Source organism: Hemicordylus capensis, chromosome 4 (genome assembly GCF_027244095.1).
Source record: "Hemicordylus capensis ecotype Gifberg chromosome 4, rHemCap1.1.pri, whole genome shotgun sequence".
NCBI lineage: Eukaryota > Metazoa > Chordata > Lepidosauria > Squamata > Cordylidae > Hemicordylus > Hemicordylus capensis.
The window spans coordinates 279,972,667-280,116,845 of NC_069660.1; the positions used below are offsets into that span (position 1 = coordinate 279,972,667).

The 144,179-nt window shown below is 43.0% G+C and overlaps 3 protein-coding genes across 7 annotated transcripts; 1 reads left to right on the top strand and 2 right to left on the bottom strand.

Moving 5' to 3' along the window:
• Nucleotides 1–6,034: 6,034 nt before the first annotated feature.
• On the bottom strand, nt 6,035–44,396 carry NBN (nibrin). 4 transcript variants are annotated; one of them, XM_053245937.1, is made up of 15 exons: nt 44,184–44,356; nt 40,246–40,379; nt 39,757–39,905; nt 37,447–37,606; nt 36,391–36,494; nt 31,347–31,464; nt 30,569–30,759; nt 28,553–28,650; nt 26,653–26,800; nt 23,961–24,242; nt 21,569–22,031; nt 16,905–17,060; nt 15,144–15,257; nt 10,262–10,311; nt 6,035–6,534 (listed from the first exon to the last, which is right to left on the bottom strand). In XM_053245937.1, the coding sequence occupies exons 1-15, from the start codon at nt 44,218–44,220 to the stop codon at nt 6,507–6,509; spliced, it is 2,232 nt and encodes a 743-aa protein (XP_053101912.1). In that variant the 5' UTR covers nt 44,221–44,356; the 3' UTR covers nt 6,035–6,506. The 4 variants fall into 4 exon arrangements, with proteins under 4 accessions (XP_053101912.1, XP_053101911.1, XP_053101914.1 ...); XM_053245936.1 differs by lacking the exon at nt 40,246–40,379 and having other exon boundaries at nt 44,184–44,396; XM_053245939.1 differs by lacking the exons at nt 40,246–40,379; nt 44,184–44,356 and adding an exon at nt 39,044–39,210 and having other exon boundaries at nt 37,447–37,565; nt 39,757–39,865.
• Nucleotides 44,397–45,135: 739 nt separating this feature from the next.
• DECR1 (2,4-dienoyl-CoA reductase 1) lies at nt 45,136–62,445 on the top strand. Of its 2 annotated transcripts, none has more exons than XM_053245940.1 (10): nt 45,136–45,276; nt 47,985–48,184; nt 49,305–49,362; nt 49,698–49,784; nt 51,505–51,652; nt 54,854–54,953; nt 55,886–55,958; nt 57,379–57,525; nt 60,390–60,452; nt 60,664–62,445. In XM_053245940.1, exons 1-10 carry the CDS (start codon nt 45,211–45,213, stop codon nt 60,721–60,723), a joined length of 1,002 nt encoding a protein of 333 aa, XP_053101915.1. In that variant the 5' UTR covers nt 45,136–45,210; the 3' UTR covers nt 60,724–62,445. The 2 variants fall into 2 exon arrangements, with proteins under 2 accessions (XP_053101915.1, XP_053101916.1); XM_053245941.1 differs by lacking the exon at nt 45,136–45,276 and adding an exon at nt 45,285–45,793.
• An 8,898-nt stretch (nt 62,446–71,343) lies between these two features.
• CALB1 (calbindin 1) lies at nt 71,344–113,383 on the bottom strand. Its single transcript, XM_053250732.1, has 11 exons — nt 113,010–113,383; nt 112,390–112,466; nt 103,274–103,348; nt 86,506–86,589; nt 86,354–86,410; nt 79,252–79,329; nt 77,926–77,981; nt 75,834–75,873; nt 75,681–75,734; nt 75,219–75,290; nt 71,344–73,068 (listed from the first exon to the last, which is right to left on the bottom strand). Exons 1-11 carry the CDS (start codon nt 113,089–113,091, stop codon nt 72,955–72,957), a joined length of 789 nt encoding a protein of 262 aa, XP_053106707.1. The 5' UTR covers nt 113,092–113,383; the 3' UTR covers nt 71,344–72,954.
• Between the last annotated feature and the right edge of the window lie 30,796 nt (nt 113,384–144,179).

The following is a 144,179-nucleotide window of genomic DNA, read 5'->3' on the forward strand; positions in this document are numbered from 1 at the left end:
TTATATAGGCATTTGGGGTGTACTTTTACCCATGTTGATTTACACATCTTGGAAAGCAAGTCTCTCAGGCAAATATATCACATACTGAAAAGATTTAAGGTCAGTATACTGTACACTAAATTGTACCTTATTTCTACAAATAAATTCAACAACTCACAATTTAAAGGGATGCTTAGGCTTATTGAGTGTACAAAGCAGTATAACCTTTTAAGTTATACCTTTAAGTTAAGTTATACCTTTTAAGTATAACAACTTAAAATTGAGTGGGTGTGTTAACAGCAGAGATGTGGAGAACCGGTTCTATTGAAAACCAGACTGCCACAAACCAGGCTGATTCAAGTGGTTCATTGAACCGACTGGCCCAGCTGATTGGTTCAACCAAACCAGTTCGCGTACCTGCAGTTCAGTCCGAATTTGGACCAAACCATGCCAACCAGTCCATGCACACCCCTAGTTAACAGTGGGTCTAAGAACCAATTAAAGCATGCACAAGGTTCTCAGTAGTAGTGATTGTCCAGTCACACTGAGGATGTCTGCGCACATGCAGAACACATCTCAGAACCTTCCAGAGCTAATCCCATTTTTGGTGGTAACCCCATCCCCTTACAGTCACAGAAACTTACCTGCTTACTCCCTCAGTCTTTTTATGACCGCCACAGCCGCAGCATCACAGCAGCAACATTGGAGAACCTTCTTGTCACAACTGCATGTGACTTATTTATTTTTACATTTATATCCTGCTCTTCCTCCAAGGAGCCCATAGTGCTGTACATGGTTATGTTTATCCTCACAACAACCCTGTGAGGTCGATTAGGCTGAGACAGGCCTGCATAACTCAAATGACCTGGTGGGCCGAAACCAACCGTGACTTGGTTCATGGGGGGCAAGGTCAATTTTTAGGGTGCTGATTATTAGAGTAACACTTTGTTGGGAAACAAAGGACTCCAGCCATTGTTGGGAAACAAGGACTCCAATTTCCATCCAGATTCACCCGGTTCAGAGGACCTGATGGGTGAAGGGAAACCAGTTTCCTTGCCAGATGAGTACCGGCCATATTTGGAGCAGATACAGAGAATGGCATCTTCTTTAGGCCTAGAAACTCAATAAGCTTCTCAGGAAACCAAAGATCCAGTCTTTGGCTTAATTCAATCAGCAACTGCTAAGCCAGTCTCCCTACCACTCTTGCCCAGTTTCAGAAGTGGTAAGAGATGACTGGGCCAAACCAGCCGCAATTCATCCTACTTCCAAGACACGAGAATTTACACTACATCCATTATGACAGTGCACCTTTCTTGTTCAAACACCCCAAGCCAAACTCCATTGTGGTTGAATCTTCACAACAGGGCACTAAACAGAAGTTACTGTCATCACCAGTGGACCTGGATGGCAGGAAGTTGGACTCCTTTGACAAAATGATCTATGCCATGGCCAGCCTCCAACTACATATTTCCAATTACCAAGGCTGCATGGCACGCTATACCCACTTCCTACTTGAGAAGCTTGAACCCTTTTGTGAATCAGTTACAAGCATACCAAAGGGAGGCAGCTATGACATTCCTTTCTAAAGGGCTCCAGATTACCAAGCAGCAATTACATTCAGCTCACCACGAAGCAGATTGCTGTTCAAGGACCATGGCGGCCGCATCCACTTTGCTCACTACTGCTTTGTTAAAAGTTCACCTGGCTGGAGTTGCAGCCTGCACCACACATACTCACATCTTCTCCAAGGAACCTGTGAAATGTTTCTCCAAAGGGTGTGCTTTTTCTGTTTGCCCACATACCCAGACTGACCCCGCCATGCGATTTAAAACTAGTACTTACCTCCTTGAAGTGGAAACCATTCAAGTGTATGGCTACATGTCCACTATGATACCTTACCTGCAAGACTGCATTTTTCTTAGCCATCACATTGGCCTGGTGCATATCAGAACTCTGAGCCCTGAGAGTGGATTCAGCAGGAGAAGGTGCTCCTCCATCCAGATGCCACATACTTACTTGAAGTGATAACCCAGTACCATGTCTCCAAAGATATGTTTGCCAGTCTTCTTTCCAAACCCATTTTTGGCCTCTGAACACACTTGGAATAACTTAAGATGTCAAGCGCACTTTGTCCTTCTACCAACACCAGACACGGACCTTTTGGCAATCTCTGGCTCTCTTTGTATGCTTTGCCGGCCCCAGTGAAGGGAAGCAGGTCTCTTGCCAATGCCTTTCAGCCTGGATCGCCTCCACAATCAGACTAGCTTACCCATTGGCCAAACAGTAGCCACCGAACGCTATCCGTGCTCATTCTAGGAGAGCCATGGCAACTTCCACCACCTTTCTACAAGGAGTGCCACTAGACACCATCTGCAGGGCGGTAATATGGAGTGGACCACTTTCATTTGTCTGGTACTACGCTCTGGATACCAGATCCTGGGGTCATTAATTTGAAGCAGCGGTCCTGGACACAGTCCTACAGTAGGAGTCAAATAAATGTCCGCTGTACTCGCTGACCAAGTTAGCTCTCTAGTCTCCTCATTGTGACTAGATAATCGTAACAGGTAAAGTTACATTGAGCACAGCAGTTCTTGTAGTGGTCCATTGTCCATTCACATAACCCTCCCTCCTCCCCACTGCAGCCGTCACCTTTAGGGTACTATGTGGCAGTCAGAGACTGAGGGAGTAAGCGGCTGCATCTGTGGGATTAGCTCTGGAAGGTTCCAAGATGTCTGCATGTGCACAGACATCCTCAGTGTGAATGGACCGCTAAGAGTACTGTAACAAGTAAGTAATCTGACTTTTGCCAGAAGGGTGCTTGGAAAAAAAAACTCCTGATGTAGGGGTTGCAAACTTGGGTCCTCAGACATTGCTGGACAACTCACTTCCTCTCCAGCCCCAATGGCCAACTGGGGCTGGAGATGATGGCAGCTGTAGTCCAGCAATATTTGGGGACCCAAGTGTGAGAACCCCTGCCTTACATGCATTCAAGTTTGCTAATGGAGCAAACAGCAGCTGCTGAAGGCAATCTTAAATTGGGAAAACCAAACAAGGGGAAATGGTAATCCCCACTCCACTGTGGCCCAAATCCAAATCTGAGATGTGCATGGCTTTTTACAAAAACATTTAAAATATATTGTGGAAATGCAGATCTTGGCTGTCTTATGTAGCATGGCACAGTTGCACAACCCTAGGCACGACCTGAATATTTTTAAATATTCAGTTACGACAAATCCAATAGCTGGGAAGGAGGCGTAGGATTTTTGCTGATTTTGCTTCCGGGGTCAGCTTTTAATGGTAATCTTACATATTGTTTAAAATTTGCTACTTGCCACAATCCATGGGAATGGGCTAGGCACTTAACTGGCTGTAACATTTAGACTTTCCAGACCTCATACAAGCATCTGATTTGGTGGGTTAAAGCCATGTTTAGAGCGCTGTCTGTGCCATTTGAAATGTTGACCAACTGGCAGATTCAGCAATTTCTGCAAAGAAAGCTGTGTTAATAAATTATGCAAATCAATAAAACCTATCTGGCTTATTTTGTGTCGCACCATTATGAGTATATTTTAGTCCTATAGTGACAAATGTAGTGTGTACATGTGCTTGCGCCAATCAATTTATACTTGCTCCAACTGCTGAACACTGGAGCTTTAAACCAGGGGTGTGGAACCTTGGGCCTCCCGCTGTTTTTGAACTACTACTCCCATCATCCCTGGCCTGGGGGTGGTGGGAGTTGTAGTTCAAAAACAGCTGGAGGGCCAAGATTCCACACCCCTGGTTTAAACAAACACTGCTTGTGTTGAAACAAATGCAGGCAGTTGCCTTAACAACTGGGGTTTATGGCTTGCATCCAAAGGCACCCTTTTGCTCTTGCTCCCACTCATGGAAGGGCAGTTGTGACTAGGGGTGTGCAATTCGGGTTTTCGGGTGATTCGGCTCGGACCCGAACCGAATCACCCCTGTTCTGTTTTGTGCCCGAATCTGGGTCACCTGAATCACCCTTGATTCGGTTCGGATTCGGATTTAATCCGAATCCGAATCGATTCAGGGGGGTAAAAAGGGGCCCAGGGGCAAAATTTTGGGGTGGGGTGGTAGTGCCCAATGGGTAGAGTCTACCACCCCAATTTCAGGGGGATTGGGGTTTTTTTCTGAGGTGTGAATTCTCATTCTATCATAGCAAATGAGATTTTTTTCAATTAAACAACTCTCATGACCCCACTTTCACTTTTTCACACTTTCCTTTACTATGAATAATATGAGGAAGTAATCAATTTAGCACACTTCACCTTATGAAGACAAACCTCATAAAAATAAATTCACCAAAATTCACCCCCTGCCCAATCACTCTTAAATTGGGGATGGGTGGTAGCCTCCACCCATTAGACACTATCTACCAGCCCACCCCACTCCTTTGGGGCAGATCCACTTTCTGCCCCCAATCTGCCCCAAAGACACCCAAACTTCAAAAATTCTCAAAAAATCAGCCCTCTGCCCAATCCCCCTGAAATTGGGGTGGTAGCCTCCACCCATTAGGCACTACCACCCCACCCCACTATTTTGGGGCAGATCCACTTTCTGCCCCCAAACTGCCCCAAAGTCACTAAAACTTCAAAAATTCTCAAAAAATCACCCCTTTGTCCAAACCCCCTGAAATTGGGGTGGTAGCCTCCACCCATTAGGCACTACCACCCCACCCCACTATTCTGCCCCAGGCCCCACTTTCTGCCCCAATATGCCCCAAAGACATGAAAATTTCAGAAATTTACCAAAAATCAGCCCTTTGCCCAATCCCCCTAAAATTGGGGTGGTAGCCTGCACCCATTAGGCACTACCACCCCACCCCACTCCTTTTGCCCAGATCCCATGCTATGCCCCCAAACTGCCCCAAAGTCACTAAAACTTTAAAAATTCACCAAAAATCAACAATGAACTGAATCACCCGAATTTTTCGGGTCCGAAATTCGGGTGATTCGGCTCGTGCCCAAAAAATATCGGGGGACATCGGGGGTGATTCGGTTCAGCCCCGAATCACCCGAAATTGTTCGTTTCGGGCACAGATCGTTCTGTGCTCGAAATTTTTTGCACATCCCTAGTTGTGACTGAAATCCAGAGTATTTCCACTAGCATTCACCAGCTCGTTATCAGTTGATAGGTAGGGCTACATCAGTGGAAGCAGCCCAGTGGCACAGCAGAAAGGCAGGAGCTTTAGAATACTCCAGCCCGTTCTACATCTTAGCAGCAGCAGAGAGAGCAAGGCACGATTTTTACCTCCCTCCCCACAAAAGCCATTTTCGCTGCACGTGTCCATGAGAGCTGTGCAGCCTTCATGGGCCTGTTCCTGGTAGCAAAGGTACTTTCATTGATGTAGCCCTGTGTATGTCAGCCAGTGTTTCCAGACAGACTGTTTTAAGGAAGAAAAACTGCAGGAAAGCTGTAACCCAAAGACATTTTCGTGGTCTGCTCAAGGAAATCAAGCATCCTGAAAGGGGACTTTTGAAGAAAATACTTCCAACAGAAAGGCTTACCTTGGGGCTACAAAAATGATCACAACATAATTGCTTCTGGAAGCAGAGCGAACTGGTTGCCATACCCAAAGCCTGAACAATTCCCACCATTTGCTCTGAAGTTTGTTCTTGTGTTTGTAAGGTGACTATGTGGATGTCTCTAGTTATGACTGGAAGTGTGGAAGAAAGTATTTAGTCTGAAGACTTCCATAGGAGTCTCCAACTGAAAGGAGCTCGACTAAAGTCAACTTGTGTTCTTAGCCAAACCTGTCATGATGCAAACCTGGGGTCCATATCAAAGATTCTCAAACTGTGTTACTCTGACTAAATCCAGAGGGGGTGACAAGATGCAGCAGAGGGAAAGCACCTGTTTGATCTTCTCCTGAAATAACAGAAGTATGATGGATGTGCCTATAGCATGTGCCCGCTCTCTCACTCATTAGATATCTATAAAATAGGACTATTTCAGAGAGATTAAACTGCTACTGTTCCAACCAATGTTTTGTCTTCATCAGCAAAATACTGAGTGCCAAATGAAGAAGTTCCCATCAATTTAGAGACAAAGTTTAATTTAGTAATTGACCCCAGTCAATTTGAGGTATGCAAAATGGTGCAGAAATCAGCAATATTGAGGCCCATAATACAAACTACACATCAGATTTTCCTACAAACTTGGTAGTCCACATTTTAGTATGCCATACTCTATCCTAAAGCACAAAAACAAGCTTTTTGTCAATTTTAAAAGAAACTGATCTTCTACTAATGTCCTTTTTATAAAACCATATAGAATAATAATTCTAAAAATGCAGTTTGAAACTGAAATTTTGAAGGCATTGTTATATGGTATAAGTGATCTGAAGCACTGTCATGTCTTGCAGCCAGAAACACAATCTCTTCTTCGTGAAAATCAGGTTTTCAGAAGATATGAAATCTGAAACTAACTCTCTGATGTTACAATGTATTGCCAGCAAGCAGGCTAAAAGAAATTCTTTTCTGCTGTAGGTCTAATTCAAGACACAACTATCTTCTTCTTGTATGGGGGTCATATCTGTAAAGGAAGCAAAGGAAAAAATGGCTAGTTGAAATCCAGAGTTAAATAGGAAATGCAGTCACATGGATTATAAGCTGCCTTTATTTGCTTATTTTATATATTTTAATCCTACTTTTCAGTCAAAGGGCCTCCCCAAAACATTAAACGAAATAATAAAAGAGCAATTAAAAATGACAAAACCCACAATAAATATAGAAATAGAAAAGACTAACATAACCTGCAGGATCAGTGATAGAAAACTAGGTGGAGCAGCCCTCCGAGGCAGGCAGACATGTGAAGTCCGGAGCAGAGGACTGGTCTACCTGCCAACCCCAATTGGTAGACCAGCTCTCCCTGAAAAAATGAGCCTCAAAATGGAATTTTCCGAGGACAATTGGTCTACCAATTGGGGTCAATGGGTAAACCAACCCTCCACTCCGGACTTAGTGCATCTGCTTGCCTCTGAGAACTGGTCAGACATGCTAAGTCCGGAGTGATTTGAGGGTGATTCATCAAGACAGCTGGCCATGCTGGCCGTTTTCAATTAACCAATTAGATGATTCTGTGATTCAATTTGAGCTTGAATTGAATAGCAAAATTTGCTTTGTGCACACCTCTAATTACAACATCTGCAAGCAATTTATTATTACAGGCTATTTTCTTACTTAGTAAGCACTGACTCATTAGATCTTTCTCAAACCCACAACAACTGCAAGATGCTTTTCATAGTTTTAAGAATCCAATTAGAAAAAAGCTGTTTTTTCTTGGAATATTTTAGTGTTATCCACCATCAAACAAGCATACTGGGTAGGAGAGGGGCAAATCTAAATTGCATGATCACAGACCATTAGCTGTGTGTAGTTAGGATGTTTTGTCCTGCTTATCTTGTTCTTGCTACTCTCAGGGATATACCATAATTACCCAAATAGAAGAGGACTCTGAAATTAAGATGTACCTGTTTTAACCCCAAAGGAAGTGGAATCTGAATTTATGACTACTCCCCAATTTCTAACATGAAAGAATTTGGTAAAAGCCCAGTCTTGGATTCAGGTTAATAATACAGTATTTTCAGGAAACACAAAAGGCTGCAAAGGGAAGGAGGAGATCCATGAAAATCACCCCTCTCCTATTGTGCATGTGAAATGTTACAGAGTGTGTGTCATGTTATTGTAGCAAGAAAGCAAGCCTTGTAGCAAAAAGAGGATTTATACAGGTGTACCCAAAATTTGCTTGCAGGTCAGATATTGCTATCCTGAAAATGTACAAGAGGCATATTACACCCACATCTGTCTCAAAAGTATGCTTTAGGTATATGATTTTCCCTATTAAGATTTTTGTCACAAGCATGACTTTCAAGCACAATGGGGGAAAACACTTCCATGGAAAACAAATCTGATAGCAAACATTTACCAACTAATTCAATCAGAACGGAAAGCATAGCGGGGAATGTGACCAGACTAATGACCAGATATTTGTAGTAGCAGCACAACTTCTACTGTGGCTTCTTCTGACACAAGTTCTACTATGCAAATATGCTACTTTTGTGGATATACTATGAAATGCATTCCAAATAAAGATCACACGGGTGATCTGTAGAGAGAAATCCTGGAAAAGCATGTTCTGCAAATTAGTTTACATATATTAAACCAGCAGGAATCTTATGTTTGGAAAAGCAAATGTCTCATGAAGAGTTCACTTACCATACCGTTTTTACAGGAATAGTTCATGAAGAAAACCCAACTTGGCCCAGATATGTAAACAACTTAACAAGAAAGACCAAAAGGGTACAGCTTTGTTTTACAACATTCAGGTCAAGTGTGAAGAGTTTAGTTTACATAGTGAAAGCTGCAGATGTGTGGCAAAATATTCAAAACAGTTTTGTTAGCCTACTTTCCGGAAGGCTTATGAGATCACTCGGCATAGAGTGTGAGTGTGTGAGTCCGTCCGTGTACGCCGCCTCCGCCCCCATCAACTTCGCAACACCTGGACCAATATGAACTAAGTCGGGTACAGTTGTAGGGACACATAGGGACACCTCAACAGTATAGTTTGTGATTATGTCATCCACCCAATCCAAGATGGCAGACACATAAACTTTTGAGGTGCGAGTGGGCTAACTTGTGAATCACCTACCTGATTTGAACCAAATTGGCTACAGCTGTAGGGACACATAGGGATGCCCTAATGGTGGTGTGTGATGAGGCCATCCACTCCAATTCAAAATGGTGGCCGCATGAACATCTGAGGCACAAGTGGACTAATTGGTGGACTGACTAACCCATTTGAACTAAATTGGGTACAGTTGCAGTGAGTGACGCACAGGGACACCTCAATGGCATAGTTTGTGATGATGTCATCCACACTGATTCAAGATGGCAGAGACATGAACGTTTGAGGTGCAAGTGGGCTAACTTGTGAACCACTTAACCGATTTGAACCAAATCTGTTGCAGCTGTAGGGACACATAGGGACACCTCAATGGCAGAGTTTGTGATGACATCATCTACCCCACTCCAAGATGGCAGACATGTGAACATTTGAGGTGCAAGTGGGCTAACTTGTGGACTAACTGATTTGAACCAAATTAGGTACAGTTGTAGTGAGGGACACACAGGGACACCTCAGTGGTGTAGTTTGTGATGATGTCATCCACCCTGATGCAAGGAGAAGGAACCATAAGCTTTTGAGGTACAAGTGAGCTAACTCGTGAACCACTTAACCTATTTGAACCAAATTTGCTACAGCTATAGGGACACATAGGGACACCTCAAGGGCAAAGACTGTAATGATGTCATCCACCCCAATTCAAGATGGCAGACACGTAACTTCTGGACAATCTGACTGATTTGAACCAAGTTTGCTACAGCTGAATGGAGATATAGGGATGCCCCAATGGTGTAGTTTGTGATGATGTCACCCATCCCAATCCAAGATGGCAGGTGCATAAACCTTTGAGGTGCAAGTGCACTAACTTGAGGACTGTCCAACCGATTTGAACCAAATTTGGAACAGCTGTAGTGAATGACACACAGGGATACCTCAATGGTGCAGTTTGCAATGATGACATCCACCCTGATCCAAGATGGTGGACACATGAACATTTGAGGCACAAGAGACCTACCTTGTGGACCTTGATTTGCACCAAATTTAGACCAGATGTAGAGACAGTGAAAGGAAAGTAGGCCAATTAGTTCTTACTAGAACAACTTATTGCAGAACAAATTGCTCCAACATTCTCATCTCCAAGTACATGTGAGTTATTCGGTCATTTCCCAGGTACATGTACAACTCAGGGATGCAGAAAGTCACTCAGTTGCTTCATAGCACATAATGGACCAAGTGTTATTTGTATACCCTGCTTCTCCGGATGTCTGAGTGATCACAGGAATGTTCAGTGTGTAGCTGGAAGATAATTGCTCTCAGCCATCCAGTGTCAAAAAAAGTTTGCAATTGTCAACAGAAAATAAAGAGATCAGTGACAAGCAGATACAAAAATAAAGGGCTTTCCTTTCAGAAGCAGAGATGCAGAAGGATCCTTCTGTCCTAGACTCTTATGTTTCATCTTTGTTTGCTCTGAAGAACCAGCTATTGGTTTGGTGTATTGAAGTATATATCTAAAAGCTACCAATGTCGTAGGTTTCAATTTGTGTGGAAGGACTGCAGGGAGTTAAACCAAAATCCTAAGAAGAATATCTCATGCACAGTATGGAATGCTTGGAATAGGTACTGAAAATAAAGGCCTCACCTGAAGAGGTCATCAGCAAGAGACTCTTCTCTCGCATGGCGATTTTGTTCCTAGAAAAATAAAATGATCCTTTTAGAAACTCAGGCAAGGATAAAACTCTCTATATAGACACATTAAACTGATGCAGCCAAACATTTGCTTTTAAATATGATGCATGTATTCCTGCTTATGTCAGTGACCTGGTTCCATGTGCAAGGCATCCAGTGGTACACTATGTACAGAAAGAAAAAGGCACTCCTGTGCTGGAGACAGCGTATATGACTGTCTGGAGGAAACCAGCCCAAAACAGGAAACCACAAGGGACCTTGCATGTAGCTGAAGCATGTTACTTCCTCTTGGTTGGATTTAGACTAATATTGTGCTTGTGCAATGCAAGAAATACGTGCATTGCATCGGGGCTGCATAACTTTGGCCCTCCAGCTGTTTTCGTACTACAACTCTCAAAATTCCTCAGCCATAGTGGCCGATAGGGATGATGGGAGTTGTAGACCAACATCTGTAGGAGGGCCAAAGTCATGCAGCCCTCCTCTAAGTGGTTGGCAGCACTACTCCACAGTGTTGCACAACTGCTAGTGGAAAACCTTTTCAGGGACATATCCAAGATTGTGAATTGTGTTGTGCAACAATTAGTCAGGGCTCCATGTTGTGCTAGAGTAGTGCAACATTTTCCATGATAGCAATAACTAGTCCAGAACAGAGATTACAATCTTTGCACAACATTCTTAAGCAATGCCCATATGCTAGTGAAACAGCTTTATGCAAATGCAACACTAGCCTAGATCCTACTCTATGAATACTTCATGTCAAATAATATTATGTATCCTTTCAAAAATCAAGAAAAATATCTTGTAAGATGAAAGCATAAGCCTGTCTTCATGCACATTAATGAGTGAACAAGTATCCTCTCTAATAAAAGCCTTGGTGTCCGTCTGTGGACACCAAGGCGTGTGTTTGTGCCTCACTCGGCTGTTCTGGGCATGCGTAGAGCGCATGCGCAGAACGGCCGGGGCAGAAACGGAGACAGGCACCAGGCGGCCATGTTTGTGACTCTTCCCGGCCGCGGGGTTAACAAAGGCGGCCACGGGGAGGACAGATGCGGCTGCAGCAGCCGCTGGGAGGCAGAGGCGGCGGAGGCTGCAGACCACCCGCAGGCGGCAGTTCCTTGCCGCGCCGCGGAGCTGACAAGGGCGGCCATGGGGAGGGAGCTGACAAGGGCGGCCACGGAGCTAGCAAAGGAAGAATCTTGGGAAGGGAGTGCTTGGCCAGAAATGGCATCGAGAGTCAGAAAGAGTCTCAAAGTCTCGGGTAGTGAAAGCATAGCTCCTTCACCACCCCTGGCAACCCGGCGCTGATGCTGCCATGGTCCGCGGTCAATAATCCACCCGCCCTCCTCGGTGCCTCCTCGCCTGAGGAGCCCGAAGCAGAGTGTTGCCTTCCCAACCCCGCGCGCCCCGGAGGAGTCCTGATGGCTCCTCTTCAGAAGCCAGACAACTTTGGGCACCTCCCCTCCTGAGCGACGGCCACGCGGGGAAGGGGGCGCGGCAGCTCTCTCAAGGTGTGTGGGGAGGGGGGCTCCTAAAGCACATGCTCCTGCGCCTGTTGGAGGGAGATGGAACAAGTATGTAATGCGGCGGCTGGTCGCTTGGCACGTGCCAGAGGAGGAAACAGCAGCAGCAGCATCAAGGGTCTCATTACCAAGTAATGAATATTTCAGCACGAGCTAAACAGCCCCCCCAGACTCCACCAATCCCCCAAAGAGAAAACGGGAGCGCAGGACGCAAACCGCAAGTTCATCTGTGGCAAAGAAATGCTCTTGAACGCTGTCACAGCTGCCCGGGCGAGCCTTTCCTTGCATGAGCTACCTTTAGTTTTTACCTCAGAAAGCACAGGGAAATAGACGGACACCTGGGTTTTTAACTGTATTGCGATTTCCTTTGTGTAAGGGACACATTCCTTCCGCAGGCTTTAAGCGCCCCCTTCCTACTTTGGGATTATTTATTTATTTAAACCCTCAGGGTTAGTAGAGCGCACTTCTCCACAGGCACAACAAGAAATGTATTGCTGCTCGCACTATTGCTAGCTATCTCATTTCCCTAAAACCAGGCTCTTTTCCAAAAAGGTGTGTACCATTATGGTTGCCAACATTTTTTAAAAAAAACTTAGACCTTTAAGGCTCAGTGTGAAGTTGGCCTCAAGCTTGGAAAGACAGGATATTGGATCTGGGGTTGGGGGACAGAGCTTGCAAACAAGTTTGTGTGTCTCATTTTAGAAATTAAACACTGCTTGAATCTTTTCCTGTGATAATGACTACATTGACTACTTGATTTCTGTAGCACCCCAGTGTAAGGATCCATTGACTTTTGTTTAATCATTTCTGTTTGTCCCTCTTTGTCTCAAGTGTGCTGAGGAAGAAATAGCAAGATTATCTACTCTAATGGCGTGTGGAATACATTATATTCCAGATATATTATATTAATGCTCTGCTTAATTATTTACTATTTGTGAAGATGACTGTAATTGTTCAAAATTATAGAACTTTCCAATACTACTTTGCATACTGTGCAGAGATCCATAGCTCTGAGATGTGCATGTACTGCTTGCAAGCCACTCCAAAGTGCAACCACTCTGGGGCCACTAAGCAAAACATAATTCTAATTGTGATGGTACTCTCATTTTTCCCAATGGGTGTGCAAAACAAAGAGAGAGAGAGAGAGAGAGAGAGAGAGAGAGAGAGAGAGAGAGAGAGAGAGAGAGAGAGAGACAAAAAATAGACAGACAGCAAAAGACAAAACAAGGAATGAGGGAGGGAGACAGAACAATAGAGAAAAGAAAAGAAATAAAGAAGGAAAAAGAGAGAAGAGAGAGATGGGAAAGAAAAAAACAAAATAAAGAGAGAGGAAGGGAAAATAAGAGAGATAAAAGTGAAGAACAAAGGGGAAAAAACAAAAGATAGAAAAAGAGAAAAAGGAAAACACACACACACACAAAACCCCCCCAAAGAACACACCCCTTATAGAAAGAAGAGAGAAAAAGATAACAAAAAAACATATAAAAACAAACAAACAAATAAAAAGATAGAAGGAAAAGGAGAACAAGAAAAGGAAGGAAAGGAGAGAAAGGAAGAGAGACAGGGACCAAAAAAAATTGGGCAATAGAAAAGAAGAACGGTTAAGGGGGGGGAGGCTAGCGCCCGTTATTATAACGGGCTTAAAAATACTAGTAATGTATAATACTTTTAACTTTGCAGCCATTTTCTTTTAAGCATTTATGTGCTGTGTTTCTACTTGAAAAATCTTCAAAACAAGTTACCAAAAAAGTGGGAAGAAGTGATGCCAAAACCCCATACTTCTAAGGTTAACGATGCATCGGGGCAGTGTGGTATGGTGGTTGGAGTGTGGGACTAGGACCCGGGAGACCCAAGTTCAAATCCCCATTCAGCCATGAAACTCACTGGGTGACTCTGGGCCAGTCGCGTATCTCTCAGCCCAACCTACTTCACAGGGTTGTTGTGAGGACAAACAACCATGTACACCGCTCTGGGCTCCTTGGAGGAAGAGCGGGATATAAATGTAATAAATAAATAAATAGAGATAGATAGATAGACAGATATTTCGGCAGCGACCCTGGGGTAAAATTTGAGGATGGAGCCCACTGTCTGCTTTCGTGACTCTCCCTGCCACCAGGATCACAACCCACCCACCACTCTTTGCCGGGCAGCGACTCTGCCCTGGTTGCACTGGCACAGTCTGATGATGTCACCATGAACAGGCTGCCTTAAAGGGGCCATCTGCTCTTGCTAGAATGGAGCAGTTCTGTACTGGCTGACGAGCAGCAAGGCACAAGCACAGGGTGGAGGGCAGGGGGTAGGCAGCAGGTGACCATCCTGCTCTAAGCCCTTAACGGAGGCTAGAAGGTTTGTTGTTGTTGTTTTTAAATAAACATGAAACAGAGGTGCTTAGTATATTGAATGTTGGGCTGTGTAACAGAACAGACGCATCCGAATTATGCATGCCCCAAAGCAATCAAAGGCTAACATGCTGCAACTAAAATGAAGCCATTTGCTTTTCAGGAGGAGACAACAATCTGAAGAGCACTTTTAACTTAGCGTTTATTTGCTTTAAGCTTCTAGGTGAAGGACTTGAGTCCTGTGCATGTTCAACATTCTAGAATTAAGGCCCATTTTGCAAGCCTTGTGGCCGCAACATAAAAAGTATTTCTACTCTACCTTTGCATAGTATACAAAGCAGCAGCCAAAATGAATCATCATATTATCTACAAATGCTGATCTTTTAGCCATTAAAATTTTAAAAATGTTGTCTCGAGCACAGGCATGAGCTAGAAATGTCTTTCTGTACATTTGTACCCTTAAAATCCTTGCTTTTTTGGTATTATGGATTATGCAGCTTTCATTATTTGGAATCAAGTTCAGAAAATTTTAACTGCTTTACAGAAAAGGTCACAAAATTGAATCTTCCTGTATAATACAGTATACACTATTTAATTCAGCATGAGTAATAAAACAACAATCACCCATAACAGTTGTTCTCTGATCAGCTCACGAACAACAAAACAATAGAATAAAACATACAATTAAAAACACATTTAAAATACAAACTACAACTCAAAACAAAACAAAAACATTTTTAAATAGCCTGGATGGACAAAAAGGTCTTTTGGAACTTCCCTCTTTTGTAAAACTCAGCCAAGCAACACAGACAGGTAATACAAAAATGGTATTGGACCAATAAAGAAACAAACAATTACTGAGGACAAGTGGCATATGGAAAACAGACAAGCTCCACTTTTGTCCTGCAAAGAAGGGCTAAATGCTTTAAAGGTTAAAATACTGTAATATTTGCTTCAAAATGTTTATGTTCCTTACCTCCATTTCTTGTTTCAACCACATTTCCATTTCAGAATCCCTTCTAGCATTATGAGCTACAAGATCTGATCCTCCAATAATGTGTGGAAGCTGTCCTGCTCCAGGGTAAGCTGTCTGCCAAACACAGATTGTTTAACATTGAGCAAACTCAGCAAAAAGGAGTTCCAATTTTCACTTTAGCGGGGGAACCCCACTCAGAAGGGAGTTTCATTTTTGGCATAAGAGTAATTATAGATGCTCAGTTATGGAATATTACTTCTCCTAAAGATGTTTCTGAATACTGGTGCAAAGGAACAGACAATGGTACCCTATTTGCCATTTGTATAGAATATTTCATCACACACAGAATGCATTTATCATACATAGAATACATTAAACAATGTTAAGCATTGCTTGTTTAAAAAAACCCTGCAATTCCACTAAGAACACATGTTTTTTGTAAATTAGGCTGCTGTATTTAGCTTCCAAAAAAAGGGTGGTGATGGTGGTGGTTTGATTTGTACAGAAAGAAGTATAAGCAGGGAGCACTAGAGTTTTTTAGCCTGATTCTGATTTGGTAGTCACCTTGTGTTTGTGACAACAGGATATGCATTCTTTAAGTAAATATGTATGTCACAGAAACCTCCAGAAATAATGTTTAAGTGAACTTTAGAAAGAACAGGAGTTAACATGTAATATTTTCACTGGGTTCCAAATTAGAGATGTGCAAAACCTCACTGAAAACTTGGGGTCCTAAAGAGGACAATTGTTTATTTATTTATGACAACGAGGTGGCTTCAATAGTGCAGCAAGCTCTGTGATTCTTGAATAATTTAAGAACAGCTGAAAAGCACCACGGGATTGTCCAACAAACCCAGTCAGTCCCCAGCTATGACAACTTTTGGAGCACACTTGGATACTCCCATGGAAAAAGGAGAGCATATCAGTCTAGACTGGAGCCATGGTGTGTTTCTGAAAAGGATGATCAAAGGGACCCCCCCCCGCCCTTCAAAAAACAAACAAACCGCACTATCAAGAATATGTGGCATAGAGGCTGAATGGGATGTGGGCACAATTTACCAGGTGAATGGGATGTGGGCAAAAATTTCCACAGCAAGTGGCACTTTATGTGCTGCTTTGGCCGTATGGAACCCCCTCAGCAACAGTGAGAGTAATGTCAGCCATGGCTGTTGGCTGGAGTCAAATGCCTTTTTGGTGGGTGGGAGCACGTGGCACCCAACCAAAGCAGTGTCAGTGAGCTGGCTGCAAGCAGCATTAAGGCCAACGCTCTACCTTTGCATGCTTCTGATTGTAAACCACCCAGAGGGCTTTTGTCATTTAGGTAGTATACAAATTCAATGAATGAATGGGGTGAACCCCTGCAGTAGGTAACAAGACCCAGAATTTTGCTAGTTATGATTATTAGCCAGGTTCATGGGAGAAGGGTTGTGGCTCTGTGGCTGAGTACATGCTTTGAAAGGATTTGGACTTCTGGGGGACGTTGCTGGATAGTTGGAGGCCCGTGGTGCATGGCAGGGCATTTACTTTGCTTTCACACACATACACCCCTCCCCCCATTTCCCCCAGCCTCCAGGAATCTAAATCCCGCATCCCTACTGACCTAATGCTCCATTATCCACAGTTTCGATACTCGCTGTAATCTGCAGGAACGGAACCCCCGTGCATAACGGGGTTTGCCTGTACTATAAATAGTTTGCTGTACATCTAGAACCCAAAACTCTTGGGACAGTCTCTTGGGACAGTCTAAAAGCATATACCAACCTTTTTAAATTTTTTAAAGTTGTTTAGATGACCATAATCTGGTTTTGTAGTAAAACAACCATCTTTCTTTGGCTGACTAACAACAAGCGACCGAAATTCAGTCAGCAAAAGCCTGCTGGGAGGATTGCTAGAGTCACTTGCACATTTATCAAGATTCTTGTTGCATATGAGGGGAGGAAAAAGAAAAAAGCAATTACCAAGGCCATTCTAAAGTTACTTCTGCAGTACAACCAAACTACATTTATTCTTTAAACAGTAGAAAGGTGTCAGTCATATCCTCATGGTAGTATTTCAAAAATTTGTGTTTGATCAGGGAAAACTGAAATAATATATTTCTCATTTAGTCGTTTAATGGCATGAAATGTGTACATCAGCGTTTCTTAACGTTGGATCCCCAGATGTTGTTGGACTACAACTCCCATCATCCCCAGCCATGGCATTTGTGTCTGGGGATGATGGGAATTGTAGTCCAACATCTGGTGACCCAAAGTTAAGAAACCCTTGTGTACATTAGTCCACTTGTCTGATATCCTCGAATATTCTGAATGAAGATACAAAATTAGCTCAGTTCTGGCATTAGGCTGAACACTCATACAAGTGAGCAAAACAGAGGGGGGGAAACCCACCCGTGACTAAAGTGAAAATGTATAAAAGATCATATATTGCAATAAACAAGTGAAAATATATACTGACAGCCAATGAGACAATGGCTATATTTTCAATTGTTTATTGCAATATATGATCTTTTATACATTTTCGCTTGAGTCACGGGTGGGGTTTTCCCCCTCTGTTTTGCTCAGTTGTATCCTCGTGACCGCCCTCATTTCTGAATACTCATACAAGAGCATACAATGTACACAGGTACAGATCTGTACACAGGTAGTTATTCACATGTTATGTTGAACACAGGCACAGCAGTACCCTTTCCACCCCTGTACCATGCATTTGAGGTGCCTGAACCCAGGTCCACTTTTCAGTCATTCACAAACAGGTATGAGTGTACAGATATATGTACATAATGTCCTAATAGAGCTACCATCTACTTAAGCATACCTGTATCTGTCTTTCAAAATGGAACAGAAAAATAGTCTACTTCCGTAGTCCTGGTAAGCTTTCTAAACAAACAATTAGTTTGGCAGAGAGCAAATATGATGCTAGCAAAGTAAATTAAATTTAACTTTACCAATAATATGATTCAAAATATGAGAAAAGTCAAATACTAATTTTATCATCCTTTCCATTCCACAGTTTTTAAGTGAATTTCCTTTTCATTAAAATTATATATGCTAAATGTCACCATAAAAGCATTCCTTACATGTGAGTCATTTCTTTAAGGGTCTGATAATTCTTCTTTAATCTTCTGTTTCTTGTTTAACGCTAGAGAGGGCTGTTCATTATCTTGCTGTTTGAGTTGGGGGCAGGGGAGAGTATATGCATGTATGTTATAATCACATACAAACATGCATACATACAGAGTACACCACTAAAGTTCAATTGCAGTGTCTTTTAGAGAAGAAAAGTTTCTTATTTGAAATTTATTGGAGTAACATTCAAATGGTGTAGTAGTTTCCAGACTGGAGAGTAAAACGAAATTTAGCCTTTTGCATTCAACTTAATTTGGCTATGGTCAGTTTGCTAAAACAGAATTAGTTTTGTTATCTAGTTCTCAATTTTCCAAGTAAGACAGTTTCAGAGTTTTAAAATACAAGACAAGAAACTGAACTTTTATTAGTGAGGAACTTACACTTAAACTTAGTTATGTGTAGCAGTGTGGCTGATTTACTGTAGCAGCACAACATGGACGTGTATATACAAAATTAGCACACAGAAGGTTTATTTGTTATTATGATCATTGGGAATGATGAGCTTTGTTCATTATAAAAATCATGATTACAAAGTCAACTTTGTTTTTAATGCCAATAGAAAATAATTTAGATATAGAACTACAATCCAGCACAGAGCCAGGGACACATACTGGTAAGCCTCCGATTTCAAACTTAAATGATTGGAAATGCTTGAAATTAGAAGACTGGACCACTGGCCAGTTTCCTTCTAAATGAGTTCTTTGTGTCCGTCTTCACGGCAGAGGATATTGAGCATATACCTGTTCCTGAACCAGGCTTTTTGGGGAAGGAGGCTAAAAAACTGAGTCAGATAGAAGTGACAAGAGATGTTGTTCTAAACTGTCTGGAAAAACTGAAAACTAACACATTGCCTGGGCCTGATGGAATCCATCAAAGAGTCCTCAAAAAACTCAAATGTGAAATTGCCAACCTCCTTGCTAAAATATATAACTTATCCCTGAAATCGGGCTCTGTACCAGAGGAATGGAAAGTAGCAAATGTAACACCGATTTTCAAAAAGGGATCCAGGGGCAATCCGGGAAATTACAGGCCGGTTAGCTTACTGTCCGTAACAGGCAAATTGATGGAAAGCATCCTCAAGGATAAAACTGTAAAGCACATAGAAGAACAGGCCCGGCTGGGAGTGAACAGCATGGCTTCTGCAAAGGTAAATCTTGCCTCACAAACCCTTTGGAGTTCTTTGAAAGTGTCAACAAGTGTGTGGATCAAGGTGATCCAGTTGACATAGTATGCGTGGCCTTCCAAAAAGCTTTTGACAAAGTTCCTCATCAAAGACTCCTGAGGAAACTTAGGGGTCATGGGATAAGGGGACAAGTACATGTCTGGACTGCTAACTGGTTGAAAGACAGGAAACAGAGGGTAGGAATAAATGGAGAGTTTTCACAATGGAGGGAAGTAAGAAGTGGGGTCCTCCAGGGATCTGTACTGGGACCAGTGCTTTTTAATTTGTTCATAAATGATCTAGAAGCAGGGGTAAGCAGCGAAGTGGCTAGATTTGCAGATGATACCAAACTCTTTCGGGTACTGAAATCCCAAACGGATTGTGAGGAGCTCCAAAAGGATCTCTCCAAACTGGGTGACCGGGCGACAAAGTGGCAAATGCAGTTCAGTGTTGGCAAGTGTAAAGTGATGCACATTAGGACGAAAAACCCTAACTTCAAGTAATATGCTGATGGGATCTGAGCTGTCTGTGACTGACCAGGAGAGGGATCTTGGGGTCGTGGTGGAGAGCTCGCTGAAAGTGTTGACCCAATGTGCAGCTGCTTGAAAAAGGCCAATTCCATGCTAGGGATCATTAGGAAGGGGATTGAAAATAAAACTGCTAATATTATAATGCCCTTATACAAAACTATGGTGCGGCCACACCTGGAATACTGTGTACAATTCTGGTCACCACATCTAAAAAAGGACATGGTAGAACTGGAAAAGGTTCAGAGGAGGGCAGCCAAGATGATCAGGGGCCTAGAGCACCTTTCTTATGAGGCAAGACTACAACACCAGGCTACACCACCTGGGACTTTTTAGGTTAGAAAAAAGACGACTGCGGGGAGGCATGATAGAAGTCTATAAAATCATGCATGGTGTGGAGAAAGTGGACATAGAGAAATTCTTCACCCTCTCACATAACACTAGAACCAGGGGTCTCTCCATGAAATTGATTGCCGGGAAATCTAGGACCAACAAATGGAAGTACTTTTTCACACAACACATAATCAACTTGTGGAATTCTCTGCCACGAGATGTGGTGACAGCCAACAACCTGCATGGCTTTAAGAGGGGTTTGGATAACTTCATGGAGGAGAGGTCTATTAACAGCTACTAGCTGGAGGGCTATAGGCCACCTCCAGCCTCAAAAGCAGGATGCCTCTCAATACCAGTTGCAGGGGAGTAACAGCAGGAGAGAGGGCATGCCCTCAACTCCTGCCTGTGGCTTCCAGTGGTATCTAGTGGGCCACTGTGCAAAACAGAATGTTGGACTAGATGGGCCTTGGGCCTGATCCAGCAGGGGTGTTCTTATGTTCTTCTTCTTGCCAGCGGCAGTGGTGGTATTTCTTTCTCTCTCACCCCCCCTTCCCACCTTGGGCTCAGCATGTCTCCACATTTGCCAGCTAGCCGGCCGGCCAAGAGGGAGGAGGAGGAGGAAGAGCAACTCTGAGTCAGAAGACAGGATAGGGAGCTCTTTCTCTTGGCAAGGGAGTGGGGGTGGTGGAGGAAGAAGAAAGGAAGTGAGCGAGAAAGAGTGAGCAGGAGGAAGAATGGGTGAGTGCAGGGTAAGGGAAAGGGAAGAGGGATTCTGCTTTTCTTGGAGCATGATGTTGCTTTGAAATTATTGCTCTGAATACTGAGTTTTAAAAATCTGTTGAGCACACTAACAAAATATGATGGTTATGTTCAGAATTTATTCTAAATACACAAAATAAATTTTTAATTTTCCCTGAGTATATTCTGGTGTAAAAGTAGTGCATTCAGCTTGTTTAAATGACAGGACAAGGGAGGGAGGAAGAAAGAGTGAGAGAAAGGAGGAAAAAGATAGGAGGCAGCACGAGGCGGGTGTGAGGCGACAGAAGGTGGTGCACAGCTAGGTGAATTGGGATCAAATCCAGCCCACCATCTCATTGAGTTTGACACCTTTGGTATAGACGTTAAGCATTTCCTTCCACTTGTGATATCAATTCTGAATAATTACTTCATCTTTGTACTAATAGCCTAATATTGTGAGGTACTGTACACCATGTATGGTTGTGTGGTAATATGAAGGACCCAACACATAAAGGAGATCGTTAAGAAAGATGCCCTTACCAAAATGCTCTTGGCCTCATTTCCTGTATTCCCTTCTTGAAGATCATCTCCTTTAGTTTCCAATTTCCGTTTTTTCCTGACATCACAAGTACTTTCTTTACCACAATCTCGTGTGTCCACTTCCCAGTCAAGCTCTTTGCTCTCAAATACAAGCTCTAATGAAGCGGAATCTTCCACAAAGTCATCCAGCTCTTTTCTCTTTTGTGATGCAGACTTTCCTGCATGAATGTTTTCACTGGCAATTGTTTCTAATTTGTAGTTCTCTGTGACAGACTTTTTGCTTGTGTCTGTAAAAGACTGGCTTTTTTTCTGGTCAATGGAACACTGCCCTTTTTGAGAGCTCTCTGCTGTGTTTTCCCACAGCAAAGAAGGTACGGGTTGAGTATGATCAGAAGACTGGGGTGGCTTTTCCTCTATCTTTGCATATTTAGATATTGATGTTTCTCCATCCTCTATCCTTTCCCTGAAACAGAAAAAGAATTCAGACATTGGCCAATATCCTCATTAATGATGCGCAAGTAGGGACAAATGAATCAAGGGGCTCCTGGGGGCTCAACTTTACTACTAAAAAAAAAAAAAGGAAACCGGGAAAGAGAGAAAGAAATCCTGCTCTTATGTGGATGACTGCAGAAAAGGGGCTTTAACTACCTGTATTGCAGCATTGCCTTGTGCTGGAGAGATGAGATGGGAGGTTCGCTTGGCAAGCATAATTCCAAGCAGGCTAAGCTCTTGGCTTATGAGGAATTGAGGAGCCTAAAAACAGTGATTTCAGCTCTGAAAATCTCAGGCTTGGGAATCTCTGGGACTCAGCCACAGAATGCACACTCTATCTGGGCTTTCAATGGAGTGGATGGTCAAAGTAATGAGAATTAGGGCAATCTCAATTCCCAGATCAGCAAGCTGAATCCAAACAGAGGTTAGTACAGGCAAGGCTAACCAACAACTGAAAAAAGTGGAATTACGCACGTTGAATTGGAGTTTACCACAAATGCTGAATGCTGAATACGTCACTAAGTTTGGGGAGGCATTTTTATACCTACAAGACTAAGCTTTTGAGTACACCTTCTAGAATCTTAAACTAGCAATTGATAGTTTCTGGGGAAATCCAGATAAACTGAATTGCTTAAGGGTGGAGATCACTATGGGCGTGAGGCTCAACCTTTGGGATTGATCTAATCACGACAGTCCTCAGTGTGCATTTAATCCATTGGTGGAAAAACAGGTTCTTAAACATGGATGAAGGAGATTGCTCTGTGGAGGAATTTTAACACCAATGATTACCTTTAGTTTCCTGAGAGGGCTTCTTAAGATATGCATACTAAACCTAGTTGTTTTCCATGTAAGGTCTTCCCAAATCTTCTAGGTAATCAGAGACTTGTTCAGCCCTTTCGTTATAAGGATTCGGTGGAGGAGAGGGATACTGCTGTCAAACCTCCTCTCTCATCCCATTACTAAATATGTTGTTTTGTTTGGTCTCTGGTAATGCCAACATAGACCTGAAAAGTCCTGGTACTGCCTGGGAGACCCATAAGCATACAGTTTGGGCTGAGAAGGGGGATACTCCTAACAATGGGGTTCCCCCCCACTTCAATTTTTGCCATGTTCTTCTTCCGACAGAAGTACCCTTTAACACCCTTAAATATGTCCCTGAGGGTTGTGCAACCTTCAGGGATATATTTGTGGGTGTTAAAACATGCTTCCTGGGGAAGGAGATTTTGACAAAAATTGTACCCCCATGTAGTGGAACACAGGTCCAAGGCCCATCTAGTCCAGCATTCTATTTCACACAGTGGCCTATGTCTCTCTCAATACATAGCTAGATTCTCATCCTCTCCCCCGCCCCCCACCTCTCTCTCTCACACACACAACTGGTGTTGATGATGACAATGTGAACCCAAAAATATTGGGCATAATCAAACAGAAGCCTGATAGTATTAATTGCTATTGAAATCAAATGTGACAGGCATTTACCTGTACGCTTTAGTTCCACTGATCTCAATGGGTCTTCATTAGGATAACTTCATTGGGTGTAATCCAGTAGAAGTTAATTTAAGCAATCTTTCAGGAAGCTGCATGTGACTGTTATTTAATTAGTGTTTGCTGTAGAGTTGAAGAGTATTAAGGTACATATTTCATCAAAGCTTCTGGGAGCTAAAATACGATTCATATGGGTTTTAGGTGAGTATTTCCCATATTTTGAATTAGTATTCATCTGAAACACTTGAGGAATCTTAGCTCTCTCAAAATTTTATTACATTAGAAAGAGATCCATAAGAACTGGAACACATGCTTACAGTTTTGTGTTCCTAGAACTAAAATTTAGGGGGGAAACAACAGTAGCAGTTTGACAAATTAACCAATACCCAGAAATAACATATTAAGGTAAACTAACCTTTTTTTAGTCGCTGGCTGGAAGTAGTTTTTAATTGAATTAGATTGTGGCTGTGAACTTCTGTCTTGATTTCTGCCATATCCTAGATTTTTAGAAGGCAAATGTGCTTGGCTGCTCTGGCCAATTCCTGACTTTCTGTTCAACCTGGATAATGCTCCCCCCGTGCTTGCAGTGCCAGAAACTGATGGAGTCTCATTTACTGTCATATCTTGCAAATGTGTTTTGCCTCTTTGTTCCTTCACTGGAGTTACTTTAGTTCTCTTCTTTCCTGCTGTTTCCATACTGTATAAACAGGAAAGAATACTGGATTGGCAAGTAAACATAAACATAATTACCATAATCAGTGCCAGGATTAAGCATACCTACTGTGTACAGTAATCTATATGCCATGGAGCAAAAGCCTCAGGCTCCTGGTCAAATAAAATGTTGCAGGTGATTAGAAAGTTAAGATACTAGTATGGTTTATTCAATGCTGGCTAAAAACATTGCCTCCTAAAACATCTATTTTCCCCCCAAGTCTCATCCTAGAATTTTATTTGCTGGCACTATAGAGTTTGGATTTTTTTCACCGCTCCTGTCAGCTTGTGCAGCACAATGGATTATGTGCATCATTCTGAGTTCCTTGGAGGAAGGAGGGATGCAGATGAAACAAACAAAACATCTCCGGGCAGGAGAGTGGGGAAGACTTATAAACACTGGCTGACATACAGAGCAAGGATGCACTGGCGCAGCCTAACAGAACTTCCCAACTAAGTGCAAAGGGGATGAGGGAAATTTTGACACCTCCCCTTCCGCAGGAAGCCCTTTGTGCGATAAGAAAATATGTCCCTGAGGGCTATGCAACCCTCAGCGACATATTTTCACGTGGCACAGAGGGCTTCCTGGGGAAGGGGAGGGTGTCAAATATTGTCCCTTCCCTGCTGCAGTTCGTTAGGAAGCTTTGTTCGGCTGCTCTCTCACTGCATTGGTGGATCCTTGCTCTGGATGTCAGTCACTGCTAGAGAAAAAGGCTATGAAATATTTTCTGTTCATTGCTGTTAGTTGGGAAGTTCTGTTAGGCTGCTCCTCTTACTGCACCTGTCCATCCTTGCTCTGTATGTCTCCTACTGTCTGCCACTGGGAGCTATAAGAGAATTCATCAGCAGTCTGGGGGATGAAGCCCTGCCCTGTGAGGGGCTCTTAACATCCAATTGCTTTAGCAGCCATTTCTAAGCTACGGTTATTTACTCCAAGAGTGGTAACTGGGACATCTGAGGACTGAGGAGAGGCTTGTAAACATCTTTGCCTCCACCCTTCACCCCAGTAACTCTTGGGTTTGCTGCTGGAAATTGGGAACCACAAGAGGTATCACTGGCGGCCTGGGAGAGGAAGTCCAAACCTAGGAGGGCCTCTTGACATCCCGATCGTTAAGTACCATGTAAGGTAAAGTGTACTGTTGAGTCGGTGTCGACTCCTGGTGACCACAGAGCCCTGTGGTTGTCTTTGGTAGAATACAGGAGGGCTTTACCATTGCCTCATCTTGTGCAGTATGATGCCTTTCAGCATCTTCCTATATTGCTGCTCCACGATATAGGGGTTTCCCATAGTCTGGGAAACATAATAGTGGGTATTCGAACTGGCAACCTCTGGCTTGCTAATCAAGTCATTTTCCCACGGTGCCAATAGGTGGCTCTAAGTATCATGTAAACTACCTCAAATAGCTTCAAGAAAAAGGGGCTTCACTTTTCAGCTCACCGCTTTGTGGCAGTCCCCCAATTCCTTCCCTTCACCCAACACCCTCCCAAAGTTTGATAGCCCTCCAGAGCAGCACCCTATAAGTTTGAGGGGATGCCACCAGAGGAGATTTTGTTGACCCTCACTGTGTGCAAACAGAAACCCTTTCCACACACTCACTCACATACAGTGGGCTTGGCTTTTACCCAATGTACACACAATTCTGCTTATATATGAACTACCCCAGAAAATACATTTGAAAAGCTGTGCCTGTGCAATTTATACTCAAATACAAAACTACAATGTTTCTTTATCTTCAGCCCAGGTATTGCCATTACCGTTGGAAAAATGCCAAAGATGTGTTTTCACAAAATAGTTCACCAAGAACAGGCAGGTGCAGTAGTCAAAGTATTCCCGTAAAGAAAACTCCACTAGCTCTAGGAACTTCTGAAGGTAGGAAATTGAAGGGTACGAAACTAGTCAAAGGGTATAATTTTAACCTGAGAGAAAATCCCTGGGGTTACTTCTTTATGATTGCTTTCTGTTTCCCTGCCTTCCCTGATCTGTAGAACCTGAACAAGTTACCTTCAAATGTTGTAAGTGATGCAATTAAGAAGCTGATTACATATAAAAATGAGCTATTGATCAAAGAAGAAAATTGAGAATTGAAAAATCTAGCCAGCCTATTCCCCTGCTAAGAGTTCTAGTTTGAAAATAAAGGCGTGATATTCAGACTAAGAATACAGAAAGCTGGCTTTTACTGAGTCAGACCATTGGCCCACCTAGCTACACTGACTGGCAGTGGCTCTCCAAGGTTTCAGGCATGAATAGTCTCCTAGTCCTACCTGGAGATGCCAGGGAGTGAACCTGGGACCTTCTGCATGCAATGCAGATGCTCCATCTCTGAGCCTCATCCCACTAACTATGGCTTTTTAATTAAATAATAATATTTAAAAAAGAGACCCAAACAGTGCTTTACCATGTATCCATCTGCTCTTTGGTCTCTGTGTCAGAGACATATGCTGCGATGTAATCTGTGATGCCTGGCATGATGGTCTCATCTACTACTGCAGTCTGAGAAAGACTTGGTCCTGGAACAGCTGATGCTGATGTAGCAGATTTTGCTCCTGTAATTTGAACCCATAGGGAAGGATGGATGTTAGCACTTCAAAACATGTACTATTTTATCATTACTGCCAAGTGCAGCATAAAATGTCCATGTCAACCTTGCAACAGGAAAATTCTGGCAATTTCCTTGAATTAAATAATATGTTTTCTTGCCTGATCTGTGCAAGAGATGTTGAGTATCTTAAAATCTCACAATTTGTTATTTGATATACTTAAGCTTTCATGTGAGAGCCTGAAAGTAACATAAGCATAATTGAGTATGGGACACAAATCTTACAGGCTAGATAGGCAGGGGTCAAGAAGTGCTGAGCCAGTTCACCAGCCAGACAAATAATTTGCTCACCAGATGCAGTGGAGCAGTCGCAAATTGAGACGTGCAGGCGCTTTCTATTACAGTTCAATAATCAGGCCCACCCCAGCATGCAAGGACGCTGCCTTGGTAGCTAGCTGGCTGCCCTGCCTTGAGCCAAGAGGTGGAGTTACGGGCTTGGCTGGGGATTGCCGGCTGGATGACACATGGGGGAGGAAGACAGAGGACTGTGTGTGTGTGTGTGTGGTAAACCTAACCAGGAGATGAATTTACAGTTAAGAAGCAGGGGCCTGGAGAACTCTGCACCTAGACAGCAGACTGAGCAGACAGACAGCTCACCTGGTCATCAGCTTCACAGTGGTGAACTGTATTTATTCTCAAATTATCCAGTTATCAAAATATGCATATATAATATGTAATCCTATATAATAAAACCCTAAGGTACCTGCGTCCGTGTCTCTTGCAGGTGTTCTGCGCATGCGTGGCGCGTTAGAGGGGGTGGGGGTGCCCCGTCACATGAGGCAGGCAGGGGCGCCGACTTGCCTCCTCCTCCACATGACAGGGGCCGGCCAATAGGAGAAGGAAGCGGGCCAATGGGGTCCTGGCCGCCTCAGCTTGGCAGAAGGAAGGATCGTTGCCAGGAGCAACCTGCGGCCATGTGGACCGGCGAGTAGGGGAGAGCGGAGTCGGGGAGACCAGGGAGGGCGGAGGCTACACCTGCGGCGAGGGCGAGCGTTTTGGCGGCGGGGCTTAGAGCCCCTTGGTAAAACTTTCCGTCTCCCTTCTCTTTGGACGTGGCCTAGCCGCGAATGGTCCCCCTCCCACCGTACACGATTCTTACACTTCGGCCTTGATTGCTGGGGGGGAGTCAACACCCCCCCCCCCCCGCTCACGGCCTAGCTGGCTGCGTGCACCTGGCCCCAGCCACGATCGCCCCCGTTGCCGCCTGGCCCCTTGCGGCCTTCTAGAACCGCCCTCTAGCTGAGGCTGCGGGGCCCGCTGCGTGCGCCGCATACGGCTGAGTGGCACAAGGAGGTCCACGTCCCTTGCCCTTGAAGAAAAACTGTTCTTGCAAACATTTCTACACAACTCTTCTAGCGCCCGTTAATGTAACAGGCTTAATGTCTACTAGTATATAATAAAACATATGCAAATTTTGTACAAAGTGGATATTTTCTGATGAAAACTGTCCTCAATTTCCACTTTTATGGTGATGGATATTGACTTTTTTCACCATCTGGGCCTCGAAACGCTAGCTGTTTCTGATGTTGCTAATCTGTTCATATGTTTGGGAAAAGAATAATTTAAAAAAGCAAAAACAGAAAGGTTTGGAAGAGCAAGGAGCAAGAGAGGTCACTCCAAGAGAGCTTACTATGAACACACTTGGCACTCCATTTAGGAGGAGAGTGGGAAAGGATAATGATGTAACCTTTTTAGTTACCTGCATCAAGCTGAGTTTGAGGATTACAATATCTTTCTGTGGATGCAAAGATAACGGCTAAACCAATTTCTGCTTCTGAAATTGTCCTATATTTCCTCCTATGAAAAATAAAATATGCCATCAGAAAAACAATTGAAAGTCATTTACTGAACAATGCCCTCAGAAACAAATGACCGGGCTATCAATCCCTGCCTGAACCTCTGAAAAGCAGTCAGGGGCTGACATCCTGACTTATGAAGCACACCATTAAGGAGGGTGCATGGGCACACAGCAACTCCCCCGTCCTCCTGCACTCGCCTTATTGCACAAGAGGATGAAGAGCACTCCCCATGTTCCAGAAGCACTTAGGACTCCTAGCCCTCTTACACAACTGTCCGTGTGCAGGACAGGGGAGTTGTGTTAGGGGGTGCTGATGTGCCCATACACCTTACTGACATGGGTGCTTCATTAGTCAAGACGTCAGCCGGTGTAGAAAATACTGAGCTAGATGGACCAATATTCTGGCATGGTATAAGGCAGCTTCGTAGAAATGCCAAATAAGAAAAGTGCAAGGATAGGCTCCAACCAGAACACAAATATTTCAGCCAGAATCCAAGGCTACACATAGCATTCCAAGCACACACCATGGTTTTTCAGGTCACCCCTTCCTACCACAGACTCTTACTATTCTTGAAAGTCAGGGAAACCTCATGAGAAGCATTCAGTGTGGTCCAAGGGGCTGAAGTCTGAAGGGAAAATGTACATATGTGATCACAGGCCTCTTTGAAAACTGGTCAGAGGCTTACGTTATAAAGGTGTAAGGTTTGTAGTTCCTAAGCTTTTAGGAAAACGCATTTGATCTACCTGTGCCAGAATTTACACCTGTGAATCTAAGGCTGCTTTCCCAAACTGCTTGATCCAGCATAATCACACTATGAAACTACAGCACTTTTCTAGACCTTGACATAAGAACATAATAGCAGCCCTGCTAGATCAGGCCCAAGGCCCATCTAGTCCAGCATTCTGTTTCACACAGTGGCCCACCAGATATCGCTGGAAGTCACAGGCAGGAGTTGAGAGCATGCCCTCTCTCCTGCTATTACTTCCCTGCAACTGGTACTCAGAGGAATCCTGCCTTTGAGGCTGGAGGTGGCCTATAGCCCTCCGACTAGTAGCCGCTGATAGATCTTTCTTCCATGAAGTTATCCAAACCCCTCTTAAAGCCATGCAGGTTGTTGGCTGTCACCACATCTTGTGGCAGAGAATTGAAAAAGTACTTCCATTTGTTGGTCCTAGATTTCCTGGAACAAGGTTTGATGCAATAAGAAAACCTTATCTGAATTCAAATACAATAATTTCTTACACGTGATAAAGCCTACCGATATGCATCATTAATATTTTGAAAGCCCATTCCTATGCGTGTTTACTTTGAAATAAAACTGGCTGAACTCAATAGGACTTGCCCTGCCAGTAATTCATAACTGCAGTTTCATCATTCTACATTAAGTTATGTGATGTTAGTCTAATGGTTATGAGTACTGGACTAGGACCACGGAGACCCAAGTTCAAATTTCCATTCAGCCATGAAACTCACTGGGTGATTCTGGGCCAATCACTTATCTCTCAGTCTAGCCTGCCTCAAAGGGTTGTTGTGAGGATAAATATAATCATGTATTCACTCTGGGTGCCTTGGAGGAAGAGCAGGGTAGAAATGTAAAAATAAACAAATAATATTTATACCTACATAAACAGGATCCTTTAAAGAGCTAGAAGAATTGTCCAGCTATGGTGCTCTATATATATATATATATATATATATATATATATATATATATATATATATATGAGAAAAACAATCTCAGGAATAACAATATGATTTGCTACTCATCTGAAGAGCTCAATCAATATTCCATTTGTATTAAAGTATCCATAATGATTTTGCTGCTACTGTGTCTAATAAATAATCTCGCTTTAAAATGACACCTGGCTACCAAGATCTCAGCAGTTCTACTTTAAACAAAGCCAAAATGGCCACACCTTTGCAAGACAGCTATGATGGTGTCAATCCACTCCCTTTCCGAGTCAGAGATGGATGCTTGAGAGTTTGTGAATCCTAAATCAATAACACAAACATCAGGAGCGGCCAAAGCAGCAGCATCTACTGCTCCCTCTGTCATCAGCTTTGCTTCTCCTCCTCCAAGTTTAACTGCTGGGCTCAGTTTTGCATGCTAAAATTCAATACAAAAGTCACAGAATTTAAAGAACATAGATTGCACAACAATGCTAGACCTCTATAGTAAACATTCGGAACATTTCACATTTTAAGAGAAGTAAAGCAAATCATGACGATGGTTTTTCAAGTCTCAGTAAGCAAAGGGTCGCATCCAGCACAAGCGTAATGGAGGGAGGGGCCATTTTTGACCCTTGCCTGTGCAGTTCCAGTGCTCTTCCCTGCCACCATATATGATCCTGAGGGCCAAGGAACTCTTAGGAGCAGATTTGGGGGGTGGGGGTGGGTGGGAGGCAGCAGCAGGAGGAAGAGGGGATTGGTGGAAAATCACCTCTCCACAGCTCTACACAAATTCTACTAACCAAGGTGCTCTCCATGGTATATAGTAAACAGTCTGTCAAGAAGTCAGATTTCCTCTTATCCACTTTCAGACAGAGCACAGTTTAAACATGCTTCTCATCCACTTTGAAATGCAATCAAGAGTAAAAATGAGTAACATTCTGTGCTATAAACATAACCTCTGCACATAAAAGTATCATAAACATTTTTTGTTTAGCTTTAAATAATAAATGCAGAACCAATGACCTGCTTAGCAGTAAGAAAGGCAAATGTTTTTCCTCTGAAGATTGTTTTTCTTGCAGGACATACAGCCAGATCTATTTTTTCACCCTTAATACTTGGCTCATCAATTGGAGGATAAAAGCTGCAAATAAAGGAAACGTTCATTAAGCCATAATTTATTTATACCTTATATATTTTATGATACCATCAAGCTCAACCTTTTTCTATATTGTTTAAAAGAAAATTATTGGAAGACTAATAATAATAATAATAATAATAATAATAATAATAATAATAATAATAATATAATGAACAGAGGGAAAACAACAAAAACAGAAGGAATAGAACTGCCCAATGGAAGCAACATCAAGAACCTGGAAGAGAAAGAACATTACAAATACTTGGGCATTCTCCAGGCTAACATCGCACATGCTGAAGTTAAAAGAAAAATTGGAAGTGAATACATCAGGAGAGTTAGAAAAATCCTAAAGTCCAAACTCAATGGCGGGAACACCATACAAGCCATAAACACCTGGGCTATACCTGTGATCAGATACACTGCAGGAATAATAGACTGGACCCAGGCAGAGCTAGAGACGCTAGATTGTAAGACCAGGAAAATCATGACCATCAATCATGCTCTGCACCCCTGCAGTGATGTAGATAGGCTCTACCTCCCTCGCAGCTCAGGTGGAAGAGGAATGCTGCAAGTCCACCAAACAGCAGAGAAGAAGAAAAGAAGCCTTGAAGAATATATCAAGGACAGTGAAGAAGATGCACTTAAAATGGTCAATAATGAGAAACTATTAAACACCAATAAAACAAAGCAGGTCTACAAGAAAGAACAAGTCAAGAACCGAGCAGAAAAATGGAAAAATAAGCCACTGCATGGTCAATATTTGCACAATATAAGTGGAAAATCAGACATCACCAAGACCTGGCAATGGCTTAAGAATGGCAACTTGAAGAAAGAAACAGAGGCTTTAATACTGGCTGCACAAGAACAGGCACTAAGAATAAATGCAATAAGAGCAAAAGTCGAAAAATCCACAACAAACAGCAAGTGCCGCCTTTGTAAAGAAGCAGATGAAACAGTGGACCACCTAATCAGCTGTTGTAAAAAGATCACACAGACTACAAACAAAGACATGCATGACAAGGTAGCAGGGATGATACACTGGAACATTTGCAAAAAATACAAGCTACCTGCAGCCAAAAATTGGTGGGACCATAACACTGAAAAAGTTGTAGAAAATGAAGATGCAAAAATATTATGGGACTTCCGACTACAGACAAACATCTGCCACACAATACACCAGATATAACTGTTGTCGAGAAGAAAGAAAAACAAGTCAAAATAATCGACATAGCAATACCAGGGGATAGCAGAATAGAAGAAAAAGAAATAGAAAAAAATCACAAAATACAAAGATCTACAAATTTAAATTGAAAGGCTGTGGCAAAAAAAGACCAAAATAATCCCAGTAGTAATTGGTGCCCTAGATGCAATTCCAAAAGACCTTGAGGAGCACCTCAACACCATAGGGTGTTGCCTAGCCTGTTGGGATTACATATTTTTGTTTCTATAGTTACACTGTAAATTCCTACATCATTCTACTCTTTGTGGGCTCAGCAATAAAGCCCAATTGCTCCAAAACACTCCCCTAATGAAACTGCGTGCATACCAAATATTATTGCGCACAAGACCCATGTGCACTTCCAGTATTCCTACCGTATACAGCCCTCCCACTCACGCAGAGGAAGTTTCTAAACTCTTAAGCAAACAGACAGCTATGCTCTACAACGTTAATCTAAATAATACAAAGAGTCCAGAAATCCAAAACCACAATCCATGTTTTCATTCAACTCACGTACTGGACATAATCTGTCTCCAAACATATTTTTAGGTTTAAATGTAACAACTGTGGTATGAAAATTAAAAGCTTTTCAGCACTGTGCAGACTGTTACCAGGTTCCTTTTAGAGATCATATGGGTTTAAAAAAAATTAATTCCAGATCAAAAGTCATAAAACTGAATATTTCAGTTTGAATTATTTTTGCTGATAGGCAAAACTTAAAATGGGCTTAATCTCAAGCTCGAAATTGAGATGCATTCTGCAGAGTAAATTGTCTTACTGAAGCAAGCATTAATTACATGATTTCTTTTAAAAGCAATGTTTTTAAAGTACCTATTCCCAAACGATCCCATTCACCACTGAAAATATTACCATAGAGATCTCTATAGCAACCCCTGAAAATGGAGCTGCTATGGATCTCATAACATCCAAGAGCATTTTGTAGTTTCCTAAGACCTCGCATGGCAGAACATGCATTTTGCAGATAGAAGAGTAAATATTACTATATGCAGAATATAATTAAGTTGTCATTGAGGGAGGAATTCATTCCTTCTGACTTGAAGGAGGCACTAAATAAGATAAATTGAGGCCCTCCCTGGATTGCCATGAACTGGAGAATTAGAGGCCAGAGGCATCTCTAGATATTCCTGAATAATATGGATCATCTAGGCCCACTTCAATCCAGTTTCTGGCTAGAGTTTGGGACTGAGACACCTTGGTCACTGTTCTTGAGAATTTTCACTGGGAGCGTATGAATTTGTGGGTTCTCTTGGATTGGCTTTTGAGGGAATCAATTACATGTATCCTTCTGGATCATAACTATGAGCGTTGTGAGAAGGAGGCACTGTTTTGCAGCGGATCAGCTCCTTCCTCACTGAAAGATTCCAGAAGATGGTGCTGGGAAATTATTATTCTTTCCCATGGGAACTCTCTTTTGGAATTCTGCTGGGGCTTATATCCTATATACACAAAACTGCTAGGAGAGGTTGTCTGGCACTTGAGAGTGGGTTACCACATATGCTGATGACACCCGATTCTTCCCTATCACCGGAACCAGGCATTGTGGTTAATTAATAACACCCAAATTAATAACAGCCTGGATGAAGGCGAATATGTTGCAATGCAATCCAGACAAGACAGAGTCGCTCGTGATGGATGGTCCTAGAAGTGAGCATGCCTGTTTTGGATGGAGACATTCCCATTAAAAAATCAGATTAGCTGTGGGGGTGTGTCTGGGGATCTGGTCCCTCTCTTGGATCTTCAAGTGCAGTCTATGGTCAGAAGAGTGTTTTATTATTAGTGTTGGCTGAAGCATTAGCTGAGTCTCTCGTTATAGAAGAGTACTTTGGCCACTGTACTGCAGGCCCTGCCATCCTGAGACTTAACTACTGCAATGTGCAGCAGGCAGGGCTGCTGCTGAAGACAGCTGGAAACTTCCAACAGATCCAAAATGTGGAATCCAAGTTAACTTCAGGCATTAGCCACGAAGAGCACAGAACTCCAATTTTCAAGAGCTGCTCTAGTTACTGATGGATCTTCTCTTTAAAGTCTTGTATGACTAGGGCTTGGGGCACCTGAGGGAGAGTCCTCACCCATGCATCCCTCCTGCTTACTGAGGCCCGATAATGAAATACCACTTTCATTAGAGGCAAGATAGCTCTAACTGTGGAGCACAGTCTCATTAACGTCACATTTATGGGTGTCCCAGCCATTCAGTATCTGCCAAGTCTGAGAATTTAATTCATTTAGGTTTGTATTTGAGGGGTTTTTTAAGGCCTTTACTTTTTAAGCATGCTCCTGTAGTGGTATGTCTTGGTTTCCCTTGCTGAATTACTGCTGCCTCATTATCAGGGCCAGCCTGTGCACGAGGTGGACCTAGCTGCCAAGTGGGGGGAGGAGGGGCTCCAGTGGCAGCTGAGGCACATGGGACAGCGAGGAAGCAGATTATCTTTTAAAATGTGAAAAATGTCCCATCACTAACACACACACACCCCACATCACTGCCCCGCTCCACGCAGAGTCCTCCTCTTGTACAGTACAGAATATAACGTTTTAGGAGGGGGAGACAGGGATGTGTACGGATCCAGTTCCATGCACTCCCGGGAGCTGTGGGGGGATAACCTTAAGGTGCGAGGAGGGTGCTTTTACCTCCCCTGAAGTGTTCCCCCCGCCGGTGCGCCTGCCACTTCCAGTTCTGCGCAGACTGAGGTGGCAAGAGGATATACAGCCGCCCCACGCCAGACATTTTAAAGACAGCGCCGGTGGGGAAAACGCGGCAGGGGAGGTGAGAGCACCCTCCCCGCGCCTTAAAGCTATCCCCAGCCCTCTTCTAACTGGCTCAAACTGTCTTTCAAATAGTCTGGGAATGGACAACCAAACAGGTTCGTGCACATCCTTAGGGGGAGTGGCGCCAAAGATGTACTTTGCCTATGGTGCCAAAAACCCTAGGGCCTGCCCTGCTCATTATTACCACTGTATTATTCCTTTAAATTGTATTTGTGGATTTTATTGTTTTCTACTTTGGGAAATAAAGAGCTGCATGGACAGTTCTACCAGCCAGTAGACAGCACTGACTCAGAAATATATAAAACCCCTGCTAACTGAGTAAAGAGACACGTTTAAAAGTAGTGATTCTCTTATATTTAGCAGGGGGAGAGCAACCTACCCTATCTAGCCCCAGCACAGCATCCCTTCAGTGGCTGTTGCTAGTATCTGCCTTATGTTTCTTTTTAGATTGTAAGCCCTTTGGGGACAGGGGGCCATCTTATTTATGCATTTATTTTTCTATGTAAACTGCTTTGAGAACTTTGGTAGAAGAGTGGTAAATAAATCATCATCATCATAGTAATACAAAGTCTCTTAAGGAAACAAGAGCAACATTTAACAACAACATAAAATGAGCTTCTGATATAATTTAAAAGCAAAAATGATTAATGCATTCTTCAGATGTATAAAAACATGAAACAAATATTGACTTAATCTAAATTGACATAAAACTTTCCTACAGCATGGATGTCTCTAGCATATTAGTTTATACATAGTGACAGGTATGCATGACTTGGATATGATGGTTATATTTGAAGACAGCACACTTCAGGAGTTTTCCATGCCTTATAGAGTTTCAACAAATATAACGACAGAAGTATATCATAGCACATATTATATTAAATCCTTTTAGAATCTAGGATATATACAAACTTACAGCTTATTACCTTTCAGGCTTAGGTAACTGTTGCTTGGCCTGAATGGCTTTGATTAATTCAGCAAAAAACTCAGGCTTTATAATTGGTCGACCACAAACCAATGCACATATTGTCTAAAAATAAAGCAAATAGAAAAACAGAAAAATCACAACATTGCAACAGTGCTCTCTGTTGGTCTTAGTCACTCTCTTCATTCTTAACACACATCTCTTCCCCTCAACTCATCCACTGGTTAGCAGTACTCAGCTTTCATCCATTGTGCTCCCTGATTTACTCCTTCATCAGCATACATCAATTCTCCCAATGTAATTCAAAACTATGTCAGAATGGAGGCCCTCTGTCATGTTCACACATGTCGGTGCTTCTTTGATCCCTGCAAATCCATCTTGACTCCCCAACCCATCTCCAGTTCATCAGTCTCCTTTCTCTCCTTTACTGCTGTACTACTCTTTTCTCACTCTCCACTTAAAAGCCACCCCTTATTAAAATAATTTACGATCCAATCACCAGAATCTAAAGGCTTCTAATAAATCCCCATTCTCCCACACTTTAACTTCACCTTGATGACTTTCTTGCCTACTGAACTGTACATTCAACATCTGTCAGCGGCAGCTCCTTATCTTCTAAGCAGAGGTTCTCAAGCTTGGGTCACCAAATATTGTTGGGCTACAAGTGGGCATTGTGGCTGGGGATGATGGAAGTTGTAGTCCAACATCATCTGGGGACCCACAGCTGGGAATCATCCTAGGATACCATACAAATCTTTGTTTTCTCAGAAAGCACCTCTTGCTCTTTCTCACTCACACTCTTATTTATTTATTTATTTCATCCCACAATGGCAACTAGTAATATACTTTTTCACTGGCTAAGGCATCTTTCCCTATACAGAGCACAAACAGCTTGTAGCCAGGAAGCCTCTTTTTATCAAATACAATACGAAAATGAATTGCTGGAAAAGGAAGACAAAAGACTGTTGGCTACATACAAGACTTACAGATTATTTTACTGAAACAGTCTGGGAAAGTCCATATTACACCTGCACCTCAAATGCACTCGCATACTCACCTTCACAGTTACTTTGACTGAGGTCATAGCAAGATGAGTACACACTTCTTCCCATTCATTTGTTACACGGCCTCCCAACTGAAGAATATTTTGATTTAGCACACTTTTCCGTGAGACATCTAAGCATGAAGAGCACACAACCAAAGGCTCATATTCTGCTCTGCAAAGAACAGTCACAACAGGAAGGTTTGATGAAACAACCCCACACAGAAATTTAATAGCTTAGGAAGCCCAGCAGTACAACACACTTCCATTGTTCCTGAATTTATACAACTATTAGTATATTATGGTGGTGATTTAATAAAATGCCTTCTTTAAAACCCATTTGGGTTTACTTAATGGAGTATCTTTTCCCTAAATAAATTGTATTAGTCCCACAGCATTTCTAATGTGAAGAGCCTTTGCTACTAATATAATATTGAAGACACAAGGGGGAAGAAAGGCTCTTAACTTCTTGCAGCACCAGTTTTAGATCCAGAAACAAGATCACAATAAGGATAAAGTCTCATTTAACCAACCTTTTACAGTCAGGCCCTAAATAGATTTACTGAGGTCAATGGGCTAGTAAGATAACAAGATTTTCTTCAAAGCAAGTCCCACTGAAGTTAGGGGGACTTACTTTGAGAAAATAAACCACCTAATGGCGCAATGAGGAAATGCTTGACTAACAAGGAGAAGGTTGCTGGTTCGAATCCCCACTGGTATGTTTCCCAGACTATGGGAAGCACCTATATCGGGCAGCAGAGATATAGGAAGATGATGAAAGGCATCATCCCATACTGCATGTGAGATAGCAATGGTAAACCCCTCCTGTATTCTACAAGGGAAAACCACAGAACTCTGTGGGCACCAGGAGTCGAAATTGACTTCCCGGCACACTTTACCTTTCCTTTGAGAAAATCTGTGCAACTCCTTGTACAGGATTTCAGCCTCAGTGATCTAATCTATGCAAAAGGGCTTAGCAGTTCTGAAGTGTTTCTGGTTGTTCACAAGGAGTAGCATCCAGAGCACACCACTGGCTCAATGGGTACTACTAGTGGTGTGCACGGAACCGGCACCTACCGGTTCAAAGATTGGGGTGGGGTGGGGTGTAACTTTAAGGACTGGAGAGGGTGCACTTACCAGCCCCCGCCCCCTGCTGCCATCTTTCCCCCTCCAGCGCTCTCTTTAAAAACAGTCTGGCCAGACAGCAGCATATCTCCTTGATGCCCCATTGCCTCCTCAGACCAGAAGTACCTGGCGCACGTGTGTATGTCAGGTACATGCACGTTGTGCTCGCATGTCCAGCAAGTGAGCGCAACGTGCACACATGCACCAGGTACTTCCGGTCCATGGAGATAACAGGGCGGCAGGGAGGTACACTGCCATCCTGCCGGACCGTTTTTAAAGAGAGTGCCAGTGGGGGAAACGCGCGGGGGGGGGGGGGGAGTGAACCCTCCCTAGTCCTTAAATGTTATCTCCGCCCACCTTCAAACTGTCAAACCAGCCGAACCGCCAGTCTTTCGAACCTGATCGAAGGCCCATAAAAGGGCCTCTGAACAGGTTTGTGCACATCCCTAATGGGTACAGCCCAAGGCATTTCCCCTACCCCGTGTACCTGTTGGACCGCATTCGCCCATATGAACCTGCCAGGGCCCTCCGCTCATCATCTCAGGCTCAGCATCAACAGAGATCCGGTTGGCGGGGACTAGATACAGGGCCTTTTAAGTTGTGGCCCCTCGGCTTTGGAATGCCCTCCCTGAAGAGCTTCACCATGCTCCCTCCCTCAGTGTTTTTAAAAAACAAAGAAAAAACATATCTTTCTAAAGAGGCTTTTTAATGTTCCACCTTTGGTTATATCTGGTAGGTTCTTAATAATAATAATAGGATACCCCTTCATCCCTACTCAAGTTTTCTGAGCCTCACAAAGAGCCGAGGGTCAGGGATCTTAAGCAATGGCATGGAATGGAATGAGACGCAGAGGGCTCCAGGGCAATATCTGGAAACCAGAAGGGGAACTGCTAATGGAGGCAACACCCTGCTTGCAGCTTCTGGAAATTCTCTCCTCCCCCTTTGCTGCATCCCATGCTGTTGATGACAGTCCCGACCCTCAGCTTTCTGTTTGGCTTCAAAAACTTCAACAGGAAAACGGGGCGAGGGAAGGTGCCTACAGCACCCTTTTGCAGTATCTCAATTAAAAATTACATGCTTGCTTCCATTTTTGATTCCTCCTATGACATATTTCATGACTTTCAAAGTGTCACCCAAGCTCAGTGTAGTTGGTTTTTTGACATGTTTTGACCTTTTAGAATGAGCACAAATTGATCTTACCTAAACTTGCTTTCAAAGACTCCAAAAGTGACTCTATCACCAGATTTCAAGGTTTTAGAAGTGCCATTTGGTAGTTTTTCTTCATTAACAAAGGTACCATATTTAGAGGTGTCTTTTAATGTTAAGAGAGGAAGGGTAGGCGATTTACTCTGAAAACAAACAGTTTAAAAATGCAAGTGTTATTTACTCTCCTTACATACTACGGTAGGAAAAGCGTGCATACAAGATGGTGTTATAATAAGGGTGTTAGCTATTCAGTTCATTGGGCTACGCCTGCCTCTTTTCACCGCAAATTAATAAGAAAATTATCTTCTCAGTGGCATGCTGAATGCATTGTAGCTTTGCATGCTGTGTATATTTTTACTAGTATTCAAAAACCTACTTTTCTTATGCACTTTACATAATTGTCCCAGTACCCACATGCAACACTGTGGTTGAACAAAGAGCTATTCTCCAGTTCATTAATTATGTTGTACATTTGGTACTTACAAGGTTCGTTTGAGAATGACTAACAGAAAGAAGGGCATGACTCCGGCTGATGGACTGATCATCTTGAATTAAAATTGCACAATTCTTGCGCCCAACAAGGTACTCTACGCCGACTAAAAGTCGATGTGACTGTTCTGAAATTTAAAAATACAACTTTTTCTTTTAAAAAGTTCACAACCCTCAGACTTTCACAACCCTCAGACTTTAATGCTCCCATCTTTCCCTTTGCATGTGAGTAGAGAAGTTGTAAGTAAAACCCCTACTCACAACCCCTGCTAATAGAGCAAAGAGGCACCTTTTAAAGTGGTGATTCTCTAAGATTTAGCTGGGGGAGAGCAACTGGCCCTATCCAGCCCCAGCACAGCATCCCTCCCGTGGCTGTTGCTGGTGTCTGCCTTATGGTTGTTGTTGCTGTTGTTGTTTAGATTGTAAGCCCTTTAGAGAAAGGGAGCCATCTTGTTTATGTATTTTTTAATTTTCTATGTAAACCGCTTTGAGAATTTTGTTGAAGAGCAGTATATAAATATCAGTAGTAGTAGTAGTAGTAGTAGTAGTGAGTATTGACTCTTTTGCACTTTGGTGCTGGAGAAGACTTTTGAGGATACCGTGGACAGCCAGGAAAACAAACAAATGGATCATAGAACAAATCAATACAGAATTTTCACTCGAGGCACAAATGACCAACCTCAAATTATCATACTTTGAACACACTATGTGAAGGCCCAGCTGCCTTGAGAAGTCCATTATGCTGGGGAAAGTGGAAAGAAAAAGAAGAGGATGACCAGCAGCAAGGTGGATGGACTCGATACGAAAGCAATGAATGCACCACTGAGAGACCTTAAAGGCTAAGTTGAAGACAGATCATCCTGAAGAGAATCTATCTATGTGGTTGCTAAGAGCTGACACCAACTTGATGACAATCAACCAACCAACCAACCAACCAACCAGAGAAGTTCTAAACTTTCAATCCTGATACAGAACAAACCAAGATCTGCTATGACATCTGAACTCAGCAAATCTCAACTTGTTCTAAGTTAGAATGTGAAACTGATTTTATTTGTCCAGGCCTTTTAATTCTGGATGTGTCATCTATCTTCTGAGAAACGGTGTAGTGCAGTGGTTATTGTCAGATTAGTAACAGGAACACATGGGTTCAAATCTCTGCTCAGATAGAATGCTTATTGGGTGATTTTGGGCCAGTCATCATGCAGTCTAATCTACCTTACAGGGTTATTGTGAAGGTAAAATAGGGGAAGGGAAGCTCCCATCTCCGTGGAGGAAGAGTGGATTAAAAAAAATGCTGAAGCTGGTTTCTAGTTCCTCATGTATGACGGAGAGCTACATGAGCAGCCTAAATAAGAAAATAAGTTTTCATGTCATTGAACCAAAATAAGCTTGTGAGGAGTGGGTGGGTATGACATTAGGAATCAACTTCAGCCCCATATACAGTGGGTATTGGAAAGAATTACCCGCTTTGATAGACCTTAAATTCTGGTTCCCTTACATCCTGAAATGAAAACACAAAGAAAATTCCCTTCACCAGCTGTACTTATCCAATGCAACCTATAACATCCAACTGAAAAACATCACAATTACAGTCCAGAAAAAGTGTCAGAAATAAAAAACAAGAATTACTGAGATTGAAAAAGGATCACCCCCCCCCCCATATGTCAATATTTTGTTGAACCACCTTTTGCTTTAATAACAGCTTTGAGTCTGTTGGGATACTTCTCTATCAACCTTGCACATCTAGACAGAGCAATATTTGCCCACTCCTCCATACAGAACTGTTCAAGTTCGGTCACATTGGATGGTAGGTGTTGGTGGACTGCTATCTTCAAATCTCCCCACAGATTTTCTATGGGATTTAGGTCTGGGCTCTGACTGGGCCACATGAGGACGTTCACTTTTTTCTCCTTCAGCCACTGTGTGGTCAATTTTGCTGTGTGCTTCGGATCGTTGTCATGTTGAAAGGTGAATCTTCTGCCCATCCTCAACTGTCTGGCAGAGGGTAGCAGGTTTTCTTCCAGAATCTGACGGTATTTTGGCCCATCCATTTTTCCTTCTACCCTAACGAGAGCCCCAGTCCCTGAGGCAGAGAAACACCCCCACAACAGGATGCTGCCATCTCCATGCTTCACTGTAGGTATGGTGTGTTGTGGATGGTGAGCTGCGTTGGATTTACGCCAGGTGTACTGTTTGGTGTTGAGGCCAAATAGTTCAATCTTGGTCTCATCTGACCATAAGACCTTTTTCCATTTGGCATCAGAATCTTCAAGGTACCTTCTGGCAAAGCTCAAACGAGCTTTAATGTGGCCTTTCTTGAGAAGTGGCTTTCTCCTTGCGACCCTCCCGAACAAGCCACATTTTTTCCACAACACACCATACCTACAGTGAAGCATGGAGGTGGCAGCATCCTGTTGTGGGGGTGTTTCTCTGCCTCAGGGACTGGGGCTCTCGTTAGGGTAGAAGGAAAAATGGATGGGCCAAAATACCGTCAGATTCTGGAAGAAAACCTGCTACCCTCTGCCAGACAGTTGAGGATGGGCAGAAGATTCACCTTTCAGCATGACAACGATCCGAAGCACACAGCAAAATTGACCACACAGGGGCTGAAGGAGAAAAAAGTAAACGTCCTCATGTGGCCCAGTCAGAGCCCAGACCTAAATCCCATAGAAAATCTGTGGGGAGATTTGAAGATAGCAGTCTACCAACACCTACCATCCAATGTGACCGAACTTGAACAGTTCTGTATGGAGGAGTGGGCAAATATTGCTCCGTCTAGATGTGCAAGGTTGATAGAGAAGTATCCCAACAGACTCAAGGCTGTTATTAAAGCAAAAGGTGGTTCAACAAAATATTGACATGGGGGGGGGGATCCTTTTTCAATCTCAGTAATTCTTGTTTTTTGTTTCTGACACTTTTTCTGGACTGTAATTGTGATGTTTTTCAGTTGGATGTTATAGGTTGCATTGGATAAGTACAGCTGGTGAAGGGAATTTTCTTTGTGTTTTCATTTCAGGATGTAAGGGAACCAGAATTTAAGGTCTATCAAAGGGGGTGATTCTTTCCAATACCCACTGTACATGTTTTAACCCCTTTGCCACTTTCAGTGTTATTTTCACCCCTATGCATACATTAAATTCAACTCATGTGCAATCTGCGTACAGATCTGTAGGCACACACACTTATTCACAGATTATAATGATCAGCACACATACAACAATACACTTTCTATATGTACCCTGCATCTGAGGGACCTATACCTAAGTTCACTTTTTAAAGGACTGCACTAATTCACACAAGAATATGTAAATGTCTACAGACACTTGTAGGCGGGGGCACAACACAATGCCAGAATAGGGATTTGCATTTTAATGTTGTTATAACAGCTGTCTTGGTCTTAAACCCAGTGCTTTATTATATTACTGTTTTGAAATTGTTAGGGTTTAGCACTCGTGAAAGGCTATATGACAAGGCGGGACATAAATGAGACCCAGGTTCAAGTCCTCAGGCAGCTACATGAAATCCCCTGGGCGACCTTGGGTCGAACTCTCTCTCTCTCTCTCTCTCTCTCTGTCTAGCCTACCCTACAGGGCTGTGGTGAGGATAAAAAGGGAGGAGCACGCGTACGCTGCCCTGAGTACCTTGGAAGAGGGGCAGGATAAAAATGCAATAAACAAAATGCCTGGCAGTAAGCGACATTACATCCAATAGGTCTTACTTCCAAGAAAACACTACGCTGGACGGCACTGTAAGTAAATGAAACTGAAGCGACAACTCATGCCGCAAAACACGCAGGACTAGCCTAGGTTCAACCCACCAACGCGCAGAAGCCGGAAGGAATACAGCAGAGCAAACCGGCGCCACTCCAGAGTCAGGCCAGACGCTAAGCGCATGCCCACGCCCACTTCCTCCCCATATTCCGCCCCCCTCACCTGCACCGGGCTCGACGACTGGGACCAGCTTCCACATGCTGACCTAGGAAAGAATCTAGGGCAGGAGGCCCACTCGCCCCTACGGACTTTCCAAGCGCCTTCTTCGCGGCAGCGCCCTTCTTCCCTCTCGCGCAGCAACCCGATTCCCGAAAGCAACACCGCTCTCGACCACCAGCCCCAACACCCGCCACGCATGCGCCGCCCGCATCGAAGCCCAGGCAGCCCTAGACGTCAGGGACCTCGGCAACAGGAGAGCCCCGATCGAGAGAACAGCGCCACCTATAGACAGCATAAAGGAAACGAACCTCGCGCTTCCAACAGTGTGCGCATGCCTACCTGTAAAGAGAAAAGTCGAACGCTTTCACGACATTGTTTGGTGCAGACCTTCTTACCACGGAAAAAAGGAGGCATACTCTGGCGTACCTTCCTTTTAAAGATTTACTCATAGCAGTCGAATATGTATTTGGGAGAGACTCGGGGGGGGGGGAAGCACTCTGCACGTGCTCAAAGAAAATACACGCTTGCTCTGCATAATGCATTATTGCCTTCTGGCCCTAAACCCGCACATTCTAGAATTCTGATCCTTGGCGATGCAGTCACAGCAGTCTAATATGTGTTTGGGAGAGATTGGTTATGGTTACTCAGTGATAGGGGGAGGCACTCTGGACATGCTCAAAGAAAAGACACGCTTGCTCTGCATGGTGCATTATTGCCTTCTGGCCCTAAACCCACACAATCTGGAATTCTGATCCTATTCCTTGGCGATGCCTTCGAACCAAATTAAGCTCCACTGACTGGACGAAAGCCAGCAATTATTCATTTCTTGCAATGAGTCAGCAGAATGCCTCTACAAGGCTTCCGTAACGAAGGGGGCGTGACTTACTCGAAACCGGCCGCGGGGATTGCAGCTCCTGAGGAAGCGTGGCCGAAGCCACTCAAGCCCCGCCCCTCGATCATTTAGACCCCACGTGGTCTAAAATGAACAGGAGCCCCGCCCCCTTTGGCGAGTTGATACTAAGAAGGAAAGATGGCTGCCACGCTGTGGGTACGACACGCTGGCTCAAACTCTCGGCTCCTCTCCAGTACTTTGCGGGTAAGGTATTCACGGATATGGCTGGACTTCTTCCGTATCCGGGCACAGTGTGCAAAGGAACTTATTCTGCCCCACCGGGACGCTATCTAATCTCAGAAAACTAACTTAAAGGAGCAGCGGGTGGCTGGATATCTATGGGTTGTTTTCCTTCCTAACAAGTCTCCTCTGCAAGGCAAGGCGGGTTCTCAAACTTCGTCCCCAGATGCTGTGGGAATACAGCTGCCATCCTCCTCGTGCACAGTGGCCGGAGGCATGTAGACAATACAAGCCTGAACTTACTCTGTGTATCCTTATCAGTTGGTTCGTTAGAAGCATCTCGTGGGATCTATTCTGACACCCAGCCCATGAGCATCTTACCACCCCTTAGACGTCTGTCCGTGGACTCATTGCATGGTTTTGGGCTGGCTGCTGTCTCTCACTTCTGATCCGGGAAATGGAATCTATTAAAATAACCTATATTGCAACATACCTACAATGAAGGCTATAAATCACTCTTCAGAAATGTGTTTACTAAGTAGTAAGTAATCCTGACTCTTTCAGAAGCAATAAACACATTTAGACTTTGTAAAGAGGCACCTTTTAATGTGGTGATTTTCTTTATTTAGGAGGGGGAGAGTAACTTGCCCTATCCATCCCCAGCACGGTACCTCCAGTGACTGTTGCTGGTGTGTATCTCATGTTTCTTTTTAGATTGTGAGCTCTTTGGGGACAGGGATCCACCTTGTTTATTTATTCTTTCTCTGTGTAAACTGTCCTGAGCCATTTTTGGAAAGGTGGTATAGAAATAAAATTAACAATAATAATCTAATAATCTGATATTACTGACATGAAAGTTACTGGAAGTTGTAGCAGGCGATGCAAGAAAAGAGGTACAAAATGGCATGAAGGAGGAGGGGTTGCACAATTCTGCAAGAATGTCTTTGTCATTGAGATTATGTCCAGGCTAGTGAAGGATGAGCTCAATTCCTGTTTAGTTTTGTGGTGTCTGGTATGTTAGACAAGTGCTCCTAAATTAAACCTCCTAAACTCCTCTCTGTCTGAAACCATCCTCAAATATTTACTCTCCTTTGCCCTGTATTGTTTCACTGATTACAGAGTAATTTTAACTTTTTTCTGAGCATTCAAGCAGCTTTACCAAGAATTCTTCCTGGCCTTCTCCCAGCTTTCCTTCCTTCACCCAGTCTGATATTGCCTCTTCTCTCACTTGAGGACAAACAAAAATTTGCTGGCTGAACACAAAATGCCCCTTTTATTTCACATTTAAGCCTTCATGAAAGGATCCCAAGGAATTCCTTTAAATGCTTTTTTTTAAAAAAGGCACTTCATTTCTTACTGCCCTTTGGCCAAATGCGACCATTATTCAGTCAGGAAATATATTTATTGGATTTTATAAAAGGAGCATATCTTGATTAACCCCATCCATAGTTCAGGGTAAACATGGACTTTACACCAACCAAAGCTGTAGTTCCACCTGCTCAGCCTTATGCAAACATAGGGCTTTCTGTCCAAAGTGCTGCTGCCTCCTTCTCCTTATTTCTTTATAAAGTGCCATTATTATTATTATTATTATTTTACATTTTATATCCCGCTCTTCCTCCAAGGAACCCAGAGCGGTGCACTACATACTTAAGTTTCTCCTCACAACAACCCTGTGAAGTAGGTTAGGCTGAGAGAGATGTGACTGGCCCAGAGTCACCCAGAAAGTCTCATGGCTGAATGGGGAGTTGAACTCTGGTCTCCCCGGTCCTAGTCCAGAACTCTAACCACTACACCACACTTTAGTATGTAGAGTGCTTTACAGAGAAGCAACATGGCTGCTCCAGCCCTGTCAAGCCGCTTGGTAGATTGAGGGGAGCTTGAAAAGTAGTTCATGATATAGGATTGGGGGAGGCGGTCAGCTGTTCAGAGAGGGGCAAGACATCTAAAATTCCAAAGTGGTACAACCCTCTTGTGTGAATCCAAGGAGTTATTTGGATCCTAACTGTTTTTGGTAAATAAAATGCATGAGTTAACTCAGTAACATATAGTATTCTTCCTTACTCCAAAACTCATTGTAATTATGTCCATAAGTTTCAGTGTTTGTCTTTCAACACTGAAAGACACAGTGGCCTGGTTCATACAGTCGTTTGAATCTAGGTTTAATGTGAGTTGCCAACATTAGCATGATTGTGTGAATCTGTGCCAAGCTGGGAATCTGATTCATCTTAGACCATAAACCACCTTGGCATGGTTTCACACAAGCACAGTAGTGTTGATAACCCACATTGAACCAGATTTGAATGATTGTGTGAACCAGGCCGGTGTTTGAACAGTTTTCTTAGCGTCAGGGCATTGCACTTGTGCTAGAGCTACATTGACTAATCTAGAGTAATTAAAGTCTGCGTACCAAGTAGGATTTTTTTTTAATAGGGAGGAATAGGATCTAGCTACACACATGTGGACCTTGAGCCCAATATTTGGGAATGAACATCCTATGAACATTAACCTGGGAGTAAGCTCCAGTGGGGCTTAATTCTGTGTAAACTTGCAAAGATCAGGCTGTCAATATTTGGCTCTCCCAAAACTTCATTCTAAAATGTAAGGTGACATGTCTAATTTGCACACAGGAATGTTACTGAGATTATCAGTGTATATCTGCAGTAGTCCTATAGGTGATTTATGGGCTATGTCATCTGAAGAATGTAGTTGATCTTTTCCCCCCTTTTCAGCTCTTAAGCCATGGGACAAAAATACGGTGTCAAAGTGACAACCCTCAGGCTGCCGCCTTCTCACCTCTTCAGAACGTGATGTTGCCCCCAAGTGCTTTTCAAGGAAAAGTGGCCTTTATCACTGGTGGAGGTACTGGCATTGGAAAAGGAATAACAACTGCTCTTTCTAGCTTGGGAGCAGAGTGTGTTATAGCAAGCCGGTAAATTCCACTTTACGAACTTACCTTTTTTGATGAAAATTGATTTGATCATATCCTAAGAACTTATTCTGCAAATAGAAGCATGTCTGTTATAGGGAAGGAAGTGGGTTCACCACTTCCCTTTGCAGCTCCTTCATTGTACCCCAAATCTGTTCCCAAGAGGCCCTCAAGTCTCAGGAGCAGATATTCAGGGGCAGCAAAGTGAAGGGGTAATCGGCAAAAATCACACACAGCCCTTGTGCCAAATGGTAATGCTTTCATTCACAGCAGAAGTTCTCAGGCTGACATTTGATCTCAATAGACAGAATTTGACTGCTTTTACCATTTCAGGTATATTTTGTGTGTTGTAATCATGACAGCATTGTAATCTATTCTGTGTTTACTCTTTAATTGGCAAAGTTATTTTTCTGAGGGTATCTCTAGATAAGCTATAAGGTGACATTTCTTATTATGTGAATTGTCAGCCTGTTATAGATTAGATATATGGACAAATAGCCAAGGAACTACTTCTGCATGCCCAAACTGAACTATACCAAAGACCAAGTAAGCATTTCATAGCAATATAAATTTAATATGTATATAAAGTTAATGTCTGACATCCAGGCTAATGTTTGTACCAAAAACCTCTGCATGTTCATAAAGGGAGGGTGGAGGAGTAGTAGTGATGATTTGCTCTATCTCCCCTTTCTCTTCAGCCCACTGTGTCCCCTGAAAATAGGTCCCTGAGATTTGTGGGACCTTCAGGGACGTATTTCCAGGAGGCACAGTGGGCTGCAATGGAAAGGGGAGATAAGTGAAAATTCCTCCTCCCCTACAGTGCATGTTTTCCCCCCAGCCAGTGTTCCCTCTAACAGGGATTCTCAGATGTTGTGGACTGCAACTCCCATAATCTACAAGAAAAAGCCACTGCAGCTGGAGATTCTGGGAGTTGTAGTCAACATCATCTGGGAATCCCTGTTAGAGGGAACACTACCCCCAGCATGCACATTTAGTCTGGATGTCAATCGATATATGTATAACATACATAATTTAAATGTTAATGTAAATCTTAAAATGCGTTACATTTTCTAATGTGTAAGCATGTAATAGAAACCCTGACATAATATATAATTGTTCATAGGAAACTTGATGTGTTGAATAAAACCGCAGAGGAAATTTCTTCTAAAACAGGACATAAGGTAATTAAGAATTGTTATTGTACATGAGTCAATATGTTGGTGATGCGATGCACATATTAACTCCAACTCTCAACAAAAAGAACTTTTATTGTGCAAAGAAGAAAAACTAGAAGTTGGTAAACATAAACACATTATGTTTTTATGTTTACCAACTTTTAGTTTTTTGTTTTTGCACAATAAAAGGTCTCTTTCTTGAGAGTTGGTATTATACATGAAATTTGAGCCTAGGAATTTCATGCATGCACCAATGTATTTTGAACACTTATGCTGTTGTATTTGCTGTCTTTATTTGCTAATGTTGGTAGTGGTGATATTGACATTGCCTTATCACACAGGTTCATGCAGTTCAGTGTGATGTGAGAGACCCAGCTTCTGTTAGCAATGCAGTTTCTCACTTAATTGAAGTGGCTGGACATCCCAGTGTAAGTATCCTAACTGAAAAATAAAAGAAAGGTAGCCTACATTGTAATACAACCATCCAGTTAAAAATAGCGCTGAAGCATATTAGATTGTCAAAAACAGGCTTTGTTCTCATGTCTGTAGCAGCTTGTAATGCCTTTAGAGCCAAATTCACCGAACTGGACCACAACATGATCTAAAAGCTTGTAAGAGGAAAAAGAGAGTCCTTTGAAACCAGAAGCTTGCATGAAAGCTGACAGTTCTGTATTTTATCTGCTTGATTAATTAGTACTTCCAAGAGGTGGGCAGTATGGTTCAGTGAGCAGTTACGCCTCCCTTAACAGTTGCCTGACCCTCTCTTAGGTCACTTAGCTCTCTTAGGTGAAACTATCATTGTTTCCCACCATAGAAGCCCTGCATATGGTATGCACTCAGATTCTTCTTTGTTCACATCATTTTCTGCGTAATATAACACTTTAACCTGTGAACTTCTCAGGGCAAAGATCTGTTCTGTTCACTGTATGTTAGTCTTAACCAGGAAGTTGAGAAACTTGAATGTAAAAACTGGTTCAGGACAGGGTTTATTCTAAGATTTTTCCCCCCTACTGCACAATCAACCATCAACAAATCCCCACCCCTGTAATTTTTATTATCCAGAGAGAGAGAATGAAAAATGAAAAATACTTCTTTTCTGTGTTTGCTTTGTACTTCTATGTAATCATTGCATATCTACGTATACTGTTTATGTAGAGTTCAATACGGGTCAGTCAATGCCTTTGACTAGTTGGGTTATTAGTCCAATAGTGTGGTACCACCTTGCTCAGATGTGTATTGGCTAACATGATCTGTAATTGTGCTTTTGTTCAAGTTGGGGGAACTTAGCTCTAAAACCAATCTGCAAGTGTGCAATGACAAAGGATCACAGGCTCCTACAGGAGCAACAAAATCAGAAACTAGGCTTGTGAAAACATAAATGAAGTTTACTGAAATAACAGAAGGACAATCCAAAACGGGAGTATCTGGCTACCAGTGCCAAGAATACAAGCCAATTATGTGAGCGAAAAGGAGGTGGGAAGGAACAGGCTGTTTTCTAACACATATGCTACTTAGTATGGAAGTTGAAAGCAAGCAGCATTGATTTTCATTTCCTTTTTCTTATCTTTCCCCTTTTTGTCTTTTTTATTTCTTTTGAAGAAACAATCTAGCTTCTATTATACCTCATCTGCCCAATTTCACAAAATCTTATTTCACACTTCACAATTTTTTTGACACTGCACAAAATGTACCTTGCTGCTTGTTAGAATTAACTAGGATTCAGAGGGACTTTTTGGTGAATTGGACTTGAACCCAAGTCTGAAACTTCTTGGTTATCCTGAACCTGAATCGAGGCAAACCTTAAACAAAAAGCAGTATCCGGTTCAAGCATTCAGCTATCTCTTGTTTGTTGTTTTCCTGTGTGGTGTGGTGATGTCTTAGGTTTGTTTAAAAAAAAAACCCCACTAAAAGAAACTTTAAAAATAAACAGATTAAAAATAATTATTTTTCACAAGTTGAATAATTGCCCTCGTATTCATTTTAGAGTTATATTGCAAATAAGATACTATTTTGCATGAAATAAACCAGTTTAGAGTAGTCATTGATAACTTTCTATACTTGTCTACTCTTCTGTGGTCATCACTGAAATCACCATCACATTTCTTTAAATGTGCTGAAAACTATTTGAGCAATCTTTCCCCGTTTCAGGTTATAGTAAATAATGCTGCTGGAAATTTTATTTCCCCTTCTGAACGCCTTTCTGCAAATGCATGGAAAACGATCACTGATATTGTTCTTAATGGAACTGCCTACGTAACTCTGGAAATTGGAAAACAACTGATAAAAGCACAAAAAGGTAAATATTTAACATTAATATTTATTTACCATATTTATATAGCACCTGATATGTATATCTCTACACCATTTAAAACACAACAAATATAAAACAGAGTAAAACAAAATGATTTCACAGAATAAGAAGTTAATATCACAGGATAAAAACACTTAAGCAGTTTAAAATTAACTGCAGTTAAAAGCCTGAGAGAACAGGTGTATTTTGAGCGTCTTTTTAAAAGCAGAGATGGAGATGTTCTTATTTTGACAGTGGTGTAGTGGTTAGAGTGCTGGACTAGGACCGGGGAGACCCGAGTTCAAAGCCCCATTCAGCCATGATACCTGCTGGGTGACTCTGGGCCAGTCACTTCTCTCTCAGCCTAACCTACTTCACAGGGTTGTTGTGAAAGAGAAACTCAAGTATGTAGTACACTGCTCTGGGCTTCTTGGAGGAAGAGTGGGATATAAATGTAAAAATAAATAAATAAAGCCCTCGGGCAGCCACAGAGAAGGCCCAGTCCTGAGTCGCCACCAAACGAGCTGGTGGCAACTGTAACTGAACCACCCCAAATTTTAAGAGGTTGCAGGGTTCATGACAAAGCTCTCAAGTACCCTGGACCAAGCCATTGAGGGCTTTTTAGGTAATAACCAGTACTTTGTATTTCGCTCGGAAATATATTGGTAGCTATTCAGTTCTATTGAAATCGGTGTGTTATGGTCCCTTCAGGTTGTCCCAGAGATCAGTCTGGCTGCCACATTTTTACCAGTTGTAGTTTCCGGACTACGTACAAAGGCAGCTCCATGTAGAGTGCATTACAGTAGTCTAGCCTGGAGGTTATGAGCACATGTACCACTGTTTTAAGGTCATTTAAATTTTTAAATTTAAATTTTTAGGTTTTAATCTGTTTTGACTATTTAAATTGTTTAAATTGTGTTTAAGTTTTATGTGTGTTTTAACTTGTATGTTATTAACCGCCCAGAGATGAAAGTTTGGGGCGGTGTACAAATTTGATAGATAGATTTACCTCCAGGAATGGGCATAGCTGATATATCAGGTGGAGCTGATAAAAAGCGCTCAAGGACACTAGGGATTGTGCAAAGAACTGGTTGCTTTAAGGTGGGGGGTGGTTGCTTTAAGGTGGGGTGGCGGGAGGGTGTCCTTACCTTCCCTGCCTTGTTTCTCCTGCCAGCGCTGCTGCCAAAACGGCTGACACGGGGCGCCGGGGCACATGCGCCGGCCACTTCCAGTATTATGCTGACCAGGGCAGCAAAAAGGTACTCAGCTGCCCTACGTCAGCGGTTTTAGCAGCAGCGCCAGTGGAGGAAATGCGGCAGTGGAGGTGAGGACACTCTTCCCACGCCTTAAAGTAACCGCCTTCGAACCAGTTTGGCGCTCCAGAAAAGGAGCGCCAAACTGGTTCTGTGCACATCCCTACTGGACACTGCCTCAACCTGAGATACCAGAAAGAGTTTTGGATCCAGGAGTACTCCTAAACTATACATGTGTTCTTTTTAGGGGAGTGTAACCCCATCCAGAACAGGTGAATCTAAATCGTCTCTCGGGTCCTGACTCGCACACCATTGGTACCTCCATCTTACTTAGACTCAACTTCAGTTTGTTATCCTTCATCCAGCCTATTACTGCCTCCAGGCAGGCAATTAGGGAAGTTATGCCACTTCCAGATGAAGTTGATGCTGTCGATTTGGGTGTTATCAGCCTATTGATATCAGCCTCCACAGAACCTCCTGATGATCTCTCCCAGTGGTTTCATGTAGATGTTAAAGAGCATTGGAGACAGTACTGAGGCTTTTGGAACTCCATACTTTAGTTCTCACTTTGCACAGCAATAGTCTCTAAGTGACACCATCTGAAATCTACCAGAAAGGTGGGAATTGAACCACTGTAAAACAGTGCCACCCATTCCCACCTCCCTCAGGCGACCCAGAAAGATACCATGTTCAATGTTATCAAAAACTGCCGAGAGATCCAAAAGGATCAGCAAACTCCTTCTGTCAATACCTAGTTGGAGATCATCCATTGGGCCAACCAAGGCAGTCTCATAGGCCACTCAAAAGCTGGTTTGAAATGAGTTGAATAATCTGTATCATCCAAAACTACCTGGAGCTGAGAGGCCACCACCCTCTCAATCAACTTGCCCAACCATGGAAGATTGGAAACAGGTCTGTAATTGGCTAACTCGGATGGATCCAACACCGGGTTCTTCAAGTAGGATCTAATCATAGCCTCCTTAAGACAAGGAGGCATCCTGCCCTCCCTCAGAGAAGCATTTAAAATATCGACCAGACCCTCTTTGATAGTACAATTACCAGATGAAATAAGTCAAGTTGTGCAAGGGTCAGGAGAACAGGTTGTGGAACGCGTAGTACAAAGCAGTTTGTCCACATCCTCAGGAGCTACAAACTGAAAGTGATCCAATCTAATCCTATAAGAGCAGTTGCTGGACACTTCCATATAAGACTCAGCAATAACTGTGAAATCCAGTTCAGCTGAATTTGATACATTTTATCCACGAAAAAATCCTTGAAGACATCCCAGTGAGTGACTGATGGTTCCACCCTACCAACTCCACTGGATGTGAATTTGTGGAAATGTTGGAGGCAGAAAAGAAATGCTTCTTTACTGCCCGCACTGCAAGAGCAAAGATCTTAAAATGTGCTCTGTGTTGTGATCTGTCAGCTAATAGAGCTGGATTATTCAGCACCTTACACATAATTGAACACCAAACGTTCCATTTTTTGCCATTGAGTTGGGTGTATGTAGATTTTTTTTGTCATTTGAATCTTATATTTAATTGTTTGAAAGGCAAGTCTGATAACATGATGGCAATAAAACAGCTCTTACGAGGGTAGAAGAAAGCTTCTCCGGCATCCCCCCCTCTTGAAGAGAAAGGGTGGAAGACGAGAGCAGCTCCTGCCTGCCAGATCACCACCCGTGAAGTAGCAGAAAAGAACTGCTTTTAGCCTGTGCTTTGTTGCATATATATGAAGCATCTGTGCACAAATGCAGCAGTTGCCTGGGTTGTACACTACTAGTGGCCAAAGGGTTAGGTCATCTCTCCCTTCCCACTCGCATGTTGATTGGATCCCCCCTTGTGGCTGCTACTTAGAAAACAAAACTGAAGCATGGATGCACCAGTGGTATACTTAATGTAACATGTAGTTTGGGCCTCATACTCAGGGTTTATCTTCATACATCTTTCAGGAGCAGCATTCCTGGCCATTACAACTATCTATGCAGAAAGTGGATCTGGTTTTGTGTCACCAAGTGCCTCTGCCAAAGCAGGTGTGGATGCACTGTGCAAGTGAGTCACACATGTCAGTCCTGTTAGGGTTATCTCCCTACTCGGGGTTAGGCCACCTTGACTCGCCAGCTGTTGTTGAACTGCAACTCCCATAAACCCCTCAAATGCCACAGTTCCCCTGTTCTAACTACTTCTGTTCAGTTTCTGTTGTTGCTTTTCTCCTAAACGGTTAAATAGGAACATAGGAAGCTGCCATATACTGAGTCAGGCCATTGGTCTATCTAGCTCAGTACTGTCTTCACAGACTGGCAGCAGATTCTCCAAGGTTGCAGACAGGAATCTCTCTCAGCCCTATCTTGGAGAAGCTAGGGAGGGAACTTGGAACCTTCTTCTCCTTCCCAAATGGCTCCATCTCCTGAAGGGAATATCTTATGGTGCTCACACTTCTAGTCTCCTATTCATATGTAACCAGGGCGGACCCTGCTTAGCTAAGGGGACAAGTCATGCTTGCTACCACAAGACCAGCTCTCCTGCTGCTTAAATGCTACTTTACCAATAATAATAACTAAATGAAAAAGATCTGGTCAGTGATTGAAAAGCTTTGATGAAATTACATATTTGAGAAATAGGCCCCAGGGGATATAAAGTTCTGGAATAATAAGGCCCATTGTAAACCAGGAAAGTACCATTTAGGAATATGTTAATGGTGTTTTCTCACTGCAGATACCAGCTGGTTTTGTGCACTGTCAGTCTTTTTGTTCAGCTTATAAGTCTGGGATTTCCATTGAGGCCGAGGGCATTCCCACTGCTTGAAAGCAAGGAATGATGAGAGGGAAAGCAGATACACACATTACTGGGCATTAATCCCAAAAAATCTGCCAAATGATGCAGTGAAGAGAAAACATAGTATTTACATATTTAACATTGTTGTTGTCAAGTTTTATTTGCCGTCTATGTATGCTGAGTATTTATGAAGTCTGTTAAACTTCCAGGTCTCTTGCAGCTGAGTGGGGTAGATATGGCTTGAGATTCAACGTGATTCAACCAGGTCCAATAAAGACAAAGGTACTCCTTAGCCATTAAGAAATTAGCTTTGGCATCAGTTATGCTGCGGCTATAAAATACTCCATGAAGGATTGTGCACTGCCCTTATACTTTCAGAGAAAACCTCTGAAGCAGAGAGTATTACATAGGTGCTTGCCTTTGGCCGGTTGGGCCTGGGAGTTTGCGTGTCTGAAGAAAAGCATTGAGACCCAAGTAGAGGACAAGCAAGATCTCACACACAATACCCTTTTGGCCTGAATCTATATAAGTCCTCACCTTCCACAAGCCAGCGGTCCCTGTAAAAGGGAATCCCAGAAATTGTTGACTACAACTCCCAGCATCCCCTGCCAAGAGCCATTGCAGCTTGGGATGCTGGGAGTTGTAGTCAGTATCATCTGGGATTCCCTGTTACAGGGACTGCTGCCCCAAGACCAATCTCTACCCCCACCCCAAAGATTCTTTTGTCGGGGGGGGAGGGGCTGCCCCACTGGCACTACACCTCAATTGGTTGGTAATTTGGCTTGAAAGATATGCCGAGTCCAATTCCTCCCCTCCATATTGCTGTTAATCGTTCCATATTCTAATGCATGAGTTCCCAACCTCTGGTCCTCCAGATATTGCTAAACTACAACTCCCATCATCCCCAGCTACAATTTATTGTAGTTCAGCAACATCTGGAGTACCGCAAGTTGAGAACCCCTGTTCTAGCGGTTCTGTTTAGTTAAAATAGCACTTCAGGTGTTGTTTCTGCCTTCTCAGAGTTACATATTTAAATCTCATCTATCTTTTCCAGTTGAAAAACTCAAGCAGCTAACAAGAAGTATCCAGTACAGCTAGCCCCCAAAGGCTAGTGTAAGAGTCTCTTCCTCACCACTCCCAGACAGAGCTCTGGTTAGACCCCAAAAGGGAAAAGGTTAGGTGCAGACCCATGGAATGAGCCTTGCTTTCTCTCCCTCAGCTCAGCTGCAGCATTTTGGGTTTCAGCTTATTAATGCTGCAGTCCTATGTACCGGAGATATAGTAATTTGGACTAAATAGAGCCAGCGTGGTGTAGTGGTTAGAGTGCTGGACTAGGACCGAAGAGACCCGAGTTCAAATCCCCATTCAGCCATGATATTTGCTGGGTGACTCTGGGCCAGTCACTTCTTTCTCAGCCTAACCTACTTCACAGGGTTGTTGTGAAAGAGAAACTCAAGTATGTAGTACACTGCTCTGGGCTTCTTGGAGGAAGAGCAGGATATAAATGTAAACATAGTAAAATAAATAAATAAAATTAAGTCTGCTGTATTTCAGTGTATCTGACGCACTGTACTTACACACTGTCTCTGTTTCTTCCTCTGCAATCCATAATCCCTTTAGCTATATTACCTTGATTGATTAGTACTCATATGTTCTCTAATGGAGTTATAAAAACAATTTCCTCACTATTTTTGTTCTTTAGGGAGCTTTCAGCCGCCTGGACCCAACCGGCACATTTGAGAAAGGAATAATTCAGAGAATTCCTTGTGGCCGTCTAGGAACAGTGGAAGAGATTGCAAACCTTGCCACCTACCTCTGCAGCGATTATGCAAGTTGGGTTAATGGAGCAGTAAGTGATTGATCTAATTGATACAAGTGCTGGAGGTTGCTGCTACTAGTTCTAGATTATTGCAATCCACCAATCATTTCAACCCAATCTCTGGCATTTGAGGCAACTTAATGTCAATTATTTTCAAGGGGCTCATTGCGTTTAATGCATGTTCATTAGGAACAGGGATGATTTGATTTAAATAATGATTTAAATCGCAATTTAAATCACTTCACAGGAGGACTCAATTTTAATGATTTAAATCCAATTTAAATTACTAGTCAGGAAGATTCTGTTTAATCATATTCTATAAAAGTATACTCTCGTTGCCTAATATAACAATACATGCACACATGGACAAATCTGTTGGTACCCTTACAGCTCATTGAAAAAAGTGTTTTATACCTCCTGAAAAGCGATTAAATGAAAAGCAATTGTCCCGTGTATACCTGCATGCCTTTGATATGTCATCGAATAAAGCAAAGCAAGTGTGAAAAGAGATTAAATATTGCTTATTCTACAAAGATATTCTAAAATGGCCTGGACACATTTGTTGGTACCCCTAGAAAAGATAATAAATAATTGGATTAGAGTGATTTTTCAAATTAGCTGTTTTCTTTAATTAGTATCACACATGTCTCCAATCATGCAATGGAGAAAAATAGTAACTCTGCTGTTTGGTATCATTGTGTGTCCCACAATGAACATGGACCAGAGAAAGCAAAGGAGAGAACTGTCTGAGGAGATCAGAAAGAAAATTATAGACAAGCATGTGAAAGGCAAAGGCTATAAGACCATCTCCAAGCAGTTTGATGCTCCTGTGACAACAGCTGCAAATATTAAGATCAAGGTCCATGGGACTGTAGCCAACCTCCCTGGACGTGGCTGCAAGAGGAAAATCGACCCCAGAATAGGCAGAAGGATAGTGAGAATGGTAGACAAAAAGCCAAGGACAACTTCCAAAGAGATACAAGCTGAACTCCAAGGTCAAGGTCCATCAGTATCTGATTGCGCCATCTGTTGCTTTTTGAGTGACAGTGGGCTCAATGAAAGAAGACCCAAGAGAACTCCACTGTTGAAAGACAAACATTAAAAAGCCAGACTGGAATCTATTTAAATGCATATTGACAAGCCACAATGCTTCTGGGAGAATGTCCTTTGGACAGATGAGACAAAACTGGAGCTTTTTGGCAAGTCACATCAGCTCTATGTCCATAGACAAAAAAAAGAAGCTTCAAAGAAAAGAACACCATACCTACTGTGAAACATGGAGGAGGCTCGGTTATGTTTTGGGGCTGCTTTGCTGTGTCTGGCACGAGGTGTCTTGAGTCTGTGCAGGGAACAATGAAATCTCAAGACTATCAAGACATTCTGGAGCGAAATGTACTTGCCCAGTGTCAGAAAGCTCTGTCTCAATCACAGGTCATGGATGCTCCAACAGGATAATGACCCAAAACACATAGCTAAAAGCACCCAAGAATGGCTAAGAACAAAACATTGGACTTTTCTGAAGTGGCCTTCTATGAACCCTGATTTCAGTCCTATCGAACATCTATGGAAAGAACTGAAAGATGCAGTCTGGAGAAGGCACCCTTCAAACCTGACACAGCTGGAGCAGTTTGCCTAGGAAGAGTGGGCCAAACTACCTGTTGACAGGTGCAGAAGTCTCATTGAGAGCTACAGGAATCGCTTGTTTGCAGTGATGGCCTCTAAAGGTTGTGCAACAAAATATTAGGTTAAGGGTCCCATGACTTTTGTTGATGCCATTTTCATTTGTGTTATTATTTGAAATATTCTGTTGCATCAAAACTCGAAAGCAAAATCTGATTTTTGTTAAATGCGGAATAAACAATGATGGGTGCCAATTACTTTTGTCAGTTTCAAGTTATTGCAGAGACAATTGTGGGCTCTTTTTTCGTGGAGGGGTACCAACACATTTGTCCACGTGTATATTTAGAGGTAGATGTAGGTTTCATTTTTAGAAGTTAGGTACATACTTCTCATAATGATGTTTCATTCAGGCAGTAAGTCCCTGCATTTTGTTGTTGCACTGTTTGCATTTTGCACACATGCAAAATGTATCCACGGGTACAGGAACTTCATTAAAATATTCCCAAATGGGCTTTTACAGCCTGCTGCCATGATAAGTGTTTCCCTTCCACAATGGAGGATACACTGGAAAGAGTTTCCTCAGGACTGCATGCATATGTTCAGTTCAGTTTTGGTTTCACTTGCTGTTCTCCTACCCCTCCCCTCCCCATCCCGTGCATTTATATCCAGACTCCCCCTCCTTGCTCAGATCTAATCCATCCCCTCAATCCTCTATTCATTCTTTGATCTTCTTTGCCCTTGCATTTGGGGGTGGGGGAAGCAAGGGCTTGAGTGTGTGAGTGTGCTGCATGAACTGCATGCACATCGCCTGCAGAATAGAAATGAACAGATCTGTTCTCTCATCCCTATATACTGCTGCTAACATGTTCATAAAATATAATTATTATTAATATTCATGATGATATCTTTGACTAGGTTCTTCATGAATCTTTTTTAAAGTGCGATTTAAATAAAAAAATCAATTATTTTTTAAAATTTATCAACCCTAATTAGGAATCATGGCTTTAAAAAAAGGAGAATCCCTCCTTTAAAAGTATTATGTGGCCTTGGTTGATTACTAGTATTGGTGTTCTGTTTTTGAAGCAGGTCTGTCTTTACTAAGTGCCTTACTAAATAAATAATTTTAGTGCTTTAAAAGTACTTTTTTACATTTGGCAATATTGAATTTCTTTAGCATGTTGATTAACGATGATGTCAGTGATTATGAACTAAAACAGTTTAAATTGTTGTTGAAGTAGTTTAATGAGAGCAAAACTCTGGCATCAACATTGCAGGTCGTTAGAATGGATGGTGGTGAATACGTGTTTATGGCTGGAGAGTTCAATGATCTACATAAGGTAATAATGCCTTGTTTTCCTGGCTCAGTCTGGTCAAAGTTCAGCACTTTGAAGTGCCAATGATTTCAGTAGAAAAGATTTAATATCTTTGATTTAAATCAATTAAACTTGGAAATGTTTAACTTTTGGCTAGATTGTGTTCGTTATAGCTTGAAGATACTAGAATTTTGAACATAGCACCTTAACTAAAATGCCCTCTTTTCTGTGCTAGGTCACCAATGAACAGTGGAAGGCGATGGAAGAATTAATAAGGAAAACAAAAAGCTCATAACTTCTTAAACTACTTTTTTGCATAGAAAATCTTTCATGTTACACATACCCTAATTCTTTTTATTCAATAATTTTCTGTTGGGGTGCTTAAATTGCCTATGATATGCACATTCCTTTTTGTTTATCCTAGAGAGCTTGAAGGTCTAATAGTTTCATGTTACCATATTTTTTAACATTTGTGGAAATAAAAGTTAAATTTGAGACTACCCGATATTTAGAAGAGGTGCTGACAAACTGTAAAACTTATGAATATGTATAAAAGAACTATTGATCTTGAGTTGTGGCAACATTAGCCTGATAGAAGTGTGTACTGAAAGGGGAGGTATACAGTAATATGTTAACGTAAAGGAAAGGGAAGTACAGGCAAGTAATTCTCGAGTATTTTTCAACTAAGATTTAAAAGCTACGAATAAAGCTACAAGATTCACAGTCCTCAGTAGGCAACCATGGCCTATATTGGGCCTAGTGAATCTCGCTCTGTCGCAGATCACCTTAAGCTGCTACTACGTGTCACAGCCTAGACTAAATCATCTCTGTGTGTTTTAACTGCTGCCTCCAAGTAGAAGATTGGGCTTATTCTAGCTGAGTCTACTAAAAAGAGCCTTCCAGCTTCTATTGTAATAAAAAATTAATAGTATGATAAAAGCTTTAAGCGTGGGGAGGAGAAAATGGACAGAAGCTACCATTTTGAAAAATATAGACAGGAAAATTTACTTTGAAAATAGTTCAGTTTTAAACTGATAGTTCCCGTGAAAGGTTTAGTACAAAAACAGCAACCAGATGAGCATAAGGAAGGAATGAAATGTGATCAAAATGCCTCTAAGCGAACCTGTCTAACACTGGGCCCTGACTCAGTGTCCTTTGCAGTCACCTCAGCTTTTCCAGCAAACCCGGCTTGTCCGTTGTTCAGCCTCAGGACCTCTTCTGCTTCACAGTTCTGGGTGTTCAGCCCCAGACTGTTTGTTTTTGCTTTTGAGTGCTTTTGCTTTTTCTTCTCCAGAGAAGTTCCACTCTCTGCTAGTGATTTCTCAGCTCTTTCCAGCCCCAGCTCTGATTCTGCTTCAGACTGTTCTGCTTGCACTTCTGGAACTCCTTTCCTAGCACTTCTTCATCCAACTTGAACTGCACTCCCTTGGACTCTTCCTGTAAGGCACTGCAAACCGAACTTCTTTTTTAGCACTCTGAATTGTACTACTACTCTGCTGAAAGCAGCTGCCTCATGTACTTTAACTCCCCTCCCATTTTTCTAAACCATCCAATCAATATCACTTATGTTTTCTCCATCTTACAAAACATACCCAATAAAATCAAACCTCCACTTTCCTCCAAACTTTTAACTGTCAAACTGTTCTCCATCAAAAATGGAACTGTAGAGCAGGAGCTATGAGCATTCTTAACACAGGGAATAATCAAGGCAATTGCAACATGAACTCTTATATACAAAAAGAAGAGGTTTAGGCCTTGTTCCTTCACACACTCACAAAGCCATCAAGTGCCTCTTTCCCTCCTGCTTCCTATCTTAATGCTTCTGCATATTTTCATGCTTCCTCATCAGTTTTGTCTTCAAAATCCTAGCTGTCTCACACATAATAATAAAGGAACGTGGTTGCCAGGGTAATAATGATAAGAGAGCCTGGCAGCAAGCCAATCACACAATAATTGTATAACAAAGCCCTAGGTTATAATAGTTGTGATAATGATGCTAATAAAGGATTGAACTCTGTGTGTGTCTCTGTGTGTGTGTGTGCACACGCGCACGCAAAAGTTAAACAATTGGTTTATATTTATATAAAGTGAAATATTAGGTACAAATAATAACATGAAAACATAACAAGGCCCTCCACACGAGCAGGAAGCCCTCCCTGGGCAGCTGGATCAGCCACCCAGGTGATTATTTATTTATTTGATTTCTATACCTCTCTTCCAAAAATGGCTCAGGGCAGTTTACACAGAGAAATAATTTATTGACTCTTGTCATGGAGCGGGGGGGGGTGTTCGTGGGCCTCCCAGAAGTCCCAGAATGACCTCCGTGAGTGCGTGTGGCATTCTGGGGAGCCCCTCAATGCCAGGAGGCTTGTTGTAGCCTCCTGGACAGGGAGACTACTCATGAGTTGCTGCAGAGCTGTCTTGCAGTGACAGACGAGCAGTTAACACGCTTTTGGGGCACTCCTGCGCCTGGGTTAAGCAGTGGGCTACCCAAGAGGGTTTGCTGCCATGCTGCCACCAGGAACCACATGGTTCCCGGCGGTTTTCACGTGCAGTGGGAACCTGGCTGGGCCTGGTCCCCGTTGCTCATGAGAATGGCCTCAATATGTGTTTGCAGCATATTAACGTGCATATTACAGCATATTACAGCAGGAGTAGTTAACCTTGGCTCTCCAGCTCCAGAACTACAGCCACAATTCAACAACAGCTGGAGATCCAAGGTTGCCTCCCCCTGCTGTACTGCATACTATTGTGTTATTTTGGTTAGCATTCTGAATTTAGAATGAAACTTGTCATGCCTAGCCAGTGCAGAGTTCTTGTTTCAGAGGGCTGTGAGAAAAAAAATTGCCATTGTCCTGGTTCAGGTGACTTGACAAACTGTAGTTTGTTGGGTCATGAATATGACCAGAAGGGGGCCAAGCCTGTGAGCTCCCACCCCCCTCCTCTCACTCAGTGAGGCATCCTGGTGTGTTGAACCACAGCTCTGTGCAATCTCATCTGCACTTGGGAGCTGTGGTTTCCCTGTTTGCAAATCCGGATCTGACCTTGGTTTCACATTCCAATCAATAAACCATACCTCTCAAGTTCAAACGATGTGTAGAGCTGTGGTTTGATTAACCAGGCTTCTTGAAATATAGCTCTGCACTGATGAGAGGAAGTTGGTAGGTTGTGGGCCTACTGTTTCTTCCTTCTGCTCTCACCATCCAGCAAACCTGGCACCACATTTCTCCAGGTCAGCATAGTCGGAGGAAGGCATAAACACCCTGAATGCCTGCCTAGGAACAGTAATGGGCTGGATGAGGGATAACAAACTGAGGCTTAATCCAGATAAGACGGAGGTACTTATCTCCCGAGTTCCAACCTCTCACAATGAGTTTGATCTGCTTGTTCTGGATGGGGTCTCACTTCCCTAGAAGGAACAGGTACGCAGTCTAGGGTGCTTCTGGATCCAAACCTCTCTCAGGTTCCCCAGGTTGAGGCAGCGGCCAAAGGTGCCTTCTATCAGCTTTGGCCGATACACCAGCTGCCTCCATTTCTTGAGATAAATGACCTCAAAACAGTGGTACATATGCTGGTAACCTCCAGGCTTGACTACTGCAATGCACTCTATGTGGGGCAGCCTTTGTATGTAGTTCAGAAACTGCAGTTGGTACAGAATGCGGCAGCCAGGTTGGTCTCTGGGTCATCTCAGAGAGACCGTATTACTCCTGTGTTGAACCGATAAGTTTCAGGGCAAAATTCAAGGTTTTGTTTATAAACCTATAAAGCCCTAAACAGCTTAGGCTCTGGGTATTTAAGAGAACATCTTCTTTGCTATGATTCCCACCGCCCATTATGATCTTCCAGAGAGGTTTATCTGCGGTTGCCATCAGCTTGTCTGGTGGCTACTAAGAGACAGGCCTACTCCGTTGCTGCCCCGAGGCTTTGGAATGCACTCCCTGTTGCAATAAGAACTTCCCCATCTCAGACAACTTATGCCAATAAGCCATAAGCCAATTAAGACACATTTGTTCACCCAGGCTTTTAATTAGATTTGCAGGTTTAATAATATATGCCTGTCTCCTTATAAAAGGAACCCCTCACCCTGCACCAAAATGTTTTGGCTGCAGGGAGCGGAATCATTTCAGCTTCTCTTCAAAGAGGCACTGAAATGATCCGGGCACATCCCTAGTAATGTGGTCTCTCCGAGATGACCCAGAGACCAACCTGGCCACCGCATTTTGTACCAACTGCAGTTTCCAGACTATGTACAAAGGCAATCCCACATAGAGCACATTGCAGTAGTCACGTCTGGAGGTTGCCAGCATATGTACTAGTATTCTGAGGTTGTTTAGAAAAAATGGGCACAGCTGGTGAATCAGGCAAAGCTGATAGAAAGCATCTCTGGCCCCTGCCTCAACCTAAGAGGAGCCAGTGTGGTGCAGTGGTTAGAGTGCTGGACTAGGACTGGGCAGACCCGAGTTCAAATCTCCATTCAGGCCTGCTACTAGCTGTGTGACTCTGGGCCAGTCACTTCTCTCTCAGCCTAACCTACTTCACAGGGTTGTTGTGAGGAGAAACTCAAGTATGTAGTACACCGCTCCGGGTTCCTTGAAGGAAGAGCAGGATATAAAATGTAAAGAATAAATAAATAAAATAAGACACCAGGGAGAGGTTTGGGTCCTAAAGCACTCCGACTGCATACCTGTTCGTTCTGGGGAAGTGTGACCCCATCCAGAACTGGCAGATTAAACCTGTCTCTTGAGTTCTGACCCCACACCATAAGTACCTCCATCTTATCTGGATTCAGTTTCAGTTTGTTATCCTTCGTCCAGCCCATCACTGCTTCCAGGCGGGCATTTAGGCAAGTTATGCCTTCTCCCGATGATGTTTACATGGAGAAATAGATTTGGGTATCATAGCATACCGATAACATCCTGGGGGGGGGGGTCTCTCCCAGCGGTTTCTTGTAGATGTTAAATAGCATTGGAGACAATATGGAACCCTGAGGGACACCATACAAGAGTTCATATTTTGAAGAACAGTCTCCAAGGGATACCATCTGGAACCTGCCTGAGAGGTAGGAGTGGAACCACCACAAAGCAGTGCCTCCCACCCACAACCCTCCCAGACACTCCAGAAGGATACTATAGTCGATAGTATAGAAAGCCACCGAGAGATCCAAAAAGACCAACGGAGTCACACTCCCTCTGTCAATTCCCAATTGGCAATCATCCATCAGGCTGACAAGGGCAGTTTCTGCCCCATAGCTCCCCTGAAAGCCAGTCTAAAATGGGTCTAGATAATCAGTTTCCTCCATGACTGTCTGGAGCTGATAGGCCACTACCCTCTCAATTACCTTGCCCAACCATGGAAGGTTGGAGACAGGCCTCTAGTTGCTTAACTCTGAGGGGTCCAACGCAGGCTTCTTCAGAAGAGGTCTAATAATTGCTCCCTTAAAGCAAGGAGGCATCCTGCCCTCCCTCAGAGAAGCATTTATCATCTCTTAGAGGCCTTTTGCAACAACTCCCCTGCCAGATAGTATAAGCTATGCTGAGCCAGGGTCAAGAGAACAGGTGGTAGGCCACACTGTTCCAAGCAGCTCATCCACATCCTCGGGAGTCATAAATTGGAACTGATCCAGCTTCACCACATAAGAGGAGTCACTGGACACCTCTACAAACACCAGTAATTGTGGGGTCTAAATCTAAGTCGGCTCGAATACAAGAGAGTTTGTGCATAAAGAACTCATTAAAAACATCACAGTGAGTAATTGAGTGTTCCAAACTCTGATTTGGGGAGGAGGGGCATATACTAGTGTTCTCACAACCCTGGACGTGAGCTTGTGGATGCAATACATGCAGAAAATCGTTTCTTTGCCACACATAGCGCCTGAGCATAGATCTTCAAGTGCTCTCTATGTTGTAATCTGTTGGATTCAAGTTGGGTTTTTCTCCACTTGCCTCCAGTCTGCCTTGCCAATTCAGCCCCCACAGTTCTTCCATATACCAAGGGGCCAATTCCAAAGCTGGTTGGAGAGGATGCTTAGGAGTGATCATGTCTACTGCCCTGGTGAGCTTGCTGTTTCACTTCTCCACCAGGTCATCAATGAGATCACCAGCAGAGTTAACACTAAACCCCTCCAAGGTTTGGAATCCTATTGGATCCAATAACCTTCTCAAGCAGACCATCCTAATAGGCTCCTACTCCTGCAGAGTTGTGGCGTGATTGTGAGTCCAACCTTAACCAGATGGTGGTCTGTCCCTGACAATGGGGAAATCACAGGAGTCCTCACCTACATAACACCACCCTGATCAGAGTGAAAGACCAGATCAAGTGTGTGACCAGCAACATGCGTCAGTCCTGAAACCATATGGGATAAGCCTATAGTTGTTACGGCTGCTATGAATTCCCTGAATGAATATGAATACCCTGGAATGAGAGCTTGGAGCAGTGGGCCACCAGCTCAAGATCTTCATTTTTAGTTCTTGATTTTTCTTAGACTTCATCACTCTTTTAGCCCCAGATAAGAACTGTTATCTTCTATATGGCCACTAGATGGTATCATAACCCAAGAAACTCAATACAGCAACATTTTGAGTGTAAAATCTTGAAGGTGTCTTAATCTGTGATTTTCAGTTTCCCTGATTTAAAAACAATGTACAAGCTTAACTGCTGGAGCAAAGTTAGACCAGTATAATATAGACTGTCTTGAATAAGCACAAGCATAATTCCACTGAATAATCAGTTGCGTGTATGTTTGAATTGAAAGGGTTCTTTTTGATGTGGCAATGGTAAACCCCTCCTGTATTTTACCAAAGGCAACCACAGGGCTCTGTGGTCACCAGGAGTCAACACCGACTTGACGGCACAACTTTACTTTATGCATAAACAAAAAGCATGTTTTTAATCCACTGCCCTGGGGCCCTTCAGTGCCTGATCCCTACTTCAATGGAATCCTCTCAGCTTTGTAGAATGACTAAGAATGAGAAACCACTGGAAAAGCTAATGAGTTTGGGGCCAACTAAGTGCTCAGTGACTCCAGCTGCATGGTTTGGGGCAACTTATGCAGCTGAGATGCAAAACCTGACCCCTGTTCCACCTAGTCAGGCAACCGGGAGAAAGTGTAGCTCCCACCTTGCCAGTGTTCCTGACTGATTGCACACCTTTACTTCCTCCCAGGTAAGTGAAAGGCTGCTATTCACTCATTTAGGATAAAAGGACATCATTGTATTTGAGGATACTATCCTGGTTGGTCATCACCTTAAGTGGCTCAGCAGGGAAATGCTTGACTAACAAGCAGAAGGTTGCCGGTTTGAATCCCTGCTGCTACTATATCAGGCAGCAGTGATATAGGAAGATGCTGAAAGGCACACTTTACCTTTATCCTGGTCGGAGGATGACAAAATTTGCCCCATCTGCCACTGAGCAGTCTTTGACCCTCTTCAAGTGCTTTGCATTACTGCATTCTGTCAATTGTATTTTGCATTAGTGCATTTGGTCAGTTATTGGGGCGGGCATGTCTACTTTTTCATACCATGCATTGGACCTACTATCAAGTAATTTGATTTCTCATTGTAAATGCAGGAAGATAACACTTGCTGATCTGCATTGGCCTGATTTCCAAAGATTCACGGCACTGGCTGTTCTACTTGCTACCAGTGGGATTTGTAGCTACACAGCAGCTGTGAAAATTGGGACACTTATATTTAGGTGTTTAATTATGGATTCCCAAGCAGAATTTCAGTCACCAGGATTGATAGTTTTGACCATCATGAGTACTGATTTCAGTCTGCCTTGCTAAATGTTTATGATGAGAAATATGTATTTTAAATAGTACAAGTGACAAACATATATGTAAGATTGCATAATGAGATCAACATCCATCAATTTCCAGTCTCTTGCTGGGGTCATGTAATTTTTAACAGCCTTTGGACATATCCCTGATATATATATTTGTATACCACCTGATATGTACATCTCTAGGCGGTGTACAAATTTTAATATTAAAAATCACAGATTAAAATATAACACAATTAAAACAATATAAAACAAAATATTAAAATTAATTCTAATTAAAACCTTGTGAGAACAGGAGGTTTCCTGTTTCTACCTTGGACATATCCTGCAAAATTAAACACTTCTAAAATTAGCTGTTTTGATACTGAATCAGACCATTGGTCCATCTAGTCCAGTACTATCTGCTCTGACTGGCAGGTAGCTGACAACCTCAGTCTATGGTACTTTGGTTAATTATTATTTACATTTTACATTTACAAAGCAGCATGGGCTAACTTGGGGCGAGGGAATAGACCTGCTATCGAGTTTGGTGGTTGTCTGAAAGAGTCTCAGTGAAAACAGTTTTCTTGCATGTTTTGTGAAGTTGCTAATTCTATGTGTCCAGAGCCAACGGTTTCTACTTGGGCCTACTTTTGAAAGACCATGTACACAAGTTTCATTTTTAGACATTTTTCTGGATGACTTAGAAGTACCCTAACAAATGTGTAAGCTGTTGGACTTCGGGGGGGGGGGGGGGGATGTGGACAAACAGCTTATTTTGCACAAGAGGGTAAACTCAAAATTCCAGTGTGTGTAACTGAAACAGTTTTAAACCCTCCACACGGTAATTGATCTAACAGACAGACACCTTGCATCACTAATACTTAAGTATGAAGTTCCCCTTTCCTTTACATGGTATGAAAAGACAACTCCATGTTTTCATTGATCATCCATGTTTAATCACTTTGCAATTCATAATCATGCCTGTAGGTGGATATTCAAGCTACTGTCCCTCTTTTACAATACACAATCATATTTTACATTGTGGAGAATTAAACTGTGCTTGAGGTGGAATTGTCAAAATGGGCTATCTGACAGCACTGAACATCTTAGACAGCAATGTTAGGCACACACTTAGCAGGAGTAAGCTTCATTTAACACAGTGGGGCTTACTTCCAAGTAACCAAGCACAAGATTGTGGTGGTAATGTGTGAAGACTTCCCCACCCCCCAACCAAAGAACACTCATAATCCTGTACAAATTCCAGAAAAGAAGCCAGATACTTGCTTGTTGGAGGCTATTTGTATCTTGTGTAATGATTTTTAGCTTTCAAATTACAGGATAAAATCAGTGCTCTTTATATATGAAATAACCAGCTTTGAAAGTATTTGAAAGACTGCTGTCTGCTACAGGTGTAATGAATTTAGCCCGAGTAGCTTGACTTGCTTCATTTTTTTTTTAAAAAAGCTTATTTTAATCAGAGGCATCTTTGTTCAATCAGTATGAAGGTCTGGTTCCCGTCTCACAGTGGTGTAACATGGGAATATTTCCATATCAATTGAGGAATTAATTATGCTGATGTGGTGAAAAAGGACCAATCTCTGCAAAGTTCAATCCCAAAAAGCTACTTCCTAAAATTAGGTCCAGTACCTAATGACTAAATGTAAGATTACTTGGTGCATCAGGCAGTTTAAGGAATAATTCTCGAACAATTATTTATGTAGCCTGGTCATCTTGTAGGAGGCACTTTATCAATCTGCACTATCACCCATCTAGGCTGATATTCTTGGATTACAGCCACTGCAGCCCACCTTGAAGTTAATAGGCACAATCCAGAAAAAGTGAATGCTGACTAAGGCTGCAAGCTTAAACACACTTACTAGAGAGTATGCCCAATTAAACTCAGAAGGATTACTTCTGAGTAAATGTGCATCGGATTATGCTGTATATATTTGTAACCACATGAATCAGCCTGGGCTGAAGCAATGGTTTTAATCCCCACACATTCATGAAACTTCCCATGAGCCAGTTACCTTAGCCTAACCCACCTCATAAGGTTGTTGTGAGGATAAAATGGGGGAGGGTGTGTGCCACCCTGAGCTCTTTGGATGGATAGGAATTTTAAATATTGAAAACAATAGCATAGGATGTGTAGCCTTATGTTTACTCAGAAGTAAGTGATGCTGTTCAGTGGGACTTAATCCCAAATAGGGGTTCATCATATAATTAAAGGTAAAGTGTGCCGTCAAGTCAGTTTTGACTCCTGGTGCCCACAGAGCCCTGTGGTTTTCTTTGGTAGAATACAAGAAGGGTTTGCCCTTGCCTTCTCCTGCATAGTATGAGATGATGCCTTTCAGCATCTTCCTATGTCACTGCTGCCTGATATAGTACCAGCAGGGATTTGAACCAGCAACCTTCTGCTTGTTAGTCAAGCATTTCCCTGCTGCAACCTGCGTAAGACTTTGGAATGCTCTCCCAGTGGCCATTCACTCCTTGGACTCCATCATGGCTTTTAGAAAGCTTGTTAAAACTTGGCTTTTTACCCAGGCTTTTACATAATTGTTTTTACTGCTGCTTCTGTGTGTTTTTACTTGTATTGTTTTTGTGCTTGTATTTTATAGATTTTAAATTTGGTTTGTTTTTATATTTTTTAGCTTAATATTTTTATTGTCTTTTTATTGTATGTTGTAACTTTTGTAAACCGCCTTGGGGTTGTCTTTTAACGAAAGGTGGTATATAAATGCAACAATCAGTCAGTCAGTCAGTCAGTAAGGGCTAACAAGAACCACCTGAAGTGGCGTAGTGGAGAAATGCTTGACTACCGTGTTTCCCCGAAAATAAGACAGTGTCTTATATTAATTTTAGCCTCAAAAAATGCACTAGGGCAATTAGCGGTACATCAGAAATTCCTGCTAGGTCTTACTTTCGGGGTAGGTCTTAATTCAGGGAAACAGGGTAGCAAGCAGAAGGTTGCCAGAAAAAACCCACAGGGCTCTGTGGGCACCCGGGAGTCGAAAGCGACTTGACAGCACAACTACCTTTAATGGCCAATGATGTCAATGGGGCTTACTCATAATTCACTTTGTCTGGATTGTGGCTGGTGAGATTAACTTGGAGCAAATGCAAGTTTATATTGTTATGGAGCAGTCTGCCTGAACACAAGTTATTTCTTTATTGCCTGTAAAGCAACGTAATACAGGAAATAGACAAAACTAGATGCAAGCAGTCTTAGTATATTAAATTTAATTATAGATTACACAGAATGATGTAAAAACAGCAGTTTGCTAGAATTATAATCTGCAAAATGTGGAAATAGTTTTAGAAAATGGATCGTCATATTCTGACACAACAGCTTTCATTAACACTAACATAACAGTATAGGATGAAACTGATTCATGTTTTTAATTATTCTACCGGCTTTAAAGTGTACCCTTATTTTTCCAACTTGCAGTTTGTTTAGTAAAAAGACAGTTGTTGTGCCTACATGCCTAAAGAGGCTCTCCAAGTAGCTTAATTCCAGGGATCCCCAGCCTTGGATCCCCAGATTTTATTGGACTACAACTCCCATCATCCTCTGCCACAGTGGCCAAAAGCATCCAGGAACCCAAGGCTGGGAACCTCTGGCTTAAAGATCGTGAAGCTCAGGGTCGCATAATCCTGAGGAACCTGTGATCTTGGTATACAAATTCAGGGAAATTCAATTTAGAACTCGGTGGCAATTAACACGACTATGCTACAGCATGACTTAAGTTTTCTAATACTGAGGCTTGTAAACCATGAGCCCCAAACTCCCCCGCTCCATTAGCTGAAACAATGGGCAGCATTTAAGTGGTGATCCGTCAGCAGATGCTCCTTCTAATCAAGAACTCCTTCCATGCAAGGACCCCTTGTGGGTGTGCAACACTCCTGTGGATGGAAGAAGCTTCTGTGGGTGGAGCACCACTCCACTCCAGGTCTGGAGGATGCTATCCATTGTACTTTGCATAGGTGGGGAAGGTATTTGCTGAAAATGTCTCAGGAGCTTCAACACCCCCTAAGTCAGCGATGGCCAGTCTTTGGGCAAATGTGCCTGAAGTCAAATCCAAATCATGGTTGAGTGCCACTCCAGTGCACCTTGTAATACATATGCAGCCCCTCCATGTCTTAGGGTGACTTTCTCTGTAGTCTATGGATGGAGCCAGTGGGCAGCAACACAGTTCTGGAGAGGCAGCCTGCCTCGATGCAAGAGAGAGACCTCTAGGCCATCCTGTGTGTCGCAAAAAAACCACCATGCATTCCTTGCTTGTGACAAGTGTGCTGCTGCCCCGCCAGACCCCTGCCTTCAGTTCGGTTACTCTGAAAACGTTTCTTTGATTCCTGATCTGTATTGCTCTCCCCCATGGAAGGCAGGACTGCATTATTGCTGCTGCAGCAAGTGTCAAAGGATATAACAAGCTCCAACAGTCTCTGCTGTGTGTTAAAATCGTCTCCCGCCTTGAAAACACAGAATCTTTTGGTGTTGGGTTTGTCGGTTAGTTTTAAATGAATCAGACCGGCCCAAACATAGACATTCTCTTTATCGATCTTATAGTTACAAAAACTGTACATTACAAACAGTATAGAAACAAGCTGAAAAGAATGTGCCACATATCCTGGCTAATTATCTCTATATAGATTTAAATTTACAAGATATAAAAGAAAGTAAAGCCTACTCCCTTATAGTGCACAGTTATTGTTTTGTTTTAAAGATATAATATATCACTAGTTAAGTGGAAGTGATCAATGGACTCTAATTTCCCCCAGCACAGAGAATAAGAGCAAGTTCTGTTCGGTAAAGTTTTCCTCCATCGGACAAGGCCATGATGTTTTTCTTGTATGTTGCAAGGTTGCTAATGTCTAAATCCTGGTTAAAAGAGAGAGAATGCTTTATAATCTGGTTTGGTAAGCAACATAAATGCACAAGTTGCTAGTGCTATATACAGAGAGCGTATACATCCCCGGCTCATCTAGTTTAAACAGGGAGAAACAAAAAGATTGAGCAGAATCATGCACTATAGTGAAGCCAGCATCTAATACAAGAGTGCCTGGATATAAATTAGGAAATTGCATTTCAGCAGGTTTTTTTAGGGTTTCTCCAGACATTAAACTGACTGACAGTTTAATTTTACAGTAAATGCACCACTGCAACACATGGGGATCAAGATTGATTGACTGATTGATTGATTGATTTCTATACCGCCCTTCCAAAAATGGCTCAGGGTGGTTTGCATAGAGGAATAATAAATAAATAAATAAGATGGATCCCTGCCCCCAAAGGGCTCACAATTTAAAAAAGGGGGGAGGGGAGATGATGAAGAAAAGAACTTCTATCATCCTTATGGAGGTGATGGAATGAAGTGCTTTACACAAATGCTTTACAGACCCTTCCCACAGGCTCACATTCCAAAAGATTCAGATGTCATGGGAATACTGCATTTTCTTAGCATGCAAACAGTGATATATTGCATCTGGAATAATATGCTTCTCCCCCAAGGTGCATTCATTGCTATTGTAATTGTGAGTGCTTGTGAGAGTGTTGGAAGAACCTGTTGGATAGTTCCTGTTATATTGGGACTGGTGTGTGAGAGTGAGACTGACTGACAGGGAATATTAACCACAAACCAAGCATCCCAGGATCTGAAATACAACCCAATAAACCACTATCAGTATAGATCCACCATTCAACAATAGTAATAATGTCATGAAGTTGGACATGATAATACATACAGATCAAAATTTAATGTAAATCTCTAGAACAACCAAATGTGTAACTGTTTAACATAGAACCATAAACCTCAACCATTGAACCTAGTCCATAAAAACCAGAACAGAGACCCAGCGTACAGCCATTCTGAAGCCTCTTTCTCAAGTGGTTAAGTTGTTCATGTTTGAGACTCCCAAAACTAGAACCTTGAATTTTGAAGTTTTCCCAAATTCTTGGCTAGATTGGTTGTCAGCTTATATCTATTTGTTACTGGGTTCTCTTATGACCTACTCATAGAAGATTGTTGAAACTTCTATGAGAAATATGGAACTTTTTAGTCAATTAGAGATTCATGAAGGCTTTCAACAATTATGGTCTATTAATTAATACATCATTTCTGAGAATAGTGGACATTTGATATCTTATCCACTTGAGAAAGACTTCAAAATGGCTATATGCTGGGTGTCCGTTGTGGTTGTTAAGGACTATGTTCAATAGTTGAGGTTTCTGGTTCCAGGTTAAACAAATTTAAACTGTGGTCTATATATATTATGTCCATCTTCATGAGATTATTTCTGTCATTGAATAGCGGATTATATTTTTAGTGGTTTATTGAGGGACATGTCTTTCACACCTCACTGTTTCTCCCTTTCAGCAGGTACTAGTTGGATGGGAAAAGCCTGTGCCCATATAGTTGATATATGGATGGATTACTCTAGAGAAAGCAGCATGTATGCAATTCAGTAAGTGTGTGAAGCTGGCCTTATGGGACAGCTATTAAGTACTCCATTACTGGATGTGTTGTGTTCATGCTATCACATTATCACTGGTTTACTGCTACAACTGCTGCTGAAGGTGCTTTCATTGCCCTGGGATTCACATTGTCGAGGTTAATCTGGTTTACTGCTGTATCCCCAGGTTGCTTGAAAGAGATGAGGCAAGGGGTTTGGGAGAAGAGTATTAGCTATTTCTATCCTGGGCAAAAATAGTAGGGTAGTGTGTCCTTTTCAAATGCAGCATCAGCCGTACACACTCAGTGTAATGGAACAGAAGATAGTCACTATTTTTCTTCTCTGTCTAGTCACACAAAATGACAATTTTTCTTCCTCACTGAAGTGGGAGTGTGAACCAAAGTGAAGTATACTTTAGGAGTTGGCTACTACTGTTTGATCTTATAAATGTAAAGATACACACTCAAGAATATAATTTTTATAGATTTCAAAGAACAGAACTATCTGAACTGGCTGGCTTGGGGTGGGGGCGGAATCTATAAATGCACTTTTAATGGAAACAAAAAAAAATAGTATTACCTTTTTGTTCTTTTCACAAAGATCTTTCAGCAAAACATCTAGTTCATTTTCATCTATGTAGCCATTTCCATCCTGAAAATAAAAATATGAATTGTAATTGTTGTAAGTTACATTGGGTGCCAATCTTGACAGAAAAATACATACAATACTCACAAATAAGTATTTCTAATATTTATTTAAGCTGTTTTTAGTTTGTTTCCTTGAGCAGAACATTTTAAAGCAGTTGACATGTTATGTCTCCCTCAGGGGCATATTTCTGGGTGGCACAGAACATTTCCTAGCAAAGGGAATGTTGTCACCATTTGTCTTTGCCACTAAACCAGTAGTGGAGCAAAGTTGTGTGAACTTTTCAAAAGCATGGGTGCTTCTCCCGTTGCACCAGTGCTTTGTTAATCAGAATGTCAGCCGGTGAGTTAAAAATAAATAAATAAATAAATAAATAAATATGATTTGTCTACTTACTGAATCAAATGTATCAAAAGCTTTATTAAACTCCTTTGCACACATTTTGACACCCTAAATTGTAAAAGAAAAACCATGATTAGTACAGCAGTAGTTGAGATCAATACCTATATATAATACATGTTCAACCGTTAAGAGTAGCATTGTGCATACCTGAAATTTAAGGAGAAAGTTTTCCTGTATTGGGAGTAATCTTTGGAGAAAACACAAGGATAATTCCAACAGTTAATGAGCTGTTGTTGGCAAGAACTTTAATACTATATTTAGAGGAGGTCTAAATACATATCTGTAGAGCAAACAGGGGTGACCTCAACAGGTGCTGAGGAATAGTTTACTAAAATGAGCGAGAGAAGCCCAATGCATGGCAGTGGGACACAGGGGTGTAGCTATAATTGAGTGGAGGGGTTAAAAAATCCCAGGGGCCCAACTCTTAAGGGTCCCCCAACTCCACCCTTCCCTATTTTCTTCATTAGCTCCCTCACTCCAAGGGGTCTCTGGGGAGAAGGGTGGACACAGGCCCCCTCTTCCCTAGCTATGCCCCTGGTGGGACACTCTTCTGCAGGGATAACTTCCTTGTTCAAATGTTTAATAAAAAAAGATGGCTCTAGTGCAGGTGTGTCACCTTAAGTGGCGCAGTGGGGAAATGCTTGATTAACAAGCAGAAGGTTGCCGGTTCGAATCCCCACAGGTACTATATCAGGCAGCAGCGATACAGGAAGATGCTGAAAGACATCATCTCATACTGCACGGGAGGAGGCAATGGTAAGCCCCTCCAGTATTCTACCAAAGAAAAACCACTTTAAGTGGTGCAGCTTGATTAACAAGCAGAAGGTTGCCGGTTCAAATCCCCACTGGTCCTATATCGGGCAGCAGCAATATAGGAAGATGCTGAAAGGCATCATCTCACACTGCATGGGAGGAGGCCACGGTAAACCCCTCCTGTATTCTATCAAACACAACCACAGGGCTCTGTGGGCGCCAGGAGTCAAAACTGACTTGACGGCACACCTTACCTTTAATTCTATGATGAACCCCTATTTGGGATTAAGTTGAAACTGACTTGATGGCACATTTTACCTTTAGTGCAGGCATAGGCAACCTTAGCTGTCCAGCTGTTGAACTACATCATCCTCAGCTACATCATCCTCAGGGAGCCAGTGTGGTGTAGTGGTTAGAGTTCTGGACTAGGACCGGGGAGACCTGAGTTCAAATCCCCATTTAGCCATGATACTTGCTGGGTGACTCTGGGCCAGTCACTTCTCTCTCAGCCTAACCTACTTCACAGGGTTGTTGTGAGGAGAAACTTAAGTATGTAGTACACCACTCTGGGCTCCTTGGAGGAAGAGCGGGATATAAAATGTAAATAATAATAATAGCTACAATTTATTATCTACCTCTTCACTAGAGGCATCTACCTTGTACAAGCCTCATAAGAAGAGCCCTGGTGGATCAGATAAAAAGTCCAACAATCCAACATTCTGTTTCTCATAACGGCCAGCCAGGTGCCTTCAGGAAGCTTAGAAGCAAAGCTTGAGGGCAATAGCCCCCTTTCTTGGTTATTGCCTCAACTATTCAGCATGCTGCTTCTGAACATGGAGGCTCTGTGTAGCCATCATGTAAAGAAGTACTTTATTTTGTCTGACTTGAGCCTTCTGCAAATTAGTTTCATTGTATAACTTCTCTGTGGCTGCCCCAGGGCTCTGAAATACGCTCCCTGTCAAAATAAGAGCATCTCCATCTCTGATTGCTTCCCAAAAGACCCTCACGACACATCTGTTTTCTTAGGATTTTAACGGAAATTAATTTTAAACTGTTTTCTGTGAAATTGTTTTAACTGCATTTATTTCTGTGAAATAGTTTTAATTGTTTTTACTCAGTTTTAGTTTGTTGAGTTTTAAATTTTGTACACTGTCTAGAGATATGCATATCAGGTGGTATATAAATATGATAAATTAACTATGGAGTTCTAATATAACAAAGGGAGAAAAATTTCTGTGTCCACTTTCTCTACACTATGCATGATTTTATAAACCTCCCTCCTGTTCCTCGAATCCTCTTGATTAAAGGTTTGAAGATGAATGGCCTTTTAAGAAGGGTTTCACACCCCAGATGCATGGGGCTTTTGCTGCTCATTTTAATAACCTGATTCTCAGCATCTGCCAAGGTTCTGTTCTCCCTTGTTTCATCTGCTGATTGATGCTAGCCTCCTTCCACCCGCCCTCTTTTCCTCTCCAAATATACATACCTGGCCATTTCAGTCAGTTCCAGCTTTCCATCATTGTTTTCATCAAACATCTTGAGCTGAAACATTATCAAGGAATTGCATGAAGAATTTTGGCAAAAATGAACAACAAAAAAGATTCACTAAAAACATCTTTCTGTTATCTCTAAACCAGGACTGCATAACTTTGGCCCTTCAGCTGCGGTTAGACTACATCATCTCCAGTCACAATGGGAAACAGTCAGGGATGCTGGGAATTGCAGTCCACATCTGCAGGAGGGCTGACGTTATGCAGCCCTGCTCTAGATGGTGGTGCCTGGCAGATCAGGAGGCAGAGCTTGGTAGAGGCATGGCATGGCCTAGAGCAGGGCTGCTCAACTTCAGCCCTCTTGAAGATGCCGGCTTACAATTCCCTAATCCTGGACTATTGGTCACTGTGATTGGAGATGATGGGAGCTGTAGTCCAAAAACTGCTGGAGGGCCAAAGTTGAGGAGCCCTGGCCTAGAGGCACCTGATGGGGGAGAGGAAGGCCCCTGGTGGGGTAGGAAAAGTGCCTGACTCTGGGGGGAACCTGATGGGCATGGGGACAGAGCAAAAAGTAAAATCTCACAAGCGAAGCAGGAACTTGTTCCTCCCTCCCTCCCTCTGATCCTGACTCCTTGCTCTGATATTTTACTTTCCCTGAAAGACCCAGAGGAGCCCACTAAAATACTGAAAATTCAGGTGAGACCTTGAAGCCTGCAATCCTCCTGCAGCCAAATACTCTCTATTGGTTGGGAGTCTCTGCACAAGGCAGATAGAAATGAATAAAGGCTGCTGCCGTTTCTTCTAGATGCCTCCCAAATTATCTCAAAGTTTTGTTGATGGTATATCAGAGCTCCTCTTTTTCCCCCACCCCAATGCCTATGGAGGTCTTGTGGTAGCAAGCATGATGTTCCCTTAGCTAAGCAGGGTCCACCCTGGTTGCATATGAATGGGAGACTTGATGTGTGAGCACTGTAAGATATTCCCCTCAGGGCATGGAGCCACTCTGGGAAGAGCAGAAAGTTCCAAGTCTCCTCCCTGGCATCTCCAAGATATGGCTTCGAGAGATTCCTGCCTGCAACCTTGAAAAAGCCACTGCCAGTCTGTGAAGACAGTACAGAGCTATGGTCTGATGCAATCTATGGCAGATTCCTATGTTCCTAAGCCCCCATAGTCAATTTGGTCCATAACCAAAAAGGGAAACAAAAGGTAGACACTGACTGAGAACATGGTACAGAGAAAGGCCATGTTAATGTCTTAGCAAAGGATGAGGAAAGTTAAATCCGCCCCCCCGCCCCCCAACTCAGTTCAGTTACCAATCTTACCATTATTTCTGTGTATTCTGACAGCTTTGAATCTTCAATCTGCTTGTTTGCTTTCTGTAGCAAGTCTTTCAAAAAACTCTGAGACAAAACATATATAAGTGATTAATAGGTGTCTAGAAGCAACAGTTTACCCAGTTTGTCATCAATTATTGGGTTATTGGATTTTGAGAGTGTTGTATTTATTTATTTATTACTTATTTATCATATTTATATACTGCCTGATATGTGTTAGGGATATGCACCAATCAAATTTTCCAATTCGATTCAAATCTAAACAGGCTTATTCAAATTGAATTGGCCCAAAACAGGCCAATTTGATTTGAATTCAAATCAATTTGATCTATTTTGGCATATTTGTTGACCAATCAAGGCTTATGACTAGTTTTTTAAAGGTGCCAAAATGCCCCTAAACTGTCACAAATCAATTCAAATCCCAACCTAGCTGTTTCAATACAAATTCGAATCGAATCAACCTTTTATGGGCGATTTCATTCAAATCAGCCAGATTCAAGTCGAATTGATTCAAATTTGAATCGATTTGCAGATCCCTAATATGTCTATCTCTAGGTGGTGTACATAATTTTAAAAATATAAAACAGAATAAAAGAATTTGACGGGGGGGAAGTTAAAACAATTTCATAGGATAAAAGCAATTACACAGCTTAAAACAGAGGAAACAGGTGTGTCTTAAGGGTTTTCCTAAAAGCACTGAGATGGAGATGCTCTTATGTTGACAGGAATCATATTCCAAAGTCCTGGGGCAACCACAAAGAAAGCCTGGTCCCAAGTCGCCACCAAACAAGCTGATGGCAGCCGTAACCAAACCTCCCCAGATGATTTTAATAGGTGGCAGGGTTCATGACAAAGATGGCACTCAAGAGGACCCAAGCCCTGGACCCAAGACTTTGAGGGCTTTATAGATTATCTATCCTATTTAACGCCCTTCCAAAAGTGGCTTAGGGCAGTTTATATTAAAATCAAAAACACACGAAACAATTAAAATAAAATAAAAAAAACATTTAAACCAGATTAAAATTAAAACTAGATACTAAAAGCCAGGGGGAAAAAGATGGGTCTTTAAGGCTCTCCTGAAGGCCTCCAAGGAAGATAATCCTCATATTCACGAGCTGCACATTCCACAACCCAGGGGCGACAACAGGGGAGGCCCGATCCCAGATCACCACCAGATGAATGGATGGCACTCGAAGATGGACCCCTCCTGGTTATCTTAATGAGTGGTGGGAATCTTGTAGAGAATGACGCTCTCTTAGGTAACCCGGATTGAAGCCATTCAGGGCTTTAAGGGTAATAACCAGCACTTTGTACTTTGCCCGGAAACATATCGGCAGCCAGTGCAACTGTTTAAGAACAGGCATAATGTGGCCTGGACGCTCCATGCTGCAAAGAGCAATCTGAAGCTAGCAGTGGCAGCAGCGTCCTCATTGAAGCAAGGGTCAGAGAATGCTGCCTCCGCCACCATGAACTCTTTGCAGCATGGGGATGGGGCCAGCAAGGGGGTGGGGTTATGTTGCCTCTGGCCCAGGGCAGGGCCGGATTAAGCTAGTGAGGGGCCTGTAGCATATGTTATAAAGGGGCCCTAATTTATTTATTTTTTAAAAAACACCTATAAATATTAAAACATGAATTATTTAATTGCATAGTAAAGTGATTCACTTTTTTCATTTGCTATATTTTGGAGTATGGGAGACCAAGCCACAAACTTACACTTACTACAACAGTGAATATTTATATACCATTTTTCAATCAAAATTCTCAAAGTGGTTTACATAGAAAAATAAAGAGTGGATAGATGATCCTCTGGCTCCAAAGGGCTCACACTCTAAAAAGAAAAATGTGGTAGGCACCAGCAACAGCCACTGGACAAATGTTGTGCTGGGCCTTCTCTTAAAAGGCACATTTAGCAGAAAAGGGATATTTTATCTAACATGGACCAAATAAAACAGGTAAAGTTTTAACTTTAATTCCCAGTTGGAAGCTGGGCGTGTGGGGCCCTCAAAAATGTGGGGCCCGTAGCAAATGCTACATTTGCTACTACGTTAATCTGCCTCTGGCCCAGGGGCAAGGCCAGCAGGGAGAGTTGGCCCACCTCAGGTGTGGGCAAGCATTGAGCCAGCACTGACCATTCTGAAGACTAGGCATCGCATGCTGCAAAGAAATAATATTGTCATTTATACTAGTTTGTTATTCTCCATAGAGCTGAATGCCACCATCACACAATTTGGGTGATGATGAACTTTCCCTCTCTTCCTTCAAAGACAGATTCCATAATTGCACAGATCTATTTTCGCTGGTATATCTGCAGGAAGGGAATAAGTTGCTTTGCTGACCTTCAGAAAAACCCCACTTCTTGCTTTATGAAATGATACTTGTTTTCCCAGCAGATCAGTCAATTGTCCTAGTTTAGTGACATTTAAGATTCTTTATTAAGCAAGAAGTCTGGAGAGCTTGGGAATTGCAGGTGCCCATCAGCTGCAAGGCAGGTACACACACACACACACACACACACACACACACACACACACACACACACACACACACACACACCCTGTGTTAACCTCTCCATATTATTCATTGGAGCCTTGTTGCTTTTCAGTAGTTTGCAGCAGATTTTGAACTTGTACTGATAATTAGAAAGAGAAGGTCATGGGCTAAATGAAGTAGAGAAGTGATGTGTCAGGAGCAAAGACCAAACCGTAATATGAAGCCAGTGGCATCAGTAACTAATGATTCCCAAGAAGCCATTTCTCAAGAGAGGATTGTCAGAATGGATTTGCCTCACAGCTATGTTTGATCTTGCCTCTTCGTGGCAGAAAAACAGCCAGCAATCTAGTAACAATATTAAAATCAGGGGTTGTGGTGGAGAGGCTGCAGATATAGAAACATAGGAAGCTGATTTTTCTGGACTCCTTGGATGAAGAGCGGGATAGAAAAGATGTTTTAAAAAACAAAACAAAAACAAAGCAGCTTCCTATGTTCCTTCCTAGAAGCAACTGTTGTGGCACATGCATTTCCACAGGTTTCCCCATTCATAACAGTGGGGAAGCCTGCAGAAACGTACTTCCACCACCACTGTCTCTGAAGAGCATCAGGGCTGCCTTTGACATCTATAGCAGTCCCAGGGTGTAGCACTATGGAACCATAATGCTAGCTCCAAAGAAATTTCAAAAGAAATTTCTGGGAAACAGAACATACACCCTTGGTTTTCATGAGAAGTCTTTTCTAGGTCAGCATTGCCTCACTAAGGGTAGGCAGCTGTTGTTGACCTACAACTCCCATCATCTCTAGCCACCATTATCCCAATCAGCAGATCAAAAAACCAATAATAGACCAGTATGAATTCAAGCCACAGGCATGTCGGAATAGTGTAGACCAGTGGTTCCCAACCTGGAGGTCTCCAGATGTTGCTGAACCAGTGGTTCTCAACCTGGAGGCCTCCAGATGGTGCTGAACAAGTGGTTCAAAACCTGGAGGCCTCCAGATGGTCACAAAAGATTGTAGGTGGGGCTGATGGGTATTGCAGTTCATCAACATCTGGAGGCCCCCAGGTTGCAAACCACTGGCGAGGGCTTCATAATTTTCCTAAAATTGGAGACCAAGAGTGCCAGTGGACCTCTTGGAGTAGGGCATTTCACAACATGGGTGCAGGTACTGAGAAGTCCTTGTTCCGAGTCCCTACCAACCTCAATTTGGCCAGCAGAGGGGCCTGGACCAGGGCTTCTCCAGACGATCTTTAAAAGGAGGCAGATGCAAATGGAATAATAGGATTAAGTATACTGAACCAGGCACACTTCTGTCTCAAGGTGACTAGGGTATGGGAATAATATCAACACATCTAGTATGCCTGTATGCTATAAATCTGAGTCATGTTTCATTCCATATCAAATCTCTACCTACATTATACCCATGTATACAGTACATAGGAACCTGATGTGTTAGAACTCAAATACAAAAGTGGCACAATGAGTTGGAAACCTATACTTCAAATACATCATTCAAGCCGGGCTTAACTTGAATGACTTATTTGAAGTACAGCTCTGCTCTGAATCAAAGGAGCCAGAAAACACTGTGAATTGGCCGTAGACCATCTCTGAGGCTATTCTCACATGCATGCAAAACCAGGCTAACAAAGCCAAGCCTGGCCTTGCCCGCGTGTGAGAACTGCTGGTATCACGCCTGATCCCGGCGATGTCTCGGCAGCAAACCTGCCAAACCAGCCATCCTCTTAAGTGGGGTTAAGGGAGTCAGACCCATTTCCCTTAGACCGGTTTCTCGTCTGCCAGCTCCAGCTTGCAGCTGGGTCTGGGAGACTGCAGGGCTCCTGGCCGGTGTCAGGGGAATCCCCAGAATGCACCACACACTAGTGCAGTGCATTATGGGAGTTCCAGGGGTCACGGTGATGCATCCTGGCACCCCAACCCTCCACGCTGCCGGTGAAGGCAGCTTTATATCTGGGTGCATGATGTCCGCACCCAGACCAGGGAGGTAAGCTTTTCAATAATTCCTCCCCATGCTCCCTCAAGCCCTTTCTCATGGATTATGAGAAAGGGCTCACTGAATAATACAGTCATATAAGGCAGCCAGTCTGTATCTCAGAAGCTCTCTAGGTTAAACAATTCATCACACTGTGAAACTGTTTCTAGACTGTACCACCTTAGATTGCAGGTTGGAGAAGCTGTGTGACTGAATGGTTCTTCTACAAAATATCAGTTCGAGACACACAGAAACTAGGTTGTCAGGGAGCAAGCTGAAATAGAACCTGGATATCTGGCTTCAGAAGTGTACGTAGGTAATTTTGGAGCCTGGACCTAAAAGCTTTTTGGGTTCCCCACCCCACTCCTGCCAGAGAAGCTGCAATGCATTATTTTTTACTCCAGAACATGCTCAAGGAAATCTGGAAACAATGCTGATGATGAATATGATTATGCTATTTGCACACAGCCTACTAGAAGTTATTGACTGGATTTGGTACTTTAATTATTGGGCCATTTCAAAGGGTCTAGGATAATTAAAGAAAAATTAAAGATATCCTCATAGTATTCATGCTGTCCTGAGTAATTTGGCCTTCTGTAGCTGATGTGTTGTAATTTTATTGATGCCCAAGGTGTCGAGATGGTGTTCAAGTTCTTTTGGTACTGCACCAATGGCACCAACAACTATTATTACTATTATTAATTAATTAATTAATTAAATTAGAATAGATTCTGAATAAGATATTTCCCACTGACTTGAAGAGAGATACCACATTTTGTATGGACAATCCTGCCACTTAAATTAGTGGGCCACTCAGCATTTGGAGGCACCCCGGCAGACCATTTTGTTTGATGGCCATTTTTAAAAATAATTTTAAAAAATTGTGCCCCCCTTCAAGTGGCGCTAGAGGCACGTGCCCTGCCTGCCCTACCCTAGATATGCCCCTGCCCCCCAGGCCTACAGGGGACTGGACCTCCGCCCGGAAGTCCGGTCCAAAGAGCACCACTGTCTGGCTTCCTAGTTATCTAGTTTAGAAGGGAGTCGTCATTTTTGTACAAGAAAGCAGTCAACCATGCAATTCCCCTCCCCTACAATCTGAAGTGGTACAGACCAGAAACAGTTGCCATACATATGTCTAGAGCAGGGGTTCCCACTGCTGCATCCCCAGATGTTTTCCCTTTAACCACTGTGACTAGAGACATGGAATCTGTAATCCAACAACATCTGGAGACTCAAAGTTGGGAACCCTTGCTCTAGACAAACACTCCAATAAGCCAAAAAATAGCGCAAATAAATAAATAAATAAATAAATAAAGTCCAGTAAAAAAATAATTATGTCCAGTAGCCTTTTAATATGATTGATTCTGCAGGCACTGGAAGTATTAATATTGCATCTAAGTATTTATTCCTCTGTCTAATTTAAGAGCTTGGACCCAACATACCTTGGAGAGCGCCTTTTCTCTGTGGGGCCCACTGAAAGAGTCTCTTAATGACACCATTTATGCATCAGGTTCAGAAAGCAAGAGAAGCATCCTAAGTGACTCCCCATCCCCATTATGGAACTCCCTCCCTCTCCAGACTTGCTAAAGTCTAAACCAGAGCAACTTTTAGAAACATTGCAAGATCCACCTCTTTGGAATGGCCCTGGGTCCAAGTTCAAGTTGGCAGTGCAACATTTCACAGTGCACTGTCTTGTATTTTGGTTTCCTTTAGAAGGTGAGTCACTGCGGACCAATAGTGGGTTCACATACTGCACAGTGCCCCAGTGGTGGACGAGTGGAGAGCACACACTGCTTGCATGATTCTGGAAAGCCAGCCAATGCTGCTAGCAAATGCGCAGAAACCCCATGGCTCCTAAGGATTGCACCACCGCTGCAGTGACACTGCTGCCATTGGGAACAATGGGACCAGTGTCACTACAGAGACTCTGTGCATTTGCTAGGAGCATCAATGGGTTTCTCAAGATCACAGAATCAACATGTGCTTTTTGCACTGGTAGGGTGCTGTGCAGTATGTAAGCCAGTGCCTTTGTAATATTTGGTTTATTTACACAATTATACTGTTATCTTGGATGGCTTTTGGAAGATAACAGCTTATTCTTAGAAGCTGGCAGCGGGTTATATCAGAGAGGCTGAACTCTGCATGTTAAATGCTACAGCTTTCTGCTTTGGCTGCCCCATACCAGGCTCAGTATTTCTCTCAGTCTCCCTCTGCTAGAAGATTCCTGCTGTTTCTTTCACTGACTCCCAAATACCTTCAGGGCAGGAAGGAAAGAGGGATGAAGTACACCTCCCTATGAGTCTCTGCCGGGAGGCAAGAAATGTGTGATTCTAACAAGTCTCCCTCATGGCATTCTTCTCCAAGATGGGAGCCAGTCAGGCTTTAGTTGCTAAGGAACCACTTAAGAAACATCAGTTGACCTCCTGGCCCATGGACCAGTGATTCAGTCACAAAAGAATTTCCAGTCAGCTAACTACCTCAAACTCACAGCAATATTGTATTCTGTTTCATTGGGATATTTTCTTTCTTTTGTTACACTCCACCTGCAGCCTTCAGGGTGGTGTTGGACAGGGCTATAAGTCTTAAAAAATAATCACAAATAATTTCTTACCTTAAGCTCTTCAGCATCAATAAAGCCACTGTGGTCACTATCATACTTTCGCCATGTCTGGAATGGAGAAGGCAGGCATTTTTTTTTTAAAGCCACAAAAAGAGTTTTTTCTTGGTAACTGAACTTTACAAAAGGAAGATTTCAACGTTTACCTGCATGAAATCTTCACTCGATTTCAGTTGCTGGCATCTAAAGAATAAGAGGAAGTTCTCCTCTGTTGGTAATACCTGAGCAAGCTGTAAAAGATAAAGGTTAAATTTGGTTTAACACAATGTTGCATGTTGAAGGAAAGCATATCGACTGCACTAAGGCTCCAGGAGAAATCAAAATCTACATATGTTCAAGTAACTTGGCTATTTATCTGTAGCTTTTACTGTAGATCTCAGCCACAATCCACCAAGATCTTCTCTGTACAAGCCACACAGAATTGAAATGAATTGGAGTCATGAAATGTTCTGTGTAATTATATTGCCAGAGAAAGAACTGTATATTTATGCAGAACTGGTGCAGGCTTTAATTTTAAAGATTTTCTTTAATAAATATTAAAGTAATTTATACATTTTAAAATGCTGGAAATTAAGTATTCAACTGAAAGCTGATTTTTATCTATCTATCTATCTATCTATCTATCTATCTATCTGCCCCAAACTTTTGTCTCTTGGCGGTTAACTAGCATATGCATGTTTCCAGTGAACCTTTCATTACAAAAAAGCCTAATGACCTTAGCAAAGATGTTTAGTGCTAATGTTTTTGACTGGAGGTAAGCCTAGCTTTTAAGAAACTACTGCCCAATGTCTGGTTTCAATCAGTTTTAGACTGCAATCCTGTTATTTACTTGAGTGCAAGTCTCTCTGAAGACAAATAGGAGTCAGTATACCAGTAGTGGGTATCATGATACTTCCTTTAAATTATCCACTTTAAGGAAAACTATAGCTTTGAATGTGCCACTGATACAGGGGAACAGAAAGTGTACCATTTCCTCCTCTGCATCTGTACTACTTCTTCCTCTGCATTTCTGTCTCCCTCTCATCCTAAACAGATTATTCAGACCACATTTTCCCAGCACAGCCATCAAAAGCAGTGGAAACTGTTCTCAAACTGAGAGTTTGCACAAAGGCAGTGGGGTAAGATGGGAACATTACATCCGAGACAAAATGGAGATGCAAGAGAACACGAAGCATGAAGAATTTGCCCTTCCTGTGGCTCCATCTCTCATATCAATAACAGGTTCAAAGCTGACCTGGGTGCTTTCCAGCTTAGCCACTCAACAGCGGCAAAATGCTTCTATTCAGGCAAATCACATTCAAAATGTAAACAGCAAGGGGAGCAGTCTCGTGGAAACTAACCACCCCGAAAAACAGCAGCTTCTTTATGCCTGATATGCGACATCATAGCACCATATTGCAGCGATTAAATTTGAAACAAGGCATTGGAAATATGAATGGCACCCTGCTGTCAGAATAGGGACAGCGGTGTCACAACACAGAAAGTGTGGAAGCACACTTCCGAGATACGACGTGACCCCGTTGCTGGGTCTAATCTGGAAAGCACCCAGGAGTTGACTCCTGAATGACTCTTAAAATAACATTTGCCCTCTTCTCATGTTATCCTGGGAGGGGGACTATGTCCGCTGGCCCCAACCCGACAATGATGCACCTCAATGCAGTAATGGCTGCTGTGGGTGCCGCCAGGGGGCGGTGAGAGGCACCTTTAAGCATAAATTAGTAGGTGCTTACCCCCATTCCAGCCACACCATGCCTAGCATTCCCTACGGTAGGGATGTGCACGAACAGTTCATGCACTCCCTGGGGTGGTGCAGGGAGTGCCTTTAAGCAAGCAGGTGATGTGCTCCTTACCTGTTCGCCCCCTCCCCACTGCTTTCTCCCCACCAGTGCTCGATTTTGAAAGAAACGTGCAGGCTGCAGCATTCCTTCCTGCAGCCCCGATCGCTGTTGGCCCGCACATGGCTGGGGTGCATGCAAATAGCCAGTGCATGTGCGGCCCCAGCCATGTGCGTGCCAACGCTGATCGGGGCTGCAGGAAGGAGCACTGCAGCCCCACACATCTCTTTCAAAAAATGAGCACGGGCAGGAGAAAAGCAGTGGGGAGGGGGCGAGCAGGTAAGGAGCGCATCACCTGCTTGCTTAAAGGCACCGCCTGCACCACCCCAGGGAGTGCATCAGGGAATGCCAGGCGTTGGTGTGGCTGGAATGGAATGGAATTTTCTTTTAAAGGCAACCCCCCCCCCCCGCAGCTGCCTGTCGAGCTGGCACAAATGCCGGCATTCAAACAAGTTCGGTGCTCCAGAAAGGGAGCGCCAAATCTGTTCACGCAGATCCCTACCCTGCGGTGGGGGTCGGCTCTGCCACTCACCTGGCTTCCGTGGAGCTGATCCCCCGCCAGCGGTCAGGTGAGTGGCGGAGCCAGCTGGGCGGCACACTGCTGCTTGGAGCAGCTTGTAGGTGCTGCCGGAGTAGAGGTGGGCACCTTCTAATTTATTATTAGAATTTATGCTTAAAGGTGCCTCTTGCCGGCCTTCCCCTCCCCGAGGCCCCTGCACCAGCCGCTCCTGCCTCAATGGCCATGCATTTGGTATCCTTGAGAAAGAGGCTGTATGCAGGCATATGACTTCATTGGCAGGTATTCCCTGGTGTTGGGGAGGGGCCACGAGTCCAGTTTCACTCCCTTCCCCCACATTCACTGAGCACAGGAAGAATAAATTGAGAAGAGGGCTAGTCTGCCTCAGCTTTTGACCCTATCTCCTTGTCCAAACGCCATTTGAACTCAAGTTCACTTCTCTGCTTATTGCCTTTACTTGAGCTTTGTGGCTGCAGTACACTGGGACCTTAGCTGTCCTCTCCTCCAGTCTGTTAATCCATAGGCTCTTACTTTAACACATTTAGAAGAGCTAGAAATAGACTGTCTGCATTTCCAGGGTCGTCTTGCAAAGAGTCTAAATATGGTTTACAATGCATAACCCTGCTTTATGGGTTAGCAGGGTTTACCTGTTTACCATGTTAGCAGGGTTTACCCTGCTAACTTGGCAAAGAGGCACCTTTTACCGTGGTGATTCTCTTTATTTAGCAGGGGGAGAGTAACTGGCCCTGTCCACCCCCAGCACAGTACTTCCAGTGACTGTTGCTGGTGTGTATCTTATGTTTCTTTTAGATTGTGAGCCCTTTGGGGATAGGGATCCATCTTATTTATTTATTATTTCTCTATGTAAACCGCCCTGAGCCATTTTTGGAAGGGCGGTATAGAAATCGAATTGTTGTTGTTGTTGTTGTTGTTATTTTATTATTAACCCTAATGTGCATGCACACAATTGAGATCCACCACCACCCCTAAATTGTTTTTTAAAAATGCATCCCTCAATTATAAACAATGGAAACAGATCTATAAATGTTAGACTATTTATCATATTATTATTAAATATTATTAATATTTGGTAATTAAATAGAGAATGGTAATGTGAAAGTTTTATTTCTTTACCTTGACCTAATTTGAAATGTATGCCTACTTTTCACATATGGATTAAGGAAATTAAACTTGAGATCCAGAGTGGTGTCAAACTAGCTACAGGACCCAGGTTCAAAGTCTCACTCATTCATGAAGCTCACTGGATGACCCTGGGCCTATATCACTGAACGAGATCTAGGCTAAGTCCCATTAAAATGAATAGGAATTAGTTATGACTGACTTGTCTCATTTATTTCAATCGTGCTTAGTCATGACTAACTTAATCTGGATCATGCTCACTATTTCTCAGCCTAATCTACCTCACTGGGTTGCTGCGAGGACAAAATGAAGGTAAAGAACTTTGTGTATTACCCTATGCTATTTGGCAGGTGGTTTATAAATATAATAATTTAATAATAGCTGACACAGGGACATAGGAAGCTGCCATATACTGAGTCAGACCATAGGTCCATCTAGCTCAGTTTTGTCCACACAGACTGGCAGCAGCTTCTCCAAGGTTGCAGGCAGGAATCTTTCTCAGCCCATGATACACGTGTCTAATGCAAATGGGAGTGACTTGCAGAGTCATTGCTGCAAACATGGAAGCAGAAGTATTGCTGTAGAAATACCAAGAGTGTTACCGTGCTTTCCTTCATTTGCTACAATGAGAAGAAATATAGGAATGCTTCCACCACTATCTTCTGTTCATGCCAGACATGCACATCAAGTCACTCTTGTTCATGTTAGACATGTGCATCACATCAGCCAATAAAAACATGTAACGTTAAGAAGACAGTAATACTCTGGCAATCTAAAGTATCGTCCTTCATAACTGGAATCTGAAAACTGCAACTTTCTGCTTCAAATTACACTGGGGTGAAACCTACCTTCTGTTAAAATCACAAGCTCCCACTCAGATTTAAAGCCACCCTGCCACATCAGTTTCTCTCTCTGTCTAAGGATTAACTTTAAATATGCCTTTCTGAAGCCATTTTCAATCACAGATCAAGACCAAACTTCCCATCTGTGTTTTAAAAACTGCCTTCTACTGTCAAAATGGGACAGAGGAAAAGATGGCTGTTGGTTTAAGGGAAAACAGTAAAAACAAGACCTGCTCTCTGCAAAGGTTATCTAGCATATAAAGGAGACATCCCAAATATACCCCGTTTATAGCCCATTCCTAATGATGGTTACATCCAGATGAGAGACCCTCGGCTCTGTCCAGTGGCTGCTCTCTGCATTCAGCAACATCAAGAATTGCAACTGATTTTCCACACTTTCGTGGTTATGGTGTCTTTTCAGTGGGGATGTGACATAGAGGGTATTTCCTCCCTACTCTCATCCCCTCCTTTTTCCTCCTCCACAGTAAGTTGTTTTCACCCAGGCAGGCACAGAAGGTTTGCAGAACTGCAGACTTCAGTCAGTAAAGGTCTTCCCTTCTATGGAAGTGGCTCCTGACTCCTGTTTTTCCTGACACGGAAATCATTGCAAAAAACCAACTCATTTAGGGACATAGGAAGCTGCCATATACTGAGTCAGACCATTGGTCTATCTAGCTCAGTATTGTCTTCACAGACTGGCAGCAGCTTCTCCAAGGTTGCAGGCAGGAATCTCTCTCAGCCCTATCTTGGAGAAGCCAGGGTGGGAACTTGGAACCTTCTGCTCTTCCCAGACCGCAGTGCTCACACTTCTAGTCTCCCTGCTTAGCTAAGGGGACTAGACATACTTGCTACCACAAGACCAGCTCTCCTCCTGAAATGCTTTCCAGCCTCCCCGTCTACCTGTTAACTGTTCCTTTTCCAAACCCAGTTTCTGTTTAAAAAAGAAATGAATTTTGCAATTACACCGTGGTGCTTTCTTTCTTTCTTTCTTTCTTTCTTTCTTTCTTTCTTTCTTTCTTTCTTTCTTTCTTATCCTGCTCTTCCATTGCACTACTGCTTAAAGTGACTCACAAAGCAATAAAGTAGATAAAACAATTCAGTTAAATTTCAGTTAAAAACTAGACACAGTTAAAATCAGATTACAGATTAAAAACTATTACATGAGGCTATTTAGCTTTTATGTATGTATGTATTTATTTATGTGCCGTATTTCTGTACCACCTAACATGTGCACCCCTATGTTGTGCACATAAATTAAAATACAATCTAAAAACAGAACAAAATGATTAACACAATTATGATATGGAATCAATTAAAATTAATTAAAAGCCTGAGAAAACAGGTGTGTCTTATCTTTTTAAAAACAGCCAGAGATGGAGAAACTCTGATTTTAACAGGGAGTGCATTCCAGAGCTCTGTGGCAGCCACAGAAAAGGCCCGGTCCTGAGTAGCCACCAAATGGGTTGGTGGTAGCCATAACCAGACCTCCCCAGATGATCTTAATAGCCGGAAGGGTTTTTGACAAAAAGAGGCACTCTCTTAAATACCCTGGACCCAAAATGGTCTGGGCTTTATAGGGAATAACCAGCACTTTGTATTCTGCTTGGAAACGTATTGGCAGCCAGTGCAGTTCTTTTCATATTGGTGTTATGGGGGTCTCTTCGGGTTATCCCAGAGATCAGCCTGGCTACTGCATTCAATACCAACTGTACTTTCCAAACTATGTACAAAGTAGAGTGTATTACTTTAGTCAAGCCTGGAGGTTACCAGCATATATACCACTGTTTTAAGGTCATTTCCCTCCAGAAATGGGTGTAGCTGATGTATCAGCTAAAGCGGATAAAAAGCTCTCTTGGCCACTGGCTCAACCTAAGAAACCAGAGATAATTTTGAATCCAGAAGCATTCCCAAGCTACATACTTGTTCTTTCTTGGGGAGCGTAACCCCATCCAGAACAGGCAGATCTAAACAATTTCTCATGTGCTAACTCCCCACAATCAGTACCTCCAGCTTACTGGGATTCAATTTCAGTTTGTTATCCCTCATCTAGCCCATTACCACCTCCAGGCAGGTATTTAGGGAAGTTATGCCATTGCCTGATGAAGCTGACATGGAGAAATAGATCTGGGTGTCGTCATCATACTGATAACACCCTGAACCAAATCTCCTGTTGATCTCTCCCAGTGGTTTCATGTAGATGTTAAAAAACATTGAATACAGTATGGAGCCTTGTGGAACTCCATACATTAATTCTTGCTTTACAGAGCAACAGTCTCTAAGCAACACCATCTGGAATCTGCCAGAGAGGTAGAAACAGATCCACTGTATAACAGTGCCACCCAGTCCCAACTTACTCAAGCACCCCAGAAAGATACCATAGTCTATGGTATTGAAAGCTGCCAAGAGATCCAAAAAGATCAACAGTCACACTCCTTCTGTCAATACCCAATTGGAGATCATTCATAAGTCTGACCAAGGCAGCCTCAACCCTGTAGCCTGCCCAGAAGCCAGTTTGAAATGGGTATAGATAATCTGTTTCCTCCAAGACTGTCTAGAGCTGAGAGGCCACCACTCTCTCAGTCACCTTGCCCAACCATGGAAGATTGGAGACAGGTCTACAATTGGCTGACTCTGAGGGATCCAGGGCAGGTTTTTTCCAATAAAGTTCTAATAATAGCCGCATCCTGCCCTCCCTCAGAGAATCATTTATAATATGTACCCGACCCTCACTTAGAGTACTATTGGCAGATGAAATGAGGTCAAGCGGGCATTGTAGAACATACAATCCAGAGCTGTTTGCCAAATGCTCAAAAGTTAAACCAAAAGTGATCCAATCTAATCCTATAAGAGCCATTACTGGACACCTCCCTAGTAGACTCTGCATTAAATGTGGAATCCAGTCCTGCCTGAATATGAGATATTTTATCCCCCTCAAAAGTCATTGAAAATGTCACAGTGGATGATTGAAAGTTCCAAATTTGAGTTCAAGGGGGACGGGGAACATACTAGCCCTCTCACCATGGGTGTAGCATCCATTGGACAAGGGGGGACAAATGCCCCCCTGGCCCAGAGGGTCAGGGGGACCACAAGGGTGCTACTGGGGCAAGCTGGATGCTACTGGGGCATGCGGCGCTCCCCCTGGCCTCCTCCCTGTGCTTCCTCCTCTCAGCCCCTCACCACTGCTCCACCCCCTGGCCTGCCTGCCATGCAGGAGCCTCTGGTGGAGGACTGCCTGGCTCCAATCCGCCGCTGATCCCAGACAGAGGATGGCAGCCCCGGCTGCCCCGTACCCAGCCCCAATTCATGCCGTTGAGCCAGCGCTGCTGCAGCCACCCTCCCAACTCTTCTAATGGTGAGTGCAAGAGACAGGGAAGGGAAGGCTTGGGAGTGGTGGTAAAGTTGCCCTGCCCCCTCAATCTGATGTCAGATGCAGTGGCTTGGGCCTTTGGGGCGTGCACATGCTTTGCGCACATGATGGATGGAGGCCGCCTGGCTAAACTTTGTCCCCCAGCCGCCAGAAACCTCACTACAACCCTGACTCTCACAACCCTAGATAACTCTGCTGGAAGTGAACTTTTGGAAGCAATGTGGGCAAAAAAGAACCACTTCTTTGCCACCTGTATTGCCAAAGCATAGATCTTCATATGTGCTCTGTGTTGTAATCTATCAGATTTGCATTGAGTCTTCCTCCACTTATGCTCTAGTCGTCTACCTCTAGTCATTTGCTTCGCCACTTCAGCTCCCATAATTCTTCCAAATACCACGGAGGTAATTTTGAAGCAGGTTGGATAGGATGCTTAGGAGTAATTGTGTTTTCTGCTCTAGTGAGTTCATTATTCCATGTTTGCAGCAGAGCATCGACAGAATCATTGGCAGAGCCAACTCCAAGTCTTCTTGGAATTCTATTGGATCCAATAACCTTCTTGGGGGGACCAGCCTAATAGGTCCTATACCCTAACCTGGGCTTAGGGGAGGGCTCCGTAAGTGGGTTACTCGCTTGAGAGCAACTGGGCTCGCCTGCGAGCCCGGTGGTTCTCACGGTCTCCAGAAAGCGGGCTAGGTTCCCTTAGCCCGCTTTTTGGCGATCGTGAGAATCGCCTCAATGTTTGATTGAAAGCAAACATGATTTGAAGTATGCTTTCAGCCCGGTTGCTCTGATAACAGGAAAAATTAAAAGAAGCAAATCATCCTATTCTTACTAAGAAATGAGCACCACATTGTTTAATGGAACTGACTTCACAGTAAGTGTGGATAGGACTGCAGTCGTACAGCCCAATGCTATGCAGGTGGCCACAGTCCTGGCACCCACAGTTTCGCATATCTGCAGGTGGGTCTTAGAGACTTGGTTTCTTTACCTGTAGTACAAAAATAGGCTACAACCCGCCTATTTGTGGTTGCTGAGTGGTCAGAAATGACTCGGAAATTACTTCTGGCCGCCATTTTGCCAAATGGGTTGGTTTTGAGGCTCTTTCTTTTAAATAAAATTTGTTTGTCTAATGTTCCCCCAAATTTGGCTGATTGGGGGGAAGGGGCATTTCTTTTGTCCTGAAGTCCTGGAAAGCAAGGTACTGTGCATTTCTGTTCCTATTTTCTCCCCCTTACCACTTTTTGGGCTATTCTTGGTTAGGAACCTAACACCTAGATTTCCATAGGGGTAAGGTTTCTTTATTCACAGTTTCCGTACTCACAGTTATAGGTGAGAATGGAACCTCTGCTAATAAAGAGGGCCACCTGTACATGTTTACTTGGGTGTAATTTGCACTGAGCTCAATGCAACATTAGTATAGAGGAAAAACCCAATTTTACATCTCTTACTACTTCTACCAGTGATTAAATTAGAAAATGTATCACTTGGATTGGGTGTAGTAATGTGCACAGTTGTGTTTTCATTAAGGAAGTTACCTATGGCTTTCTCCAAATTTTTATCCAAGATTTTTTTTTTAAAAAAATGGACACGCTACTCTGTGTATAGCATTTTCTAAATGAAACGCTAAATTCTGCCCCGGAATAATTGCAAGCGCTCAGACTGTTTTAGGATACTCTCCACCATTCATTTGATATTATGGAAATGTTTCTAGTTATCTAACTGTGACTCCAAAAAATCATCTCTGAAATATCACAGCAATAGTTTTGAAGATCTGCATGAAATGGCTTTAGTAAAACGAGAAAGAAAAGATTGCCTTTATAGCCCCCATATGTTTAAAATAAACATAGCCACTATGTTTAAAAACAAACAAACAAACATATATTGGGTTGTTTTGTTTCTGTGAATTTGAACTTTATTTTTTTAAGCTTTTAGTTTTAATTTTTGTTAGATAATAGATAGGGAGGGGTTATTATGGAAAGTTTTGGAAGAATGAGAAATCAATCTATTCTACTTTCCCATACTTTTGTGTAGATTGTGGAATCCAGAATGATTCCACAATGGCTAGACTGAACATGCTCTGGGCATGCTCCAGGCCTCTGGAGTGACAAAACATTAATGCAGATCTCTCATATATTGTGAGAGGGGCAGAGCTGTATATTCGGTTCTGGTGAGGAGGCAGTTATGATACTGACCTTCTTGCTGTTCTGGACATGAGGTTGGCTCAGTCAACATGAAAGTACAGGACAGCTGGGGTCGTGTCATGCCCAGATATAATGCAATTTCCCAAAACTGTTGGGAATGTAGTAGGTCCTGGGATTTGCCAGAGAAGCTTTTGCGCCAGTTTGAGCCGAAGGTAGTGACCTATATGGAGTTATGAATAGTACCACTGGTCACTGGCAGGAGGGCTATAGAAGTGCTTATTGTGCTATATTGGGGGCGGGGATGCCTTGAGAATCCACAGGAGCCCTAGGGCACAGCCTTATGACTCCATGATGCACAGCATTGTCCCAGGTGGGGAAAGCTGAAGGAGCCCCACTTGAACTACCGCCCATCCTGAAATGTGAGGAGTCTGCAGCAGTCCCAGCACACAGTACTATGGCTCCATAATGCTACACATCATGTGGGCCATTGTGAAAATTTAAATACCACTTTTCAACAAGAACATGCTCAAAGCAGCTAACCTAGCCAAAGGAAGACGATGATAATTCCCTGATCCGAAGGGGCTTGCAATCTAAAAAGAAACACAAGAGACACACCAGCACCACCCCTGGAGGAATGCTATGATGCAGAGTTTCTTAACCTTGGGCCCCCAGATGCTGTTGGACTCCAACTCCCAACATCCCCAGGCTTGGCCTTTGTGGCTGAGGATGATGGGAGTTGTAGTCCAACAACATCTGGGGCCCCAAGGTTAAGAAACCTGGCTATGATGGATTTAGGGATAGTTGCTATCCCTTTGGTAAAAATAAATAAGTCTGTTTGCCCAGTTAGCATATAAGTTGCTGTTTGATAGCTCTTCCCTCATAAACACAAAGCTATCTTATGTTTATGTTTGAATAACTAAGCTTTATTCGGGGGGGGGATCAATTTTTCTCCTTTTCCCTCCACCCCCCACCCACTCTACAGGATCCCCACAGGGACAAACATCTAATTAACAAAACATAAAATATTGTTAGATAGAATACAAGAGTGGCCTTAGACCAAGTCAGACCATTGGTTCAATTAGACTCATCTTTCCCCCAATCGGTACTGGACTCCTGTGACTCACCAAGCCATACACAGCCTGCCAGCCCCACTTAGCACGATGACCTCAATAAACCTCACAGATTTGCTGCCTGCCTGGGGCTGCAAGAACAGGATTGTTGTGCACCAGGCAGACACAATGCATGGCTGGGTAGCTGCATATAGCTTGGATAGTCACACATTGTACAGGCTTAGAGCAGAAGCTACAGTGATAGGAGAGAGTTAAGCTGTTTCCAGAGAATAATGCGCTCCTTTCTATATCTATATGATTTTTCTCTTCCCATGTGGATTTCTAAATTATGCCTTCCTGATCAGCACGTTTAAACAGATGTGTGCTTTTAAAAATAATATATATAAAATGGGAAGGCAAAAAAAAAAAAAAAAGAGGAGGAGGAGGAAAGGAAAAAAGAGGATTTACAACATCTCCCTCTCCCCAGTAGAAAGGCACTTACATCATTGGAACATGAAATAATTGCAGCCTGGAAATGTTAAAAGGAAAGGCTTTTGAAGCTCCATTTCAGTGGATCCAGTGACTTGAACAAATAGGCTGGAGTGCAGGGAAGGAAGCCTTTTAGAAGAACAAGTGGCTTGACAAGCTCTACAAATTAGCCTGAGAGCAATGGATAAAAAGTTCAGGAACGTACCATCCTAATGTGCACTGCTGAAGATGCTCTTAAAATCTCCCTGAACTTAAGCAGTTGTGCTGCAAATGCATTTTATTAAGCTATTCAGGTTGCCACTTTAATTATTTCAAAAGGTCCTCCCACAAGACCAGTTATATTTTGAATATCTTCTAAGCTGCTATTTTTTATTTTGTTTCCAAGAAATAGTGGTGGCGGGGGCTGAAAAGAAAGGGCTTCATAGATGCTCCTTTTAAAATACTGTAAAACAACATATAAACAAGTTGAAATGCCTTTAAAAGCATCAGGTATTTTGAGCTAAGATGATAATGGCATGAACATTGCACAGACCAAAAAACATTTTCCACATGCAACATGGGAGGGGTGATTTTTGTTGATCTTCCCTTCCCTCGGCCTCTCAAAAATATGTCCCTGAGGGTTGCAGAACTCTCATGGACATATTTTGGGAGCAAGAGAAGACTGCAGAAGGAAGGGGGATTAAACAAAATGGCCCCTCCTCCAGTGCTGCACAAAATCTTTTTAGTATGTGCAACCTTAGTCTGGATGTCAGCCAATGACTGTAAAATTTGAAATCTGATTCACATTATCCTTACCTTCTGTGAGCTGATGAAGCACTAAAAGAAAGTTTCACTGATGGCTTTGCAATCATTCGACCCAAGTTCAGTGGAATTTACTCTTAAGTAAGTGTGCAAGGACTACTACCTTGGTTACATAATTGAATACATCACTGCACAGCTTATAAATCAGAATATAGTTGTGTGTAGCCATTCCTAACATTAAAGTATATCCACTTTGGAAGGGAGGCAAAGGACTTGGAAGAAGAGGGGTTTATACTATAGGGCTTTTTATTTCCATCTTCCATTGTGTTCCTCTCTGGGGTGGCATCAGAATTGATTGGATGTGTGCGAAGAACATGTGCCTGCCTCCAGGGCCGCCTCACTCACCTCCCCTGACTTGCCAGCCACCCCTACTGGTGCTGCACTTTGCCACACTCTTGCCGCTGCCTGCCACACTCCTACCAGCTTCCCCCCAATCCCCAGTGGTGGAGGGCACTCCTGCAGCCCACTGCTGCTTCCCAGCTGCTTTGGGTTCTGACCCCAAGGCATCTGGGAATGAAGGCATCTGTGCAGCCTTGGTAGGGATGTGTATGGAACCGGTTACGTGCACTCCCGTGAGAGTGGAGGGGTTTCTTTATGGGGCAGGGGAGGAGCTGCCTAGCTTCCAGCCCCCACCCAGCCACCTTCCCCCTGCCGGCGCTCTCACAAAAAGCCTCCCTGCAGCATGCCTCCCCATAGCCCTGGTCAGCACCTGCACAGAAGTGGCCGATGCGCATGCGCACGGCATGCACATTGGCAACTTCTGTGCCGATGCTGACTGGGGCTGCAGGGGAATCAGATCCCCACCACCACCAACGCCTTGTGGAAGAGCACACCACCACCTCCAGGGTAAGAAGCATGGTGGTGTGAGGGAACAGCTCCCTCTGTGTCCTTGATCCTCTCTCCAGTTACCTTTGTCAAGGATGAGTTTATATGTGTATAGTACTTGAATAGGTCTTCAACAGTGGGATCCTGTTCAAAATTTTATGCCCGGCTACAGTGTTCAACGTAATCTTATGCATGTAAGGCTATAAGCTGAAGTGAGTTCAGTGGACATATTCCCCTTCCTAATATGAGTATAAAAGATTGCAGTCCACATCTCAAGTCCTACTGATTTGTGATCCTAATATTTAGCTTATGTCAGCAATCAGATATTTGGGACTCATCACCGCTACTTACTGACAACAATGGATACTGAAACCCTTCAGCACTTCAGATGAAACAACTGCTGTGTTCAGGATCACATCTTGTGTGATTTGATCAGCTGCAAACAAGTCATAGCAGCAAAAATAGAACCCTAATTTCTTATCCTTATCCATTTCCTTTGGCAGCTTCACTGGCAGCCAGTTTGCTTCCCGTCTCGATTCAAAGCACTGGTTTTGACCTTTAAAGCCCCACATGGCTTGGGGCTGGGGTCTGCTTAAAAACAGGCATAAAAGCAAGGTCGCGGTCTGCTTAAAAGCAAGTTGAAGCAACAAGATCTTGCATTTTCACCAAGGATCAAGCACTAATGGGTTTTCCATTCAAAATCAGTTTCAGAAAATCTCTGGTCAAGAAATAAGGCTTAGCATTTATATAGTGCTCTCAAAATTGTAGAGCACTTCACATGTATTCTCTTGCTGTTTTCCTTAAAACAACCCCGTAAGGTAAGTAACACTATCCCGTATTGCACCCGAGACTGGGAGGGAAGAGCTTGCCTAAGGCTACCTAGTGAGTTCATAGCAGAAGTGGGATTTGAACTGGAGGAGTCTTGATTTATAGTACAGTCTCTTAGCCACTGCACTGCATGAGCTGTCAATATGCTAGTACATTTCCAGCCATTTGAATTTCTTGAAAAGATACACCCCCTGATCTTGCTAAGGCAATGCATATGCTGAAACAAGTTTCCGCGTTGATCCATGTGCTATATGGACAACATACTTAGCTTCACCCAGCTTCTGGAGATACACATGTGGTTGCCACCACTGACCAGAAATAGGGATGTGCAAACCAGCTCGACATCGAGCCCGTTCAACGTCAAACTGGTTTGGTTCGATGGTTCAGGGTTGGACCGAACGGTGTGGTTCGGTTCGACCCCAGACCAAACACCCTACAAATGTCCGGGGTGGTGGTGGTTTGCAGACCTTTTTTTAAACCTTATCCCCCTTTGGGGAAGTTCCTGGAGGTGGTGGTGGGCGGGTCTGCAGAGGTTCCCCCTTCCCCTGCCGGCTCTCCTTATGCCCCGCTCCGGCCGGTTCAGCCAGCTCTTTGGCTGGTTTCCAGCCTTCTCTGCTCAGCGCAGTGGCCATTTTGGAGGCCACACCCTGTGTGATTGGCCTCTACATGGGCCAGTGCAGAGGCCATGCAGAGGCCAATCACGCAGCCTCCAAAATGGCCGCCGCACCAAGCAGAGAAGGCCAAAAACTGGCCAAAGAGCCAGCCGAACCGGCCGGAGGGGGCCATAAGGAGAGCCAGTGGGGGAAGGGGAAACATCTGTGGACCCCTCCCCCGCCTCCTCTAGGAACTCCCCCAAGGGGAGAAAGGTTTAAAAAATATTTTGTACAAAAAAAGGTCTGCGAACCCCAACCCCCAGACTGAATCAAGCCGGGGGTGGTGGTTTCGAGGGGGTGTCAGACCAAACAGGCCCGGTTGGACTCAAGTCCAGTCTTGAACCGAACTGGGCCAACCAGTTCCATGCACATCCCTAACCAGAAACTGTGAATGTCATCCCAATCAAGAAGCCTAGTAACGCTAACTCTGTTGGTACCAACTACTTATTCAGGGCTAAAGGAAACTGAATCCATTATACTTTGCCTTTTCTCAACTGGTGACCAGCAATGTTGACATGGCCAACTTGCATGAAGGGCAAATAGATTCACACGATTAAATATGTAGAGCTACCTGCTCACACATCTGGATTATGTTCATTGATTTTAGATGCAGGAAATCTGAAGTGGATATCTGCAGGACGTTTGTAGTTGTCATATTTTAAAGAAAACAGACTCAAGATCAGGAAGCAGATTGTTGTCTCATGGGACAGTAATATATAGGCCCCATTTGGACATAGCGTGAAACCTCGAGTAGACGAAGCTGTGATTAATCTGTGAAGCCGGGAATCATGCCGCAGATGATTGACTAATTGGAGTTTGGCAATCTCTGGCTTCTGAGCAGAGGAACCCTCCCTCTTCCTAGTCTGGCCAGGCTTTCCCCCAGCAAGCTCTGTTCTGCTCGTGCCGCCAGACTGTGAGCAAGGTGTCAGCATGCTAGTGAAAGTGCAACCATTGGCTGCAATGTTAGAGGGGGCATGATCAGCTCTATCATGCTTTTTCGGCAGTGTTTGCCCACGTCCTTCACCTTTGTGTACATTAAGACCAAAGAAACTACACTCCATTGATAACATCTGAGACTCCCAGGAATGGGGCTAGATTGGGTGTAAGGTCAATGAAAGGGCTCCTTGCATGTTTGTCTATTCTCCTTCTCTTTAAAGCTTGCTTGCCCCAATGCCATTCCATCCCTTTAAATACAGGAACTGCAGGGATGCGGCATACCTGTTGCCAAGCAATGGCGGGAGGAGCAAGGAGACAGCAAAGGGTGGGGCATCAGTTCCGAGAGGCGGCCAGTGAGGAATACAGCGATCTTAGAACTGATGCATTTATGGGCTGCTCCAAGCTGACATCTCTATGGTGGCAGAAGGAGTTTGCGAACAAAACCCAGGTTTAGGGATGTGCACGGAACCGGCTGGCCTGCTTTGGTTCGAATCCAGATGGGACTTGAACCTGACTGGACCAGTTCGGACCAGCACCCCTTAGAACCCCCCTGGTTCAGTCCGGGGAGGGGGGTTCGTGAAGTGGGGGGTGGTTTTTTTGGAAATTTTTTTTTACCTTTAGCCCCTTTGGGGGGCTTCCTCTAGGCCTTCGGGGGCGGGGAGTCCACAAAGGTTCCCCCTCCCCCTGCCGGCCTCGGTCATCACTGCCATGGCTCATTCCACCCCCTTTTTCAGCCCGTTCGGGCCTCTGTAAGTTGGTGCGGCGGCCATTTGCTCCACCACCGCGCATGTGCAAATGGCCTCTGTGAGGCCTGGCATGGCCCAGGGCCTCGCAGAGGCCATTTGCGCATGCGTGGCAGCCAATTTTTTTTTTAAAAATGACCTCTGGTTTGGCATTATGTCTGAACGGGGCCATAGTGCTTTGAAAAAAGCTTGCAGGTGAGTTGAAGAGGGGAGCTTATTCAGCATCCAATTCCACACACTCTTGCAAGCTCCCTTTTTCAGCACAATCTCTCACACAGGTCACCTAGCCAGAAGGGACCACATGCAATTTCTGTAGCAGAATCTGTGAGACAGCTCTTGCTTTCTATGATTAACCATCCATTTCTCTATTTATCAGAAAAGTAGTGTTGAAAAGTGATGGGTTAATCACCAAAATCAAGAGCTGGCTGGCAGGTGTGGAAATTGCATGAGGTCTTAACCATGTGACTTGAAAAGACTATGGGAATCTGCATGAGTGTATGGATACCGAATAAGTTATCACCTTCAACTTACAAGCTCTTTCAAAAATGCTATTTACTGATGTCTGAAAGAACCCATAGTTAACTTCAGAATTAAAACAAGATCACGATCATAAGGCAAGAAAAGTGGGGGAGGGGGGCAGGGGGTGTGACATCAAAACCAAATCAATATAAACATTTACAGAAGAAATGGTATCATCCAGAGGTATGCTCAACAAGTAAAAGCGGATTAAATAAAGAAGGTATCTTACCTCTACTATTCCTATTTTTCCATCAGAACTCTTCGAAAACTGGTCAACAAATGTTTTCATTTCTGGGGTTAGGTCCTACAAATGTACAATACAGTGATTATTATTTAATGGAAACATAGCTAAGGGCACAATCCATTGCAGGAAATTCTCCTGCTTCCCTGGAAGAAATGGTTGCTCAGGAGAACTTCCTGACAGGTTGTGCCTTAATGTTTTTTAAAGAGAGAAATTAGTTAGGAACTCATTCTACTAGATCTGTCACATCCCTTCATATCCTGAATCTAATGAAATGTCCCATAAGAGTATGAAATGCTGAGAAAATAGTCTATGAAATGAAGACATTCTCCTTTCGGGTTCTGTTTTAACTTATTTATTTATTTATTTATTTATTTATACTGCCCTTCCAAAAATGGCTCAGGGTGGTTTACATCAAAATAAAAACAAAATCAATTAACAATTCAAATCAAAACTAAAGCAATTAAACAATTCAAATCACTAGCATTAAAATCATTTAAAACCAACATTAAAAATTTAAAACCATAAATCTTTTGGGTTTTATGAAAGATAAAAGCAGATCTATTGTTCCCTTGTTTAATCAGCCAGGAATGCCAAAATAATTCACTTGTGTGTTTTTACTCCATCATGTGTACAATTAAAGCATACTCATTTTGGGGTGACATTTTGCAAAGAGGGAACAGATTCCCTGCTTTGGCTCCTGGGCAGTAGTTAATACTGCAGTTTTAAAAGCTGTCAGCTGATGGCAGTGCCCTAATATTATTTTAAGTGAGAAATTAATTAGGAACTCATTCTGCAGTTGAGGATGACCAAAAAGCAGGATATAAATCCAACAAACAAATAAGAGGATGTGAAAATGTTTACAAGGCGTGAATCCCTGCTGTTGAGTAAACCAGGCCAGTTCAGCTGTACATATTCGAATAGCTGGAATGCATATTTGCCTACACACTGGAAGGAAGACCCCATTAAAAGTGATGCAGTAAAAATGGGTGACTTCCACATCCAAACATGCATTCCCATCCATATTCTGTCCCAAGCATGATTCGAGCTGGATCAGGGCAAAAGTCCAGCTATGCAGCATTGGCAAGCAATACAGTCACCAGCATAGCATGGCAGAACTGGGAGTTTCAGCCTAGCTGCCTGGGCAATGGGGACACATTTCTCTTGCCCTTTCATTCAGTGTGAGGGCAATGGGAGGCTTCTGTTTGCTATCAGTGTTCTTCTCATGTAGCTAAATTTGATTGGTTTCATAGTCCCATGTTGTCATCATGTTTACTACAAGGTCCCAGATTGGGTTCATTCAGGGGGAAAAACCCATCTCAAGTTTTTAAAAAATAGTGCCAAAGTTGTAGCACATTAGAGGAAAATGACTACAGATCGATGAAAAAATAACGTGCAAAAAGAGTGGAAGGCATAAGGTAGAGGTTTTTCATGAACCCTTTCACCCATCTCAAAATGGCAACTTCAAAAATAAAGCCTTGCAAAAATCTGGCAAAGCACTGGTGGTGGTGGGGTTTACAGCGGCAAACAGAACTCTATAGAAATATTTTGTGGATCCCAGAAGGATGCTGTTAACCAAAAGGAATCGTATACATTTATTGTTAAAAAACAAAAATATAATGTGCGAGATATTTCGGCTTCTGCCTTCTTCAGTTGCTCTGATGTTCGTTAACTGAAGAAGGCGGAAGCCAAAATGTCTTGCTCATTATATTTCTGTTTGTTAATCAACAATATTAACACGAGTCTGTGTCGCCAAAATAAACCCTCTCTAATTTGTTCATTAAAAACCCTGAAAAAGTATGTTTTCACTGTATCAGGTACAACAAATGTCCAAAATGAATGTTGATGTACACATATCAATACTGACAATCTTCAGTGAATTTCATGAATGTTCCAAAACAGATGATTTCTACCATTTTCAGACATAAAACAGTGAATGTGGACATTTAGGTAACTGCGAGCATTCACTGGTGTACTTCTGAGTCTTTGAACATTCATGAAATTTGCCTGGGGTTCTCAACATTCACATGGCTGAATGAATTCCTGGTACACTGAATTTTGGACATCCACTATAATATATGCATATCTCTCAATATCACTACAAATTATATTCAAGAGGAGGTCTCCTTAATCAAAGAACCCTCCCTTTCCTCCCAGCTCTGTCCCTGCAGCATGAAAAGCTCCAGCTTATGATGTTCAAAAGAAAATGCATCACACATCTTGGTACCATTTTGGTGTCATTACACATGCAGCCTGACCCCGTGCTTGTTTACTCCGAAGCAGGTCCTACAGTGATACTTCAAGGATAACATGAAATCGTGCATAGGACTGCAACCTTACAACTGCAATTCTGTGAACACTTACCCGGGAACAAGTCCCACTGAACTCAGTGGCACTTGTTTCCAAGGAAATATGCATGGAATCAGGCTGCTAGACTTTTTGCACCACAATGATGCCAGTGCAACTTTTAAATTTTCAACCAGAAATACAAAACAGTTACTCCAAATGAAGAACCACAGTTTAAATGTGTTGGGCAATTCAATAATACATTGGTCTCAAATATACTAAGGCTGTTCACACGAGCAGCCTAAACCAGGTTAGGGCAGATCAGCCTGGGTTAGGCTGCTTGTGTGGATCCTGGCTTACTGCCCAGCCGTCTAACCCCACTTTGGAGCCCAACCTTTAGCCGAGGTTAAGGGTGTGAGCATGCTCTTAACCCTGGTGACAGATTGTGTGTATGCAGCCCGAGCGCACACAGAGATGGGTGCCTAGAGCGCCCATCTCACGGAGGTATCCCCCAATGCATCGTGCTCATAGCATGGTGCACTATGGGATACATGGAGGCTGGGGTGGCCTCTGAAGGTCTGCACGCTCCTACCAACTTCGCAGGATCGTCTGGGAGAAGATATGTTTCGTGCAGCCTTCCCCTCCCCCCTCCCACCCACCCTCCCCGCCTCTCAGTTGTGTGAATAGCTTTATTGAAATGAAAAAAAGTGGTTACTGATGAGTATAAAATTAGCACAACCGTGGAAGGCAGCTATTTCAGCACACATTCAACTGAAAGTCAAGGAAGCACAAGAAGGTGGAAGATGGGGGCTGTTGTGATCTTTTGTATGATCTAGGGGGACCAGAAATTGAATACAGGCATCTGGATTTTATAGGACTCAAGTGTGGCATGATTAAGATGAATCTGCAGTTTAGGTGCAGCTAATGAATGGTTAAGCATCAATTGTTATTGAGCAGTTGTGTTCACACTTCATTTTAGACAGAGCATGTGGTAGTCAAGGGCAAGGCACAACTGAAAGCCCAGAAACAAATCTTCTCTTGCAGTCAGTGGGTGGAGATCTGATCTTGTGGTAGCAAGCATGAATTGTCCTCTTTGCTAAGCAGGGCCCACCCTAGTTTGTATTTGAATGGGAGACTACATATGAGCACTGTAAGAAATCCCCCTTAGGGGATGGAGAAGAGTATCTGCATGCTTGCATGCAGAAGGTTCCAAGTTCCCTCCCGGGCATCTCCAAGATACAGCTGATAGAGAGTCCTGCCTGCAACCTTGGAGAAGACGCTGCCAGTCTGTGTAGACAATACTGAGTTAGATGGACCAATGGTCTGACTCAGTATAAGGCAGCTTCCAATGTTCCTAATGGTTCCTGGCATACTTAGCAAGATTATGCACAAAACGTTCAGTAGCATGCATTTTCAGAATTTGCCTGTTGGTTGAATTTGGGATTTGAAAGAATAACCATACAGATTTTCAAAGTTCATTAAATATCCTCATCTATTATATTTAGTATTTTTAATTTAATACAAAGAGGAAGAACTGGGCCAAATTTTATTAAATGTGGTATAAAAATCAAACTATAAACAAACAAACTTTTCCAAGGGAAAGACCATGGATGGTCCACAGATCATATGGTGCCCTTTCTTTACAATAATGTTCATTCATTTTTCTCTGTTTTGTTATTATTTTATATTACCACCAATGCACAAGACCTTTTACAGAGTTTCATAAGGACGTCTCTAGCCAATCCTCTGTTTTCCAAACACACCAAACAAATGATCTAATATTTTAGCAGAACAAAATACAAGTCCATTGCTTCTTAAACAAGAAAATAGCTTCCTATTTTTGCATCCATATTGTCTTCTGGACGTTAGAGAGTTCAATATCCATGGGACATGGTGAGTATGTTATTTTGCTCCCAATAGTTTTAAAATGCAGTATAATGCTGGACTGGAAAGAGCTGGCAACGGTAAACCCCTCCTGTATTCTACCAAAGAAAACCATATGGCTCTGTGGTTGCCAGGAGTCGACACTGACTCGATGGCACAACTTTACTTTTACTTTACATCTTTGGTTATCAATCCAAAGATTAATTTCAAATTAAGGATAACATTTTTTTAATTTTCCAGCATGCCTCTTATTCAGCAGTCCTTATTCTAAGGACTGCTGGTGCAGAGTGTGTGTGTGGGTGGTGGGGGCATTTGCACCTGACATAAACACCATCTTGTTCTGCTAACTCATTGGTGAGATCCCAAATCTATGAAGACAATGCATACAAAAGCTTATGCAGACGGTTATGTATAATTGCATTGGCATAATATTTGTGTAGGCCCAGATAAGTGTGAGCTGTTGGGAAGAAGCCAAAAACATTCCTGGATCACTCAGATACTTTTGACATTTATATGTGAAAATTGTGACATAGCAGTCTCTAATGTGAAACTGCACATGCTTTTTAAAATGCATTAATCTGGATTTATGTCAAGCTAGTGTTGAAGGCACAGGGCAGGAACTATATATTATTTTAGAAGGTGTGGGAGGCCCTGACCCTTCCTCTCTTTAATCTTTAAGCAAGTGCATGACAAGACTTAGGTTTGACTAAGACAAAATTATAATAATAGAAGGTGACAAAAGGGTGGGGGGGCAGGAATTAAGCTGTCCGGAAATCTGGAAAAGTATCTATCACTTCTATAGTGTGACTGAGATTAAAAACCGAATTGTAAAATATTATTGAATATGACCGTTATAGAAAATGGAACAGAACTTTCTGAACCCAGAAGCAAATCAAAGATTTGGAGCAGGCAAATAATAACATGACCACAGAAACTGCACAGAACATCCATGAATTTGCCCATATGGTCCTGGCAAACAAGAAAGTCAAAGCTAATGAAACAACATTCAGTGAGACAAGATATGTGAACTAGTGAAATGCTTCTTTGGGAAATGAGCCTCCAAATCTAAGAACATGCTTAGATTTGAAATCTCTGGTGGGCTAGCACATATCCAAACTCCAGAAAGACTTCAGGAATCAAGCATTTATGGGTGATCCAAGGAGAATTCTGGAGTTTGGTTTTCAGAATATTCTAGAAACAACCTTGTACCGAAGCAATGTCAATGGAAAACTGAAGAATACCTAAGTACTTGCAAAGTACAAGCAGGAGTACAGGCAGAATCTATAAAAAGGCATAAATGATACTGTGGGTGGCACACAAGAATGTGCCTACAGGGATTTTATGTATCACTGAGAGCGCTCTAATTTTTAAGTAGGAGTAGGTTTGACACCAATTTCAAATATGAAAAAATTGGAAGAATCTTTTTAATGGATCAAGGTTTTTTGGTTAAAAAAAAACTTCTTAGAACTTATTAATACAGTGTGTAGTTTTAACAGGGATGACTTTTTAAAATAAATGATGAATTTAGTTTTCCTAAAGGATGTGCTTATAATGTTTTGGACTGCAGAGGACAGAGTTATAGCAAATTATCTACAATATGGACCATCTATCTCTTCATGTACAAAATAAAGAAAACTCTTATACACATCTTTTGGTCCTTGATAGTATTCATAAATACATTTTATAATGCTAGAGGGTGGTTGTTTTCAAGAGATTGCATGGAACTGGATATGCAATTGCATACAGAATTAAACATTTCAGCTATGTAACTAACTCATCAGTTTTACAGAACAGCTTCTATGTATTTTTAAAATTGGAATAATCTTATAGGAAATGAATATTATATAAATATATATATAGTAACTGTAGTCTTATTTTGAGAGACACTAAATATTTTTCATACTGGAATTATCCAAGTGAACTTACATTTTATTTATGGCATATTTTTTAGCCTGTCAAGGTGTTTTTATTCTGTTTTTGAGCAACCTATTCATTCATCAGCAAGTCATATTGGAAATAGTTTTCATATTTTAGTCAATATGTTTTTGTACTAAGATATTCAGTTTCTTGTTTCAAATGTTTTACTCCATTAAAAAAACCTTTTGCTTAACAATTACTGAATCTCTTACCATTTTAAGTTTTTCAAGAAACTTCCGTTCCAATCAAGATAATCATATTTTGTTCTGATGTCGCTGTACCCAACTAATATCTAATTCAGTAATCCAAAAACCTTTGGTTTAAGATGAGAGTTAAGATGCTTTACATTTTAACTTGTACACACACACACACACACACACACACACACACACACACACACGGAAATTGCAAGTTAAAGTGCCCATTTTAACTTCCACACCATATAAGCTGTAAAGACTTTGTACAGTCTGGTACATGATGATGGCTTTAGAAATGAGGCTCCATGCACCCACGCTTTGCCTTGATCAGAGAGGCATCAGGCAGAAATTCATCAGGGGCATCTCTAGGAAGTGATTAGGGAAACTGCACCTGTTAAATGTCTGCCTGGATGCATCCCTCCCCAGCCCAATGTCCAACTGAAAGACATGGAGCCGCATTTCTAAAGCCATCATCATATACCAGACTACATGGTGTGGAAGTTAAGGTGGGCACCTTAGCTTGCAATTTCCATTCTTTTAAAGCACTAGTGAAAAAGTAAAGCATCTTAACTCTCATCTTAAACCAAACATTTTTAGATTACTGAATTTCCAGGCATTTTAAAATGGAAAATCTGATTAGACACTATTGGGAAGAGCTTACCCAAACCACAAGGTAAAACTTCCTGATGCTGAACACCAAAAACTTTATAAAACCTTCAACGAAGATAAAATCACACACACACACACACACACCACTGAAAAAACACAAATTAAATCAGTGGATTCAGTAATGGTGACAGTGTGATCCCACCTCATTATTATTCAGCAGTGAAAAAGGACATAACAAAAGAGCTGGTCTTGAGGATGATGTCCCCTTTGCTAAGCAGGGTCTGCTCTGGTTTGCATTTGAATGGGAGACTATATGTGAGCCCTGCTCACATATAGGGACTGCTCTGAGAAGAGCATCTAAGGTTCCAAGTTCCCTCCCTGGCATTTCCAATATAGGGCTGAAAGAGACTCCTCCCTGCAACCTTGAAGAAGCTGCTGCCAATCTGTGTAGACAATACTGAGTTAGATGGACAAATGGTCTAACTCAATATAAGACAGCTTCCAATGTTCCTCAGAAGCAGGTAATTTGTTTCAACTTTAAATCTGTACTTCATTTTTTTTTCTTACAAAAACACACACAGACAACAATGATAATTAAAAATAACATATGCTTTAACAACCATGTCCCAAACTACAGATGATCTTCCCAGAAATTTCACATAAACCTCAGTGTTCTCCTACTTGATTTAATGTCCTTCAGGATGGTGTTATCAGCAAAATAGTGTAAAAGTTGTTCACAAGTGACATAGCTATTCATTCTCTCTCTCTCTCTCTCTCTCTCTCTCTCTCTCTCTCTCTCTCTCTCACACACACACACACACACACACACACACACACTGCAGCCTAGAAGAACCCAGAAGAGCCTAGCTAAATAGAGCATGCCTCCTTCCCCCTGCCTCCTGCTTACACTAGGGTGCTCAGAGCAGCACGCCGGTTTGGGCTGGAGCAGGGGCATAGCTAGGGGAGAGGGGGCCTGTGTTCACTGCTCTCCCCGGTGGCCTCTTGGAGTGAGGGAGATAATGAAGAATATAGGGAGGGGTGAAGCTGGGGGCCCTCAGCAGCTGGGGGGCCTGGGTTCTTTGAACCCATCTGCTCAATTATAGCTACACCCCTGGGCTGGTGGTCAGTGAAACGTATGTGGATTTGTAGGAACTGACGACAGTGGAGTAACTGAGGACTGGAGCTGAGCAGTGCTTTTTCTAAGGCAAAGGAGTACTATTCAGAGGTATAGCTGCAGTGCAGGGAGGACAGAAGAGGACACAGAAGGAAACTGAAGGGTTGTGCTCCCAAGGTTCGGAGAGGGAAAGAACTGACTGCCATACTGGTTGTGGGTAATGTTGTGGGCATCACAGCTTCAAAAGCCCTACTGTGCAGACTTTTTTAGCAGTAAAGATGCATTTTTTCAGTCTCTTCAAATGCAACTTAAAGGATCAGTTGTGAAATAACCATCAATTGGGTCCCAGAGGGATATACAAAAGGCACTTTTTTTGGCATGCAGTCTAAAGGCTGAAACTGCAAATGGACTACAAAATCACTGAAATACCACTTCCTCAGTCCGAAAGAACATCACCAACCCATTAAACCCTTGTTCAAAAGATAAACATTTTAACTGCTCTGTCTAAGCCATTTTTAATGGATCTTCACCAGATTTGCAGGTGAGGTGTCTCTTATCACCTAGTGAAGGAGTGCTGATGGCCAGGCAGATCGGACAAATAGTTTTGATTATATAAGCAATAGAATGTTCAGGGCATATAACGGCGGAATGATGAAATTACTCTGTCTTTACTATACTGGCATGACTGTATACTGCCAGTATAATATCTAGTTAGAACTAATCTGCAGATCTGTTTATTGGCCACCAAGGGGCAGAAATGTATTTCAGCCCACATATTAAGAATGCATTTGAGCTAATTTTGTATATTCCTAGAACCAACCACGCTGAAAAAATCAGTGGAAGTACACAAGCATTTCATTTATTTGCAAACAAAACCAAGGACCATATCTGTCAGTACTCTAGGTTTAATATCACTCCAAAAGATCATTTGCTATAGTACAATTTTAAAGTCACTATTTCTTTTGGATTTGCTAGACTATATTCTCAGTTCATCTCACTACGTGTTCAAAGAGGGATACAAGTCAGCTAGTTCCTGGAGTTCACAAGATATTTCTTCGTTAATTAAGGTGACACAAAGCAGGGGGAAATCAACCTACCAGTCCTGCTTTCTTTCGTGCCTGCTGCAGCTCCTGGATAAAACTCTGCAATTCCTTCCCATCCATGTACCCATTGCCTGTAATAACACAAAGAGAGAGTGCATGGCTGTTATAGCGGTAGACCTTTTCCCTCACTCTCCCTCACCTGCTGTCAATGGCATTTATCGAAGATGGGCTGGGGGGGGGGGAAGCAAGGGTGCTGCTTTTTCAATATGCTTCAGTTCCATCCCTCTCCCCAAGAAACCAACGCTCTGTTTACTTCTAGGGAATTTGCTTTAGAGGTGCTTGAACTTTTAAACGCCTTCGCGCAGGACATGAACCTTCCCAAGCAGGTTCTCCCAAGCCTGCCAGAGAGCCCCTGGGCTGATAATGCTCCATAGCCCCTTCCAGTTGCAACTTCGCAAAGGTTTTTCCGTAGTTCCGGATTACAGGCAAAAGTTCTGGCTTGTGCAGGGCAAAGTTTCCTGCTTGCAGAAGAGAAGCTGAGGAGGAGGAGGAGGAAGGCGCTGTTCCCTCGGCTGTGTTTCCCTCCCTAAAGGCAGCTCCTCAGCCCTCCAATCCCCTCCACCCCCGGCTTGGTTCCAGGTTGGGACAAGTTAGAAGAAGGGGAAAGTAGTCACCATCAGAGTCGTAATGACGCCAGATCTCGAAAAACTGGGCAGCTGAGATCTCCACTCCTTGCAGGTAAGTCTCGGCGGCCATGGCGTGCGCCTGGGCGATGCGTGGGAGAGTGTGGTGCTGGGAGGCGGGGGGGGTTCAAAGGCAGCTGGTGTCGCTGTCCGCGGTGCTGACTCTCCGTCCGGGCAAGTCCTCCTCGGCGTTCTCGGCGGAGGGCTCTCTATTTATCCGGTCTCTGCGCGCCGAGCCACGCCCCTCCCGAGCTCCCTCCCGGAGCCTGCCTTCTCTGGGCATTGTTCCTCTTCTTTTGCTCTTTCCCCTTCAGAAAAGGCGATGAGGCAGCAGCACGCTTCCCCCCTCCAGGGCTTTTCCCCGAAGTGAGCAGGCGGGAGAAAGCAAAGCCCCACAAAACTGGGAGACACCCCAAGTGTGGAGAATAACCGTGACATCATGGGGTGGTTGTTGGATGGAAAGGGACAGGGAGGAGGGCTCAGTTCAGTTTTACCCGTCCTCTTAAAAACTTTTTTTAAAAAAACGGTTGGATTAAACTAAAGATCCACCCTCCACTTCCACATTCTGCTTCCGACAGTGGGCAACCAGCTGCAGCCGGAAGCCCACCCACCAGCAGTGTGGAAGCTATTGGCCTCCTTCCTGCTGCCCATCCCAGCAACACGTGTTTTCCCCCACATCAAGGGTGAAACTGAACTTCGAAATTCTGACTGTGGTGGTGGGGAATCAGAATTGCAACCATGGCAAGGATTAAATCCCCCCCCCCAATGCCACATTCCCAGTTAGGGGCCCCTGTGGCTACTAGTTACAAAATCAAACACTACTAGGACAAAAAGTTACTAGTTGCAAAACCAAACTACAACATGCACTTTGCCTCTGAGACTTCAGGACCAGGCAGGCTATATTTCTACCAGAAATGATGCGATGCAGGCCTTTCACAATCTTGAGGGTTATCCTGAGTTTGACAATTACTAGTAGCATGCAAAGCAGAATCCCCAGTTCTGCCACCTCTCCATTGAACTTAGGCAACTATCTAAACTGTTTTGGTTTCCCCTCCAAAAGAAGCAGGGCCTTTTTGGTCATAGCTCCAGAGCTCTGGAAACAATTTCTTTTGCAGCCCCAGAACTCTGGATCTGGAGCCCTAGAGTTCTGTTTGCCATCCTCTTCATTGACTGTTTGCCATACTCTTCATTCGTAGCATTTCATAAACATGTAAAGACAGTTTTGTTCTGCTGTGCCTTTGAAATTTAACCCCTTCTTTGATAGTTTATTTTGCTGCTGCTGCTTTGTCATCTCTCATTGGTTTTTTAAAAAATTAGGTTATTTTCATTTTATTTTTACAAAACGGTGTTGTTCGTATACAGCTTTGGGAATGCAACTGAAAAGCAGTGTATAAAAGTTGCCAAATAAATAAATAAAATGAACATTGATGCATTCCGTGCATGGGGTGTAAATATATTGGTGTCAGAAGTTGCCTGGGCTCAGGCTGAGATTCCATTTGCTGCTGCCCCTTGTGGAAACTTGCAGCACTGCATTAGCTTTTGGGTCTTCAAGCACTAGGGTGGCCCCACCCAGCAAAACCGCTCATTGCCTCCTTTTGCCACAAAGAGAATATCAGAGTTTCCTGTGTGAAGTAAGCTTTGTTTCAATATCAAGGTCACTTCATCCTGGTTTGTTCCTGAGCCCCTCCTGACTGTTTGTCTCTCGGCTTGTCTCTGAGCTCCTCTTTGGTGCTTGTTCCTGGCTCCTGTTTGTTAGGCTTGATTCTTCGCTTGGCCCTCTCCCACATCTTGCTGCTTGATCCCTGTCTCCATCCTCTGGCTTTGGTCCTGACTCCTGCTTTGTTCTAGATCTCCCAGTCCTGACTTCAAATCCTGAACCTTCCAGAGGTAGCTGTGCATGACCCATCTCTGATAACGGGGGCACACCCTGTGCACAGTTTCTTCTATCTAGAAGCTCTGACTGATGACAGCATAAACTTAGGGTGACTGCTTGTCATGGCTGAGTGCATATTAGTTACCTTTGAGCACACTTTATCCTTTTAGTATTCACTAACATGGTAGTGAAAGATGGATGGGATTCTTTGGCTGCCCCCACTACCACCACCTTATTTCAGACCCAAGTGCAGCATAAAAGGGCAAAGCCTTGTGTATGCATCCTCAGACAACATTCTGGAGGGCAGGAAATCAAGGGCAACACCTCTGTGTTCCATAAAATGCATTGCTGTTGTTTAGAATGTGCATTTACTGCTTTTCAGCAAATAAGATCTCAAAGTAGCTTAAATAGCACTGGAACATAGGAAGCTGCCTTATACCAAGTCAGACCATTGGTCCATCTAGCTCAGTAGTACCTACACCATGGCTGCACAACTTCAGCCTTCCTGCTGTTTTTGGACTACAACTCCCATCAGCCACAGTGGCAAATATGGGAGATGATGGGAGCTGTAGTCCAACATCTACAGGAGGGCCAAACTTGTGATCTACACGGACTGGCAGTGACTTCTCCAAGGTTCCAGGCAGGAGTATTTCCCAGCCCTACCTGGAGCTTTTTCAGACAGTGACTTTACCACGACTCTACTTTGGGAGGGTGGGTGTGCATTCATATATTGGCCAGGTTTACCCTGAAGTCTGTGCTATAGTACTTCACACACAGTTCAGGTTCTTCCCTCCCCACTGGAGCCTAGCTCAATCTATGTCCAGGGTAAAAAAACAACACCTTTTTGCATTGGAGGATCTGTTATGCCCTCAACTTGCAGTAAAGCCTCATAGCAAATCCACGGTAAAGCCAGCTGTCTGAAAAGTCTCCTGGAGATGCCAGGGATTGAACCTGAAACATTCTGCATGCAAAGCAGATGCTCTATGATGGAGCTACAGGCCCACCCCCAAAAGATTATTCTGATTTGACTTCAGCAAAATGAATGAGAAGATGGCGCCATGTCCCAAAGGAGCTCACAATATGTTAAGAAACTTAAAGCGGAGACCAGCAAGGATAGCTGTGGGGATGCTATGATGCGATGTAAAGGGACATTGGTTATTAAATGCCACAACATCATCTAAGGCTGAGATCACCACTATATTATGTGAATTTATTTCATATGAAAAATGTAAGCCCAAAATAATGTATCAGGAAACGTCATGTTCTTTCGGCATGGAAACGCACTAAGGCAGGGTTTCTTAACCTTGGACCCCCAGATGTTGTTGGACTACAACTCCCATCATCCCCAGACATGACCTTTGTGACTGAGGATGATGGGAGTTGTAGTCCAACAACATCTGGGGACCCAAGGTTAATAAACCCTGCACTAAGGAATGCCAATTTTCATACATCATAAAAGCTCCCTAACATGGGATTTCCCCAGGATTAAGAAATCCCCAAGGAAAATAGGGGTGGGGCAGTGTTTAAATCTATTGCCCCCATATTTATCAATTCAAAGCATCTTGGGTTTCGCAGAAGAACAGAGATGGAAGGTTAAAGCAGCAGTCAGCTGCTCCAACAATACCCGAGAGAAGGACATTGGTAGCATAAGAGTGTGATCAAGTTTGGCAGAAGGCTTTCTGGGACCAATCAGTGTGTGCACCTAAAAGACAGGAAAACAGCTAAAGGCATGGAAAAGCTACTGGAAGGTGACAAAGAATGACAGAGTTGGCATTTCCATCATTTTGATATGAAACAGGCCCCTTCCAATGAGGTGACCTTTTATATCTGCCAAGTATATTAAATTTCCTAGTACAGTGCAGAATTTCATCTTCTAGCAGCATGTCCTAGTGGAAATTCAGTACTGAACCAGTTTCCACTGTCATCTTACTTGTTGTTGACATTGGTACAGTTACTGGCGACACACTGTTCTGAAATGACACAGTGGATGCATTGTCCTCCATTGATCTCTGATCTGTAACTCAGGAAAAGCTGGGCCAGTTCAAATCTATCACTCTTAATCATAGTTATATGGTGCTATTGAAGAGTGAGAAACTCCCTGAATTAGATGTTTGTCACAGGTAATGAATAGTCACAGTACTTCTTGTTTATTAATGTGGAACCCAGAGGTTTTTGTTTTGCTTTGTTGAAATGCAACTTTTTAAAAAAATGTAAACTTGGGTAGATTTTGAATGCCCGTAGGACTGCAGTCTTTAATTGGTTTCGTTGGTAGATTAATCAACAAACACTTTAGCTGATTTCAGTCATTGAGGACAAATCTTAACCTGTGGGGCTGGAAGCTTAAGGCTCCTTTGTTTCTTTTTGACGCTATTTTGTTTCTGGTGTGTTATTGCAATAGGGAATGAAAACTATAAAACATTAAAAATCACCTGGCTAAAAATGACTGGAAACTTTTGTTTATTAAAGTGTATATTATCTCATACTTCCTTCAAGATATCAAAAAGGAGCCTATATTAAAGTTTCAGTAGCAGGCAAATGTATTTAAATATAATCAATTGAAGGACAGACAATTAATCAACAAAATTATGTGATCAGTTGACAGCTCTATATACAAAATGTTAGACAAACCTAGCAATGAGAGAATAAAGGTGGATATAATGTAGCAAAACTGAGTTGCTGCTTGTTAAGTTTGAAGACAAATCTGTACTTTCAGGATCTTCCTTTCATTGCTCCAGTGTCCTTTCCTCCACTCTTCTCTCCTCCCCCACCTTCTTTCATCCTTCCAGATTTCTTTTAAAGCTGTTCCAGAATAGCTGAGAGTAGAAAATACAACTCTGAAACTGGATACTAGGATTGCCTGTACTGGTGTGTGTGTGCGTGTGTGTGTGTTTTACTGAGGAATGAAATCCTGTTCATATTTCTTGTAAAACAGTACAAACAGGTGAACAAGTTCACTGCTGCTGAACTTAAACCAGTTATCCAAATAGACATAAAAATAAAAGACATTTACATGGAAAAAAATAATCACAACCCACATTTTCACGCTTAATGAATTTCCAAGGATGGTCCCATTTAACCCTACCTGTGAAGAAAACTCCACATGTCTGAGGTATCTGCATTGCAAATGTAGTTAGTGAGCCTCTTCTTATGATTACGGAGAAGGGCTCGCGGGGGGTGTGTGTGTGTGCTGTGGGGAAGGCGATCTTCTCCGCAGACTATCTTCTCTCCTCCTGGGTGGGAGGGCAGATCGCCTGCCCAGATGAGTGGTACCATTCCCAGCAGCTCTGGGGGCCGGGGGGGGGGAGGATGCGCTGTGGTGTGTTGCCCCGCCCTCCAGAGCTCCAATAATGCACTGCTCCAGTGTGTGGTGCATTATGGGAATCCCCCTCCCCGAGTGTACCAGACATGGCTTCAAGCAGCCACGGCCAACACACGAGGAAAAAAACAGGGTTAAGGGAATGTTTGCTCCCTTAGCCTCCTTTTAGTGGGTGGCTCACTAGGTGGGTGTGCTGCCATGGAGCCTCTGGGATCAGGCCCGATCCCAGCGGTTCACACGACTGCGCAAAACTAGCCTGGGCTCCCTCAGCCCGGTTCTGCATGCACAGGTGAATAGCCTCAGTATCTCCTTACAATTTCTTCCTGAAATTGAAGAGAGATAATGAAGCTATTCTGACCATCAGTGGAAAGCGGACTAAGGGTGCTTAGCCTGCTCCCCACCGCTTGTCAGACTCACCGGGCTCACAGCCGAGCCCCGTTCCATCAAAGCGGGTCACCCATTACAGTACCCCTCCCCTTAAACTGGGTTTGCGGAGTGAGCGTTCTGCAAATCCAGTTTTTTTAAATCGTGAGTAGCCACGGCACAGCTCTGCACCATGGCTACTCACGAGGAGACCCCTGGAGGGGAGGTAAAAAGCTACCTCCCAGCTCCGGGGGTTTCTCCAGCATGCCCTGTGCGCTTGCTGGAGCTTCTGGGGGCTGATTGGCCCCCGCTCCCCCAGCACCCGCTGGCTCCATAATGGAGCCAGCAGTCATGTGGGCGGCCGCTTCGGCCACCCAGAGCAGACTTTCTGCTCCTCGCTCACCGTCCCTAGATGGGTCTCTGTGATCGTGAGACCCACCTCTAAATAGCATCTATCATGAAATCAGAGGCGTAACTATAGGGGGGGCAGGGGGGGCACGTGCCCCGGGCGCCATCTTTTCTGGTCACGTGGGGGGCGCCGCCATGACCAATTTTTTAAATTTTTTTTAATTTTTTGTTAATACAAATGTTTCCTGCTCAGTGCAGCAGCGCTGCAGCAGTCAAGGGAGCGCGTCGGTGCCCCCTTCCCCACAAGTGGTCCCTTCCGCGCCGCCTGCGCCCCCCCCCCATTGCTTTGCTGGCGCCTGGCAGCCAGTCAGTGGCCTGGCTTGGCAGCGGCAGCGGGCGCTTGTGAGGAAAAACCGAAGTATAATGTAGTATGTTGGGGGGGGCGGGGGGCGCCATTTCAGTGCTTGCCCCGGGCACCGTTTTCCCTAGTTACGCCTCTGCATGAAATATATGAGTATATTCTTTCTCCTCCTTCAGTTCTAGCTTCTGTCACTCAAAGAAGCAAATGCAACAATATTCAATATGGATTAATTATTCCCTAATCTATATTAACCCTTTCTTATGTCTACAATAAGGGTAGTTTAAAGAGTGACAAAAGCATAGAGGTGGTTGCTTGCTCTTTCAATACATATTATTTATATGTGATACTGGTACTTTTAATCTGTGTTGGTGGTAATAATTATGGAACTAGGCAGTAGTAATTATTCCAGACAATAATTGCCCTACAAGCTCATGCTGAACTTAAATATCCCAAATATCTTCTATCTTCCATTAATCTGTCTAATCAGAAAAACCAAAATACTATAGTGAATGAATTCTCTTCTAGAAAGGCTGGTATTTCTATGTATCTTAACCAGTCCTGAATAAAACTGGGATTTTCAGCTGGTGTTACTGGGGAAAGTCTAGAATTGCTCATGATGTTGTCTGTTCCTACTTAGAGTTGTTTTGGTGTCATAAAATTGACAAAATTAATTACATCATGTCTAGTTGCAGGGCTGAACTAGACTAGTTTAAGAGTGATGAAAAGCATGGCTTCTGTAGAGCAGCTATTTGATAGATCCTGGAGGACACAGTAGTGGTACTTCCACAAATCAACTGTGAAAAATCACAGTGGCCCAAGGCAATTCAGTTGTCCAACTTCATACTATGGACATAGTCAACATATACAGAAGTCATTAATTTAATTTATATATTTATATTTATATTATTTATTTATTACATGTATATTCCGCTCTTCCTCCAAGGTGCCCAGAGCAGTGTACATAGTTAAGTTTCTCTTAAGTTTCACTTTATATTAAGGCATGCCGTAGACAATGGTGTTTGCTCCATAAAAGAGCTCATCACTTGTACATCAGCTTGCAGTAATTTACCACATTGTTGCTGAAACATTATGAGATAACTGGGCCAATCAAAGGCTCATAGCACCCAAATAAAAGCGCACTGGAAAAAATCAGGTTGTATAATAATATCATATATCAGTATATCAATATTTTTTAATTGATATTTTCAGATTCTGGCCAGTGCTGCTCCATAATAAACTGTTGTACGTTCTGACAGTATCCTTACATTTTATATTAAGCATTTGGTCATTTGGTAATTTCATAAGAACTTTCTGGTTCTCCCTTCTTGCTAGGAACCATTTTATTTTGGCTTCTTATGCATGGAGTTACTCTGTGCAGGCATTGCAATTATTATGAAGTCATAATAAAATTAAAGTTTGTTGTGACCTTGAGAAAGTACTAATAGTCTAAAATACATCATAGATGGAAGCAAAAACAAAAAGCAAAACAATGTTCATCCAGGGAACTTAAGTTAAATGCCCTGCACTGCAATTTAAAGTTTGCCAGACTTGAGCAGCAGGCAAAAATGAGTCCCTTATGATCAGAACCTTCAGATACAGTCATTCCTCACCAACCACAAGGATTCCATTCTGGCAAAACTTTGCCGTTGGAAAATTTGCAGTTGGCGAGCGATTAAAATAAATGGGAATCAGGGGTTAGGGGAAATGTGGTCACAAAAAGACTGAAAAATCAAAGAAAAATACAAAAGAAATTGCCCCAAACCACCCGGAATCCCTTAAAATCACTGAAAATTTTGAACCCCCCAAATTACTCAAAAGCACTTTTGAACCCCCAACCCCCTCCCCACTCAAAATCACTTTAAATTGTGAGGAGTTGGCAGAGTCAGTTAGAGGAATGAATGGAATGAACCTTTGAACCCCCCCATAATTATGGAACCCCCCATCCAGTAAAAAATCTAATCGAACCACAGATACATGGGTTGCAGTTCGTGAGACTGGTCACAATTTCCCAGTCATGGATGCTCAAAACTGTGACTGAGAAAACCTCCGTTGGCGAGGAATGACTGTACATAGATATTGCCATTAAGCCTGAAAAGGCCAAGTACACAACATAACTATTTGCGCAACTACACAAATAAGTCCTCACATGAGCTCACAGTTTGCATTTGATATCTGCACAGGCCCTCACTCTGATAATTCCAGAACTTGGGGGCTTATCCAATAAAACAAGATTGGCAGGATTATTGGAAGAAACAGAAGAAAGTACTTCTTTACACAATGAAGCTTGGCACTTCATTGTCAATTGACATTTTGTTGGCCACTAGCACATATGGCTTTAAAGAAGGATGACATGAAGGATAGCTTTATCAATGGATACCATCCCTGAGAGATAGAAATGAAATAACTTTTCACAAAGCAGCACATCTTTGATTAATAGATGCTGGGGGAAAGAGTCAGTTAGTTGACATGTCATGAATCTCCAGAATGTCTGGCTGACCAGTTGGAGCCAGAGTGCTGGGCTGGATGGACATTTGGTGCATGGCAATTCTTATTCCAATATTCTAAGATCAGCTCAGGATCATCTCTTGTTCCTGGCCAAAACCCATTGGGGCAGGCTATCAGTGCTATTCAATAGTCCAGGGAGGTCAGCAGGTAGTCAGGACCCACAGATAGCTCACTGTGGGGCTGGATGCATGCAGAAGCCAGATGCAAGACAAGTTGGAAGCTTGGAGAACTGGCTCCTGAAGCTGAGCCCATGACATGTGAGAAACTATACTGACATTGGGGAAGTTCAGACAACCACTGGAAAGTAAGGTGATGGAAACCAGAGGTTCCCTCTGTGCGCATGCTCCCAGCGTGAGCAGCTACTTCCATTCATTTCCATATCAGATTGCCAATATTGGGTTATCTCCACCACCTGACATCTGTGACCAACATTTGAAGTTGGGTGGTGAATGTTGGGTGGTGAAGGAAACCCAACATTGGCAACCTAACATGGCAGGTTTGGATGACATGGAGATGAGGGGATGGGTTAGCTTTCTATGCCAGGAGCATATGCTCACCGCTCTAGCAAGGAGATTGCTTTGGGGTGGCCTCTTAAGGTGGTTCATAAAACCAGTCTTCCCCCATGTTTTTCGGCACGTGCGCGCACACACACAATTACATCATGTTGTTATAATCTGTAATAATTGAATTATTATTATTTAAAATATTAAATATTAAATAATTATATTTTTATATATATATATATATATATATATATATATATATATATATATATATATATATATTCCCAGGAGTGGGTTTTAAAATATATATTCAGGAGGGAATATATAACACATTTATGCTTGCATACCTTGCATAGGATGAACTTGGCCTACTTACATTTATTTTGCCATCAATTCTTTGGTTAGGAAAGTCTTAATTTCCTCAGCCTCAGAGTTTGATTTGTCCAAGGGTACACAGACAATTCATGCCTAAGCAAGCATTTGAACCAGTCCAAATGCATAATTCTATTATTACTTGGTATTTCTTGATTAACTGAGCCTGAAGCATCTAGGAAGCTGATGGACACAGTAGAGATGGTTCAATATTTCTTCTACAAAATGAAGTTTTGGAACTTAAAAGCTATTACCTAAGATTGTGGGTAGTAAACTGAATTCTAACCTTGTCTCAAGATACTTGGCATCCTGCCTGCTTTAACAAAAAGTACTAATTAAACACATATCTTAGAAAAATTATTTTCCAGAGGCTTATACTTGCCTTTCATTATGGAAAAAGCAATTAGAACATTTCCATAAACTATATCTTTCAGCATCTAAAAACACAGGATCTCTGTGCAGCACGGGTTGGCATAAAGCAGCCATAATGAAATAACTATGAACCTATTTTTAGCAGACAATTAACTTTATACCAAATCTCAAAATAAGTATTAATGGCTCAGTCATGGGTAACCCTTTTAACTAACTCAATAGAAAAGGTAGAGAACACATTAACTATAATTATAAAGCTCCAATATCCCTTCATCCATTAAAATAGATGCAAACTTACCCTGTGTCCAGGAAAACATACATTCTGACTGGACAAGGCAAGTACATGGACTAAAAACAACACTGCAATTTTAGCTTTCATTTAAGACAAAAAAAGATTTGGGACAGGAACCATTTTCTTATACTTTTTGCTGTGTAAATCATTTGAGAACTTTTGTTGTAAAGTGGTATATACAGAGGTGCACATAGATAATTTTGGAGCCTGGACCTAAAGACCTCCCCCCCGCAGCTGTCCCTGCTCCTGCCGCTACCACTAGATAAGCTGCAATGGACTATTTCTTTTACACCAGAACATGCTCAGGGAAAGCTGGAAACTTGTCTTTTTCTTTTCTTTTTTTCTATGTGTATTTTCAGAAGAGATTCTGAATAAGATACTTCCCATAGACTTGCAGAGAGGTACCACATTTTGCATAGACAATCCTGCTTAAGTTAGTGGGCAGCTCAGCATTTGGAGTTCCCCAGACCAGCATTTGGAGCCCCCCACCTTGCCCCACACCAGGCCTGTAGCAGACTGGACCTCCACCCAGAAGTCCAGGCCAAAGAGCGCCAATGGGTATATAATAACACCACCAATAATAGATAGTTATAGATATAGATGTAAGAGTGGATACAGACATATACAGACATCTGTCAAGCAATTCTGCAGAATTTAATCAGATGTCTTTCATACCTATGAATATCAGGTTATAAAATCCTGAAAGAAGAGAAATCTTTCATTTAAGTTTGGTATTTTCTCCTTTGAATAGTCTTACTGATTTCACTAGGACTTTTCATGATATTGGATTTAAACAAATGCATAAAATATCTGTAGAACGGGAGCTTGGTCTGAAAACTGGCTTATAGAATAACCTCTTTACTTTGTAAAAGTTCAGAAGCCCAATGAATAATCTCATAATGATTTGAGTTGGCAAAAGTCTGGCCTGTCTTGAAACGTTCTTGGACTCTAATTGTGTGTGCATGTGTGCGTATGTACCAAAGTTACATGGCATAGTTACATATTCAAGAGTGAATACATAATCATTTTATACTTGCATGCTCTGCATTAGCTCTGTCTGCTTAAATTTATTCTCTGTCATAAACTCCTTGGTTAACAAGCTCTTAAATCTTAATGCAATACATTATAACATCCTGAGGCTCACATTCTGTGCAGTGAAACCACCTGCAGCCTGTTATTTCCAACAGATGTAGTGTTGTACAACTGTGATTGGGCAATTTTAAGCCATAGTGGATCAACAACAACAAATATTTATATACCACTTTTCAACAAAAGTTTCCAAAGCAGTTTTACATAGAGAAATAAGATATAAGTTGAGAACTGCCAAGATCGTACCTGATATCGGCGGCGCCTTGGCAGCAAACCCGACTCCGGAGCTACCATCTTAAACGGGGTTAAGAGAGCTGGCTGCAAGCAGCTGGGGTTGGCAGACTGCGGGGCCCCAGGCCAGTTTGGGGGGGGTCCCCATAATGCACCATGCACTTGTGCAGTACATAATGGGAGTTCTTGGGGGTGGGGCGATGTGGGGCAACACATCCCAGCACCCCAATCCTCCGAGCAACTGGCAGCAGATAGCAGCCATCTGAGCAGGCAATCCACCCGCCCAACATACAGGAAGAGATTGAAGCTCTTCTCATGATCAGTGAGAAGAGCTTTGGGGTTAACTGCAGGGAGAGTGGGCTTAGCCCACTCTCCCCGCAGACGAGCCGCCGCTCATAGCTGGGCAGCCAGATCGGCTGCTCACACGACTGCCGGCTCTGTCATGGAGCCAGCAGGGGCGGCAGGGATCGGGGGCCGTGTGGCCCCCCGGAAGTTCCAGAACGCCCTGCGCAAGTGCACAGGGCATTCTGGAGCGGCCCCTGAGCCTTGGAGGCTGCTTGCAGCTGCTGACCCTGTAGCCCTTTTTCACTGGTCATGAGAAATGGCTCAATGGTTCTGCAACAGCATGGGCAGTGTTTGAGACATGCACAACAGTGCAGGCAGTGCTGAACCAACCACGTTTCACTGTGCAGAATGTCAGCCACATTTTCTATCCCAGACTTAATAGGACAGAGGCATTTTGCAATGGCAGGAAAGAGAATGTGTTTTGCAGTTCCTTATCCAGAAGAATAAATAACGTTTGGGGTGGTGGTTTTTTCCACAGAGTTTCAATGAAGTTTCTGAGGAGAGCATGAGGAGCATGTCTTGGGGTTGCCAGGCAACCATAGCAAAGCCTTTCCCTCTCCTGGTGATAAGGTAGTGGGGCAAACTGGGACTGAAGCATAGCAATAACATGGCTGCAGAGAGGAAACTGGTGGCCAGTTGCTGGATACCATAACAAGGAGGGTCAGGAGAGAAGATTTCCCATAGATTCTACCATAGGCTGTCTCGTTATTCTTTTATGTATGCTTTTTTATTTACTTATGTAAAAGATGCACCATTTGACTGAATGATCCTTAAGGTGGCTTATAATAGATTGCGACAATACAATAATAATTTGCAATTGACTTAACATGGAATCAGGGGCGTAACGAGGCTGGAGTGGGCCCAGAGACAAAATTTTAAGATGGGCCCCTCGCTGATACACACACACTCACTTCACATGTGACTTGCCTCTGGGGGGCCCCTTGAGGCGTGGGGGCCCCCAGGCAGCCACCTCCCTTTGCCTAATGGTAGTTACGCCCCTGCATGGAATTGTAGGTATAAGATCACTAAAAAGGTTCTAAATGACTGATAATCCAGACGTGCATGTTTACTCACAAGTAAGTCCCACTGTATTCAACAGCGCATACACCTTTGTAAGTAAGGTTAGACTTACTATGCAGCCTGAATAACTGGAATGTTAAATATGTAAACATATTTAAAATATGTTAAAATTTGATTTGTAAAATATGATCTGTAAGTCATGAAATGACCATCAATTATTTCTAGAGCACAGTTATGGTAGTCTTGGTACCATTTCCTCCAAAGCATGTGAATGGAACACCGTTGATTACATTCCACAGCGTAATCACCAACATAGGGTCACTGAATAGGATCAATGGTGAAAAGAAAGCTGACAATGTAGATGTACCAATCAGCTGCACGTCAACATTAGAACTGCATTCTATACACGCTTCCAAGCTTTTTGTTAAAGAAGCTACTTGCCTGCCAATGGAAGATGCTATACTTTGGTTCTTGTGTGAGATTTGTTATGGTTTAATCAGATCTGTATGTTTTTCTGTGCTTCAAGCCATGCTGTTCATCTCATAAACAAGGTGGCAGTAAAGACTGGATATGGTAAAAAAAAAAAAGTATCATTAGAAATAATCTGTAGCCATACCTGAAACTGCAGCCATAGAAGGTGTGTGATCATCTTTGTTGCTGTCATAGAGCCAGAGTTCTATGATCGCAAGAGTGCCATTTAAGGAGCATGTTCTAAACTTGTCCCAGGGCATGGTCTAAAGGCACATGATACAGACATGGTCTGTGGTTAGTGCTTGAATGGGTGGCCTTGCTAGAACTAAGAAGGTCTAAGTCTGGTCAGTGCCTGAATGTCTTCTTGGGTTCCTCCGTTATGGAACCCAAGATGATATTCAACCCCATGAATGCCATCTTGGGTTCCATAATGGAGGAAATGTGATAATAGATATAAAATTAATAGGCCATGTGTGATTACATGGAAAGCTGGCAGTGGTTATTGTATTGTACTTGACCTCAGTTTGAATCCCTATTTGAGCCATGAAACTCACCGAGTGACCTTGGGCCAATCTCTCTCTCTCTCTCTCTCTCTCTCTCTCTCTCTCTCTCTCTCTCTCTCCCCCTCCCTCCCTCTCCCCCTCCCTCTCTCAGTCTAACCTACCTCACAGAGTTGTTGAGAGGATAAGGGTGGGGGTGGATAACCCCATCAATGTATACCACCCTGAGCTCCTTTGAAGAATGGTGAGCTATACATATGAGTAATATTTATTCTTCAGCACCGCTGACATTTCTAGCCAACTCAATGGTTCCACACACTATTGTTATACAGGTTCTATATTAGATATGCATGGACAAAATGCTTAAAAGGTGATTGTTTGACATGTGTGGAGAACATTTGTATGGATATAAGAAAGTAACAAAAACCACTCTGCTTTTTGCATCTTAATCTTAAATATATAAGAACATAAGAACAGCCCTGCTGAATCAGGCCCAAAGCCTATGTAGACCAGCATCCTATTTCACACAATGGCACACCAGATGTCTCTGGGAAGCCCACAGGCAAGAGGTGAAGGCATGCCCTCCTTCCTGCTGGTGCTCCCCTGCAAATGCCATTTAGAGGCATCTTGCCTCTTAGGCTGGAGGTGCCCTATGGCCCTATCCATTGATAGACTTGTCCTCCATGAATTTATCTAAGCCTTTCTTAAAGTCATCCAGGTTGGTGGCTGTCACCATATCTTGTGGCAGAGAATTCCATAGGTTACTTATGCATTGTGTGAAAAGTACTTCCTTTTGTCGGTCCTAAATTTCTTGGCAGTTTCATGGGATTACCCCTGGTTCTAGTGTTATGAAAGAAGGAGAAAAATGTCTCTCTCTCCACACTATGCATACTTTTATACATCTATCATGTCTCCCTTCAGTCATCTTTTTTCTAAACTAAAAAGCCCCAGGTGTTGTTTCCTTGCTTAATAAGGAAAGTGCTCTAGGCCCCTGATCATCTTCATCACCCTCTTCTGCACTCTTTCCAATTCCATAATGTCCTTTTTGAGGTATGGTGACCAGAACTGTACACAGCAAGTCACTAGCTCTCAGCCTAACCTACCTTATAGGGCTGTTGAGAAAACAGCATGAAATAAATGCCTGAGCTCCTTGAAGAAAGGCTGGAGTGGGGAATAAAATAGATATAAAATTACACTCTGTGCCACAGTCTCTCTGCTTGAGCAGCTGGAGATGGTTTTGGAGGTGGTGTTGGGCTCCTCCAGACCTATTGTATTAAGGCACTTGAATGTCCATGCTGAACCCCTCTACATTGGAGTCTTCCTCCAATGTAGTCATCATCCAAGCTGCTTCATTACCCTAAGTTCCCTAGGGAGCTGATTGGACTCTGCTAAGCTGTGGTGGATGCTTAGGAGCAACAGTATCCTCCACCCCTGCAATGGTCAGAGAATGCAGAAAACCTAAACCTCACCAGATAGTGCTCTGTCCATGACAATAGAGTAATAACAAACTCCTCCACTCCGAGATTACTTGCACCCAACCAACAAACACCAAATCCAGGGTGTTACCTACTCCATGGGTAGGGCCTGATGTTAGCTGTGACAGGCCCATGGTTGTCATGGCAGCCATGAACTCCTGAGCTGTCCCGGGCGGTGCTGGGGGGTGGGGTTCAGCATGGACATTCAAGTCCCCTAAGATAATAAGTCTGGAGGAGCCCAACATCACCTCCAAAACCACCTCCAGCTGCTCAGGCAGAGAGACTGTGGCACAGAGTGTAATGTTATATTTGTTTTATTCCCCACTCCAGCCTTTCTTCAAGGAGCTTAGGCATTTATTTCATGCTGTTATCACAACAGCCCTATAAGGTAGGTTAGGCTGAGAGCTAGTGACTTGCTCAAGACTCACGGATCTGAATCCATTTCAGATTTCAAAAGGTGAGGAGGCGACAAGATTTCACTGAAGGAATCAAAGCTCAGAATCTCACTCTTGGATATCAATCAAGCAAGCAAACTGCTAATATCATAATGCCTTTATACGACAGAGGCGTAACTAGGGAAAACGGCGCCTGGGGCAAGCACTGAAATGGCGCCCCCCTGCGCCCCCCCCCACACTACATTATACTTAGGTTTTTCCTCACAAGCACCCGCCGCCGCCGCCGCCAAGCCAGGCCACTGACTGGCCGCCAGGCGCCAGCAAAGCAATGGGGGGGGGGCACAGGCGGCGCGGAAGGGACCGCTCGTGGGGAAGGGGGCACCGACGCGCTCCCTTGACTGCTGCAGCGCTGCTGCACTGAGCAGGAAACATTTGTATTAACAAAAAATTAAAAAAAAAATTAAAAAATTGGTCATGGCGGCGCTCCCCACGTGACCAGAAAAGATGGTGCCCGGGGCACGTGCCCCCCCCTGCCCCCCTATAGTTACGCCTCTGTTATACGAATCTATGGTTCAGGCACATTTGGAGTACTGATAAAACTGAATGAACACAGGCTAGGATCCAGTTTAGGGATAACTCAGTGGCAGTGGCAAAGAAAGTTTACTTTTCCACCCCCATTGCATCTGTACAGTGTAGGCTAGAGGAGCTGTTTCAAGTGACTAGAACTTTGTTACATTCTATTTCTCAGGCAGGGGGCATAGGGAGCTTGGCCCCTTAGGCTTCACAACTACATGTGCCTAGTGCACATTCCTGCATATTACAGCAGGTAATGAAACCACGTATAATGAGGCATTGAGTCTATGGGATCGTGTCAGTGCCTCATTATACATGGTTTCATTACCTGCTGTAATATGCAGGATCCCCCCCCCCCCCGTGCTAACCACCACCGCCCATGAAAATTGGCCAAATAAAGTGCCCTACCATGCTCCATGGACCTCCAGGAGTCCAAGGATGCCCCTCACCCAAGATTCAAATTCCCTGAAATTCCACGAAAAATTGTGGTTTGGTTTGGTTTGAACAAATGAGCCACAAAAATGGCTCTCCTCCACAAAATGTTGGGCAGATACATGGAATTAACCCCCTTTTCTGCCAGGTTTTTTCCATGTATACTGAGGCCGGGTGTTAATGACCTGATTGCGGTAATTAACTTTTAATTAACCCCTTTTCTGCAAGGTTTCTTCCATGTATACTGAGGCCAGGTGTTAATTACCTGAGGATACGCGAAATCACAGGGGCTAGATCCGCGTATAATGCGGTCCACCTGGGATGAAATGAAGAGGTCTTAGAAATATATTTTTCCATAGTAAATAACCTGTTGATTCTTTTCCTTCTTGTACTCTTGCCAGTATAATACAGCACTGGACAATCCCTACACTGTAAGAATCCAGTAGGACATAATTATGGGTTGGGAAAGCATTCATTCAAGCAGTGTTATAGAGTATGATTGTGTTTTAATAGATATTCTCAGCCCTCAGAGAATAATGGAAAAAAGTGGGTTATCTCATTCCAGATTTCTTTATTACAGGTCAAACTTGTGTGACTTAAAAGAAGCGCAATTACCTGACTAAAGTCTCAATAAAGCATAATATGGAAAAACCAATAACGAAGGCAAACAGTCTGCATGGGTGAACAGGTTCATCTTATAACACTGCTGAACTTACCACTTACTCAGCACAATGTTGTAAGTGCTGCTATAATAAAAGTCTCTTTAGACTCAAAGTGCTACGTCCCAACAAACAGGAGGTCTGCTTGTATAGATGGAAATGTGTGTGATGGCTTCTGGGTGCCTAATGAAGCCATCCAGAGTTTCAGGAGTGAAATATTTGGCTGAGTGCAGGATCATGGCTCCGGTGCACTTGTAGGTTTTAAATATTAAGAAATACAACTTGCGTGCTACAAGCATAGACAGGGCTAGACTGTTCCCTAGACAAACCTAGGCAGTTACCTAGGGTGCCGATTCTTGGGGGGTGTATAAATAGTGCCAGAATAAAGCACTGGCAATGATTCTCCCTCTCCCTCTTGTATTGCATCTCTGAAGTACTGCACAATGGTGTAAGAATGTAAGATGTAATACTGCAGCCTACTCCCCAAAGGATATGCACATTCTGCACCCCAGACTTCACAGTCTTCTTTGCTCATTGCCCCTCAGCCCCTAATAAACAGCTCGTTTCATAAGCTGCACTCCCTTTCTTCAAGATGAATTGCCTGCATCAGCATTCATTTCTCAAAAGAAATGGCCTAAGACTGGATTTCCAGATTAATAGCAGCATCTTTTGATCTCTGAAATGTTAAGAGTTTTGCCCCCATAATAAGACTGGGAACTCTCTTTCACTGTATCTTCAAATAGTGAGGGCGAGTTGTTCATTGTTTGTCCACACGACAAGCTGCTCATTCGACTTTGCAAATGAGCAACCTGCACAACTCAAGTTAAAGCTGGGGCTCCATACTTCTCGGCTGGGGAGGGGCAAAATCAAACCATATAAGCATGGATTCTCAATGTTGGGTCCCCATATGTTATTGGACTTCAACTCCCATAATCCCCAACCAAAGGTCACTGGGGCTGGGGATTATGGGAGTTGAAGTCCAATAACATATGGGGACCCAACTTTGAGAATCTGCTCAGAAGTGAGTCCCTCTGATTCTGATATAACGTTCTCCCAGGTGTGTGGGAGGATTGCAGCCTTTGTTTGTGACACGCATGCTTCTTTTTCTCTAAAGAATAGCAGCACTGAAATATAGGAGCATTTCCAGATGGAGAGGTAAAATGCGAGGGATTCAGTGGACTCTTGTGATTAATCCTATGCAAATCCTATTCCCCATCACACATTATTTCCCCTTACGCATTTAAGTTAGTTTAAAAGTAGTACAGAAAAGGTCCAGCTCTCTCCCAGATTACAGGGCTAATTGTGTGTGTGTGTGTGTGTGTGTGTGTGTGTGTGTGTGTGTGGCCGGGGCGGGGAGAGAATGCAGAAAAGGTAGTACATCATCTGGCCATCGAGCAAAATTGCCTGCAGGAATCGGCAATCAAAGTGGTATAAAATGTCATCTGGAAAGACTTAGGAAACCATAGCAGTAAAGCAGGGGCATAGCTAGGGCAAGGGGGCCATGTTCACCCCTCTCCCCAGTGGCCCCTTGGAGTGAGGGAGATAATGAAGAAAATAGGGAGGGTGGAGCTAGGGGGCCCTCAGGAGCTTTTCTGTGGTCAATAAAGCACATATTTACCAAATATAAATACTACCAAATGCAGTAGCTGCCCCCAAATTAAAAACTATCAATTGATTTCATTTTACAATTTGAAATGTTCTTATGCTTAAGCTGTCTTCATTTTCTTAGTGTTCAGGATTTTGAGGTTTTCCTGCAGCAGATAAGTGCCCCCACACACACAATGTACAGAATGTATCCTACCCGCCAAAAAAAGAAAGAAAAAAGAAAGAGGAGAGATCACCAGTGCACATCTAATGGCAGAACGGATCAAGTGAGAGCAAAGATCAGGACACAGCCCTGTGTGTAAATGGAAAAATGTGACATTTACAACACTTTTGGAATGGAAAATGTAAGTAACAAGTTAAAGCCAACAGAAGCTAAAGGGAAGGTTTTCTCAGTGCCACAGCACAGTAGCCAAGTCTTATCAGTTTACTAGTGTATTCCCTTGGACTCAGGATTCATACCCACAAGGATGTTTATCTTTATTGCCTATTACATCTGGATAGTTAGATTATTGCTGTAGTGATCCTTATAACACCCCTACTATCCATCACAGCACAACATTAATTGCTCTGTGCTGTAGTTTATTACTACACTGTTTCCAATTACGAATGGGAATATTTCATGCATGGCGCCGGACCATATGCCTACACACACACACACACACACACAACTCCAGCGAGAAGCTCTGTAAGGGTGAGGGAATCTTTCACATATAGCCCCTGGGACTGCATGTGCAGCGCTCACTTTAATCTACAGTAATGCAGCAGAATCAGGGAGCTGAATCAAACCAGGGCCCAAACACAAAACAAAAAGGGTCAACAAGGATTTTTTAGTGAACCAAAACTGAACTCAAAGTTAACGCAGCTAGGGAAATCCTTTCTGAATTAGACTGTCTTTTTCTAATAGTCACCAGCCAGATGTTTCTGGGAAGTCCACTAGGAGATCAGAGACGGGGCTGTCGCTCAGTCATAGAACAGCCACTTTGCATGCAGAAGGTCCCAGGTTCAATCCCTGGCATCTCCAAGTAGGGCTGGGCAAAACCCCTGCCTGAAACCTTAGAAAGCTGCTGCCAGTCAGAGCAGACCATACTGAACAGATGGACCAATGGTCTGACTAAAGCCGCCTCCTCTATGTTCTTAGCAGAACATCAGTCCTCCCTAGCTGTTTGTCTCCAGGCCACTGGGATGCTGAAGAATACTGTCTCTAGACTTGGAAGTTCCATTAACCTACCATGGCTAAATAGGCCTATCCTTTGTGAATTTGTCCAATCCTCATTCAAAGCTTTCCAAGCCAGTGGCCATTGTTGTATCTTGTGGCAACAAATTCCATTATGCATTGTGTGAAGAAATATTTCCTTTTTTTCTGTCCCAGTTCCATTGTCAACTCACTTCACTGGGGGGTGATGCCAAGTTGTAGTACTGAGAGAGAGAGGCAGAGAGAGATTTTATAGACTTCTACAATATGCTCCCCATTTTGAGCCCTGGTTGGGATCGGGGAGCAGGTGCTCTAAGAAAGAGTGGAGCAGGTCCATACCTGTTTTCTGCTGCCCCATGAAGCTTCCTGCTGGGGTTGCGCTCAGTCCAAGTGCCCCCTTGTGGCACCATGCTGACCACACAAATGGTGCCTGTGCATGCACGAACACCATGTGTATGTTGGTGCCACAAGCAGATATTTGGGCTGAGCGCAGCCTCAACAGGAAGCTGCATGTGGTGGTGGCGAAAAGGTAAGGACCTCCTTTCCTCTTTCTTTCTTAAAGCTCCCACTCCTCTATCCCAACCAGGGCTTAAACTGCTGCTCGGACCACGGTTCAAGCACATCCCAAGAAGATATCCTTTGGAGTCAGTTTGAATCTGAACCAGAATGGACCCCCCCCACACACACACACACCATAATAATAAAAAACACGAATATGCTAAAAACAATTTTAGATAGTCCTAAAGGTTCCCCCTCCCTCCCAGGATGGTTGGTTTTAAAAATGGGGGGAGGGGGAGTGGCTATCGTTCTGCTGTAATCCTGGTGACCCAGGCAGAAGAAACTTTATTTTTCAGTAAAGTGTGATCTAATCAGAACTATCTAAAGTTGCATATTCCAAGCTGTGAACAAAATGTGATTGATTTTTTAAAGTCAGAAAGGTCTTGATTTCACACAAGCTAACTTAAATGTTTCGAACGCCTTAATGTTTCATTACAAAGGCTAGAAATCATGTCTATTTGGTTGTCAAAGCAGGTCATGGAACTAAACTCCATTCACAGTCTACATGATTTAAAGTCATTAAACATTAGTCAGGAAGCCCCAAGATTTACTGTGTTCATATAAACAAACACTTAGGTTGGGATGCTGGTTATCACCTTTAAAGCCTTTAACAGTTTGGGCCCTGGATGTCTGAAGGACCGCCTGCTCCCAAGGGTTTCTGCCCACCCAACAAGGTCGAGGGACATTGAGGGAGGCTTCACTGTCATGCACATGGGACAGGGCCTTCTCTGTTGTTGCCTGTTGAATGCTCTCCCGCTGGGTGTCCGTTCTCCGGGGTCTGTGGCTGCTTTTAAAAAACAACTGAAAATGCTTTTATTTGTTCAAGCATTTACCCTGTAGGGGTTGCCAGTCTCTCCTTTCAAAACTCTGTTTTGTTTGTATAGCTGCTTTTGGTGTTTTAATTGATTTTTAACATTTTAATGTGATTTTATGGAATTTTATTATATTAACTTTTGTAAATCACCTTGGGAAATTTTGTGAAAGCCAGCATATAAATCCAACAATAAATTTACTGACTTCTAAACCAAAATATGTTACACAGGCAAACACAGCACTACTGGCACAAATAGCAAGTGCTAGTCAGTCAAATACCCATTTACCACTCATTTCTGGAGATAAATGACCTTAAAACAGTGGTGCATATGATGGTAACCTCCAGACTTGACTACTGTAATGCACTCTACATGGGCTGCCTTTGTACATGGTCCAGAAACTACAGTTGGTGCAGAATGAGGCAGCCAGACTGGTCTATGGAGCAACCCAAAGAGACCATATAAAACTGATTTGAAAAGAACCGCAATGGCTGCCCACATGTTTCCGAGGAAAATACAAAATGCCATATTTTATAGCTGCTTCCCTCATAAACAGAAAGCGGCCTTATGTTTATATAAGCGGCCTTATAACCAAGACCTAATTCCAAAAACAACTCAATTTTCTCTTTTCCCTCCCTTTTCTTTCTGACTCCATCCCCCATAATCTCTACAGAATCCCCATTTTAACCCTTCAAGGCAGGAGTCCAGGTTATAGGGATGTGCATGAACCGTCGCTTGGCCGGTTCGGCAGTGGGGGGGGGTTGCCTTTAAGGAGCAAGGAGGGTGCTCATCCCCCCCACCATGTTTCCCCCACCAACGCTGTCTCCAAAACCGCTGGCACGGGGTGGCAGCATACCTCCTTGACACCCTGGTCAGCATCAGGCTGGAAGCACATCACGCCCATGGACCAGCCACTTCTGGTTTGACTTCCGGCGGCAAGGAGGTATGCTGCTGCCCTGTGCCAGCAGTTTTGGAGACAGCGCCGGCAGGTGAAATGCGGTGGGGGCAGGATGAGCACCCTCCCTTCCCCTTAAAGGTAAAGCCCCAGCTGCTGAACCATTCCAAACTCCAGACTTCTGAACCGGTTTGGCGGTCCGGAAAGGACTGCTCAACCAGTTCGTGCACAACCTTACCAGGTTATTTAAGAGAGCGCCACCTTTGTCATGAACTCTTCTAACTATTAAAATAATCTGGGGAAGCCTAGTTACAGTTGCCACTGTCTCGTTTGCTGGTGACTCAAGACTGGACTTCTCTATGGTTGTCCCAAGGCTTTGGATTGCACTCCCTGTCAAAATAAGAGTCTCTCCATCTCTGGCTGCCTTTAAAAAGACCCTCAAGAATCTGTTTTTTCAGGCTTTTAGTTAAAAATAATTAAAAATATATATTACCTGTTTTTACTTCTTCTGTGCCTCTCATCCATTTTGTTTTTTGTTTTTGGTGCTGCCACTCCTCCCTCTATCTGTAGAATAAGCTATAAAAAACCACTGAATAATTTTTTGCAATAATATGTAAATTTCCCACCACATCAGAGATAGCGCAACACTCAGTCAGATTGGTAGATTACATATTGTGCAAGCCTGCATTAAACTGAGGGAATGCTATATTATAAACAGACAATTCTTGCATTCCTTCCTACCAGCCACTTTATTAACAATCCCTGTGATAATTTAATTTGTTTTCTGCAACAATGTGATGCATTACATCACATCTCTTTCTATCACATGTGTCAAATTATTTCTGGAGTCCTTTACCAAACTAGAGTCATCTGCAGTACTTTGTGCTTCCCTATATTGAAAACAGGGACAGAGAGAGGAGAGGATAAAACTAATCAGGTCCGATATGGTTAACTTCACTTAGTGTGCAAAATCTATTTTTAACTTCAGATTAACGAGTTAGCAGTACTACAGGCAACACACCAGCAGGCTAGTTAACACCAGTCACTCTCCCAAACAGTGCGAACGGATTAACCAAGAACGAAGTAATAGAATCTAAATATACATGCCTATTTTGGTTAGCAAAGCGTTGTCCCAGCCAGGTAAAATCATCAACCAATCTCCCCCAAATAAAATTTTACGATCTTAAATGCAAGTGAATTGTTTTCATAGTAAAGTAAAATGTGCCATTGAGTCGGTGCCGACTCCTGGAGACCACAGAGCACGTGGTTGTCTTCGGTAGAATACAGGAGGGGTTTACCATAGCCATCTCCCATGCAGTATGTAAACCAATCTGATTAAGAGATCATCATGCTTTATATTGTATTTATAGTTACGTATTTTCCCAAATAGAAGACAACTCTGAAATTAAGACAATCCCCTTAAAAGATACACATTAAATACAAGTTATATCTGTATTTATCCAATTTAAGACAACCCTCGATTTCTATAATCAAAGAACTTGGGGGAAAGACTAGTCTTTGATTCAGGTAAATGGCGTCGTAGAATATGCAAAGAAAACATATACTCTCATCGCACTGCTAGTACTCACCAGCAATTAGACAACTAATAACAATTGTCAAAGGTGTCAGCGATTTCTACACCCACCCCCTGCTCAACTCATCTTTCATTTATACCAGACAGAATTAATGACCCCCAATATATAATGGCACAGCTAGAGTACTAATTGATGGGCCTTACAGACTGTAGCCTTGTCATGCTTTCTTTCTGAAATAAAGTGGCGTCGCTAGGATACTGGGGGCCTTTGTGTCTCCCCACCCCCCAGCAACACACGCTCCCCCTGGTGGCATGCATGCATGGTGGTGGTGCACTTATTCACCATCGCAGTGCCACTACTCCTGCCACCTACCACTGCTTGTCATCAGGCTTGGGGGGGGGGCACTCAGAAGCATGGAAGCCTCATTTTGTTCCTCTCTGGAAAGATAAACAGAATGGGGCCTCCCTCCTTTCGAGCGTCTCCTGAGCCCGATGGCAAATGGTGGTGGGCAACAGGAGGAACAGCAGTGAGTGGCAGCCGGTGACAGATAGAAGCCACCTTGGCAAGTGGAGGAAGGGGAGTGGCAAGCCACGGGGGCCCTTGGTGGTCCTATCCCTCCTGGGAGCCTGTGTTCTTTGAACATGGGCAGACACTGGTAGCTCCGCCCCTGCTGAATCATCTCTATGAGGGTTGCAGTTGAATGCTGCAAATATCTTTATTCTGCTGGTGGAGTCTGTCCTAGTGATTCAGGTGAGGATTCTTCAGTAAGCCTGATGGAATGATGGAGTTTCCAAAATCAACCTGTAATGCTTTATTTGGGCTGGGCCTTACTAGTCCTGAGCCAGGAACAAATGCATTGTCTCCTGATGATGATCTCATCATCAGCCTATGTCTATGCAACAAGTTCAGCAGCTGAACAGCAGCTAAATGAAGAGGAAGATTACTCAAATGGAAATTAAAAGGAAAAGTTAGACAGTTTCATTCAACTGGACTACTTTGAGTAATTTTCCTCCTCACATCACAGCCAGTATCTGCAGACCACCTCAGAACATTCATGGAGGAATGATATCTCATTTAAAGAGATATCAAAATCTAACAGCATGTGGGGAAACTACCCTGTCAGGGAAAAAGCAATTCTTCTCCTTGTCACATAACTTTTTCACATTCAGAGGAACATAGGAAGCTGCCATATACTGAGTCAGACCATTGGTCTATCTAGCCCAGTATTGTCTTCACAGACTGGTTGCGGCTTCTCCAAGATTGCAGGCAGGAATCTCTCTCAGCCCTATTTAGGAGAAGCCAAGGAGAGAACTTGAAACCTTCTGCTCTTTCCAGAGCTGCTCCATCCCCTGAGGGGAATATCTTACAGTGCTCACACTTCTAGTCTCCCATTCATGTGCAACCAGGGCAGACCCTGCTTAGCTAAGGGGACAAGTCATGCTTGCTACCACAAGACCAGGGAGAGTCTGATGTGTGGGAGCAACCAAACAAGTGATTCCCATATACACTCTGAGATGGTGGTGTCCCATGAGATTTGTAACCTGTGTATTCCCTGAATGCTTGAATCAGCTCTCATGTTTCTGTAGTAGAGCTTGGGTTTCCTTGTATTTAATATGAGCACTGCAGGTGCAGAATTTACCAGGGTCTGATAGTTACTATACTGCCCATACTGAGACAGTTAAACTATCCATTAGGTAGACTTTAATGCTGTTTACAACCTCTGTGTAAAAGCATTTTGCTACATAAGTAGCAGGAGCATAAGTCCTCTTTACTTTTTATGACCAATAAACCTTTCCTCAGGTTTATTGGTTTTACGCCATTGCCAATAGCTAACTTGAGACTTTAGACTGATTTTAATCTGACTGACGTTCAGTGGAACAAATATCCCATAGTTGGCTGATAAGGATCACTGGAGGATCTGTTTCCGTATGACACAGTTGTTCAGAATTCACCTTAGGTATAATTTCCCCCTTAGACTAGATCTTAAAACAGCCAAGCTCCCATGTTGTTATACTAATGGGATCCAAAAGAGAACAATGGACTTTGCTTTAAATTATACCTATTGATTTTTATTAATCAAATGAAACAGGTAGGACAGCCCCCAGCCCAATGAGAAAGATAAACAAAGGTGTATTTCAAAAGGATTCTGAGTCAGATATGCAGCTCAAGTGAAGTAGGGCTGCCACTCCCCCGCTCCCACCCCGCCTTTGATACATGCTCTCTAGCCACGAATAGCTGCACAACAAGCAGAAAAGCATCAGATACATCTTTTCCCAGGTTGGTGACACAGCACTGGGGAAAGATGCACTGATTTTTTTAGGCTTACTTATTTTTTTTGCACCAACCGCAGCCACCTAATGGTGCAGCGGGGAAATGACTTGGCTAGCAACCCAGAGGTTGCCAGTTCAAATCCCCGCTGGTATGTTTAACAGAGTATGGGAAACATCTATATCGGGCAGCAGTGATATAGGAAGGTGCTGAAAGGCACCATCTCATACTGCATGGGAGATGGCAATGGTAACCCCCTCCTGTATTCTACCAAAGACAACCACAGGGCTCTGTGGTTGCCAGGAGTCGACACTGACTCATAGGAACTTAGGAACATAGGAAGCTATCATATACTGAGTCAGACCATTGGTCTATCTAGCTCAGTATTGTCTTCACAGACTGGCAACAGCTTCTCCAAGTTGCAGGCAGGAATAATATGTCCAATCTCCTGCAAAAAACCTGGGTCTCGCTTTTCGCTCTGCGTTGGCGCAAGTCAGCATGGGGCATAGCATGGTGGGGAAAGGATCTTTCAATGGTAATATCACACAAGTATTAAAAAGAGAACACCCAGACTACTTGAGAGATTTGCTATTCACACTTAAAAAATGGAAGGTTGAACCGGATCTATTTAAAGGATCCTCCTCAGTTAAGCAGCTAAGAAAAACAATTTATGGAGAGATTCTAGAAGTGGGTTTCTTAAAACCTGATTTAGAATGTAAACACTACAAACACCGCACTTCACAGTACTTGTTGCAACCCGATCACCCTATCGCTCTCTTTAAGGAGAAAAAAGTCCCTTTCCATTTATGGGAAACAAGGTGGCGCTTATACCATCAAGTACTACCACATAATGCGGCTAAGCCATGGCTCCCAGAGGACCAGCAAGAGTATCCTAAAATCACCTGCAGACAGAAAGCTAGTGAGCTAGGCAAAACATTCAGGGAAACCCACTCACATTTCTTAAAAGAGTGTGTGGTAGCCAAAAGAGTGTGGCAGGGAGTAAGCAAGCTGTTAGAGTGGCCTGATTTGGGAAAACAGACTTGGGAAGAACTAACCTCGGGTTTGAGTGACAGAACCTCCTTTCGAGGTCCCAGAAAGAAACCTTCAAGGAAATGGGACGGAACGGGTGCCCCCATACTAGGGAATTGGAACGTTCCCCCTCTCGTAATCAGGTTAGTAAACTTGTATGTCATTTATGCAATGCTCGTGCATAGGAATAGGGAGGGAAGACGCGACCAAGAGGTTCACGCAGATGAGACAGTAAATCTCTTCTGGAAAAGTTTGTATGGTTATGTGCAAAAAGACAAGAGTATCTCTTCTAAACAGCAATGGGACAAATTGTGGAAATGGACGTCAGACGTAAACCCCCCCCCCATTACCTGATGTGCCTTGAAATCCCCCACCCCCGAGTTACAGTACTACCTGCATATACTTCATAACCTTGTGGGTTTCCAAATCCTTGTGTGTAAATCTTTGTAGATATATCATATACAAACAACCACTTTGTATATAATTGTGCTTTGGCAACATACTGTATGCTCTGGTAGTTTGTTGGTTCAATAAAAAAAATCTTGTCCTATTAAAAAAATAAAAATAAAAATCTTTTCCTATCTTGGAGATGCCAGGGAGGGAAATTGGAATCTAGATGCTCTTCCCAGAGCGGCTTCATCCCCTGAGGGGAATATCTTCCAGTGCTCAAACATCTAGTCTCCCATTCATATGCAACCAGGGCAGACCCTGCTTAGCTAACGGGACAAGTCGTGCTTGCTACCGCAAGACCAGCTCTCCTCTCCTCTCTATGGCACACTTACCTTTACTGCTCACCCACTGTAAAGTGCCCCCTGCACTCTGCTATGAACACCCTACTAATCGCCATTACTACATTTGCTGTGCTGCATCTTGCTACTCTCCCTTCTCCTGCTGCCCGCCCACCACAGTTTCCCAGCTGGCTTGTGGGGCAGTACATGGTTGAAAGGACTCTTTACTCTCTTGAACGAATGAGAGGGAAAAGAGGCCATCCAGCCACTTAGCGCTGCATGAGCCAGCTGGGAAATGGTAGACACACCTGCATCCCTATGCAGCACATCAGCACATGATGCCAATGTGTGGCATAGTCAGCTTCAGGGCATATGCACACTCACCATTTCCAGCTGACTCTCTTGGCAGTAAGGACATGATGGCCTCTTTCTTCTCTTATTCGTTACTGAAAGAAGGAATGAACAGAGGCAACAAGAACATGGCTGCCTCCGTGAGGAAGCCCATCTTGGCAAGACTGAACAATGTCCTTCCGTTACTTGGCAACCAGTTCCGAAGCAGCAGATATTATGGAAGAGAGAGCTTGGAAGGAACCTTCTGGGTGTGTGGTGGGTGTGCTTGCTTAGTTTAGGGTGCTGCTTTGTGAATAGGATACTGCAAGAGATAGATTTTGAATTTTATTGTTCCTTTTTGTACACTGTTAGCTGCAGGTGTTTCTGCTCTTGCCAAATATTATGGCATTTGGTTATTGTTTTAATGTGGCAATTGTAAGCTGCTTTGAATATCCCATTGCTGGAACAGAAACATGGGGTACAATTGCTTTAAATAAATAAATTTATTTACATGTGTTTGTTTATGTTGACTGCATCAATTCAATCACCAGCCTATATAATTACAAAAAACTAATACAAAATTCATTCATTTAAAAAAAAAGTTATATTTCTCAACTCTCAAGGGCTTGGGGGCAATAATGGCATTAAAATTTGTCCCTCTGATCTCATCTATGTTTGTCTGCCATTTATGACACAGCCTTAGTGGCATCACACGTCAGAACATGATCTCTGCTGTTTTAAAGCCCTGGTTTTACAGCATTCTGTTGGCTAGTAATGGAAAAGGAGGCGGGGACCATGTGGAACTTAGTGCAACCATCTACAGGGCATTGCTATGGAAACACTTCATTTGTGCATGCTCCTGTGCTAAATCAGACGGGATGTGGGGGGAATAGTGAGTTGCTCTTAGAAATATCTGTTTGCACATAGACTTACTGGAATCACACTTTGTGTAGAAAGCAGAAGTGTGTAAATTAGATCAGCCACTTCTGCCACACAGCATTTCAGCCTCTTAAGTTTCTCTTAAATGGTCATCATATAAAGACACGGTGGTTTTCTTCAGGAGTTGCCTGCACAGTCTGGTCTCATAGCAACTATAATAGCAGAAACTGGAAAGTGCACGGGTTAGAGAAGGTCGGCAAGTTGACAAAAAATTTATTCATAACTGGAGTCTTTTTCTGTGGCATTGGAGTGACAAAACGCAGGCTAAATTACAGCCATTTGAGTTACTGGGGACAATTTGATATAAAGGTTGAGACTGTAAGTTAATGAACGTATATTTGTTTTCAAGATTGTTTGCAATGAAGTGGTTTATGTTCTGTTTGAGTAATGGTAGTAGAGTTGTAAACTATAAATGATTGGTATGATGACAGGTAATTATTTGTAAATTTTATGAGATGAGATGTCATTTATATTTAGTAGTAGTAGTAGTAGTGGTAGTAGTAGTAATCTGCAAAAAAAATACAAGCTACCTGTAGCCAAAAATTGGTGGGACTATAAAATGGAAAAGGTTGTAGAAAATGAAGATGCAGAAGTATTATGGGATTTCCAGCTACAAACAGACAAACATCTGCCACACAATACACCAGATATAACTGTAGTCGAGAAGAAAGAAAAACAAGTTAAAATAATTGACATAGCAATACCAGGGGATAGCAGAATAGAAGAAAAAGAAATAGAAAAAATCACAAAATACAAACATCTACAAATTGAAACTGAAAGGCTGTGGCAGAAAAAGACCCAAATAATCCCAGTGGTAATTGGCGCCCTAGGTGCAATTCCAAAAGACCTTGAAGAGCACCTCAACCCCATAGGGGCCACAGAAATAACCATCAGCCAATTACAAAAAGCAACTTTACTGGGAACAGCCTATATTTTGCGATGATATCTATAATAACCAACAGTATTGATGATAAAATTCTGGCATCCCAGGTCCTTGGGAAGGACTCGATGTCTGGATAAAACAAACCAGTCAATAACACCTGTCTGACTGTGTAAACAAGAAATAATAAAAATGAATAAAAGAAAAGTGCATGCACATGTGTTTATATATGTGCATGTGTGCCTCTTGTTTGACAACGAGAGAACCAGCTCTCAGAATGAGAACTGAAGCAGAGCACTCCTTTTGATGCCTCATGGTTGACACATTTCCCCTCTCTTTCAGAAACTTATTGCAGCCAGTTGACTGTTTTACTGTTATTTGCTGGAACTCCTAGGAACTCAGAGAAGAAAACTGATGGAGATAATCCAGCCATTGTTAAGCACTTTTAAAGTTCCATGGATTTCAGTGCAAAAAGATATGCATATGATTAAATCTCTCCCTTTGAATGCAATGGGAATTAAAAATGCTGAACTTTGACTTAATTGTGGCCTAAATATGCTTATACAACACAAGTAAAATAAATTAATTGATATCAAAAGTGAAAAGAGATGCTGGGTATACTTGTGAATGAATGCAATCTATTAGTGGTCCCAGGGCACAGGGCTGTCCTTAGGGCATGGAAAGCAGGGTGTCCTCTGCAGGCCCTGCTCTTTTAACCCCCATTAGAATTGACTGGAAGGGGCCCCTGCACTGGCTGATTTGCTCTGGGCCCCGCACGCTGCCAGGGCTCTCTAAGAACAGCCCTGCCAGGGCATAGTCTGAGGACATGATAAATTGCTGAAGCTAAGCAGCTTTAGGACTGATTAGTGCTTGGATGAAGAGAATCTGCATGCTT

Bases quoted from the DNA above. Each gene is read 5' to 3' on its own strand.
- CALB1 (XM_053250732.1), bottom strand. From the start codon at position 113,091: ATGGCCGCCGAGACTTACCTGCAAGGAGTGGAGATCTCAGCTGCCCAG. The intron at 75,874-77,925 runs GTATGTATATTT...TTTTCTCCAAAG, and splicing joins GAACTGACTGAAATGGCCAG to ATTACTCCCAATACAGGAAA. The intron at 75,735-75,833 runs GTATGCACAATG...TTTACAATTTAG, and splicing joins ACTTTCTCCTTAAATTTCAG to GGTGTCAAAATGTGTGCAAA.
- DECR1 (XM_053245940.1), top strand. From the start codon at position 45,211: ATGGCTGCCACGCTGTGGGTACGACACGCTGGCTCAAACTCTCGGCTC. The intron at 48,185-49,304 runs GTAAATTCCACT...AATTGTTCATAG, and splicing joins GAGTGTGTTATAGCAAGCCG to GAAACTTGATGTGTTGAATA. The intron at 57,526-60,389 runs GTAAGTGATTGA...TCAACATTGCAG, and splicing joins CAAGTTGGGTTAATGGAGCA to GTCGTTAGAATGGATGGTGG.
- NBN (XM_053245936.1), bottom strand. From the start codon at position 44,378: ATGCGTGGCGGGTGTTGGGGCTGGTGGTCGAGAGCGGTGTTGCTTTCG. The intron at 24,243-26,652 runs GTAAAGCACTGT...CTGTTTATACAG, and splicing joins AAAGAGCAGATGGATACATG to TATGGAAACAGCAGGAAAGA. The intron at 17,061-21,568 runs GTAAGGGCATCT...ATATGCAACAAG, and splicing joins ATGAGGCCAAGAGCATTTTG to AATCTTGATAAATGTGCAAG.